Genomic DNA, 123303 nt, shown 5'->3' on the forward strand with positions numbered 1-123303 from the left:
CCTCTCTCTGTCTTTCTGAGAAGACAGACTGCAACATCTACATGCATACTGGGAGACTGCATCAGCTTGCTCACATGTTGGATCTGGCTCAAGATGTCATACTACACCACTGTACAGATGATGAAGCGGTATGATCCCACCTCCTCTGACAAGGACTGGGCCTCAATCTTTATCACAGGGTCTTTGGTTTGATCCCTCACCTCAGTCAGTGCCTCTCTCACCACTGCTGCCTGATACCTCAGTGGCTCGACACTTAACTTTACTCTCCCACCTTGTCTCAGTCCACATCTTCAAAGTGATGTCAACATGTTTTTTCAGGATGGCCCATCAGTGTGTGGAGGCTGAGAACAAGGTGTACAGTTTGTATAAGATGCCAAAGTAACCTGTGGCATCGACAGAACGTTTAGCAGCATCAGCCACAACCAGGTTCAATGTGTGAGCCCCACATGGCACATATAGAGCTCTTGGAATCATTTCCAGGAGTCTGGCTTGAACACCTTTGTTTTTGCCTCTCATGTTGGCCCCATTATCATAAGACTGTCCCTTGCAGTCCTCTAAATAATTTTTGAGAATCAGTGATGCCAAATGTTGGCCCGTAGACTCTTCTGCCTCCAATAACCCCATAAAATCTAGAACGATAGAGAAGAATTTTGCCAGCTTGATGTCACTCACCATTACTAAAATGACCTTGCTGCTCAACAAATCAATGAGTTCATTCTGTATTTGGTGGCCAAGGTAGCTGGTGATGTGATGTCAGTCCTTAGTTTGCTAAATTAATATTCTTCTTAAAAAAGAGTTTGCAGCAGAAGCAGAAGAGGCTGTTGTTTCAGGTGTAGACCTTACAGTGAAATGCTTACTTACAGGCTCTAACCAATAGTGCAAAAAAAGGTATTAGGTGAACAATAGGTAGGTAAAGAAATAAAACAACAGTAAAAAGACAGGCTATTTACAGTAGCGAGGCTATAAAAGTAGCGATGCTACATACAGACACCGGTTAGTAAGGCTGATTGAGGTATTATGTACATGTAGATATGGTTAAAGTGACTATGCAAATATGATGAACAAAGAGTAGCAGTAGCGTAAAAGAGGGGTTGGCGGGTGGGACACAATGCAAATAGTCTGGGTAGATATTTGATTATCTGTTCAGGAGTCTTATGGCTTGGGGATAAAAACTGTTGAGAAGCCTTTTTGTCCTAGACTTGGCACTCCGGTACCGCTTTCCTTGCGGTAGTAGAGAGAACAGTCTATGACTGGGGTGGCTAGGGTCTTTGACAATTTTTAGGGCCTTCCTCTGACACCGCCTGGTGTAGAGGTCCTGGATGGCAGGCAGCTTAGCCCTGGTGATGTACTGGGCTGTACGCACTACCCTCTGTAGTGCCTTGCGGTCAGAGGCCGAGCAGTTGCCGTATCAGGCAGTGATGCAACCAGTCAGGATGCTCTTGATGTTGCAGCTGTAGAACCTTTTGAGGATCTCCGGACACATGCCAAATCTTTTTAGTTTCCTGAGGGGGAATAGGCTTTGTCGTGCCCTATTCACGACTGTCTTAGTGTGTTTGGACCATTCTAGTTTGTTGTTGATGTGGACACCAAGGAACTTGAATCTCTCAACCTCCTCCACTACAGCCCCGTCGATGAGAATGGGGGTGTGCTCGGTCATCCTTTTCCTGTAGTCCACAATAATCCTCTTAGTCTTGGTTACGTTGAGGGATAGGTTGTTATTCTGGCACCACCCGGCCAGGTCTCTGACTTCCTCCCTATAGGCTGTCTCGTCGTTGTCGGTGATCAGGCCTACCAATGTTGTGTTGTCTGCAAACTTAATGATGGTGTTGGAGTCGTGCCTGGCCATGCAGTCATGGGTGAACAGGGAGTACAGGAGGGGACTGAGCACGTACCCCTGGGGAGCTCCAGTGTTGAGGATCAGCGTGGCAGATGTGTTGCTACCTACCCTCACCACCTGGGGGTGGCCCGTCAGGAAGTCCAGGATCCAGTTGCAGAGGGAGGTGTTTAGTCCCAGGATCCTTAGCTTAGTGATGAGCTTTGAGGGTACTATGGTGTTGAACGCTGAGCTGTAGTCAATGAATAGCATTCTCCCATAAGTGTTCCTTTTGTCCAGGTGGGAAAGGGCAGTGTGGAGTGCAATAGAGATTGCATCATCTGTGGATCTGTTTGGGCGGTATGCAAATTGGAGTGGGTCTAGGGTTTCTGGGATAATGGTGTTGATGTGAGCCATTACCAACCTTTCAAAGCACTTCATGGCTACGGACGTGAGTGCTACGGGTCTGTAGTCATTTAGGCAGGTTGCCTTTGTGTTCTTGGGCACAGGGACTATGGTGGTCTGCTTGAAACATGTTGGTATTACAGACTTAATCAGGGACATGTTGAAAATGTCAGTGAAGACACCTGTCAGTTGGTCAGCACATGCCCGGAGCACACGTCCTGGTAATCCGTCTGGCCCCACAGCCTTGTGTATGTTGACCTGTTTAAAGGTCTTACTTACTCATCGGCTATGGAGAGCGTGATCACACACTCGCCTGGAACAGCTGATGCTCTCATGCATGCCTCAGTGTTGCTTGCCTCGAAGCGAGCATAGAAGTGATTTAGTTCATCTGGTAGGCTCATGTCACTGGGCAGCTCGCGGCTTTGCTTCCCTTTGTAGTCTGTAATAGTTTGCAAGCCCTGCCACATTAGATGAGCGTCAGAGCCAGTGTAGTATGATTCAATCTTAGCCCTGTATTGACGCTTTGCCTGTTTGATGGTTCGTCGCAGGGCATAGCAGGATTTCTTGTAAGCTTCCGGGTTAGAGTCCCGCACCTTGAAAGCGGCAGCTCTACCCTTTAGCTCAGTGTGAATGTTGCCTGTAATCCATGGCTTCTGGTTGGGGTATGTACGTACAGTCACTGTTGGGAACGACGTCCTCGATGCACTTATTGATAAAGCCAGTGACTGATGTGGTGTACTCCTCAATGCCATCGGAAGAATCCCGGAACATGTTCGTCTGTGATAGCAAAACAGTCCTGTAGTTTAGCATCTGCTTCATCTGACCACTGTTTTATAGACCGAGTCACTGGTGCTTCCTGCTTGAATTTTTGCTTGTAAGCAGGAATCAGGAGGATAGAGTTGTGGTCTGATTTACCAAATGGAGGGCGAGGGAGAGCTTTGTACACGTCTCTGTGTGTGGAGTACAGGTGATCTAGAATTTATTTCCCTCTGGTTGCACATTTAACATGTTGATAGAAATTTGGCAGAACTGATTTAAGTTACCCTGCATTAAAGTCTCCGGCCACTAAGAGCGCCGCCTCTGGGTGAGTGGTTTCTTGTTTGCTTATTTCCTTATACAGCTGACTGAGTGCGGTCTTAGTGCCAGCATCTGTCTGTGGTGGTAAATAAACAGCCACGAAAAGTATAGCTGAAAAGTCTCTTGGCAAGTAGTGTGGCCTGCAATTTATCACAATATACTCTACTTCAGGTGAGCAAAATTCAGACTTCCTTAGATTTCGTGCACCAGCTGTTGTTTACAAATATGCACAGACCGCCGCCCACCCCCCTCGCCTTACCGGAGTGTGCTGTTCTATCTTGCCGGTGCAGCGTGTCTATCCCGCTAGCTGAATATCCATGTCGTCATTCAGCCACGATTCCGTGAAACATAGGATATTACAGTTTTTCATGTCTCGTTGGTAGGATATTCATGATCGTACCTCGTCTAGTTTATTGTCCAATGATTGCACGTTGGCGAGTAGTATTGATGGTAATGGCAGCTTTCCCACTCGCCTTTTTCGGGTCCTGACCAGGCATCCGGCTCTTTGTCCTCTGTACCTGCGTCGCTTCCTCTTGCAAATAACGTGGATGCCGGCCCTGCCGGGTGTTTGGAGAATGTCTTGTGCGTCTTGTTTGTTGAAGAAAACATCTTCGTCTAATCTGAGGTGAGTGATCGCTGTCCTGATATCAAGAAGCTCTTTTTTGCCGTACGATACGGTTGCAGAAACATTATGTACAAAATAAGTTACAAATATCGCGAAAAGAAACTACTTTTAGGGATTTTTCACCACTCACCAAGGTTTTCCTGAAATACTGGTGGTGGCAACTTCTTCCTCACTTGGTCCTCTGCAAACTAGTTGTGTCTGAATTCTGTCAGTTAGAACTGAAGGCCAGTCAGCAGGGTCTGTAGACAGTGGTTCATCCTCACCAGCAGGATGTGGTGGGAATGCTGCTACAGGTATTTCTAATGGAGAGCACATGGGCATTAGTTTACACATGTTATTCACAGCATTTATAGTGGTGGAACATCCCACATACATACCCAGTAATAATAAAATCATAATTGTTACCTACAATATGGAAACTTAAAACTTTACAAAAGGGAAATTATTTATTTTGTTTATGTTATGCAGGGATGCAGGGATGCACACATAAACACATGTGTGTGTACCCACACAAATGTGCGCATGCGCACAAACACACCTGAAGAATCCTGCTGGTGAGAAGTGGAAGGAAATGGGTCTTCATGTCACGTTCTTGAAAATGATCAGACCAAGGCGCAGCGTGAGTATAGTTCAACATATTTATTTAAGTGAAACTAACAAAATAACAAAACTTACAAAGACCGTGAGGACGTAGTGCCCAAACACACTAACAATCAATCAATATCCCACAAAACACAGGTGGGGAAATAACTATCTAAATATGATCCCCAATCAGAGGCAACGACAAACAGCTGCCTCTAATTGGGAACCATATTAGCACCAACATAGAAATAAACATACTAGATCACCCCCGAGTCACACCCTAACCTACTACACCATAGAGAACCAAGGGCTCTCTATGGTCAGGACGTGACACTTTATCCTCATCCTCAGGCTCAGACAACATTTGTGAAGACACCTGTGTGTCTGAGGAGGTGGATGGCTCCTCATCCTGAGGCTCCGAGATCATTTCTGAAGAGGTCTGTGTGGCTGAGGAGGTAGATGGCTCCTCATCCTGAGGCTCCGAGATCATTTCTGAAGAGGCCTGTGTGGCTGAGGAGCTAGATGGCTCCTCATCCTGAGGCTCCGAGATCATTTCTGAAGAGGCCTGTGTGGCTGAGGAGCTAGATGGCTCCTCATCCTGGCCAGTGCCAGAGGGTGCTCCAAAATATTTCAGAAGTGCCCCTGTATTTGCATTGAGTCTGACACCCTAAATACATTAGTTTCACAATTAAATATACATGTCATTATGCACAATGTATCAAACTTTCAGAATAGGAACCAAATTAACCATACAACCTCCTTGGCTAATTCTATGCATAAGACACCCCAAAAGACTCAATATATCACAAAAGTTACAAAATATCAGCATAATATAGACGTCTTTTAAGTTAGCCTACAGCAATGGAAATTCCCCTTACTGAGTTCAGGACCTAGTCAATACAATCACAGAAAACCTTTATGATGTCACCTCAATGAAAGTTAACCAAATCAATAATGTGCTAGTTAGGTTGTAATCGTTTTGCTGCAGGATACACACATTATCATGATGAAACTGTGTGAAATTATATCCAATGTTATGTAAGCTAGTTGGACAGAAAACGGAATATTGTCGCCCTATGTGTAATAGCATAGCAAGCAACATAGGCTAACAAACATTAGTCTTATACTAGCCTATTTCATTACATGCATAATATTATACTCATAAAGAGATGACATAGCTGCATACCTTTATCTTTGCCCGTTTCTCCTCTTCTTCTTTCCCTTTTTCCTAAACTGGGCACCTGATTGCTTAGACATTTTCTTATCCATTTGTGTTGATTTGGCACTGGAGCATCAGTACATTACCCATCCCCCAACACTGTCAACTAAGAGTCAAGACTAAACCAATTCACCTTGGTGGTGTGCAGACTGGTTTTAAACTCAGCAAAAAAAGAAACGACCTCTCACTGTCAACTGCATTTATTTAAAGCAAACTTAACATGTGTAAATATTTGTATGAACATAACAAGATTCAACAACTGAGACATAAACTGACATGTTCCACAGACATGTGACAAACAGAAATGGAATAATGTGTCCCTGAACAAAGGGGTAGTCAAAATCAAAAGTAACAGTCAGTATCTGGTGTGGCCACCAGCTGCATTAAGTACTGCAGTGCATCTCCTCCTCATGGACTGCACCAGATTTGCCAGTTCTTGCTGTGAGATGTTACCCCACTCTTCCACCAATGCACCTACAAGTTCCCAGACATTTCTGGGGGGAATGGCCCTAGCCCTCACCCTCCAATCCAACAGGTCCCAGACTTGCTCAATGGGATTGAGATCCAGGCTCTTTGCTAGCCATGGCAGAACACTGATGTTCCTGTCTTGCAGGAATTCATGCACAGAACGAGCAGTATGGCTGGTGGCATTGTCATGCTGGAGGGTCATGTCAGGATGAGCCTGCAGGAAGGGTACCATGTGAGGGAGGAGGATGTCTTCCCTGTAACGCACAGCATTGAGATTGCCAACAATGACAACAAGCTCAGTCCGATGATGCTGTGACACACCACCCCAGACCATGACGGACCCTCCACCTCCAAATCGATCCCGCTCCAGAGTACAGGCCTCGGTGTAACGCTCATTCCTTCGACGATAAATGCGAATCCGACCATCACCCCTGGTGAGACAAAACCGCGACTCGTCAGTGAAGAGCACTTTTTGCCAGTCCTGTCTGGTCCGGCGACGGTGGGGTTGTGTCCATTTGTGCATTGTTGCCGGTGATGTCTGGTGAGGACCTGCCTTACAACAGGCCTACAAGCCCTCAGTCCAGCCTCTCTCAGCCTATTGCGAACAGTCTGAGCACTGATGGAGGGATTGTGCATTCCTGGTGTAACTCAGGCAGTTGTTGTTGCCATCCTGTACCTATCCCGCAGGTGTGATGTTTCGGATCCTGTACAGGTGCTGTTAGATGTGGTCTGCCACTGCGAGGACGATCAGCTGTCCATCCTGTCCCCCTGCAGCGCTGTCTTAGGCATCTCACAGTATGGACATTGCAGTTCTGCATTAGCATCGAACAGCCCCCGTGTTATGCAACTTTTCAGGGAAGTTAGAAACCAATATACACAGGCAGTTAGAAAAGCCAAGGCTAGCTTTTTCAAGCAGAAATTTGCTTCCTGCAACTCAAACTCAAAAAGGCTCTGGGTCACTGTAAAGTCCATTGAGAATAAGAACACCTCCTCCCAGCTGCCCACTGCACTGAGGATAGGAAACTCTGCCACCACCGATAAATCCACTATAATTGAGAATTTCAATAAGCAGTTTTCTACGGCTGGCCATGCTTTCCACCTGGCTACCCCTACCGCGGTCAACAGCACTGCACCCCCCACAGCTACTTGCCCAAGCCTTCCCCATTTCTCCTTCTCCCAAATCCAGTCAGCTGATATTCTGAAAGATCTGCAAAATCTGGACCCTACAAATCAGCCGAGCTAGACAATCTGGACCCTTTCTTTCAAAAATTATCTGCCGAAATTGTTGCAACCCCTATTACTAGCCTGTTCAACCTCTCTTTCGTGTCGTCTGAGATTCCCAAAGATTGGAAAGCAGCTCAATCCCCCTTCAAAGGGGGGGACAATCTTGACCCAAACTGCTACAGACCTATATCTATCCTGCCTTTCTAAGGTCTTCGAAAGCCAAGTCAACAAACAGATTACCGACCATTTCGAATCCCACCGCACCTTCTCCGCTATGCAATCTGGTTTCAGAGCTGGTCATGGGTGCACCTCAGCCACGCTCAAGGTCCTAAATGATATCGTAACCGCCATCAATAAGAAACAATACTGTGCAGCCGTATTCATTGACATGGCCAAGGCTTTCGACTCTGTCAATCACCACATCCTCATCGGCAGACTCAATAGCCTTGGTTTCTCAAATGATTGCCTCGCCTGGTTCACCAACTACTTCTCTGATAGAGTTCAATGTGTCAAATCGGAGGGCCTGTTGTCCGGGCCTCTGGCAGTCTCTATGGGGGTGCCACAGGGTTCAATTCTTGGGCCAACTCTTTTCTCTGTATACATCAATGATGTTGCTCTTGCTGCTGGTGAGTCTCTGATCCAGCTCTACGCAGACGACACCATTCTGTATACTTCTGGCCCTTCTTTGGACACGGTGTTAACAACCCTCCAGACGAGCTTCAATGCCATACAACTCTCCTTCCGTGGCCTCCAACATTTCTTAAATACAAGTAAAAGTAAATGCATGCTCTTCAACCGATCGCTGCCTGCACCTGTCCGCCCGTCCAGCATCACTACTCTGGACGGTTCTGACTTAGAATATGTGGACAACTACAAATACCTAGGTGTCTGGTTAGACTGTAAACTCTCCTTCCAGACTCACATCAAACATCTCCAATCCAAAGTTAAATCTAGAATTGGCTTCTTATTTTGCAACAAAGCATCCTTCATTCATGCTGCCAAAAATACCCTCGTAAAACTGACCATCCTACCGATCCTCGACTTTGGCGATGTCATTTACAAAATAGCCTCCAATACCCTACTCAATTAATTGGATGTAGTCTATCACAGAGCCATCCGTTTTGTCACCAAAGCCCCATATACTACCCACCACTGCGACCTGTACGCTCTCGTTGGCTGGCCCTCGCTTCATACTCGTCGCCAAACCCACTGGCTCCAGGTCATCTACAAGACCCTGCTAGGTAAAGTCCCCCCTTATCTCAGCTCACTGGTCACCATAGCAGCACCCACCTGTAGCACGCACTCCAGCAGGTATATCCTCTTACATCTAGACGTTCCGCTAGCGGAACACCTGCTCCAATATCCAATGATAGGCGTGGCACGAATGACAAATTCCTCAAAAATCCAAAAACTTCAATTTTTCAAACGTATGACTATTTTACACCATTTTAAAGAAAAGACTCTCCTTTATCTAACCACACTGTCCGATTCCAAAAAGGCTTTACAGCGAAAGCAAAACATTAGATTATGTCAGCAGAGTACCCAGCCAGAAATAATCAGACACCCATTTTTCAAGCTAGCATATAATGTCACAAAAAACAAAACCACAGCTAAATGCAGCACTAACCTTTGATGATCTTCATCAGATGACACGCCTAGGACATTATGTTATACAATACATGCATGTTTTGTTCAATCAAGTTCATATTTATATCAAAAAACAGCTTTTTACATTAGCATGTGATGTTCAGAACTAGCATTCCCACTGAACACTTCCGGTGAATTTACTAAATTACTCACGATAAACGTTCACAAAAAACATAACAATTATTTTAAGAATTATAGATACAGAACTCCTTTATGCAATCGAGGTGTCCGATTTTAAAATAGCTTTTCGGTGAAAGCACATTTTGCAATATTCTGAGTAGATAGCACGCCATCACAGGCTAGCTATTTTGACACCCACCAAGTTTGACCCTCACCAAACTCAGATTTACTATAAGAAAAGTTTGATTACCTTTGCTGTTCTTCGTCAGAATGCACTCCCAGGACTTCTACTTCAATAACAAATGTTGGTTTGGTTCAAAATAATCCATAGTTATATCCAAATAGCGGCGTTTTGTTCGTGCGTTCAAGACACTATCCAAGGGTGACGAAGGGTTACGCGCCCGACGCGTTTCGTGACAAAAAAATTCTAAATATTCCATTACCGTACTTCGAAGCATGTCAACCGCTGTTTAAAATCAATTTTTATGCTATTTTTCTCGTAAAAAAGCGATAATATTCCGACCGGGAGTCGTTGTTTTCGTTCAAAGACGAAAGAATAAAAACATGGGGTCGCCTCGTGCACGCGCCTCCAGTCTCTGTTCTCTGATCGACCACTATCAAAAAGCGCTAATGTTTTTCAGCCAGGGCCTGGAAAGCCACCATTCAGCTTTTTGCCGCCTTCTGAGAGCCTATGGGAGCCGTAGGAAGTGTCACGTAACAGCAGAGATCCCCTGTTTTGGATAGAGATGATCAAGAAGGCCAAGAAATGGTCAGACAGGGTACTTCCTGTACAGAATCTTCTCAGGTTTTGGCCTGCCAAATGAGTTCTGTTATACTCACAGACACCATTCAAACAGTTTTAGAAACTTTGGAGTGTTTTCTATCCAAAGCTAATAATTATATGCATATTCTAGTTTCTGGGCAGGAGTAATAATCAGATGAAATCGGGTACGTTTTTTATCCGGCCGTGAAAATACTGCCCCCTATCCATAACAGGATATCTCTCTGGTCACCCCCAAAGCCAACTCCTCCTTTGGCCGCCTCTCCTTCCAGTTCTCTGCTGCCAATGACTGGAACGAACAACAAAAATCTCTGAAACTGGAAACACTTACCTCCCTCACTAGCTATAAGCACCAGCTGTCAGAGCAGCTCACAGATCACTGCACCTGTACATAGCCCATCTATAATTTAGCCCAAACAACTACCTCTTCCCCTACTGTATTTATTTTTTTGGCTCCTTTGCACCCCATTATTTCTATTTCTCCTTTGCACTTTCTTCCACTGCAAATCTACCATTCCAGTGTTTTACTTGCTATATTGTATTTACTTTGCCACCATTGCCTTTTTTTGCCTTTACCTCCCTTATCTCACCTCATTTGCTCACATTGTATATAGACTTATTTTTCTACTGTATTATTGAGTGTATGTTTGTTTTACTCCATGTTTAACTCTGTGTTGTTTTATGTGTCAAACTGCTTTGCTTTATCTTGGCCAGGTCGCAATTGTAAATGAGAGCTTGTTCTCAACTTGCCTACCTGGATAAATAAAGGTGAAGTAAAAAAAAAAGTAAAAAAAACATGGAAAACAAGGGAAAACCCTTTACAATGAAGATCTGTGAAGTTATTTGTATTTTTACAAAATATCTTTGAAAGACAGGGTCCTGAAAAAGGGACGTTTCTTTTTTTGCTGAGTTTATTTATTCACAGTATTATGAATGAATTGTGGTTTATTTGGTAGCATTTCATAGTGTGACTGATTTTACTAATTGCATTAGTACTGTACAAAGTTAGAGGTGCGCTATTTGATAAATTTCCCCGCTCCCCCTACCTTGGGCTTCCAGTGGGGAGACCTGAGGTCAACCTACCCCTGCCCCTCTCCCCATCTCGTACTTCTGAGTGGGAGACCTTCCCAGGCAGTAGCCTGTCTAGCTCACAAACTATAATCAGGGCGCCCACTCCGACAAGGTTAATTTACCCACATTCCCACACGGTGCCATGATATCATTGACGTGACATACAAATGAGCGATAGAAAACCGATTGCGCAAATGTTACCATTCCAAATTTTTGGGTGCGGGCGCCCCGTGCCGACCCCGGCAAGATGCCGCCCTGGGAGGCTGCCCATGTCGCCCATACCTAAATCCGCCATTGCTTCCAGGGTATGAGAGGTGATAAATCTTGACTGTCTGTTGTAGATCATGATGTAGCTTATGATACCTAGCATTGATTGATTGAGGTCGGGGCAATGCAATGCAGTCCCCACCTATCCCCACACAGTACTGACGACATTGTGATTTTACTTTTTTCAAACATAATGCGGGGGTCATCATTTGTCCTTCACTTTGATGCGCTGAGCTGTAATATTGGTGGGAAGTCGTAGTAAAATCCATTATAAGATTTTTTTTAAAAGGTGCTTGTGACCTTTTCAGTCTTCATACTAGTGTCACTAACAGGATTGAGGCCAGTCTGCGAAACTTTGTCACAATCAGCCTTGTTCAAGAACAAGGTAGAATAACGGAAAGGGCATAAATGAAGGCATTGGGTCCGGGCCATACCACTGGCCAAAGACTTCTGTTCTGCCTCCCTTTCAGCTGCTCAGCAGTGTGAGAGCCAGCCAAGTAAAATAAAAGCTTTGTGCCTGGGCTCTCTCTCTCTCTCACACACACACACACACACACACACACACACACACACACACACACACACACACACACACACACACACACACACACACACACACACACACACACACACACACACACACACACACACACACACACACACACACACAGTACCAGTCAAAAGGTGCCTGGGAAGGTCTCCCACGCACATACACACACACACATTCACACACACTCACACACTCTCTTTCTCTCTCCCTATGATAATGCAAACACAAACACATACACACACACACTCATATGCACACACACATAAACACACAAGTCTGGCAATAACTGGGCTGACTGGGGAAGTCCTTCAAAGGGCTCTTTATGTTGCAACAAAGATAAACAAACATTCTGTCAAAAATGAAGTGCTGAGGGATTTTTTTTGTCTGTACTCAATATTAAATAGAGATTTAAGAACTTTATACTAAAATTAGGCTATATTTGTTCTCCATGAGAGTATACATATATGTGAGGTTTTCTTATCCCAAGTCAGACATAGCAAAAGGCTTTGAAAGCATGCCATCCACATGTCAGGGAGTGTGTCAAAATCAACAATAATCGGATAGCCTTGTAGTTAAGGCTGTAGGGCATCACTCCTCCCAAATGTTAGCATTAGTCTAAGAATCCGGTGCTAATGCACGTACATGCAGTCTCACCGTTCTACTGCAATGGTAAATCAGCAAAGCCTTAAGAGCAAATTCTGACGAACAGATCTCATTACGAAACCATGACGGCATCGCAGTCGGGAGGTCTAAAATTAGCGTTCAGTCAGCACCGCTCGGTCACAGAATGTCATTTCTTTGAAAGCCGTCCACATTCAGCCATACAACGCTCACTGTTTGGGAATAGCTCCTAAAATGTAGCCTAATATAGATGGGTTGGACCAACTATACTGCAGCCTATGTCTGGCAGACCTGGTAAAACACGCCAAAGGCATGACCGCCACCAGAGAGGATGCCTGTGAGGCTAACAAAGTCCTTAACACTGATGGTGCATGAGTGACACTGTAACTATTGTGTCATGTTAACGGTATGTGACACTAGATGTGGCAAAACATCGAGGTATGTGTGTAAAGCTATTTTGTAGGCAAACTGAATGCGCACAACAGTAAACCGATAATCTCATAGATAACCTCACCTGAATACCATATTCATAATGTATCAAGGTGATTTGGGTCAGTTGTGAGCCATGCAAAGGTTCAGTAGTTCCCAGATATGACCAACACCAGAGAGGATGCTAGCCTATGAAGCTGACAAGGTCCTTCCCATTATTAACACTGATGGCGGGTGAGTGACACTGTGACTAGATGTCCGAGATTCCCAGGTTTTCTAGCTTTAATTAATGGATACAGTAGTGCAGACAACTATTACAGGCTGACTGGCTAAAGCTAGAACATATTGATCAAATGTAACAGAAGTCCAATAGTTAGAGTGGTAGCTCTGTTAGGGAAACTACAGAGAGTACAGCACTGAGTAAAAAACAAACAGACAGACAAATATGTGGAAGCACAGTGCTGCCAGGTACAGGACGAGATATTACCACACACCTCTTGGAGACGATGACAATGATTCATACGTCATGTGGTGTTCCACAGACGTTGCTAAGCATCAAGGATGTGAGTGTGGACAGGAGGCAGAACAGAAAGGTAATCAAACCAAGCTGAAGAAGGGATCCCTTTCAATGACTTTCTGGTATCCCTATAATAACTAAGATTCCATATGTGCTATTTCACAGTTTGTCTTCACTATTATTCTACAATGTACAAAATAATTTTAAAAAACGCTGGAATGAGTAGGTGTGTCCAAAATTTTGACTGGTACTGTGGAACTTGATATGTCACCATGTCCAGCTAATGTACTGTTTTACAGTATCTAAAGTGCCTTCAGAAAGTAGTCATACCCCTTGACTTATTCCACATTTAGTTGAGTTACAGCCTGAATTCAAAATTGATTAAATATAGTTATTTGTCATCTACACATAATACCCCATAATGACAAAGTGAAAACATGTTTTTAGAAAGGTGTGCACATTTATTGAAATACAGAAATATCTAATTGCATAAGTATTCACACCCCTAAGTCAATACTTTGTAGAAGCTCCTTTAGAATCAATTACTGCTGTCAGTCTTTCTGGGTAAGTCTCTAAGAGCTTTCCACACCTGGATTGTGCAACCTATTATTCTTTAAAAAACGAATTCAACCTCTGTCAAATTGGTTGTTAGACAACCATTTTCAGGTCTTGCCATAGATTTCCAAGTAGGGTTTAAGTCAAAACTGTAACTCGGCCACTCAGGAACATTCACTGTCTTCTTGGTAAGCAAGTCCTGTGTAGATTTGGCCTTGTGTTTTAGGTTATTGTCCTGCTGAAAGGAGAATTAATCTCCCAGTATCTGTTGGAAAGCAGACTGAACCAGGTTTTCCTCTAGGGTTTTGCCCGTGCTTAGCTTATCGATTACAAGCACACCCATAACATGATGCAGCCACCACTATGCTTGAAAATATGGAGAGTGGTACTCAGTAATGTGTTCTATTGGATTTGCCCCAAACATAACACTTTGTATTTAGGACAAAAAGCTAATTGCTTTGGCACATTTTTTGCAGTATTACTTAATTGTGTTGTTGCAAACAGGATGCATGTTTTGGAATATTTTTCTGTACAAGCTTCCTTTTTTTCACTCTGTCAATTAGGTTAGTATTGTGGAGTAACGACAATGTTGTTGATCCATCTTCAGTTTTCTCCTATCACAGCGATTAAACAGCAACTGTTTTAAAGTCACCATTGGCCTCCTGGTGAAATGCCTGAGCAGTTTCCTTCCTCTCCGGCAACTGAGTTAGGAAGACACGTGTATCTTTCTAGTGACTGGGTGTATTGATATACTATCTAAAGTGTATTTAATAACTTCACCATGCTCAAAGGGATATTCAATGTCTGCTTTTAAAAAAATATATATTTTACACATCTATAGGTGCCCTTCTTTGTGAGGCATTGGAAAACCTCTCTGGTCTTGTGGTTGAATATGTGTTTGAAATGCACTGCTCAATTGAGGGACCTTACAGATAATTGTATTTGCTAGGTACAGAGATTAGGTATTCATTAACAAATATATTCATTATTATTGCACACATAGTGAGTCCATACTTGCCATAACAAAGGGGTGTGAATACTTTCTGAAGGCACTGTAAAGTAATATGAAACATCAGGTCAGGTCCTAACCCTATAGGAAACCCCCTGGGTCTAAAACTATGACTCAGAGTTTTTCCTGGTCTGATCACACTTTTGTAAAACTCCTTATTAGGCCTTCAAGACATCCATACACTATTCAAACCACAGATTTATAAAACAGGAACTTATAATATGCAATAAGCAGACTTCCCGTTGCTATGAGACTACAGCTTCAGCTTTCAGTTCCCCATTTTGGGACAGGTTAAGTTATTTATAAGCTTTAAAGGGGCTTGGTGGGAGTGGGAGAGAAGGCTTGAAAATGCTTATTGGGAATGTGAAGAACAAAAGCTATGTTGAAATTTCAACATGCCTCAGTGGGGACAACTATTTTTTCTTTGTCCTGGAAATTGTTTAAACTTTTGTGCAGTGATGGCACATTCCTCATCCGATGTGGATTTCAGTCCAGTCTTAGGCCAACTCAACGACTCAGGAAAGAGGTAATGGTAAAACCATTCAACCACATTGACGTTACTTTGGTGTTGTCACTAATATAAGTTGTCATATTTTCTGTACACCTCGTAAGGTTTAGGCAACACAGATTGGTCATCTAAAGCCCTTTCAATCTCAGAATAGCTTGAGGTGAGTCGCAAGCATCTTTCCCACATTGACTGAATAGTCAGTCTCTCACAAAAGCCAACCTCGTCAACGCTGCTGCTAGGACTTCATTAGAATTTCAGCTCTGCCAAGAACATTGAGGCCTCGCTCTGCCTTGTAAAAAAGCAGGACATGTTGACTGAGTCCAATCAATGGCGGCAAGTGTATTTAGCCCCATTAAAACAGGCTCTAAACAAAAGTATGTTACCTAACATGGCCCTCCAGTCCCCGCCTCTCAGGTGTCTTTGTGGAAAGCACCAATAAAGCCTGTCTTGTTAATTAAAATGGAATGATCCAGTTTTAGGGTCTCACTGATGAGAAGAGCAAGGTTTTAAAACGTGGTAATCTGAAGCCATAAACATATCAAACCGTGAAGTTCCCCACCGTGTTAGGACCATACAGATAGGTCTAAGTCATGGTGACAGCGGAGATTTGTATCCCACTGCGAAAAGGTGACAGTGTCATCCGAGCCATGTTCCCCTGGAGCCAGAGCAGCAACGTCAGAGAGCACCCAGGGTCTTGGCCGTGTAGACACACGATCATGTTACGGTTGGATATGTCTCTCTGACAGGTGGGCCGTAATGTGTATTGGGCAGGGTGGAACGGGGGTAGGTGCACACATGGAGCACTCTGTACAGCTTAAACTTTACAGTAGCTGCCTGAACCTGACTTAGGTATCAGTCGAGGCATGCGGGAACATCTCGTGTGATTCACATCTTTACGAGGAACATATGACATCACCTCTTCATTACGGATGTGTGAGTCATTCTGCAAAGCCTTGGTGTACACTGTAAACTCCAAGTCCTTTTTAACTCAAATAATTCTAGTAAATTGTACTCAAAGTCAATGAAAAGTAATTAATACTTCAAATGTTTATGTAGTACTGCCCCATACTAAATGAGAAGTCATACCAACACATTTTTTTTAAAGATACAGTATGATAACAAATGAACTTTTTTCTCAGAATGCTCTACGGCAGGTCGATTTTTGGGGGAAGTTGTTTTTCATATCTGTGTTTTTGCATGTACATTGAGTGATTGATTGATCAAATGTTATGCTACACAAAGATAAATATTTTATTATAACCAATCATTGAATTTTTGCATTTTCGTTAATGAAATGGTTGTTCCAGTTTAATGTCCTCCCACTGTTCTTAACCCTGGTAGTCATTATGAATGCAGGTTGCGGGTGAATACAAATTTCAACTCTTGGTTAGCCTAACACTGGCTATATTCCAATAGAAATTGCAATTTTGTAAGCCAGCATAATGTGATTTAAAGTTGAAGTTGCAAAATTCTGGTAAATATTCCAGGTTTTCCAGAAATCATGTTTTTTTACAATTACTGGGGGAAAAAATGGGGAAAGTTTGTGGAATTTTTCAATCTTACTCACAGGCTTGATATGGCCTGTAAACTATGAGTTTCAGGCCACTGTATAAGGCCTTATGATATATGTAATGGTTCTATATTAATGATAATATTTGCCTAGGAACTCACTTGGTGAAAACCACAGGAGTGCTAATGAACCAATTCAACAACCATGTCTCTGTCACTAACAAGTACAGTCATAGGTGGTAACAATTCAATCAAAAAGCCAAGGTACACTGGGAAATTATAGGAGGCGTGGCTTAGTGGTCGTGTTAAATATAAGTATACCTTACAACAAAAAAATTGCATTTGTATTACTCATATCAAATAAAATACAATTTTATTTGTCACATGTGGCGAATACAACAGGTGTAGTCCTTACCGTTTAAATACTTACTTACAAGCCCTTAACCAACAATGCAGTTCAAGAAATAGAGTTAAGAAAATATTTACTAAATAAACTAAAGTAAAAAATGTAATAAATAGTAACACAATAAAATAACAATAACAAGGCTAAATACAGGGGGTACTGGTACTGAGTCAATGTGCGGTGGCATAGGTTAGTTGAGGTAATTTGTACATGTGGGTAGGGGTAGTACTGCTCACTTTAGTACATATGAAGATAGTACTGCTCACTTTAGCTAGTTACGTTTCTTAACAATTTGTTTGTTTTTTTAGGTTTCCTCAAAATGTTTGAGTAGCCAGATCTTTTCCAGTTTTACAGCATAGGTTTGTTTGAAAAATAGGCAGAAACCATTATATGCTTAAAATATTAGATATAATATTTATAACAGTTATTGTAAACTGAAGTTTGTGTGTTATTCACAGCAAATTATTTGACAACAATTAGGAGATGGATAATATGAGGTTATGTATTTTACCCAGTAAACAAACATTGACTACTTTGTTTGTAATGACTGAGTGACATCCTAGATTTCCTAGATTATTCAAATAGATTTCACAGATGGAAACCTGGTCTTGCTCTTTAATGTGTAATGTTACGGAAGAACAGCCAGGTTTTCCATGCTGTATTTTAGTAGAGGGGTCAACTGAGAGTGATTAATCTCTTGGCTGGACAATGATTGCATTTCGTTGCCTTTGGCGCTCTTACAATGAGAAGACACATCTGGAGGAGTCGGGTCTACATGCAAAGCCATCCATTAAACCAAATACAGTAAGAGGAGAAACTACACTGAACAAAAATATAACGAAACATGCTCATGTAAGGAAATCATTCAATTGAAATAAATTCATTAGGCCCAAATCTATGGATTTCACATGACTGGGCAGGGACACAGCCATGGCTGGGCCTGGGAGGGCATAGGCCCACCCACTTGAGGAGCCAGGCCCAGCTAATCAGAATGAGTTTTTCCCCACAAAAGAGCTTTATTACCGACAGGAATACTCCTCAGTTTCATCAGCTGTCCGAAAGAAACCAGATGTGGAGGTCCTGGGCTGGCGTGGTTACATGTAGACTGCGGTTGTGAGGCCGGTTGGACGTAGTGCCGAATTCTCTCAAACAATGTTGGCGGCGGCTAATGGTAGAGAAATTAACATTAAATTATCTGGCAACAGCTCTGGTGGACATTCCTGCAGTCAGCATGCTGATTGCATGCTCCCTCAAAACTTTAGACATCTGTGGCGTTGTGTTGTGTGACAGAACTGCACATTTTATTGTCCCCATCACAAGGCGCACCTGTGTAACGATCATGCCATTTCATCAGCTTCTTGATATGCCACACCTGTCAAGTGGATGCATTATCTTGGGAAATGAGAAATGCTCACTAACAGAGATGTAAACAAATGTGTGCACAAAATTTGAGAGAAATAAGCTTTTTGTGCATATGGAAAACTTCTGGGATCTTTTTTTTCAGCTCATGAAACATAGGACCAGCACTTTACATGTTGCGTTTATATTTTTGTTCAACATAGATGTGAAGGTTCTGCTGATCTTGTCTTCATTATAGAACAGGTTCAATGGATTTGAAGGAAAACTCCACCCAAAAATAATATTTTAGTATTTGTTTCATAAGTCCATTGTTGATATAGTCCCAAAATGTTTTGCATGTCAGCAATCAAGTTTTCAAGAAAAGTAACTTTCAAAATACATCATATGGTGAAAAACGCAGCATCATACAGTATGGTGCAAAATGCATCAAATGGGGTACTGGTACCCTCTGTATTTAGCCTCGTTATTGTTATGTAATTTTCTTGGGTTACTTTTTGATTAGATATTTTAACTTTAGTTTATTTAGTAAATATTTTATTACCTCTATTTCTTGAACCGCATTGTTGGTTAAGGGCTTGTAAGTAAGCATTTCACGGTAAGGTCTACACCTGTTGTATGCGGCTCATGTGACGAATACAATTTTATTTTATTTTATTTGAGTAGGGCGTGAAACCGTTTTAAATAGTTCGCTTCCACCACCTACTGGTTGTATCAGACACTCACACCATCACATGCGTGGCATGTGGCCCTACAGTGCAATTGTATTCTGTACATTTGTGTAATATATTTGACTGATCAACTATCTTAATTAGAAATTATAAAACAAATTGCTGTGTCTTCACCTATTTTGTCATTCAGCATCCTGAAGAGAAAACGGAATAATAACCCACAATATTCATATAGTAAATCAAATTGGCCTGTGGAGAATCTAGTACAATATGCATCAGTAATGTAATCTTGCTTTGTCCAGCGTCCATGCTCTTCAACCACAGAGTGGTGCTAATCAGTAGTCTAGTCTAGTGGCTATACTCAGGCTCTGGCCCCACTCTGGCTGTGTAGGAAAACGCAGGTTGACGTTTATTGTCATGAATCTTGCCCTGGAGGCAGAGTTGCGCGATTTCTGCGAAGATGGACCAGCTGCAAAGTCAAAAAAGTCTATATTTTAAAAAATCATAAAAACTAAAATGTGCTTTTTGCTATTAACTTAGGGTTAGGTATTAGAGTTAGCAGTGTGGTTAAGTTTAGGGTTAAGGTTAGGTTTAAAAACGTTTTTTTTTTTAAACTTTGTGGCTGTGCCAGATAGTGACCACTCTGCATAGCTTTCTCCATCCAGTACATGAGTCATCTCAATAAATGCCAACCTGCTAAAAAAAAAACACTCAATCATCTCTAACATGTGGGCTTGAACATGTGGATGGGGGAATGGCTATAGCATATACTGTACGACTCTGACTCAGTTTCCAGTAATGAAGCTGTGAGGATCCCTCTCTGTCAGCTAGAAGTTCCATAACATAACAGCAATTTGCTTGCATCAGCAACAATAATCCCACGCTACAGTGATGAAGAGGCTGTCATTATCCTCCTCACTACTCATCTGCCAGATGATTTAAGGCTTGGTACATGTTCATGATTTGACTGGCGCTCATCTAAAGTTTGTGATGGCCTTAATGAGAAGGTTGTGGTAAAAGGGTGGAGAAGGCTCCTCTGATCTCACCAGTGGAACTTACCAGTAGCCTACTACTGCTGAAAGTGCCTCTATCTTCACAATCAACTTTGCAGTACTGTATTTATTAGAAAAGGCAAAAGCAAGGTGATGCAAGGTCAAGTCATCATGTGTAATAACACAGTTATAAAATCGTGTTGTCTATAAGTAGGGCAGGGTAGTAGGATACATTATCACTACAGAAAGACATCTCAAATGAAGTCTAGCAGTACCTGGTGATAAATTAATTTCTCGAGCCGTTTCCTCGAAGTCTAAACAGACCCTCCCTGGGCGAAGTAAATCAGTCACAGCAAGACCGCACACTTACGTAAGGACATCCATGGTATCCAAGCTCGTAACTATGAACCTCCTCTTAGACAACATGGCGCATGTGTACAGCTGCACTGCAAATATAGACGATACATCCAGTTAGATGGAAAATAATTAACTTATGCTTACATAAGTGTAGCACCTAAACTAGACTTCGGCGACATTACCTATCGAATGCGGACGCTCGTGCGTGTTCACTTTGACCACAGCATCAGACTCTGGTCTCCGCGCGCTGACAACTTTGCGCGAGCTCACCTGCTTACAATGAAGACGAGAGAGCGTTTCAGGTCCTGAATGTTCTTTTAGAGTTAGTTTCAAATGATTCGATGTTTTGTTACTGCGGGTACCGTGTGTGAGGGTATTGTGAGTTCTTTTAACTTGTTTTAGTTAAGAAAAGAGAAATGTGACTGCGACCTAAACGAGACTTTTCAACTGATGAAGAAATGCTGCTCAACATTACGAGAGAAAACCACACACCACTGCATCAGGCGGAAAGGGAGAGAGATAGACTCCCTCCAATTTCCAGTCATTCCAGCTCTGTTAGTATGAAGTTTAAAAAATATATTTTTCATATTCTTTAAATGTGTTTTCATGTCCAATTAAGAAATAAAGTAACAGTTTTCATGTGGGATCAATGTAACAATGAAGTCATACAATGTCAATTTATTTCATTGCATAATGATAACTTAACCATTTCAATGACCTCAGAGCTTATCCTTTTGGAAATGTGTTGATGTTAAAACTAAGGGTGGGACCTTTTGGCCAGCTCTTCCTAGCCCATTTATGTTATAAAACAGCATAGCGGCTTTGTGAGTAATATACCACATTATCACTGTAACAAAACCCAAACATTATACTGTACATTTTGTTTATGTATCAGACTTTTATTTTGGTGGCCTATGTGCTACAGTACTTGCTGTGAATGAATAGTATTCTATACTGTTATAGTTCTAATCGATACTGTTAAAATTCCAGGACCTGATGTAAATTTTTTTGGACATCCAAGACTCATGGCAGTGTTTAGACAGGCAGCCTATTCTGTTCTTTTATTCAATCAGATCAGCTCTGAAAAATATCTGATGTGAAAAGATCTTTTGTGATTTGTCAAAAAAACAATTTGTGGAAAAAAGATCAGAATTGGGCCGCCTGTCTAAACGCAGACCATGATGTCTGTCAAATGAATTGTGATTTTTATCATAGGGACTTGATCGTGGACCAAAGCTGCCATATCCATCTCTCAACTTCATCTCAAACCACAGAAAGGAGGATGGTAGCCACAGCCTCTCCTCCCAGTTTATCCTTCCTGGCATACGGCATGGTATGGTCCGTCATGGTAACCCTAATGTTCACATTACCTCATTCAAGAGTCAACTTGAATAAGAAAGCAACAGTCTTTTGTGAACTGAGATTTCTGAAGCTCACAGGCAGCCCAATTACACAGGCAGCGCAATTCTTTTTTTCATTAATTGCTCTGAAAAATATCTGATGTGAAAAGATCTGAGCCGATTGGTCAAAACATAAATTAGTGAAGAAAAATATCAGAATTGGCCTGCTTTTTTAAACGCAGCCATAGTGAACCAATATCAAAGTGCCGGCAAGAAGCATTTACTCAAGTATTATCTATCATGTGCTATCAATATGGCTACCTAACACATTTTTTATATTGTTACCTTCAGGTACAGGGTACACTTTGAGACTTAATAATAACACTAAGAGGCTTAAAATTAAATCATTTTCACACAGCACTCCCAAAAGAAAGGCTAGTTTCAATTGCAAAGTGACCCATACAGGCTGTTTTGAATTAATGAGCGATGCTCCAGGCAGATGTGTTGTCGTGGCTTCCTATTATTGAGATCAAAGATGTTAGAGGAGACTTGGGCATCAATACTTGATGCAGATGAGGGAGACAAAGGCCCATTCAGAACTGCTGTTCCTTTATAGGGAGAACTTGTTCTGGGTGTAATGACCACGACCGTTGTGTGGGCTGGCGACAGAAGTTTTCAAAAGATGTTAATATATTGCTGTCACTTATACTTGAAAATATGGAGAGTTCATTGCCCTACGCTGCTCATTGTTGTGATATGAGAAGAAAAAAACATTTATGCAGGTTTCATCTTGTTATATACAGTTCATTGAGATTGTTAAACTATAATGTGGATAAGAGCACCTGTCTTATACACTGGTACCTGGGCTCTCATTACCAGCAAGTAGAGTTGATCATAATGGTTACCGCCTTCATTTTCATTAGGAATTTGTTAAAGATGCACTATGCAAAAATCGAGCAACCATTTCCTGGTTGCTAAAATTCTAATAGTTTGCCTAATTTGTTACAAAACAAGCAAGTACAGAGTAGAGAATCATCCTACCATCTAAACAGCTGTGAAATATATTTTCCATAACCCAAAATATTTTATTTTCAGCTGTTTGAAGCTGGTGTACAAAACCAAAAGTAAAAGATGCAAAAACGAAACATAAGAATATGAAGCATAGAAGTGCTGCACATAGAACAGATCTACCGCTTCTTAGACTTGCTTTCAATGAGAATGACAGATCTATATCTCACATGCATTTTTATTTTATTTTTATTATTTATTTATTTTTGTTGTACTTTTACCCCTTTTTCTCCCCAATTTCGTGATATCCAATTGGTAGTTACAGTCTTGTCTCAACGCTGCAACTCCCGTATGGACTTGGGAGAGGCACAGGTTGAGAGCCACAATGCTTCTTGACACACTGCTCGCTTAATCCGGAAGCCAGCTGTACCAATGTGTCGGAGGAAACGCAGTACAACTGGAGACCGTATCAGGGTGCACACAGGAGTCGCTAGAGCGTGATGGGACAAGGACATGCCAACCAAACCCTCCCCTAACCCGGACGACGCCTCATGGGTCTCCCGGTCTGGATCGAGCCCGGATCTGTAGTGATGCCTCAAGCACTGCAGTGCCTTAGACCGCTGCGGCACTCGGGAGGCTGTAACTCACATTTCTATGTGAATTCGGTCGGGTCACCCAAAAAGTTGCATATTGCATCTTTAATATTTTTTATTTTTATTTTCAGGGATGATACATTTGGATGAGAGTGTTTGTGTGTTTTTTTTTATATATGTGTGTTGTTACTCCGCCTGCAGGTAGAGAGCTTCCCCCCATCTGTCCTAATGTCAGACTGAAGCATCAACATCAACATCGCATCACTGTTGACAATCTGCCTCCTGAGGTTAGGGCGCGCTTTGCCTCTGACCCAGTCATGCCCCTCCGCACCAAGACTGTCAAAGAGTTTCAGTAAGTACACACACACACACACACACACACACACATCCTTATTATCATTCAGAAATTACTTTTAATATTTGTCTAATGTTTACTAGGGAAGACATTGAGAGGGCAACAGTCTCAGGCGATTGGAAACACGTCCACGATTTCTACTTGACCACGTTCGGCTCCTTTTTAGAACTGAATGCTGCCTTTAAGGTGGGTAATCCCCATGTCTGTGCCATGTTCAATTCTGAGGTTTCGTATTTGTATTGTCAGTCAAGCCAGTGCTATTTATACAGCATGATTTATCAGGACTTATTGCACTACTATGTCAATTCATTTGTATAGATAAGTGTGATGGTAAAATTGCTAAAGCAACCGTGCTAATTTTGAAATGTGACTGATCAACGCAAATTAAAGGTGATCATTGTTTTGGTATTAAAAGTCGGTGAATAAAGTATTTCTGGGAGCCAGGTAAAGGGGAATTTGGAGAGTTGTTTTTGAGTCTGTAAATGAATGAAGTCATTTAGAGAGTCGGGAAGAAAAGCACCTGTGCCTGGTTTCCATAGAGAGGGTTATTCATAAGAGCAGGACCTATAAGAGAACGTATGATCATATTCGCAACAGTTGGGTAAATGTTTAGAATGTGCCATGGTCGGTTTGCATTGCTTCCTAGAGGGTCTAGGATAAATATGTCATAACAAAGTATAATTAAGCAATAAGGCCCATGGGGGTGTTGTATATGGCCAACATACCATGACTAAGTTCTTATTTACAACGCAACACAGAGTGCCTGGATACAGTCCGTGGTATATTGGCCTTATATCACAAACCCCCAAGGTGCCTTATTGCTATTATAAACTGGTTACCAACATAATTAGAGCAGAAAAAATAAATGTTTTGTCATACGGTTTGATATACCACGGCTGTTAGCCAATCAGCATTCTGGGTACGAACCACCCAGTTTATAATTAAGCAATAAGGCCAGAGAAGGTGTGGTATATGTGTCACGTTCACTGTCTTCAAACTCCCTATCATAAATAAGCCAAGGCGCAGCGTGCCTGTAATTCCACATCCTTTAATCGAAGTGAACCTTACACAAACAAACAGGAAAAACAGAAACAGAACGTGACGCAACCGTGGCGCACACAAAACACTCACAGAAATAATAATTACCCACAAACACAGGTGGGGAAAAGGCTCCCTAACTATGATCCCCAATCAGAGACAACGATAGACAGCTGCCTCTGATTGGGAACCATACCCGGCCAAACAAAGAAATAAGAAAACTAGATTGCCCACCCAAATCACAACCTGACCTGATCAAATAGAGAAATAGAAAGGCTCTCTAAGGTCAGACTCTGGACTGCAGACCGTCGCTGGAGACTCTGGACTGCTGACCGTCGCTGGAGGCTCTGGACTGGGGACCGTCGCTGGAGGCTTCGTGCCATGGATCATCGCTGAAGGCTTCGTGCCATGGATCATCGCTGAAGGCATCGTGCCATGGATCATCACTGGAGGCTTCGGGCCATGGATCATCACTGGAGGCTTCGGCCATGGATCATCACTGGAGGCTTCGTGTCATGGATCATCACTGGAGGCTTCGTGCCATGGATCATCACTGGAGGCTTCAGGCCATGGATCATCACTGGAGGCTTCGTGCCATGGATCATCACTGGAGGCTTCGTGCCATGGATCATCACTGGAGGCTTCAGGCCATGGATCATCACTGGAGGCTTCGGGCCATGGATCACCACTGGAGGCTTCGTGCCATGGATCACCACTGGAGGCTTCGTTCCATGAATCACCACTGGAGGCTTCGTGCCATGGATCACCACTGGAGGCTTCGTGCCATGGATCATCACTGGAGGCTTCGGGCCACGTGGAGCCGGCACAGGACGTACCGGGCTGTGAAGCGCACCAGAGACACAGTGCGCAGAGCCGGCGCAGGACATCCTGGACCAAGGAGGCGCACTGGAGGGCTGGAGTGTAGAGCTGGCACAACGCGTCCTGGCTGGATGCTCACCCTAGCCCAGCAACTGCGGTGCGCTGGCACAGGACGCACTGGGCTGTGAAGGCGCACCGGAGACACAGTGCGCAGAGCCGGCGCAGGATATCCTGGGCCAAAGAGACGCACCGGTGACCAGGAGCGCTGAGCCGGCACAATCCGTCCTGGCTGAATGCCAACTCTAGCACGGCAAATGCGGGGAGCTGGCACAGAGTGCACCGGGCTGTGGATGCGTACCGGAGACACAGTACGTGTAACCGCAAAGCATGGTGCCTGCACGGTCACACGCTCCTTACAGCGAGTGCGGGGAGTTGGCTCTGGTCTGAAACCTCGCTCCGCCAACCACCCCGTGTGCCCCCCCAAAAAAATGGATTGGGGGCTGCCTCTCGTGCTTGCGTCGTGGTTGATTCTCCCCGGTCCAGCTCGTCTTCCCAGTAGGCACACGCTGCTTGGTCTTTTTGTGGTGGGTAATTCTGTCACGTTCACTGTCTTCAAACTCCCTATCATAAATAAGCCAAGGCACAGTGTGCCTGTAATTCCACATCCTTTAATCGAAGTGAAACTTACACAAACAAACAGGAAAAACAGAACGTGACGCAACCGTGGCGCACACAAAACACTCACAGAAATAATAATTACCCACAAACACAAGTGGGGAAAAGGCTGCCTAAGTATGATTCCCAATCAGAGACAACGATAGACAGCTGCCTCTGATTGGGAACCATAGCCATCCAAATCACACCCTGACCTGACCAAATAGAGAAATAGAAAGGCTCTCTAAGGTCAGGGCGTGACAATATGGCCAATATACCACGGCTAAGGGCTGTTCTTAGGTACGACGCAACACGTGCCTGGATACAGCCCTTAGCTGTGGTATATTGCCAATATACTACGAACCCTCGAGGTGCCCTATTGCTTAAACTGGTTACCAATGTAATTAGAACAGTAAAAATACATGTTTTGTCATACCCGTGGTATACGGTCTGATATACCACGGCTGTCAGCCAATCAGCATTCATGGCTCAAGCCACCCAGTGTATAATATAGAATATTAGCCTTCCCCCAGATGGAACCAGACTTGAACTGAGCGAGTCACCAATAAGTGTACAGCCGTGGCCAAAAGTTTTTATAATGACACAAAAATTAATTTTCACAAAGTCTGATGCCTCAGTTTGTATGATGGAAATTTGCATATACTCCAGAATGTTATGAAGAGTGATCAGATGAATTGCAATTAATTGCAAAGTCCCTCTTTGCCATGCAAATGAACTGAATCCCCAAAAACATTTCCACTGCATTTCAGCCCTGCCACAAAAGGACCAGCTGACATCATGTCAGTGATTCTCTCGTTAACACAGGTGTGAGTGTTGACGAGGACAAGGCTGCAGATCACTCTGTCATGCTGATTGAGTTCGAATAACAGACTAGAAGCTTCAAAAGGAGGGTGGTGCTTGGAATCATTGTTCTTCCTCTGTCAACCATGGTTACCTGCAAGGAAACACGTGCCGTCACCATTGCTTTGCACAAAAAGGGCTTCACAGGCAAGGATATTGCTGCCAGTAAGATAGCACCTAAATCAACCATTTATCGGATCATCAAGAACTTCAAGGAGAGCGGTTCAATTGTTGTGAAGAAGGCTTCAGGGCACCCATGAAAGTCCAGCAAGCGCCAGGACCGTCTCCTAAAGTTGATTCAGCTGCAGGATCGGGGCACCACCAGTACAGAGCTTGCTCAGGAATGGCAGCAGGCAGGTGTGAGTGCATCTGCACGCACAGTGAGGCGAAGACTTTTGGAGGATGGCCTGGTGTCTAGAAGGGCAGCAAAGAAGCCACTTCTCTCCAGGAAAAACATCAGGGACAGACTGATATTCTGCAAAAGGTACAGGGATTGGACTGCTGAGGACTGGGGTAAAGTCATTTTCTCTGATGAATCCCCTTTCCGATTGTTTGGGGCATCCGGAAAAAAGCTTGTCCGGAGAAGACAAGGTGAGCGCTACCATCAGTCCTGTGTCATGCCAACAGTAAAGCATCCTGAGACCATTCATGTGTGGGGTTGCTTCTCAGCCAAGGGAGTGGGCTCACTCACAATTTTGCCTAAGAACACAGCCATGAATAAAGAATTGTGCCAACACATCCTCCAAGAGCAACTTCTCCCAACCATCCAGGAACAGTTTGGTGACAAACAATGCCTTTCCCAGCATTATGGGGCACCTTGCCATAAGGCAAAATGATAACTAAGTGGCTCGGGGAACAAAACATCGATATTTTGGGTCCATGGCCAGGAAACTCCCCAGACTTTACTCCCATTGAGAACTTGTGGTCAATCCTCAAGAGGTGGATGGACAAACAAAACCCCACAAATTCTGACAAACTCCAAGCATTGATTATGCAAGAATGGGCCGCCATCAGTCAGGATGTGGCCCAGAAGTTCATTGACAGCATGCCAGGGTGGATTGCAGAGGTCTTGAAAAAGAAGGGTCAACACTGCAAATATTGACTCTTTGCATCAACTTCATGTAATTGTCAATAAAAGCCTTTGACACTTATGAAATGCTTGTAATTATACTTCAGTATTCCATAGTAACATCTGACAAAAATATTGAAAGACACTGAGGCAGCAGACTTTGTGAAAATGTATATTTGTGTCATTCTCAAAGCTTTTGGCCACGACTGTAGACCAAACTAACCTATGTGTTAGTCCTAATCTAAATGTGCTCTTAATTTCTCTTTCCAGAAAGATGCAAGCCCACCGTTCAACACGATTGAAGACTCAGGAATCAATACCAAATTCGTCAATGCTGTCTATGACGCATTATCGCACACGGTATGTAGAATGATAGAGCAACGAATAGCCATGTTTATATTAGGTTGTTGAAATGAAAACCTCTCACTAACTTTGATCTAACATTGATTCAACAGCCTCCTGATGCCCAGAGAGCAGTGCTGAAGGGGATCATTAACAGCTTGTTGAGAGAATGGAAGGGGTGTGTGGCATTCTTATAGTGTAGTGCTCTTTTATTTGACACTCAAATCAAAGGATTCCTCTCTACATAGTAAAGCTCTATACTTTGTGACTTGAATATTGATGTAAATGTTACATACTGGATGAGAAATGAAATTAACTTAATATTCTCTTCTTTGTTTAGCAGTCGACGGACGAAGGATGACCTGAGAGCGTATTTCATTCTAGTTCAGGTAACGTCATGCATCACATGCTGTATATGTACACACTACTGGTACAAATGACACACAGATTTGGCTAATGTGCTCTTTTGACCGCTGATACTTAATTCCACGCTATAAATAACAAACTCCTTTCATTATGTAACAGTAATAACGGCAATTTCCTCATTAGAAGTGAGGCCGTTTCTGCATTCAAATATACGCATTACCCCCCCAGCCCTCAGTCTAAAGGCAAACACAGGAAACTCTTGATGCGCTCCCTCACCACATGCCCCCCTCAGCCCTCAGTCTAAAGGCAAACACAGGAAACTCTTGATGCACTCCCTCACCACATGGCCCATTGACTCCAGTCATAGCCCAAGCAGTCCGTCTCAGTCAGGCTCTGGATATAATGAGAGCAGAGTGTTTACTTTACACATGACCAACAGACTAGAGGTAGGCTTGGCACCGGCCAAATATGGACACAAACAGCCTGGGAGAGACTCGGTAGGCAGACTGGGAAATGGCTGAGTTGAACTGGGACGATTTCTGTCTGCTAAAAATTGAGACTTTGGTTGGAGACTCTTGTCTCTATCCCATTCATGGTTAATTATTGTTTCAGGCGTTTTATGGGGTTTATAGGACCGTAAATTAAAAAGCACGTCTTCCATCCCTTTCTTGCCAACAACGTTTTGTGGTCATTGACTCTCTCCAGTTCTCTCATCTACATTTAGTGTGATTTGTCTTTGGGCTGTTGATAGGCTCTCTGACAGATCATGTGAAATTGAAAGGGACAAGACAATTATTAATTAATTAATTAATTATAGGGTTTGTATCACAATTAACACCCTATTTCCTAAATGGTGCTCTACATTTGACCAGGGCCCATAGAGTAGTATACTACATTTGACCAGGACCCATAGAGTAGTGTACTACATTAGACCAGGGCCCATATAGTAGTGTACTACATTAGACCAGGGCCCATATAGTAGTGTACTACATTTGACTAGGGCCCATAGAGTAGCGCAATACATTTGACCAGGGCCCATGGAGTAGTGTACTACATTTGACCAGGGCCCATAGAGTAGTGTACTACATTTGACCAGGGCCCATAGAGTAGTGCAATACATTTGACCAGGGCCCATAGAGTAGTGTACTACATTTGACCAGGGCCCATAGCACCTCTGATCAAGTTGTGCACTATATAAGCAATATGGTGCCATGTGGGAAGCAGCCTTGGTAAATGTGTCTGATTGGCTTGGTTGATGTCAGTCAGACCCTTATAATACCAGTGATATTATTCTCCTCTCCTCTCTCTTTCTTCTCTCTTGCTCTCTCTCTCTTCCCGCTCTCTCTCTCTGTCTGCCGAGGGAACGGATGAGGTCATGTTTGAAGTAAAATAGTCTGGTTTCCTCTGTAATGCCAGTCTTTATTAGAAGCCAGACTTCTTCTGTTGTTAAGTTTTATTTCCCTTTTGAAGTGCAGTGCCACTGCTGAAAAAGCTTCTCTTTGTTGCAGAACCCTCAGTGCACCAGCCCAGCCACATATGTCATCTATGCACACTTACTGAGGCAAATAGCCGCGCTGGCGGAAGCAGACCACTATTTCCTGATGCACTGGTTTAAGAAGTAAGAGTCAGAATTGTTCCTCTGTCTTATGCAGTCCCATGCTTTTCCAGGCTGTAGTTGTTATCCACAAAGTAAACACAGTCCTCAGAAAGAAACCATGTTGTTATTCTTTATCCAGGAAAGTTAAATAAATGACGTTTTCCAAATTGTTTTAGTAGCAGTTGGTAGGAATTGAGCAGTCATAGCTTTCAAGCAAAGACAATCTGTTTTGAAAGTTAAAATGTATTCCTTGCCATGGTGATAATGCCTCGATGATGATTATCTAACCCAGGTTGTCCCAGAAGCGGTTCAAACAGCTGGTGGAGCGGCTGCACCTCTTCATCTCCACCCGTCTGTTCCCAGTCAAGCCCGAGGAGCTGCCCCCCATGGCCAAGTGCTCCTGGTGGATCCCCTCCGCAACCAAGGTCCTCTCCCTCCTCAGTGAGTAGGACGTCTTCTATCTCCACCCCCACAGAGATATGAGACTGGGGCAATGGTCAGGGCAGGGGGATGTTAGTGTAGTAGTGTGGAGATTTAGGGAAATGGGGGATCGGTCTATCCCTTGTAATGGAATAAACTGCACTTTCTACAGAGATTGAATTCTCTTGTCCATATTTGTTTGGTTCTCCTACCCATATTTGTCTGGTTATCGACCCATATTTGTCTGGTTCTCCTAACCATATTTGTTTGGTTCTCCTACCCATATTTGTCTGGTTATCGACCCATATTTGTTTGGTTCTCCTACCCATATTTGTCTGGTTATCTACCCATATTTGTCTGGTTCTCCTAACCATATTTGTTTGGTTCTCCTACCCATATTTGTCTGGTTATCTACCCATATTTGTCTGGTTCTCCTAACCATATTTGTCTGGTTATCTACCCATATTTGTCTGGTTCTCCTACCCATATTTGTCTGGTTCTCCTAACCATATTTGTCTGGTTATCTACCCATATTTGTCTGGTTCTCCTAACCATATTTGTCTGGTTATCTACCCATATTTGTCTGGTTATCTACCCATATTTATCTGGTTTTCCTAACCATATTTGTCTGGTTATCTACCCATATTTGTCTGGTTCTCCTAACCATATTTGTCTGCGTCTCCTAACCATATTTGTCTGGTTATCTACCCATATTTGTCTGGTTATTCTAACCATATTTGTCTGGTTATTCTAACCATATTTGTCTGGTTATCCTAACCATATTTGCCTGGTTCTTTTTTTATCATATTTGTCTGGTTATCTACCCATATTTGTCTGGTTCTCCTACCCATATGTGTCTGGGGTAGACGTTGTTTGAGGGTCAGAAGAGGTGTCAAAGTTCATGAGAATATATCAGTCTCCAAGAGAACTCGATACTGTTTCTGTTTTTTCTCCTTTGTAGATGCAGCAAATATCATTTCTAGCACTCCTATCCTGCCCTTTGTTGACTTCTACAACCCCACACTGGACCACACTGACTTCATGGAAGACTATCGAATATGGCAGACTCAGGGAAACTCTACCAGGTGTGACAGGACAATATTATCAGAGCAAAGCTTATGTTGACCAGTGCTCTTCAATTCTCCCCACAGCCCTTGCTGTTATGGTTCCTGTGTTTCCCTGTAAATAAATGGAGCTCCCTCTTGTGTCAGCTTTCAGCATTAGCACAACAGGTTATTTGTTTGATATCAGATTGCAACATGAAATATATCCAGCAGCTATCTTCAATGAGTATCATACACCAAAATCACACAATCCCTGATGAAACCAAAACATTATTTCCTTATGATAACCAAATATTCCCGTTCCATCCTGTTCCTCTCTGTCCCCAGGTTTACATTCTGCCAGTTCGCCTTCATTCTGTCCACGGTGGTGAAGAAGGCCGTTATCCAGAAGGACTCTGAACAGCAGATGATCAGCATGGCCAGGGTGAGACAGAGGTCACTGCCCACATGGGTCCTTGTCATCCATCTTTGACAGTGTCATTGTATTGCACTGTCAAAGCACAGACAATGCATCACATTCTCAGACTAACTCTTACCATTCTTCATATTGGCATATTGACTTCCTAGAGTTAATGTACAGAGAATGCATATATATTATTTTGTATATATATATATATTTAATTTTTATAAAAAATAATGTATGTATGTTGGAGTGTATACTGTATAGGTCCTCAAGTTTTTCCCGGTCCATCTTGTAGTCAGGAAAAACCAAGAACAATAAGTTTACAATATTTACAGTGTATATCTCACTAAACCAGATTGAAAACATACGCTCTCCCTCTCAGACAGCAGTGGTCCAATTTAAACATCATGTACTGTGGTAACAACATAAGGAGTGGCTCTTGTTATTTATTTCAGCAAAGCCTGGTGGACAAAGTGTCTCGCAGACAGCGAGTGGACATGAGCTTGCTCTTTCTCAACATCAAAGTCCGACGGCTGCAGCTGGTCAGTGACTCAATGGATGAGGTAATACCATTTCCCATCTAACAGACACAAAAAAACATTATTTAAGAAGACAGCCCTGGAAGAGAGGCTTGATTACTATTTCTGTTATGCAATAATGTAAGAGCCAATTCATTTGATGTAAATTCAGTTATCTCACTGCTTTCCATGCAGTGCATTTCAAAACTGAAATATCCGAGGTATGTACAGTTGAAGTCAGAGGTTTACAAACACCTTAGCCAAATACATTTAAACTCAGTTTTTCACAATTCCTGACATTTAATCCTAGTAAAAATTCCTTGTCTTAGGTCAGTTAGGATTTTAACCACTTATTTTAAGAATGTGAAATGTCAGAATAATAGTAGAGAGAATGATTTATTTCAGATTTTATTTCTTTCATCACATTCCCAGTGGGTCAGACGTTTACATACACTCAATTAGTATTTGGTAGCATTGCCTTTAAATTGTTTAACTTGGGTCAAACGTTTCGAGTAGCCTTCAACAAGCTTCCCACAATATGTTGGGTGAATTTTGGCCCCTTCCTCCTGACAGAGCTCGTGTAACTGAGTCAGGTTTGTAGGCCTCCTTGCTCGCACATGCTTTTTCAGTTCTGCCCACAAATTATCTATAGGATTGAGGTCAGGGCTTTGTGATGGCCACTCCAATACCTTGACTTTGTTGTCCTTAAGCCATTTTGCCACAACTTTGGAAGTATGCTTGGGGTCATTGTCCATTTGGAAGACCCATTTGCGACCAAGCTTTAACTTTCTGACTGATTTCTTGAGATGTTGCTTCAATATATCCACATAATTTTCCTTCCTCACGATGCCATCTATTTTGTGAAGTGCACCAGTCCCCCCTGCAGCAAATCACCCCCACAACATGATGCTGCCACCCCCGTGCTTCACGGTTGGTTTGGTGTTCTTCAGCTTGCAAGCCTCCCCCTTTTTCCTCCAAACATAACGATGCCCATTATGGCCAAACAGTTCTATTTTTGTTTCATCAGACCAGAGGACATGTCTCCAAAAAGTACGATCTTTGTCCCCATGTGCAGTTGCAAACCGTAGCCTGGCTTTTTTTATTGGCGGTTTTGGAGCAGTGGCTTCTTCTATGCTGAGTGGCCTTTCATGTTATGTCGATATAGGACTCGTTTTACTGTGGATATAGATACTTTTGTACCTGTTTCCTCCAGCATCTTCACAAGGTCCTTTGCTGTTGTTCTGGGATTGATTTGCGCTTTTCGCACCAAAGTACGTTCATCTCTAGGAGACAGAACGCGTCTCCTTCCTGAGCAGTATGACAGCTGCGTGGTCCCATGGTGTTTATACTTGCGTACTATTGTTTGTACAGATGAACATGGTACCTTCAGGCGTTTGGAAATTGCTCCCAAGGATGAACCAGACTTGTGGAGGTCTACAATTTTTTTCTGAGGTCTTGGCTAATTTCTTTTGATTTTCCCATGATGTCAAGCAAAGAGGCACTGAGTTTGAAGGTAGGCCTTGAAATACATCCACAGGTACACCTCCAATTGACTCAAATGATGTCAATTAGCCTGTCAGAAGCTTCTAAAGCCATAACATCATTTTCTGAAATGTTCCAAGCTGTTTAAAGGCACAATCAACGTAGTGTATGTAAACTTCTGACCCACAGGAATTGTGATACAGTGAATTATAGGTGAAATAATCTGACTGTAAACAATTGTTGGAAAAATGACTTGTGTCATGCACAAAGTAGATGTCCTAACCGACTTGCCAAAACTATAGTTTGTTAACAAGAAATTTGTGGAGTGGTTGAAAAACAAGTTTAAACTTCAACTGTATAAATTCAGACATGCGGCATGCCTTGTTCTGATAAATTCAAGAAAGTTGGCCACAGCTTAACTTGCTCTCCTGCTTTTAGCTGACTAGAAATCGAGCAGACTTGAAGAAGAAGCTGAAAGTGTCGTTTGTGGGGGAGGCTGGTTTAGACATGGGTGGTCTGACCAAGGAGTGGTTTCTCCTTCTCATCCGACAGATCTTTCACACAGACCACGGTGAGACATATGGGACAAACATAGATACAGATGTTACAGCTGTTTTGTTTGCAACATTGCTATTTTCTCTATAGATAACAGTATACGTTCAGGAGATGTATTTCTCCTTTAGCCCTGGCTTTCTATTCTTCATCCTACAGTCTCAACCAGTATCCAGACTAAGAATGCTGACCTGTTAATTAAGAAAAAAACTCAAATGTATGATCTTCATGTTCTGGGACAGATTCTATTTACAGTATCTCCCATTTGGTTTGGGACCTAGCAGTCCAAAAAACGAAATTCCCATGTACTCTATTCAGAACATTTGTTATCTGTCTTTGACCGGAGACCTGTGTTCTGTCTATGTCATGTCTGGGTGGAGTTGTGTTTAAGCAGAGTGTATTTGTGTCTCCTCTCTGCAGGCATGTTTACGTTCTTCAAGGATTCCCACTGTCACTGGTTCAGCAGCTGGAAGTGTGACAACTACTCCGAGTTCCGATTGGTCGGAGTCGTATCCTTTTGTACCATACCGTGATTTACGGTACCGTGTTGCCCTTCGCGAACTGTAAACAGATTCTCAACGTACAGCTGGAGTCCTCATGTTGTACCCTGTAACTGGCGTCTGGAGTTTTAGTCAGGTCACATAGTGAGGAAGAACTCCTGGGAATCTTTGCACATTTACCATAGATACTCCGAGGTTCTCCACTCTCCCTATGCCAGGTTAATTGCTGCTTTGCAGATGATAGCTTTAGTTTTAGAACTATAATTTTGTGGGAATTCTTCAGTTTGTCATCTTCTAAACTGAGGAGACTCTGCAGTGCTTTTCTATTTGGCACATTGCAATCTGATGTAATCTAATAGAATAACTAAAGCATGCAGAATATGAATGTGTTAAGTTACCGGGTCGTTCCACGAATAGAGTGCGTGTCTTTTATATCCTTGTGACATAGTGTTTATTTAGATCAAAAACTAAATGTAACAGCTAGATCATATACACCTACACTCTAACTAAACTAAATCATGTTAACATTTCAATAGTAGTTTGTTTTCATTCAAATCAATTAGTTGAGCCCACTTAAGACCCACATTTTCCCAGGTTTTCACCATAATTGTAAAGCCCTAGTTGTGAAATGAATTCTTTTTAGTATGGTAAAACTATTCCTTTTAAAATTATTTTTTCAAAAGAAACATTGAACATCTAATAGTTAAATCATAGTTTAAAAGCAGGTGAGCTGTTTCTACTCTTTTTGGCCATTTTTTGGTGTTTTGTGGTGGAAAACCCTGTTACTCATAGATGTTTTAACAAGTACACTGTGTGTGTGTGTGGGGGGGTTGCATTCAATTGCCCCTCGCTGTTGTACACAACAAGCTTCCATTCCCCCTGTCACAAGGGGATTTATGGCTGATTTAAGATGACCTTGTCAACCCTGTTACAGTCAACCCTGTTACTTTAATTGTCACCTTTTATCGTCATTTTTATTAGTTGAACCTATGTAGATGGGAAAATATGTTTGTTGTGACGTTGACCATGGGCTCTTTATGACAGAATGCTAAAGGTGTCACGAGCACCACTGCAAATATTGAGATGAGTGAGATGCACAACTTCGCTCTCACACAGTCACACACAGTATCTGTTCACTACATGCTGTTCACAGTGTGGTAGCCATGTTTCCACACTCTTAGTTGTTGCGGAAGTTGACCAACTATGCTGTTTACTTTCTGCATCTACGTTATATCGCTAAGTTTACTTTTAAAATTAGATGAAATACAGTACCAGTCAAAAGTTTGGACACACCTATTCATTCAAGGGTTTTTCTTTATTTTTACTATTTTCTATATTGTAGAATAATAGTGAAGATATCAAAACTTTGAAATAACACATATGGAATCATGTAGTAACCAAAAAAGTGTTAAACAAATCAAAATATATTCAAAGTAGCCCCTCTTTGCCTTGATGACAGCTATGCACACTCTTGGCATTCTCTCAACCAGCTTCATTAGGTAGTCACCTGGAATGCATTTCAATGAACAGGTGTGCCTTCATAAAAGTTAATTTGTGGAATTTATTTCCTTCTTAATGAGTTTGAGCCAATCAGTTGTTTTGTGACAAGGTAGGTGTGGTATACAGAAGATAGCCCTATTTGGTAAAAGACCAAGTCCATAAAAATTAAGAAAAACCTGTGAATGAGTAGGTGTGTCCAAACTTTGACTGCTACTGTATATATTTAAAAAGGTTTACAGAATAACACTACCCAAAGGGCCCTCTATTGGTGGAATGACACTACCATGTATTCAGCACTTTCTGGGTGTTCTACAGAGACGACAGTCACTGTGTGTTGGGAGTCGCAGCTTGTGCGCACGTGGCTCTCCCCTTGGTTACGGCTGACTCGAATCTCGCCAAGTTGCACAATCACAAGTGATGAGGCAGACACAGAGGCAGCCAGTAGCCAGGAGCCAGGGCCGTGTCCTGGCCTTACCTCTCTCCATTGTCTGCTGTCCCCTCCTTGCCTGAGGCATGTTCAGCCAGCCTGAGCTAGTCCACCCACATACCCCTGCACCCCTTCCACCTCACCAGTCTGTCTGCCACTCGGTTAGAATTACTGCACACTGACCGACACTGAAGTGGCTATGTGTCTCTGTCTGAAACTGTGCTACCAACACCACAGGGAGGGCGGGGTGATGAAAAATGCCATGTCACAACAGAGAATAGAGAGAAAGAGAGAGAGATAGTGATAAAAACGGAAAGGTTCTGTTTTGTCTTATTTTGTGGGCTGCTAGTCTGGCTGGAGCGGTCTGATTTTCATTCTCCGCCTCTCAGTTCCCATGGAATTTTCCCCAAGTCTGCGCCAATATAAGTTGAAGCATTTTCCCAAACTCTATTCATCTATTTAGCAAGCTAGGGAGCTCTGCAGCTTAGCCTCTCCCACAGAAGTTCCATATGGACGACACATGAAGTGAGATCTGCCAGAAGCAGCTGGAACCGCTTTAGGAGTTCAGGCTCCGTCCAATTTCATTGTAAATGCATAATACACCTGCTGTTTATATTCGCTCTTCAGGTATGCTACTAGCCAATATACATGGCAAAATACTGTGTTAATCGAGTGATAATTATGATCATTACCACACGCTGCAGGGTCTGAAGCTAGTATAAAATGCTGTCATTGTTACAAAGTATGAAGAACTCAGGAGCACAATACTGCTATGCTACATTAAAGGAATATAACTAACCACATTTTAATCTGTTCTTCTAGTGGTGTATATGAGTTATTGTAATGATAACCTTGAGTCATTTGGTGTTGGAAGGTAATTGCTTTCTATTGCAAAGGATCTGTGATTACCGCCTTACCATAGACTTTGATACACCCTCAACTTGATATGTGTCAGCTCATGGGACTGGCCGTCTACAACAGCATCACCCTGGACATCAGCTTCCCCCCCTGTGTCTACAAGAAGCTGCTGACCCCGCCCGTGGTGCCGTGTGACCTCGATCCCCCCGTTGGCATGGCGACCCTCACACTGGACGACCTGCAGCAGGTCATGCCTGTATGTACACAACACAAGCTGTGACTCTCACTGGCATTCTTTCCCCTTACACTGCACTCTTCTCATAACGATCACAAGTACAAGAATATTGATTGCAGTGGTCAAAGAAACATTTGTATACTTGCAAAGTACTCCTCTTTTTAAGGATAATTATTTCTATAATCAAATGAATGGACGTGATGCTTATGAGAGGACCATTTTAGAATGATTAAGATTTTCTCTGAAGGGTAAAGTGTTGATTTGTACAGTATATGAATATGGATGTACAGTTGAAGTCGGAAGTTTACATACACTTAGGTTGGAGTCATTAAAACTTGTTTTTCAACCACTCCACAAATTTCTTGTTAACAAACTATAGTTTTGGCAAGTCGGTTAGAACATCTACTTCTACTTTCCAACAATTGTTTATAGACAGATTATTTCACTTATAATTCACTGTATCACAATTCCAGTGGGTCAGAAGTTTACATACACTAAGTTGAATTTCGCTCAGGAAGGAAACACGTTATGTCTCCTAGAGATGAACGTACTTTGGTGCGAAAAGTGCAAATCAATCCCAGAACAACAGAAATGGACCTTGTGAAGATGCTGGTGGAAACAGGTACAAAAGTATCTATATCCACAGTAAAACGAGTCCTATATCGACATAACCTGAAAGGCCGCTCAGTAAGTAAGAAGCCACTGCTCCAAAACCGCCATAAAAAAAAGCCAGACTACGGTTTGCAACTGCACATGGGGACAAAGATTGTACTTTTTGGAGAAATGTCCTCCGGTCTGATGAAACAAAAATAGAACTGTTTGGCCATAATGACCATCGGTATGTTTGGAGGAAAAAGGGGGAGGCTTGCAAGCGAAGAACACCATCCCAACCGTGAGGCACGGGGTTGGCAGCACCATGTTGTGGGGGTGATTTGCTGCAGGAGGGACTGGTGCACTTCACAAAATAGATGGCATCGTGAGGAAGGAAAATGATGTGGATATATTGAAGCAACATCTCAAGAAATCAGTCAGGAAGTTAAAGCTTGGTCGCAAATGGGTCTTCCAAATGGACAATGACCCCAAGCATACTTCCAAAGTTGTGGAAAAATGGCTTAAGGAAAGCAAAGTCAATGTATTGGAGTGGCCATCACAAAGCCCTGACCTCAATCCTATAGATAATTTGTGGGCAGAACTGAAAAAGCGTGTGCGAGCAAGGAGGCCTACAAACCTGACTCAGTTACACCAGCTCTGTCAGGAGGAATGGGCCAAAATTCCTCCCAACTAATTGTGGGAAGCTTGTGGAAGGCTACCCGAAACGTTTGACCCAAGTTAAATCATTTAAATGCAATGCTACCAAATACTAATTGTGTATGTAGACTTCTGACCCACTGGGAATGTGATGAAAGAAATAAAATCTGAAATAAATAATTTTCTCTACTATTATTCTGACATTTCACATTCTTAAAATAAACTGGTGATCCTAACTGACCTAAGACAGGGAATCTTTACTGGAATTAAATGTCAGGAATTGTGAAAAGCTGAGTTTAAATGTATTTTGCTATGGTGTATGTAAACTTCAGACTTTAACTGTAAGTATGGTTGCTAGACTAAGAAGTTATATAGAGCGGGCTAAAATTAACTCCAATATGCCCCTGTTCCTACTTATAGCTGAACAATATGTGAAGGAATAAAGGCATCATAACGTCAGTAATGTGCTTGTAGTTTAGGGAGTCATATATTGTGCTATTTGTTGACGCGTGGTGTCGAAGTGTTTGTGCCGTGCGCCACAGGAGTGTGAGATAATCAACCAGGTTCACACTCCATACGGTCCCAGTCTCACCCTGCCACCAGTCTCATAACAGTGTGGCTGCTGCCAAGGTGAGATGGGAGTTATTTGGCTAGGTCTCAGTGGTGCCAGGCTGGACTCCCACCATCACCTCAGACACACCAGTGATAGATTCCTACCCACAGATGTCACACCTAGCAGTCTAACACTGCTGATGAAGCTCTCCTGGTGATGGCAGCGTTTTTTATTGATCGGGGGTTGAATGATGCCAGCTGTAGTTAGGGAGGAGGATTAGGGAGAAGAGATACACTTCACGTGGCATGACATGTTCTGCAATTGCCATCAATGTTATGCTTTGCTTTGTTGACATAATATTTCCTTATATAATCATGTAGTTTCACATAATATGTTGATTTTTGAGTTGGTAGTGAAAGTGATTGAAGTATTGACATTTTCCAATATTCACCAGCAGAGGGCTCTCAAACCTAACTTTTGCACATCGCCACCTGCAATCTCCACAAACTCAAAACAAACTAAATCTATGTTAATCATATACTGTTTACTTGTATGCACACAATACATTACTGTCACTAAGACTAGTATTAAACTGCTTTTGGTGTAATTGTGTAGCTTTCTATTCAGTATGCATCTCATCTCATTGGGCTCCCGAGTGGCGCAGCTGTCTAAATGACTGCATCTCAGCTTTAGAGGTGTCACTACAGACCCTGGTTCGTTTCCAGGCTGTATCACAACCGGCCTTGTCTTAGCTTACATAACGGCGTCTGTTGAATACTTTTTACTAAATTGGAGGAGGACAGGGAAAAAGCTACCGCAAGTTCTTTAAAAAGACTGCCCAGCACTGACGTCAAACACGTCATTGTTCTTCGAATGATTGCTTTTGCATTGTAAAATGTATTTTGTGTGACTATGTTCTAAGGTATGGATTGGAATAGCATAATCACAGTGATGTCATTGTATTTGGTACAAATCATTCCCTAAGTTCTAGACCTCAGCTGAATCTGGTAATGAGTGGTGTGGCTGTTGAACAAGTTGAGGAGACTAAATTACTTGGTGTTACCTTAGATTGTAAACTGTCATTGTCAAAATATATTGATCACTGTTTGTAAAGATGTTGAGAGGTCTGTCCGTGATAAAGAGACACCACAGGCTCTAATTTTATCTTATCTTGATATTGTCCAGTCATATGGGGCGGCAGGTAGCCTAGTGGTTAGAGCATTGGGCCAGTAACCGAAAGTATTGCTGGATTGAATCCCCGAGCCCACAAGGGAAAAATATGTCGTTCTGCCTTGTTTACCCACTGTTCCTGGGCTGTCATTGTAAATAAGAATTTGTTCTTAACTGACTTGCCTAGTTAAATTAAAAAAATATGATAAAGTGCTGCAAAGAAGGACCTATAGTAGTTAAGCTGCAGCTTGCCCAGAACAGAGTGGCATGTCTTACTCTTCATTGTAATCAGAGGGAAAATATTAATACTATGCATGCCAGTCTCTCTTGGCTAAGAGTTGAGGAAAGACTGACTGCATTGGTCTTTTTTTTAATAAGAAACATTCATGTGTTCGAAATTCCAAATTGTTTGCATAGTCAACTTAAACACAGCACTGACACACACACTTACCCCACCAGACATGGGGTCTTTTCACATTCCCCAAAAGTCCAGAACAAATTCAAGGAAATGTATAGTATTATACAGAGCCATGGAACTCCCATCTCATATTTCACAAGTGAACAGCAAACTTGGTTTCAAAAAACAATTAAAGCAACACCTCACGCACGGCACAACGCCTACTTTTTGTGTGCATATACTGACATGTAAACTACATGACCAAAAGTATGTGGGCACGTGCTTGTCGAACATCTCATTCCAAAATCGTGGGCATTAATATGGAGTTGGTCCTCCTTTTTCTGATATAACAGCGACCACTCTTCTGGGAAGGCTTTCCAATAGATGTTGGAACATTGCTACAGGGACTTGCTTCCATTCAGCGACAAGAGCATTAGTGAGGTCGGGCACTGATGTTGGGCAATTAGGCCTGGCTCGCAGTCTGCATTCCAATTCATCCCAAAGGTGTTGAATGGAGTTGAGGTCAGGACGCTGTGCAGGCCAGTCCAGTTTTTCAACACCGATCCCAACAAACCATTTCTATATTGACCTCGCTTTGTGCATGGGGGCATTGTCATGCTAAAACAGGAAAGGGCCTTCCCCAAACTGTTGCCACAAAGTTGGAAGCACAGAATCGTCTACAATGTCATTGTATGCTGTAGTGTTAAGATTTCCCTTCACTGGAACTAAGGGGCCTAGCCCGAACCATGAAAAACAGCCTCAGACCATTATTCCTCCTCCACCAAACTTTATAGTTGGCACTATGCATTCGGACAGGTATCGTTCTCCTGGCATTCGCCAAACACAGATTCGTCAGTCAGACTGCTAGATGGTGATGCGTGATTCATCACTCCAGAGAACTTGTTTCCACTGCTCCAGAGTCCAATGGCTGCGAGCTTTACGCCGACGCTTGGCACTGTGCATGGTGATTTTAGGTTTTTGTGAAAGGTGGCATCCTATGACAGTGCCATGTTGAAAGTCACTGAGCTCTTCAGTCAGGCCATTCTACTGACAATGTTTGTCTATGGAGATTGCATGACTGTGTGCAAAGAATGTATAAACCTGTCACCAACGGGTGTGGCTGAAATAGCCGAATCCACTCATTTGAAGGGGTGTCCACATACTTTTATATATATAATGTATGTGTAATTGCTAGATGTCTTGTCGTTAAGAGTCAGACCCCAGTAAGACTACCTGTCGCCATTGGCGTTGGCTAATTTAGATTTGTATTTGTGTTTTTTATGGATCCCCATTAGCTGTACTCTCATGTACTCTTCCTGGGGTCCAGCAAAATTAAGGTAGTTATACAATTTTAAAAACATTACAATACATTCACAACAGATTTCACAACACATTAAGTGTGTGCCCTCAGGCAACTACTCTACGACCACATATCTACAATACAAAATCCATGTGTTATCGTGTGTCTGTGCCTGTGTTTGTGTCTCTTCATAGTCCCCGCTGTTCCATAAGGTATATTTTTTATCTGCTTTTCAAATCTGATTCTACTGCTTGCTATGTTACTTGATGTGGAATAGAGTTCCATGTAGTCATGGCTCTATATAGTACTGTGTGGCTCACATTGTCTGTTCTGGACTTGTGAAGAGACCTCTGGTGGCATGTCTTGTGGGGTATGCATGGGTGTCTGAGCTGTGTGCTAGTAGTTTAATATTAGCTCTACGTGTACATTTAAGAGCCAACTGTGCTGCCTTGTTCTGGACCAGTTGTCATTTTCCAAAGTTCCTCTTTGTGGCACTAATGTGGATCCTAATAAAATCAACAACAACAAATCATGTACCATGCATACACCATATAATGGTTATTTTGTTTCCTCAATATGTGTTCTACATTGTGTAGTGGCAAAGGCTTTACATGGTGCTCTTGTTGTTTGTTCTTACAATGTCACGCAAAAGTGAAGTCAGTCATTAGAAGTATCAATAATGAAATGAAGTCAGATTTTCCTCCATAAAACATTCTATGAACATAGTGTTCTGTGCTGTATGAGGCAGAAGTTTCCACCGTGGCACTTTCAAAAGGCAAGATGTTTCTTTTTTCCTCTTTACAGATTTAGAAGAAGAATAAGTTATATATGCTTCATAAAGATTGGTTGCAATCTATATAAAAAGCAATGCTTATAGATTTGATCTTGTGTTTCAGGATCTTTCTCATGGGCTGGCAGAACTTCTCAGCTATGAAGGCAACGTGGAGGAGGACTTCTGTACTACTTTTCAGGTGGGGAAAACACAAATTCTTATACACAATAACACTTATGAAACATAATATATTTGACATCACCATAATACATACTGTTACAGCACAAGGGAAGCGCTCCACTAATGTGATGAATGTAATTTTAGGTGTCGCAGGAAGAACTAGGTGTGATCAAGTCCTACAATCTGAAACCGGGAGGAGATAAGATTCCTGTCACCAACCAGAACAGGAAGGGTAAGTGAGGAGTAGACAGATGCCAGAGAAAAGACCACTGTCCTGCAGTAGCTTGGGATATCGAACAGTACACCGCCTTTCAGACTATGTGGCAATTGTTTGTTCTCTCATAGTTGATTGTTTGATTATTCTTTTCTTTGCAGAGTATGTCCAGCTGTACGTAGATTTCCTGCTGAATAAGTCCATTTACAGGCAGTTTACTACCTTCTACTATGGCTTCCACAGTGTGTGCGCCTCCGACGCTTTGATGGTAAGAATGTCAAGACTTTTGGGCTTCCCGAGTGGCACAGTGGTCTAAGGCACTGCATCCCAGTGCTAGAGGCGTCACTACAGGGTTCGAACCCAGGCTGTGTTGCAGCCGGCTGCGACCGAGACCCATGAGGTGGCGCACAATCGGCCCAGCGTCGTCTGTGGTAGGGGAGGGTTTGGCCGGCCAGGATGTCCTTGTCCCATTGTGCTATAACAACTCCTGTGGCGGGCCGGGTGCATGCATGCTGACACGGTTTCCAGTTGTGCAGTGTTTCCTCTGACACATTGGTCATGTTTCAGCGGATGCATGGCTCTCGACCTTCGCCTCTCCCAAGTACTTATGGGAGTTGCAGCGATGGGACAAGACTGTAACTACCAATTGGATATCACAAAATAGGGGTAGAAAATGTTTTTACAAAAAGAGAATGTCAAGATTTTTAATGTCAAAATGAATTAATAAATGAATCCTAATTGGTGTGACAAACTGTGTGGAACCAAGAACCATAAAAAAGTGTTCTAGATAGCCCCAAAAATATCACGTTTGAGGTAAGACCCAGATGCAGACAACGTCGAATTAACAACAGTTTATTAATCCAACAGGGGCAGGCAAAAGACAGGTCAAGGGCGGGCAGGGGTCAGTAATCCAGATAGGTAGGGCAAAGGTACAGGACGGCGGTCAGGGTAGGCAGAGGTCAGTAATCCAGATAAGTGGGGCAAAGGTACAGGACGGCAAGCAGGGTCAGGGCAGGCAGAAAAGGTCAAAACCGGGAAAACATGAACAATCGAGAGACAGGAACAGAGGGAAAACCGCTGGTAGGCTTGACGAAACAAAACGAACTAGCAACAGACAACCAGAGAACACAGGTATAAATACACAGGGGATAATGGAGAAGATGGGCGACACCTGGAGGGGGGTGGAGACAATCACAAAGACAGGTGAAATAGATCAGGGTGTGACAAAAAAGGGTTATAACCATAGCTGAACACTTTTTTGGTGCTATATATAACTTTTTTAATGGTTCTTTATAGAACCTTAGGGAAGAGTTATTTATAACAGCTTAGAGGTTCCATTTAGAACCTTATGAGTATGGTTCTTTATAGAACCTTCAAAAAAGGGTTCTGCTAGGGTTAAAAGCCAAAGAACCCCTATCTGGTACTATTTAGAACCATTCTTTTTTTTGTGTGTATCACTGAAAGTGAAAGGACATAATTTGTTGTGCTGCATTTCAGTGCCAGCTGGTCCTGTTTGAAGTGTCAATAGTGTTCAACTCATGTAGAAAGTTCCTGATTAGGCAGCATAGGGAGAAACGTGAGGTCCATTTTGCATTTGCATTTTACAGAGAGGCAATGAGGAGTTGGGGCTAGGCTGTGTGTACATGAGGGTGTGTGAGTGAGTGTACTGTTCCTCGCTGCCTGCTAAATGTGTTCACAGAGCTCCCCTCCCCCTCTCTTGACATAGGCCTCCTAACAGGGATTTTTGTGTGCTCTGTCTCCACCCTGTAACCAGGGCTCTTTGGGCCATAAGGGGGAGGCTCGTATGAGTGGCCTATAGAAAGTGTACGTGGGAACCACAATAAATGACGAGAGTGACGTCCTTCCATGAATATAAATCAGACAGACCACAAAGCTTCTGTATTCATGCAGAACCAGGCCAGCTTTATGGTTAGATTTGCATGGTTTGACATGCGAGATCTGGCTCTCTCTGGTCGTTATCAATTGCTTTCCCATTAGTTAATTAACTGTTTCCTTGCTGACCTGCTGACAGAAACCGGGACCACGGGTCCCCAACAAAAAATACGATTTTGTTGTAATGTTTGAGTCACTCAGATAACATATGAACACATTAAGAAATGGCAAAATGTAGAATAGCAGGAAATAAGCTTTAAAAGTACAACATTTTCTCTCTAACAACAAGAACAGTGTAATCAGTGTGTGTCTTGGACAGTGCTTGTGTTGGGGTTGGAGTTTGTTACTACACTGATAAATGACAATATCAATCCGGACCTTTTCCACCTAGGACATTTGTGTGACTGGACCTTTTCAAATAGTATTTGAGTACCCCTGGACTACACCAAGTAATCAATCAATTAGAATCAATTAAAATTGACATGATTAAAACAGACTGGAGTACTGCAATTAACTGTATGTAGTGAACTTTCAGATGAGCTGACAGCGATGGAAATTTCCCTCATTGTTTTATTGCGGTCATTGGTATCTGTCTGGGCAAGGACTCTGCTGCACTTGCAAAAACAAATATTTGACTGTTCAATTATCTGTTTGCTGAACGTGTCACTGAATGCCAGAGTTGGTATTTATGCCACAGCTGAACCGACCACAAACCACAGTTAAACATTCATTCGATTATTTTCCCGGTGCAGCAATTTTAGCATGCATGCTGAGTCTATCCATTTTGGATAATGTAGATTGAAAAGAAACACAAAAATAGGAATCTAATATGCATTGTTGGGTTCTAAATTAACCGAGTAAAAAACTCACGGACGCTTCGTAAAGCTCAAACCAAGTTTATTCACCCGCTGGGTCATACATCTGCATAAGACCAAAAACATATTCACACGAGTACTGGTATTTAACCCTTTCTCCTATGCTGAGTCTCCTACACATATGAACAGCCAATACATCTCTATTGCTAATAGAACCTTAGTGATATATTTTCTTCCTTACTTCGTCTGACCTGACCTCGGTCCCAAATTCCTCACTCCTCCCCATAGGATCCCTGATGTCCAACAATAACATATTCTGACAGAATGTAAAAGGTCTAAATTCCCCTCTCTCCCTCAGTGACATGAATAAGGATACTTCATATTTTCAATTTAGAACTAAGAACCCATCAGAATGTAACAGGAATATAATTTTCAACAGAATACAATGCCGTGCAATATCAGAATCAGTAATACTACCGGTATGTCATTTGTCGCAATGACTAAACTTGACAGGGTCTCAAATGACAAATGTCCCTGAGCTTTTTGTTTTTGCACTGAGACTAAAACAAAATCCCTCTTTCAATCTTGGTAGGACTTGCTACTTAATATGGTCTTGTTGCACCAGCACCAACATAGAACTTGCCAGTAGTTAGATATATGCAGTACTGCTTCTATTTTTAGTTCTGTTAGTACAATCTATTAGTTCTCTCAGGAGATTTTTCCTCTTAGCTTTCCAAGGCAGTGCATGCTCATATGAACAGGCTCATATTGTACATGTATTTTCATGCTGGTCAGTGAAAGTGGGACGGAAACATGTACTGTACATGTAGGAAAAGTCAGCTTTAGCCCCCACATGGCCCCACGCCAGTGAATGCAATCGGCTTTCAAACCAGCTCCTTGATACAGTTACTCAATGGTTGTCTACGCTTGCATTAATTATGCAATACTGCTGTGACAGCAATAACTCACTGGCTGTCTAGTGGGGTGAGGGGAGAGAGGAAAGATGGGGAAGAGAGTGAAAAGGGGTGTGGCAGACCACAGTTTGGTCGATCCCAGATTTTTCAGTAACTCTATACCTCGGCTGGATTTTGCCATTGGCTTGGCTTGCTCTAGCTAGTCATCGGGTTGCATTTCTGTTTGCACTTCACGAACAAGGTGAAACTGTGCTGCTGTGAGGCAGTCTTGCAGAGTGTGCACTGCCTGACACTGCTGTCTGGGTGTGTTTGGATAAAGTGGAGTCATGATGTGATAACCCAGCTAGCACACAACTTTCTGAGAGCGTGGTTGTCCTATGGTTATTTGGCATATAACCTTGCCACAATGTTCTGGGAATGATGCAGAATACCCAGCTAGCACATAACGTTCTGAGAACCATGTTTCTTCGGTGGGAATTTTAGTACTACGTTTTCTACAGGTTTCCTCATGGTTCTATTTGAAGTCATGTTCTCAGAACGTTCAGAGAACATTGAAACAATATTTTTCTGTCAGAATTTCAGTACTTCAGCATAACGTTTTCTGCAGGTTCTATTTTAATTAATGTTCTCTGAACATTAAGAAAACTTTCCATAAAAAACACAAGAAAACATTAGTAACGTTCAAAGAAAGTTCAAAGAATATTATTTAAAAACATACACATTCCATTCTCAGCATCAACAAAACTCTCGCTATCCTCTATCTTTTAGTATTTATTCGGATTCGAGGCAGCGGCTACTGTTCCTGAGATTCAAACAGGAAACAACACAACAAATAAAGTACATAATATACATAAATATACATAGCACTACATTTACATTACACATTTAGACTTTCAGCTTCGTTCCCAGAACCAAAGGAAAACCAAAAACGTACATTCCCACAACATCCAAGGAACCAAATGTGCTAGCTGGGAAGAGTGCATGGGACTGAAAAGTGGTCAAGGACAGAGTAATACAGAGAAAATATGCAACAATGTCTATTAGGGTTTGCAAAATGAGGCAAAATGTATCAAGTTTGCAACTTGATAATGCTTGCATAATGTGTCTGATTAATACTTTAGACAGTGTGTGACACAACAGTCCATGCATGACACTACCATAGTCATACACTGCTCTGTTTAAATGCAAATTTTAGTGCAATATTGGGTCAATGAACAGGGATTCATGATTCAGACCAACATGGTAGTAACTCCTTGCCTTGTGTCATGCAGTAGGCAGGTTTTAATGGACAAACTCCCATGGTACAACACTGGTTGTCTTGTGAAATCCTGCAGTTTCACTGGAATCCCATTGTGTCCTGTAGTTTCATATCCTGCAGTTTTACTTGTCAGACTATTGCGATAGTGACTCTGTGTCTTGTCCCTCTCGTTGTAGTTACTGAGGCCCGAGGAGGTGGAGATCCTGGTGTGTGGCAGTCCCAACCTGGACATGAGCTCTCTGCAGAAGGCAGCCCAGTACGAGGGCTACAGCAAGACTGACCCAACCATCAGGTACTGTAAACCCATCATCAAATCAGTCATTGTGTAAAAAGGCCTGATGTCTCATAGATATTAAAGCCACAATCCTGAGTTTCTAAATGACCATTGAACAGCAGGAAATATCCCAGATGGTGCATTTAATTACATTTACATTACATTTACATTTAAGTCATTTAGCAGACGCTCTTATCCAGAGCGACTTACAAATTGGTGCATTCACCTTATGATATCCAGTGGAACAACCACTTTACAATAGTGCATCTAAATCTTTTAAGGGGGGGGGGGGGGGGGGGGTTAGAAGGATTACTTTATCCTATCCTAGGTATTCCTTAAAGAGGTGGGGTTTCAGGTGTCTCCAGAAGGTGGTGACTGACTCCGCTGTCCTGGCGTCGTGAGGGAGCTTGTTCCACCATTGGGGTGCCAGAGCAGCGAACAGTTTTGACTGGGCTGAGCGGGAACTGTGCTTCCTCAGAGGTAGGGGGGCCAGCAGGCCAGAGGTGGATGAACGCAGTGCCCTTGTTTGGGTGTAGGGCCTGATCAGAGCCTGAAGGTATGGAGGTGCCGTTCCCTTCACAGCTCCGTAGGCAATCACCATGGTCTTGTAGCGGATGCGAGCTTCAACTGGAAGCCAGTGGAGAAAGCGGAGGAGCGGGGTGACGTGAGAGAACTTGGGAAGGTTGAACACCAGACGGGCTGCGGCGTTCTGGATGAGTTGTAGGGGTTTAATGGCACAGGCAGGGAGCCCAGCCAACAGCGAGTTGCAGTAATCCAGACGGGAGATGACAAGTGCCTGGATTAGGACCTGCGCCGCTTCCTGTGTGAGGCAGGGTCGTACTCTGCGAATGTTGTAGAGCATGAACCTACAGGATCGGGTCACCGCCTTGATGTTAGTGGAGAACGACAGGGTGTTGTCCAGGATCACGCCAAGGTTCTTAGCACTCTGGGAGGAGGACACAAGGGAGTTGTCAACCGTGATGGCGAGATCATGGAACGGGCAGTCCTTCCCCGGGAGGAAGAGCAGCTCCGTCTTGCCGAGGTTTAGCTTGAGCTGGTAATCTGTCATCCACACTGATATGTCTGACAGACATGCAGAGATGCGATTCGCCGCCTGGTTATCAGAAGGGGGAAAGGAGAAGATTAATTGTGTGTCGTCTGCATAGCAATGATAGGAGAGACCATGTGAAGATATGACAGAGCCAAGTGACTTGGTGTATAGCGAGAATAGGAGGGCCTAGAACAGAGCCCTGGGGGACACCAGTGGTGAGAGCGCATGGTGCGGAGACAGATTCTCGCCACGCCACCTGGTAGGAGCGACCTGTCAGGTAGGACGCAATCCAAGCGTGGGCCGCGCCGGAGATGCTCAACTCGGAGAGGGTGGAGAGGAGGATCTGATGGTTCACAGTATCAAAGGCAGCAGATAGGTCTAGAAGGATGAGAGCAGAGGAGAGAGAGTTAGCTTTAGCAGTGCGGAGAGCCTCCTTGACACAGAGAAGAGCAGTCTCAGTTGAATGCCCAGTCTTGAAACCTGACTGATTAGGATCAAGAAGGTCATTCTGAGAGAGATAGCAGGAGAGCTGGCCAAGGACGGCACGTTCAAGAGTTTTGGAGAGAAAAGAAAGAAGGGATACTGGTCTGTAGTTGTTGACATCGGAGGGATCGAGTGTAGGTTTTTTCAGAAGGGGTGCAACTCTCGCTCTCTTGAAGACGGAAGGGACGTAGCCAGCGGTCAAGGATGAGTTGATGAGCGAGGTGAGGAAGGGGAGAAGGTCTCCGGAAATGGTCTGGAGAAGAGAGGAGGGGAAAGGGTCAAGTGGGCAGGTTGTTGGGCGGCCGGCCGTCACAAGACGCAAGATTTCATCTGGAGAGAGAGGGGAGAAAGAGGTCAAAGCACAGGGTAGGGCAGTGTGAGCAGGACCAGCGGTGTCGTTTGACTTAGCAAACGAGGATCGGATATCGTCAACCTTCTTTTCAAAATGGTTGACGAAGTCATCCGCAGAGAGGGATGAGGGGGGGGGAGGGGGAGGAGGATTCAGGAGGGAGGAGAAGGTAGCAAAGAGCTTCCTAGGGTTAGAGGCAGATGCTTGGAATTTAGAGTGGTAGAAAGTGGCTTTAGCAGCAGAGACAGAAGAGGAGAATGTAGAGAGGAGGGAGTGAAAGGATGCCAGGTCCGCAGGGAGGCGAGTTTTCCTCCATTTCCACTCGGCTGCCCGGAGCCCTGTTCTGTGAGCTCGTAGTGAGTCGTCGAGCCACGGAGCAGGAGGGGAGGACCGAGCCGGCCTGGAGGATAGGGGACAGAGAAAATCAAAGGATGCAGAAAGGGAGGAGAGGAGGGTTGAGGAGGCAGAATCAGGAGATAGGTTGGAGAAGGTTTGAGCAGAGGGAAGAGATGATAGGATGGAAGAGGAGAGAGTAGCGGGAGAGAGAGAGCGAAGGTTGGGACGGCGCAATACCATCCGAGTAGGGGCAGAGTGAGAAGTGTTGGATGAGAGCAAGAGGGAAAAGGATACAAGGTAGTGGTCGGAGATTTGGAGGGGAGTTGCAATGAGATTAGTGGAAGAACAGCATCTAGTAAAGATGAGGTCAAGCGTATTGCCTGCCTTGTGAGTAGGGGGGGAAGGTGAGAGGGTGAGGTCAAAAGAGGAGAGGAGTGGAAAGAAGGAGGCAGAGAGGAATGAGTCAAAGGTAGACGTGGGGAGATTAAAGTCACCCAGAACTGTGAGAGGTGAGCCATCCTCAGGAAAGGAACTTATCAAGGCGTCAAGCTCATTGATGAACTCTCCAAGGGAACCTGGAGGGCGATAAATGATAAGGATGTTAAGCTTGAAAGGGCTGGTAACTGTGACAGCATGGAATTCAAATGAGGAGATAGACAGATGGGTCAGGGGAGAAAGAGAGAATGTCCACTTGGGAGAGATGAGGATTCCAGTGCCACCACCCCGCTGGCTCGATGCTCTAGGGGTATGCGAGAACACGTGGGCAGACGAAGAGAGAGCAGTAGGAGTAGCAGTGTTATCTGTGGTAATCCATGTTTCCGTCAGTGCCAGGAAGTCTAGGGACTGGAGGGTAGCATAGGCTGAGATGAACTCAGCCTTGTTGGCTGCAGACCGGCAGTTCCAGAGGCTGCCGGAGACCTGGAACTCCACGTGGGTCGTGCGCGCTGGGACCACCAGGTTAGAGTGGCAGCGGCCACGCGGTGTGAAGCGTTTGCATGGCCTGTGCAGAGAGGAGAGAACAGGGATAGACAGACACATAGTTGACAAGCTACAGAAGTGTTGTTTCTTGTATTATTGTCTCTTGTGTCTTTAGAGAACTGTTTCACTTTGATATCCTTTTTCTTCTGTCCTGATTTTCTCTTTCTTTTCTTCTGTTAACTAGATATTCTTTTGTAATTACTTTTCTAATTAAAGTAGGTCCTAATGATTGTGCCTAACCTTAAACTTAAAGTAAATCATCTAATGTGTTGCTCCGTCTACGTGGTCAGGGCGTTCTGGGACGTGGTGCTGGGCTTCCCTCTGAAGTTCCAGAAGAGGCTGCTCCACTTCTCAACAGGAAGTGACCGCGTCCCCGTGGGAGGAATGGCCGACCTCAACTTCAAGATCTCCAAGATTGATGCCTCCACCGACTGGTGAGATACTGCAGATGTCCTCACTGTGTTCTTTCTTATTCATTGTAAACATGTTGGAAAGTACTAAAAGCCGACCTCCTTTATTCAGTTGCTATAGTCGCATTTGATTTATACAGAACAGCAACTGTGAACAAACGTGAATTTATCGTTGACCTTTTCTTCCTTCCAGGTTGCCTATATCTCACACATGTTTCAACCAGATCTGCCTGCCACCATACAAAAACAAAAAAGAACTGAAGCAGAAGTTAACTATTGCCATTTCAAATGCGGAGGGATTTGGACTGGAGTGAACTCAGATAACGACAATGGTTAAACTGCCATTTATCTTTGGTTCGTGGTCAGTAGGGTGTGTATATTTGAACATGTTCAGACATGCTACCAGTCATCTCTCAGCCTCAGTATTTCTTAACAATATACTTAACAAATCTGTTTCTGTAGAATATTGAGTGAAAAGTTACATTACAAGTATAACCTTCAAAGCTCTCCCGTTTGTGCTATAAATACCTTTGCCTTTTGGATATCAAAATGGACATAGAAAATGTTCTGCCCAGTCCATTAACAATGGAGTTGTTTATTAAAGTAAGAGGTTGAATGTAGGTCAGAGCAGGGCTGGGTTGGTCTGTGATAAAATAGTTAGACAAACAGTCTGCCAGTACTGTGGTGTCCGCTCTTAAAGTGACAGAGCCCATCTCTCCTCCTGAACAGAGTTCCTGTACCGCCTCTCTTTGACAAAGGCCTTTTCAGGCCTAAGATTTAAATCATTCCGAGTCTGATGGTAAATTATGAACACAGATATTATCTTGTTGGTATTTATACTAATATATTTTGTTTTCAGAGGTCTCAGAAGTTTTGGAACATTTGGAAGACGTTTCTGTTATGTTGTTCGTGAGCAGAGTTTTTAGACGACCCTTTCTGGATGTTTTCATGTAGAGCATGAAAGGAAATCAAGCTTCGGTAAGGTTTTATCATGTTGGGGTGGCAGGTAGCCTAGTGGTTAGAGTGTTGGTCCAGTAACCGAGAGGTTGCTAGATTGAATCCCTGACCTGACAAGGTAACAATCTGTCATTCTGCCCCTGAACAAGGCAGTTAACCCACTGTTCCTAGGCCGTCGTTGTAAATAAGAATTTGTTCTTAACTGACTTGTCTAGTTTAATAAATAAAGAAATACAGTAGTTGTGCTGGTATATGGCTTTTATTGATGTGGGGACTTACTGTGTACCTTGTTTGCTTACTCCCACATTGTCGGTCATGCCTCTCGGTACAGATTACATCTCTTGGTACAGTGGGCATATTGTATGGAGAGGTATGAAATAGTTACAAAACACCAATGAGATCACGATTGATATCAAGGCAAGTATGAGTTTGTTGGACCTCACACACCTGCGGGTTAAAACGATGAGACGGATTCATGAAATGTACAGTATCGGGAACTATGTCGTGATTTAATGCTGTTGTATAGGGATATTTTTTGTAAAGTGCTGACACTTGTGTGGTAGTTAGCTCGCTCAGGATGTCCACATTTCATGGACTGTATGATTCTTCTAAAATGATCTTGATAATAAAAATAAGGTGTTTGTTGAAAGAGATCCGTTGTATGTGTCGCTCCTGTTGCATGTGGTGTCCAATTAACCAAAGGTTACCATGCTTAGACGATCTTGCCTTACATTGAGTCCTCCCTCATCACTCTTTCTCCTCAGGTAATGGACACTTACACTAAAGAAAGACTGCCTGTGCTTCTCTAACAGGGGCAATCGGTTGTTTTGATTTATGAGCCCAGGTCAACTGTTTATAGTTCTCCCCAACAGTGAGGAAGTGAAGTTGCAGTGCATACCACCAACTGTGATGTAATGGAAGTTATTTAAAGTATACTGCATAGATAACTATTTACATCTCATCATTGAATGTATATGTCGGACATGGGGATTTAGTCACAGTTAAATTCAGTGGAGGCTGCTGAGGGGAGGATGGCTCACAATAATGGCTGGAATGGAGCGCATGGAATGGCATCAAACACATGGAAACCATGTGTTTGATGTATTTGATACCATTCCACTTATTCCTCTCCAGCCATTACCAAGAGCCCATCCTCCCCAATTAAGGTGCCATCAACCTCCTGTGGTTAAGTTATCCTGCACTCTAGAAAACATACGAAAGGGTCTGAATACTTATGTAAATGTGATATTTCATTTTTTTATCTGAAATGCATTTGCAAAAATGTACAAAAAACTGTTTTTGCTTTGTCATTATGGGGTATTGAGTGTAGATTGAATTATTTTATCCATTTCAGAATAAGGCTGTAACGTAACAAACTGGAAAAAGTCAAGGGGTCTGAATACTTTCTGAATGCACTGTAAGTTATCCTGCATTCTAGAAAACCTACTAATCATGTGGCCTGTTGCTGATTTTAAACATGTGCACTATGTTCTTCCGGAGAAGCCTATTAGCATAGTTGACGTGATGAACTAATGCTTTAAATAGGCAAAGTGTTAAGCAGTAGCCAAGCTTGTGAAAATATAGACCAGTCCCCCAATCACAGGAGGGGTCCCCCAGCAGAAATAAAATGACTACTAGCCTTCCATTTAAATCTGGGTTGCTCTCTTGTAGTCTAAATGGACCCAGCTGCTGCTAGGAACCTCTAAAAGCATCTATGTATAGACAGTCTCTGTAGTCTTTCTCTAGTCTATGTACAATGTTGTACTGTAGCCAGCTGAGAATGGACTCCTATCATAAAGGTTATCAGAGAGCCAGTCAGTCAGCAACCATACTCACATGATAAACCACAGAGACTGTAGATGACGCAATCACATCACATGGCTGATCAGAAGGTTGAGTCTCTCAGTAATCTATTTGACCTTCCTACAAGCAGACAGCTGTGTGCGTCCAGTTTGGCCCCGAGTGACTGACAGCCCTCCTCTGTCTCACACCTCAAGGTGGGTCCAGGTCAAGAATCAGGCCAAACGTAGACCAGAGAACTCAATAGCCAGGGGCCACCTTCATATCTGTCTGATCAAGGCCATATAACACCTCACTACATGCCATCGGAGGCATGTTAAGAACACTTTATAAAGGTCACCGCCATTCATCAGATCACCAACCGCCCGGTTTCTGAAGTGACAATGTGTACATTCATAGTTTGGATTGCAACTGGAAAAAAGCCAGTTATCGCATTCAGAATGCCTTAGAGGCATGCCAGACCAGTGCTGATTGACGAACAGGGTTGGACAGGTTGGGTTGCCACAGCAGGGGGCTCGACTTAGAACGGTAGGGTGTCGACAAGCAGAGTAAAAAGGTGCTCCCATTTTTGTGTGCCTTTGCTGTACTCTGAGAACTGAACGTAATATTGATATAAACCCAATGTACCTGAGCGTGGACTGGTTGAAAACACGTACAGGCATAGGATTTTAATTTCACCTGTAGTGTCGCAGCAAAATTATTCCAAACTTTTTGTCCATAATGTTGCTTGAGCTGTGGTTAGGCTGGTTATCTGGTCAAAAAGAGGCTACATGAAAAGCGGAATACTGTTAATATAACTGTGTGCTAGTGCGTGTTTTCGGTGAATTTATGTAACTGATAAAGCTCATCTACATTTCCTGCGGTGCAGGGAAATTCTCAGCAACAAAAGAGTGATCTGATTAAGATCCTACATCTGTAGAGTACCAGTACTTGCAAGCGAGGTCACAATAGGGCCTAGGTATGTCCACTCATGACAGCTGTCCGAATACCTCAGCTGTGACTCCTTGGCTCTCATTACCCAGTGGTTCCCAACCAGGGGTACTAGGACCCCTGGAGGTATTTGGCCTATCCACTTCAGAACACTCATGAGATCATAGGCTTACTGGTAAAATGCACATGAGGGGGTACTTCAGGGGTACTCCGGGCAGTGCAAAATTCACCGAAAAACCACTGTCATAACCTACTTTTTACTGGCACAGGTTTAGTCTCTCTAGACAGACGGGTTACCTCCCACAATGTACCAATATTCCAGGTCTGGGATTTACGAGACTAGCACAGGTTGGCAAACCTACAGCACTACACTGTTGCTAAGTGCCACAAATTGTAGATTAACTAATTGCTCTCAGGTAGAAAAGAGTATAAGAACCTTACGTCTTCCCTGTGGCTCAGTTGGTAGAGCATGGTGTGTGCAACGCCAGGGTTGTGGGTTCGTTTCCCACGGGGGGCCAGTAGCAAAAAAATATATAAAAATTGAAAATGAATGTATGAAATGTATGCATTCACTACTGTAAGTCGCTCTGGATAAGAGCGTCTGCTAAATGACTAAAATGTCAAAAAATTCGAAAATGTCTGAAGTTCACTAAAACCACTCCACATCATGCAAAAAATGTACTTATCATGAAACCAAGTTCATAACTCTAAGTCATATCCACAAGTGTCTGTTTTAATTCCTTATTGCCTGCTCTTCACAATAGCAACTTCTTCCCTTTTAAATTTGATTGATTTAACAACATGGCTGTGAACGTGTTGTCACACTCCCCCAGCCTATTACCAGCATAATAGGAGGGAAATTATGAATGTTTTCACTTTTCATCCATAGGTTATTGCCTCCAAAGTGGCGCAGCGGACTAAGGCACTGCATCTCAGTGCAAGAGGTGTCACTACAGACCCTGGTTCAATCCTGGGCTGTATCACAACCGGCCGTGATCGGGAGTCCCATAGGGCAGCGCACAATTGGCCCAGTGCCGACCGGGTTAGGAGAGGGTTTGGCTGGGGTAGCCTGTCATTGAAAAGTAAGAATTTGTCCTTAACTGACTTGCCTAGATACAGTTGGAAGTTTACATGCACTAAAACTTGTTTTTCAACCACTCCACAAATTTCTTGTTAACAAACTATAGTTTTGGCAAGTCGGTTAGGACATCTACTTTGTGCATGACACAAGTAATTTTTACAACAATTGTTTACAGACAGATTATTTCACTTATAATTCACTGTATCACAATTCCAGTGGGTCAGAAGTATACATACTGTGACGTAGAAGTCCGTCACTGGCCGCGGGCAGCATTTGGTACTTTAACGCACGCACACATTCATCACTCCTCCCTGCTCCGTTATCAGATAAGTTAACAATGTGGGTCGACACACAAGTTAACGTCTCTATCTTAGTACATACATTTCACACTTACTTCAGTAACCAGTTAGGGTATAAAGAAATAAAGACAGGTGTTCATATTTAATATAAGCAATATTTAGTATACTTATCGATGTTATGGATGAGCGCGGTTGTTTGTTCTGTTCCTCTCTCTCTCCATCTCTGTAGCTTCCAGGTATGCTGGATAAGGACCCGAGCTAAGGGAATTGGGCTTACTTTGTAGTGCCTGTCCGGAATGGCTCATTAATGTAAACGGGCATATTGGAAGACACTGTCGGTAGTGATGTAATTTTGTAAATGTTATATTGTGATGTTGTTTCATAAACGTGTTGCAATGTATATATTTTGGTATGTTTAGATAAATGGAAACTGTATGTTGAATAGGTAATTGCTTAATTAATTAGTGTTAATTGTTCTGAGGGGAGGGGCTACCCCTACAAAAGGAGCCTCTCTTTCAGTTCATGGAGGGGCATTTTGGATTGAGCTGTGGGTGGGGCAGCTTTGTTTTTAAGCTGTCCCATAAGGTATACGTTTGATGGCAGTACTGTTGTTTTGTTCCGGAATCACTATGTAAATAAACACCGTTGCACAGAAGAACTTTTGCGGCTCCGCCATCTTTTTATTTTTTATAGAGGTTAGGTTTTCCAGTTTAGCCTTCTGGCCTACTCTACGTGACATATGGTGGCAGCAGTGGGATGGCGCACCGCAAATCAGTGAATTCCAACAAGAGAGGTAAAGGAATGCGTACAGGATTGCGTTCTCAGCAGCAGCATCAACTGTCATAAAAGGTAATTGAAGTTGAAACTGGGTGGAATACCATGGAATCTTCTGGTGAAGAGGTTAATTATGAGAAACTAGGAGCCCGACCAAGGGGCCAAACACAACCAGAACTGTTTGAACTACCGGTTGAACCAGCAGATACAGCAATAAGAGACCAGCTGACTGAAGGAGCAGTTGGGGGACCAGAACCACACCCAACCATGGTAGCCCTTTTCCAGCAACTTTTCACCTGCCTTGAGAAGAGGGACGAAGACCTCAAGCAGGAGTTTCGGGGCCTACGCCAATCTATCCTCACAGCTCCTCACCAAGCGGAACTCGTCAGTGAGAGCCCAAGATTGGGTCTGCCAACACCAGGACGACAAAGGCTCGACGCAGCAGGAACTTCAACTCCACAGCAGGATCCCCAAGCAGTAATGAGGCCAGCCCCAGCACCAGGAGACCAGTCCAGCAGTGTTAACGTTCATCTTCCAGCATTCCTGAGGAAGGAGCCAAAGATGCCCTCATACCAGCAGGGGGAGGACATTGAAAACTACTTGCTGAGGTTTGAGCGAATGGCCAAGACGTGGCAGTGGCCGGAGGTAGAGTGGGCCTGCAGGCTTGTCCCATTGCTCACGGGCAAGGCCTTAGAGGCTTACACAGCAATGGATGAGGGGCTGTCCAACGTCTACAAGGGCTTGAAGGAAGCGCTGCTGATGAAGTTCGACATCTCCTCGGAGACCTACCGTCAACGCTTTAGAGCTGCATCGACGCCATCGGGTGAGTCACCGACAGAGACGTACCACCGCCTCAAGGGTCTCTACCGACGATGGGTTCGACCAGAGGAGAAGACACAGGACGAGATCGGTGAGGTCATCATCCTCGAGTAACTTCTACAAGTTCTACCACACGACATTCGAACCTGGGTTCGAGAGCACGAGCCCAAGGACGGGCTTATGGCGGCCAAGCTTGCGCTGCAGTACCATAATGCACGTAAAGGGGGGCCACCACGACCTGCAGCACCCGCTCCAAGGAGTCTCCGAGACACAAGGGACATCAGAGATACCCGAGATGGTGGAGGTAACTCTGGGGGTTATGTGTCTGGGAGGAGGGAGGTAAGGGATTATGCAGTTCGCTCTGATGGGAGGGGTCTGACCTGTTTTTACTGCCGACAGCAGGGGCACAAGGCTTCAATGTGTCCGCTACGTAAATCCAAGCTCTCAGGTTACTGTTATGTGCCCAGGCAGGGGGATGGTGTTCCGAATAGACAGACTGGGGAAGGGTCAGTCTTGGTACCTGTAAAAGTGAATGGTAAAAGTCTTACTGCAATGATTGACACCGGCAGTTCCCTGTCGTTGATCAGAAAATGTAATGTACCTGTTAATGACATTGATTACGGTCACCAGACACTGATCCAATGTGTCCATGGTGACCAGTCACAGCAGCCCACAGCTGAACTCCCAGTGGAGATTCAGGGTCAGAAATACCTCCTCAAAGTTGGGGTAATGGAGAAGCTACCTTTTGAGATGATTTTGGGGAGGGATGTGCCTGTACTCTCTGATCTGTTGGGAAGTGTGGGGGGTCAGCTATATGAGCAGTCAGTTTGCCAGTCTGATGTTCAGGTGTCATGTTCAGTTGTCACTCGTGCACAGGCCAAAGCTGGTTTACAACCTCTGCCTGACTTGTGTGATAGTCTGTGTGAGGGGGGAACCAAAGGGCCCAGAAAGTCACGCCGCCAGCGGCGTCTTGAGAAGTATGTGGGAACCCCTGTACCTGTTGCTGATGTGTCTGGGTTAGAAGTGCAATGGGAAGTTCCACAAAATTTTGCTACACTGCAGAAGTCTGATGCAACCTTGAAAGGTTTATTTGATAAGGCCTTAGCTGGGGACAGCCAATCTTCATGTGTGGGAATATACACAGTAGACAACCACATACTCTACCTTGGGTCAGAAGCAGATAGCAGGAAGTTAGTGGTGCCATCTACATGTAGACCACTTGTTCTCAACCTTGCACATACAGTTCCATGGGCAGGCCATCTAGGGCAACATAAGACCTATCTTAGGCTAGGCTCCCGTTTCTTTTGGCCCTCCATGTATACTGATGTACAAACATACTGCAAAACATGCCCCACGTGGCAGAAAACCAGTGCTGTCCGTAGGTCTGACCGGGCTCCTCTATGTTCACTGCCAGTTATCTCTACCCCATTCAAGAGAATTGCAATGGACATTGTTGGACCCTTGGAGAAGAGTAGTGCAGGTTACCAGTATATATTGGTGATCTGTGACTATGCCACCCGGTTCCCAGAAGCCTTCCCACTCCGTTCCATAACCACTCCAAAAATAATCAGTGCTCTTGTTCAGCTCTTTTCTCGTGTAGGAATCCCAGATGAAATCCTGACGGACCAAGGCACAAACTTCACTTCACGACTGATGGTTCAACTCCACCGACAGCTGGGCATTAAAGGCTTGAGGACCACTCCCTACCATCCCCAAACGGATGGGCTTGTAGAGAGATTCAATCAAACGCTCAAGAATATGCTGAGGAAGTTTGTGGCTGACACTGGTAAAGACTGGGATAAGTGGTTACCCTTTCTGCTTTTTGCTTACAGGGAGGTGCCTCAGGCATCGACAGGTTTCTCACCATTCGAACTCCTCTATGGATGGCCAGTGCAGGGACCACTGGACCTGCTGAAGAAGTGCTGGGAAGGTTCCCCAGTAGCTACCTCAGGACAGGGGATTGTCCAGTACGTTCTCCAGATGCGAGACAGGCTGGAGCGGTACCGAGAGGAAGCTAGGGCAAACCTTCAGCAAGCCCAGAAGGCCCAGAAGCGAGGGTATGACCAGCACGCTCGCCACAGAGCGTTTGAGCCAGGACAGAAAGTCCTGCTCCTCCTTCCCTCGTCTACCAGCAAGCTCCTTGCGCAGTGGCAAGGGCCGTACCTAATCGGGAGGAAGATGGGCCCGGTGACCTACGAGGTGCTGCACCCGGACAAGGGTAAGGAGAAGCAAACCTACCATGTGAACCTCCTCAAGGCCTGGGAGGAGAAAGGGGAACTCTCCAAGGTAAAGTCCTTTCTGGTCCGCAGAGTAGAAGAAGAGGACGAGTCAGATGGGGTCACAGAGGCATGGCATAGTCTTCCCTGTGGCTCAGTTGGTAGAGCATGGTGTTTGCAACGCCAGCGTGGTGTGTGTAACGCCAGGGTTGTGGGTTCGATTCCCACGGGGGGCCAGCACAAAAAAAAAAAAAAAAAAAGAAGAAAATGAATTGAAATGTATGTATTCACTACTGTAAGTCGCTCTGGATAAGAGCGTCTGCTAAATGACTAAAATGTAAAATGTAAAATGCATGGAAAGGACGAGCAGAGGTCATACTGGCTCACCTAGAAGAAGACAAGCAAGATGAGCTGAAGCAGCTGTTTGGCAAGTATCCGGCCCTCTTCAGTCAGAGGCCAGGAAGAACCAAAGTCCTGGAACACGTCATTCGTTTGAAGCCTGGCCAGAACCCTGTCCGCCAGCATCCTTACCGTGTGCCTGAGAGGCTGGTGGTAGCCCTCAAAGAAGAGGTCCACACCATGATAGAGATGGATGTTGTCGAGCCATCATCAAGTGAATGGAGCAGCCCTATTGTCATTTTCCCAAAGAAGGATGGCTCTTTGCGTGTCTGCATGGACTTCCGTAAGGTGAATGCCATCTCCCAGTTTGATGCCTACCCCATGCCCCGCATTGACGACTTACTGGAGAGAATCGGTAGAGCTCATTACATCACCACATTGGATCTCTGCAAAGGGTACTGGCAGGTGCCCCTGGACGAACAATCCAAGGCCTACACTGCCTTCCGGACACCGATGGGCCTGTTCCAGTTTAAGGTCATGCCGTTTGGCCTTCATGGGGCCCCTGCAACTTTCCAGAGGCTTATGGACAAGGTCCTCCAGGACTGTGACGATTACTGTGCTGCTTACTTGGATGACGTGGTGATCTACAGCCACTCCTGGGAGGAGCACATACAGCATCTTAGCAGAGTCCTGGGGAAGATCCATGATGCAGGCCTCACGCTTAACCTCCTGAAGTGTGAGTGGGCAAAACAGGAGACTAAGTATCTGGGTTACCAGCTGGGTAAGGGTGAAGTTCGACCTCAGGTGGACAAAGTGGAGTCCATCAGGAACAGCCCTCAACCCAGAACCAAGACACAGGTGAAGTCCTTCCTAGGTCTGGCAGGATGGTACCGGAGATTCATTCCGCAGTTTTCGACCATCGCTGTCCCTCTAACCAACCTCACTTCAAAGGTGGCCAGCAACCCTGTGAAGTGGACTGAGGAGTGTGAGGAAGCCTTCAGGATACTGAAAAAACGACTGTGCTCATTCCCTGTTCTCCAGACCCCTGATTTTCAGAAGAGGTTTCTCGTGCAGGTGGACGTTTCGGCTGTGGGAATTGGAGCTGTACTGGCCCAAGGGGAACCAGGAGAAGAGCTTCCTGTACTGTACCTGAGTCGGAAGCTGTTGCCGAGGGAAACCAGGTATTCGACAATCGAGAAGGAGTGCCTGGCTATAAAGTGGGCCCTAGATAGCCTCCGTTACTACCTTCTTGGGAGGGAATTTGACCGGCACACAGACCACAGAGCACTGACCTGGATCCAGACCATGAAGGACCGGAATTCTCGTGTGAACAGGTGGTATCTGGAGCTCCAGCCTTTCAGGTTCTGTGTCCGTCATAAGGCAGGAAAAGAAAATGTCACGGCAGACTACCTATCCAGACTCCCGAACCTGGTCGCTTCAGGAGAGGAGGAAGGTAATGTGACGTAGAAGTCCGTCACTGGCCGCGGGCAGCATTTGGTACTTTAACGCACGCACACATTCATCACTCCTCCCTGCTCCGTTATCAGATAAGTTAACAATGTGGGTCGACACACAAGTTAACGTCTCTATCTTAGTACATACATTTCACACTTACTTCAGTAACCAGTTAGGGTATAAAGAAATAAAGACAGGTGTTCATATTAATATAAGCAATATTTAGTATACTTATCGATGTTATGGATGAGCGCGGTTGTTTGTTCTGTTCCTCTCTCTCTCCATCTCTGTAGCTTCCAGGTATGCTGGATAAGGACCCGAGCTAAGGGAATTGGGCTTACTTTGTAGTGCCTGTCCGGAATGGCTCATTAATGTAAACGGGCATATTGGAAGACACTGTCGGTAGTGATGTAATTTTGTAAATGTTATATAGTGATGTTGTTTCATAAACGTGTTGCAATGTATATATTTTGGTATGTTTAGATAAATGGAAACTGTATGTTGAATAGGTAATTGCTTAATTAATTAGTGTTAATTGTTCTGAGGGGAGGGGCTACCCCTACAAAAGGAGCCTCTCTTTCAGTTCATGGAGGGGCATTTTGGATTGAGCTGTGGGTGGGGCAGCTTTGTTTTTAAGCTGTCCCATAAGGTATACGTTTGATGGCAGTACTGTTGTTTTGTTCCGGAATCACTATGTAAATAAACACCGTTGCACAGAAGAACTTTTGCGGCTCCGCCATCTTTTTATTTTTTATAGAGGTTAGGTTTTCCAGTTTAGCCTTCTGGCCTACTCTACGTGACACATACACTAAGTTGAGTGTGCCTTTAAATCGCTTGGAAAACTCCAGAAAATTATGTCATGGCTTTAGAAGCTTCTGATAGGCTAATTGACATCATTTGAGTCAATTGGAGGTGTACCTGTGGATGTATTTCAAGGCCTACTTTCAAACTCAGTGCCTCTTTGCTTGACATCATGGGAAATTCAAAAGAAATCAGCCAAGAACTCATAAAAAAAATTGTAGACCTCCACAAGTCTGGTTCATCCTTGGGAGCAATTTCCAAATGCCTGAAGGTGCTACGTTCATCTGTACAAACAATAGTACGCAAGTATAAACACCATGGGACCATGCAGCCGTCATACCGCTCAGGAAGGAGACGCGTTCTGCCTCCTAGAGATGAACGTACTTCGGTGCGAAAAGTGCAAATCAATCCCAGAACAACAGCAAAGGACCGTGTGAAGATGCTGGAGGAAACAGGTACAAAAGTATCTATATCCACAGTAAAACGAGTCCTATATCGACATAACCTGAAAGGCTGCTCAGCAAGGAAGAAGCCACTGCTCCAAAACCGCCATAAAAAAAGCCAGACTACGGTTTGTAACTGCACATGGGGACAAAGATCGTACTTTTTGGAGACATGTCCTCTGGTCTGATGAAACAAAAATAGAACTGTTTGGCAATAATGACCATCATTATGTTTGGAGGAAAAAGGGGGAGGCTTGCAACCCGAAGAACACTATCCCAACCGTGAAGCACGGGGGTGGCCGCATCATGTTGTGGGGGTGCTTTGCTGCAGGAGGGACTGGTGCACTTCACAAAATAGATGGCATCATTAGGAATGAAAATGATGTGGATATACTGAAGCAACATCTCAAGACATCAGTCAGAAGTTAAAGCTTGGTCGCAAATGGGTCTTCCAAATGGACAATGACCCCAAGCAACAAAAAAAAAAGGTAACGAGACTTGCGTCACCAGTCGGAATACTATAAGTTACATGTGTCCAAGATAACCCTAATATTAACAGGCTGAGAGACAAAGAGCTAAATATCTTGCGATCAATGTGTCACGTCCTGACCAGTAGATGGAGTTGTAGTAGTTTGGGGGTCAGGACATGGCAGTCTTGTGTGTGTGTTTGAATGTTCTGTGTGTCTTGTGACTCCTGATCAGGAACAGCTGGGAATCGTTGTTCCTGATTGGGAGTCATATATGTAGGAAAAAAGACACACTATAGTGTAACGGAACGCTACACGTGGAGATTGGTTTAGAATAACTCCATGAACAAAGTTTCCACCCATCTTTTATTTTCCCCAGAGCGCCAAATATCAGTATCTCTCATCACTTTGCTTGGCCAAAACAAACAAAGGGCATAAAAACACCATATGCATTCTTGAACCTTTTCTAATCTAAATGAAAGGAGTGCACCCTCTTTGAACTAATTAACACAGTAACTCTTTAAAAATACATCCATAGCACTTAAAAACAATAAAACACAGACCTAAGAAAATGTGCGAATCTTTATGAACTCTTGACACATTCCAAAAACGACAATTTAATTCACACAGCAACATTAATTTTGTCGACTCAAATTTTAATGTGTCTTCACACCCCCGGCGGTGTGCGTGCTCCCAGGGTTCTATGGGAGCCTCCCGCCTCTGAGAAAGCCACGGATAAGGCTGTGTTTAACTTTTATGATATCCATTATATGGTCTGCCATCCAGACAATGCCATAAATCGGGATTGATTCCTCACCCTGGACCTCAGCGTCTGAAAGTTGCTAGACTCATCTTCATCACTGGCCTTCATCATCGTTCACATTTGTTCACTCTATTTTTTTCACTACATCATCACAGTCATTCTAAGGATTTTGATGAAAATACTTAACTTAAAAGTGGAATTAACTCCACATATTTGTGTAATATGAATCAATAGGTAATGGAAACGTTAAAACATATTGGTAATATATTGTATTCGACATTGCCCACTTTTGATGCGCCTTTGAAGGACAGTGACGTTAATTTAGAATTGTGATGTCTGAATGATCAGGGGTTTTCATGTGGTGGTTTCACAGCTAGCTGAGTCGTGCATCCTGGGCATGAGAGGGCACAAATCAAATCAAATCAAATGTATTTATATAGCCCTTCTTACATCAGCTGATATCTCAAAGTGCTGCACAGAAACCCAGCCTAAAACCCCAAACAGCAAGCAATGCAGGTGTAAAAGCACGGTGGCTAGGAAAAACTCCCTAGACAGGCCAAAACCTAGGAAGAAACCTAGAGTGGAACCAGGCTATGAGGGGTGGCCAGTCTTCTTCTGGCTGTGCCGGGTGGAGATTATAACAGCACATGGCCAAGATGTTCAAATGTTCATAAATGACCAGCATGGTCAAATAATAATAATCATAGTAGTTGTCGAGGGTGCAACAAGTCAGTAACACAAGAGTAAGTGTCAGTTGCTTTTCATAGCCGATCTTTGAGAGTATCTCTACTGCTCCTGCTGTCTCTAGAGAGTTGAAAACAGCAGGTCTGGGACAGGTAGCATGTCCGGTGAACAGGTCTGGGACAGCAGGTCTGGGACAGGTAGCACGTCCGGTGAACAGGTCAGGGTTCCATAGCTGCAGGCAGAACAGTTGGAACTGGAGCAGCAGCACGGCCAGGTGAACTGGGGACAGCAAGGAGTCATCAAGCCAGGTAGTCCTGAGGCATGGTCCTAAGGCTCAGGTCCTCCGAGAGAAAGAGAGAAAGAGAGAATTAGAGAGAGCATATTTAAATTCACACAGGACACCGGAAAAGACAAGAGAAATACTCCAGATGTGACAGACTGATCCTAGCCCCCCGGCACATAAACTACTGCAGCATAAATACTGGAGGCTGAGACAGGAGGGGTCAGGAGACACTGTGGCCCCATCCGAGGGACGAGGGACTGCATGGAAGAACACCAGTAAGCCAGTGACTCAGCCCCTGTAATAGGGTTAGAGGCAGAGAATCCCAGTGGAAAGAGGGGAACCGGCCAGGCAGAGACAGCAAGGGCGGTTCGTTGCTCCAGCCTTTCCGTTCACCTTCACACCCCTGAAGAGATATGTCTTCAGTAAAGACTTAAAGGTTGAGACTGAGTCTGCGTCTCTCACATGGGTAGGCAGACTATTCCATAAAAATGGAGCTCTATAGGAGAAAGCCCTGCCTCCAGCTGTTTGCTTAGATATTCTAGGAGCAATTAGGAGGCCCGCATCTTGTGACCGTAGCGTACGTGTAGGTATGTACGGCAGGACCAAATCGGAAAGATAGGTAGGAGCAAGCCCATGTAATGCTTTGTAGGTTAGCAGTAAAACCTTGAAATCAGCCCTTGTCTTAACAGGAAGCCAGTGTAGGGAGGCTAGCACTGGAGTAATATGATCAATTTTTGGGGTTCTAGTCAGGATCCTAGCAGCCGTATTTAGCACTAACTGAAGTTTATTTAGTGCTTTATCCGGGTAGCCGGAAAGTAGAGCATTGCAGTAGTCCAACCTAGAAGTAACAAAGGCATGGATTAATTTTTCTGCGTCATTTTTGGACAGAAAGTTTCTGAATTTTGCAATGTTACGTAGATGGAAAAAAGCTGTCCTTGAAACAGTCTTGATATGTTCTTCAAAAGAGAGTTCAGGGTCCAGAGTAGAGGTCCTTCACAGTTTTATTTGAGACGACTGTACAACCATCCTGATTAATTGTCAGATTCAACAGAAGATCTCTTTGTTTCTTGGGACCTACAACAAGCATCTCTGTTTTGTCCGAATTTAAAAGTAGAACGTTTGCAGCCATCAACTTCCTTATGTCTGAGACACAGGCTTCTAGCGAGGGCAATTTTGGGGCTTCACCATGTTTCATTGAAATGTACAGCTGTGTGTCATCCGCATAGCAGTGAAATTTAACATTATGTTTTCGAATGACATCCCCAAGAGGTAAAATATATAGTGAAAACAATAGTGGTCCTAAAACGGAACCTTGAGGAACACCGAAATGTACAGTTGATTTGTCAGAGGACAAACCCTTCACAGAGACAAACTGATATCTTTCCGACAGATAAGATCTAAACCAGGCCAGAACTTGTCCATGTAGACCAATTTGGGTTTCCAATCTCTCCAAAAGAATGTGGTGATCGATGGTATCAAAAGCAGCACTAAGATCTAGGAGCACAAGGACAGATGCAGAGCCTCGGTCTGGCGTCATTAAAAGGTAATTTACCACCTTCACAAGTGCAGTCTCAGTGCTATGATGGGGTCTAAAACCAGACTGAAGCGTTTCGTATACATTGTTTGTCTTCAGGAAGGCAGTGAGTTGCTACGCAACAGCTTTTTCAAAATTTTTTAAGAGGAATGGAAGATTCGATATAGGCCGATAGTTTTTTATAATTTCTGGGTCAAGATTTGGCTTTTTCAAGAGAGGCTTTATTACTGCCACTTTGAGTGAGTTTGGTACACATCCGGTGGATAGAGAGCCGTTTATTATGTTCAACATAGGAGGGCCAAGCACAGAAAGGAGCTCTTTCAGTAGTTTAGTTGGAATAGGGTCCAGTATGCCGCTTGAAGGTTTAGAGGCCATGATTATTTTCATCAATGTGTCAAGAGATATAGTACTAAAACACTTTAGTGTCTCCCTTGATCCTAGGTCCTGGCAGGGTTGTGCAGACTCAGGACAACGGAGCTTTGGAGGAATACGCAGATTTAAATGGGAGCCGGTAATTTGCTTTCTAATGATCATGATCTTTTCCTCAAAGAAGTTCATGAATTCATTACTGCTGAAGTGAAATCAGTTTATTATGGTAAAACAGATCAAAAGTCAAATGAATAAACATGATAATATATTATTTCATGTATTTAAGTACTTGAAAGGTGCAGCTTCTTTTCTCAATCCATTAACCTGTTATATATATTTTTTTCTTGTGCATTTTGCTCTTTTGCTATTTGCCTCCTTACTCCTGCATGCTTTGTTGACTATGAACTTTCTTGTTTACCGAACCGTGGGACAGACTCTGACTCAGACTCTGACTCTCTCTTGGCTACACAACACTTTTGGCCTCCCATCCTATTATAACCACCTCTCGCTCTCGCGGATCCCTCGGGAACTTTCATTCATTCCCACTGATTGTATTTGTATATATGTGCCCTTTGTTCACCATGGTCTTGTCGATTATTGTTGCAATGTCCATTGGTTGTGACTACCTGTGCTGTGTGTTTTGGCTTTCGTTCCATTGTGGATTGCGCAGATGATTACGGGTCTCGTCCGTGTGTTAATCATTGTGCGCCTGTGTTATTTATTCGAGGTTCTCCTCGCTCTTTTGTTTGGGTTTCAACCCTGTGTTTTTGTATAGTGTTTGTTTGGTCTTCTTCCCCGTGCCTTTACACGGCACGCCGTAATTTGGGTGCAATCAACAACAAAAAACATTATGCATTCCTGCGCCTGTCTCCAAAATCCTTTATACCAGCGTGACACTCGCCAGCATTGTATTAATGTTACCTGATGAAATTGCTGTACAATATGATATTGTTGCCATCTAATACACATTCAAATGTCATAAGCCAATACTGCAGAGCTCTCCCAGTCCTCTGCCGTGCCTTGATTCTATTACTGCTGATGATATCTGGAAATGTGCATGTACACCCTGGCCCATCTACTGTTGCTTGCCCCAGTTGTGATCTGTGCTCTGATATCTGCTTCACTGATTTCTGCTCTCATAAAAGCCCTGGTTTTCTGCATGTTAAGCTTATTATCTAAAATGGATCAATTAAAAGTCTGGGTTCACAGCTCCAATCTAGATGTGTTGGTCATTATTGAGAAGTGGTTAAGGAAGAGTGTTTTGAATACTGATGTTAACCTTTCTGGTTATAACCTTTTTCTGCAAGACTGTAACGTCTGTCATCTGAATGAGACCAAGGCGCAGCGTGGGTTGGGTTCATCATATAATTTAATTAATGTGAACCAGCAAAACAATAAACAAAACACAACGAACGAACAGTATTGCAGGCTACACACAGCTATGCAAAATCAACATCCCACAAACACAGTGGGAAAAAGGGCTACCTAAGTATGACTCCCAATCAGTGACAACGATGTACAGCTGTCCCTGATTGAGAACCATATCAGGCCAAAACAAAGAAAGACAACACCTAGAAGGGAATGTAGAAATATACAAATAAGGAGCATACAACTAACCCCCAAAATCCCAACAACACAAACCAAACACACCCCTGCCACGCCCTGACCAAACTACAATAACAAATAACCCCTTATACTGGTCAGGACGTGACAAAGACAGATCTTCCAAAGGTGGGGGAATGGCAATCTTTACCAAGGATCTCCTTCAGTGCTCGGTTGTCTCTACCAAGTCTGTCTCCAAACAATTTGATTTGCTGGTTTTAAGAATTCAACTTTCAAATAGCTCTTTGTTGACTGTTGCTGGGTGCTATTGTCCTCCAACAGCACGGGCCTGTACCCTACCTGCCCTAAGCTCTCTCCTGGCCCCTTACACTAAGTCTGAATTTGTCCTGCTAGGTAACCTAAACTGGGACATGCTTTAACCACCTGAGCAAGTCCTATAGGAATGGGACTCCCTAAATCTTTCTCAGATTATTACCAATCCCACAAGGTATGACCCCAAACACCCAGAAATTGCTACTCTCCTCAATGTTATCCTCACAAATAATCCTGATAGGTATCAGTCTGGTGTTTTCTGTAATGACCTTGGTGATCACTGTTTTACAGCCTGTGTTCAAATTGGCTGCTCAGTGAAACAACCTGTCCTGATTTGTCATATACGCTTTCTAAAAAACTTGAATGAGCAAGCCTTCCTTCATGAACTGGCCTATGTAAAATGGTATAGAATCAGCTTTATCCCCTCTGTTGAAGATGCTTGGCCATTCTTTTTTTTTATATTTTCAGTGGTATTGTTAACAAACACGCCCCCATAAAGAAAATGAGAATTAAAACCAGGTTCAGCCCCTGGTTCCACCATGATCTTGCAGAGTTACTCCACCTCAAGATTTGCATTTGGCGAAAGGCTCAGCACACGCATACTCAGGCTGACTGGCTCTCATTCAGGCAAATGAGAAATAAGTGCACTCAGGCTATCCTGAAGGCCAAATTTAATTACTTTAAGGAGCAGTTCTCTCTCTGTGGGTCTAACGCCAAGAAGTTCTGGAAAACGGTTAAAGACCTGGAGAATTAACCCTCCTCCTCACAGCTGCCCATGTCCCTTAATGTTGATGATGTGGTTGTTACTAACAAGAAGCACATGGCTGAGCTCTTTAATGACCACTTCATTAAGTCAGGATTCTTATTTGACTCAGCCATGCCTCCTTGCCGTCCAACATTTCCTCATCTTCCACCCCTTCTAATGCAAGTAGCCCCGATGCTCCTCCCTCTTTTTCCCCTGTGTCACTACAAAGTTTCTCCCTGCAGGCGGTCAGTGAGTCCGAGGTGCTAAAGGAGCTCCTTAAAAACTTCTTAAGGATCGGTGTCCCGCTAGCGGGACAACTTCAAGTGAAACTGGAGGGCGCGCAATTCAAATAAATAATCATACATTTTATGGATTTTAAACATTTAGGTACATATAAGTGTCTTATATCTCCTGAAAGCTTAAATTCTTGTTAATTTAACTACACTGTCCGATTTACAGTAGCTATTACAGCGAAAACATGTCATGCGATTGTTTGAGGACAGTGCCCCACATCAAAATATTTTTCCACCGGCACAGTTTCATACTGTCATATTCGTGTATGTAGGTGGCAGGGAAGTCAGGCGCAGGAGAAACCAAGTTGGTTAATATGGAGTATTAAATGAAAATCAAACTCCAAAACCAAAGTACAAAATAAAATGGGTACACAAACCCACGTAACATAACATACAAACAATCACCGACAAGGACATGAGGGGAAACAGAGGGTTAAATACACAAGTAATTAATGGGATTGGAAACAGGTGTGATGGAAGACAAGACAAAACCAAAAGAAAATGAAAAATGGATCAATGATGGCTAGAAGACCGATGACGTCGAACGCCGAGCACCACCCGTGCAAGGAGGGGCAGCAACTTCGGCAGAAGTCGTGACACATACATTCACATATAACGATTAAATATTCACTTACTTTTTGAAAATCTTCCTCTGATTTGTCATCCAAAGGGTCCTAGCTATAACATGTAGTGTCGTTTTGTTAATAAAATCCTTCTTTATATCGCAAAAAGTCAGTTTAGTTGGTGCCGTTGATTTGAGTAATCCACTCGTTCAACTTGCAGAGAAAGGAATCCGAAAATCTACCCCTAAACTTTGTTTCAACAAGTCAAAATACGTTTCTATTTACTCCTCAGATACCCTAAAATGTAATCAAACTATACTGCTCAAAAAAATAAATGAATGAAAGAAATAATCTTATTAAATACTTTTTTCTTTACATAGTTGAATGTGCTGACAACAAAATCACACAAAAATAATCAATGGAAATCCAATTTATCAACCCATGGAGGTCTGGATTTGGAGTCACACTCAAAAGGAAAGTGGAAAACCACACTACAGGCTGATCCAACTTTGATGTAATGTCCTTAAAACAAGTCAAAATGAGGCTCAGTAGTGTGTGTGGCCTCCACGTGCCTGTATGACCTCCCTACAACGCCTGGGCATGCTCCTGATGAGGTGGCGGATGGTCTCCTGAGGGATCTCCTCCCAGACCTGGACTAAAGCATCCGCCAACTCCTGGACAGTCTGTGGTGCAACGTGGCGTTGGTAGATGGAGCGAGACATGATGTCCCAGATGTGCTCAATTGGATTCAGGTCTGGGGAACGGGCGGGCCAGTCCATAGCATCAATGCCTTCCTCTTGCAGGAACTGCTGACACACTCCAGCCACATGAGGTCTAGCATTGTCTTGCATTAGGAGGAACCCAGGGCCAACCGCACCAGCATATGGTCTCACAAGGGGTCTGAGGATCTCATCTCGGTACCTAATGGCAGTCAGGCTACCTCTGGCGAGCACATGGAGGGCTGTGCGGCCCCCCAAAGTAATGCCACCCTACACCATGACTGACCCACCGCCAAACCGGTCATGCTGGAGGATTTTGCAGGCAGCAGAACGTTCTCCACGGCGTCTCCAGACTCTGTCACGTCTGTCACGTGCTCAGTGTGAACCTGCTTTCCTCTGTGAAGAGCACAGGGCGCCAGTGGCGAACTTGCCAATCTTGGTGTTCTCTGGCAAATGCCAAACGTCCTGCACGGTGTTGGGCTGTAAGCACAACCCCCACCTGTGGACGTCGGGCCCTCATACCACCCTCATGGAGTCTGTTTCTGACCGTTTGAGCAGACACATGCACATTTGTGGCCTGCTGGAGGTCATTTTGCAGGGCTCTGGCAGTGCTTCTCCTGCTCCTCCTTGCACAAAGGTGGAGGTAGCGGTCCTGCTGCTGGGTTGTTGCCCTCCTACGGCCTCCTCCACGTCTCCTGATGTACTGGCCTGTTTCCTGGTAGCGCCTCCATGCTCTGGACACTACGCTGACAGACACAGCAAACCTTCTTGCCATAGCTCGCATTGATGTGCCATCCTGGATGAGCTGCACTACCTGAGCCACTTGTGTGGGTTGTAGACTCCGTCTCATGCTACCACTAGAGTGAAAGCACCGCCAGCATTCAAAAGTGACCAAAACATCAGCCAGGAAGCATAGGAACTGAGAAGTGGTCTGTGGTCCCCACCTGCAGAACCACTCCTTTATTGGGGTGTCTTGCTAATTGCCTATAATTTCCACCTGTTGTTTATTCCATTTGCACAACAGCATGTGAAATTTATTGTCAATCAGTAGTGCTTCCTAAGTGGACAGTTTGATTTCACAGAAGTGTGATTGACTTGGAGTTACATTGTGTTGTTTAACCTCTCTAGGGTAGGTGGCACCAAATCGTCCCACCTACGCAACAGCCAGTCTAATCCCGTGGCGCGATATTCAAATACCTTAGAAATGCTATTACTTCAATTTCTCAAACATATGACTATTTTACACCATTTTAAAGACAAGACTCTCCTTTATCTAACCACACTGTCCGATTTCAAAAAGACTTTACAACGAAAGCAAAACATTAGATTATGTCAGCAGAGTACCCAGCCAGAAATAATCAGACACCCATTTTTCAAGCTAGCATATAATGTCACATAAACCCAAACCACAGCTAAATGTAGCACTAACCTTTGATGATCTTCATCAGATGACAACCCTAGGACATTATGTTATACAATACATGCATGTTTTGTTCAATCAAGTTCATATTTATATCAAAAACCAGCTTTTTACATTAGCATGTGACGTTCAGAACTAGCATACCCCTCGCAAACTTCCGGGGAATTTACTAACAATTTACTAAATTACTCACGATAAACGTTCACAAAAAGCATAACAATTATTTTAAGAATTATAGATACAGAACTCCTCTATGCACTCGATATGTCCCATTTTAAAATAGCTTTTTGGTGAAAGCACATTTTGCAATATTCTAAGTACATAGCCCAGCCATCACGGGCTAGCTATTTAGACACCCAGCAAGTTTAGCCTTCACCAAAATCAGATTTACTATTACAAAAGTTTGATTACCTTTGATGTTCTTCATCAGAATGCACTCCCAGGACTTCTACTTCAATAACAAATGTTGGTTTGGTCCCAAATAATCCATCGTTATATCCAAACAGCGGCGTTTTGTTCGTGCGTTCAAGAAACTATCCGAAATGGTAAATCAGGGTTACGAGCATGGCGCATTTCGTGACAAAAAAATTCTAAATATTCCATTACCGTACTTCGAAGCATGTCAACCGCTGTTTAAAATCAATTTTTATGCAATTTATCTCGTAAAAAAGCGATAATATTCCGACCGGGAATCTGCGTTTCGGTAAATAGAAGGGAAAAAAGAAAGACGGGGGCGACCAGTGCACGCGCCTAAGCCCACTGTCCCCTGATCGGCCACTTGACAAAGGCGATAATGTGTTTCAGCCTGGGGCTGGAATGACGACATTCAGCTTTTTCCCGGGCTCTGAGAGCCTATGGGAGCCGTGGGAAGTGTCACGTTACCGCAGAGATCCTTTGTTTTGGATAGAGATGCCAAAGAAAGCCAATAAATGGTCAGACAGGCCACTTCCTGTAAAGGAATCTCTCAGGTTTTTGCCTGCCATATGAGTTCTGTTATACTCACAGACACCATTCAAACAGTTTTAGAAACTTTAGGGTATTTTCTATCCATATCTAATAAATATATGCATATTCTAGTTACTGGGTAGGAGTAGTAACCAGATTAAATCAGGTACGTTTTTTATCCGGCCGTGTAAATACTGCCCCCTAGCCCTAAGAGGTTAAGTGTTCCCTTTATTTTTTTGAGCAGTGTATAATATTTATTTCGGAAAGAAGTATGTTCAATATGAAACTGATTTTAGCAGGTGGGTAATATCTTCATGGCGTGCGCAAACACGAATTTCCAAGACTGTGTTCTTCTACTAAAACTGATATTTCTTATTCGTTTTTAAAGTTACAAGCCTGAAACCTTGAACATAGACTGCTGACATCCTGTGGATAATTTCCAATATGACCTTTCTCTTGCATTTCTAAGAGGATGGTCTCTAAAAATAAATGCTGGTTGTTTTTTCTTTGGATTTTCTCCTACCATATCTATTGTGTCATATTTTCCTACATTATTTTAACATTTCTACAAACGTCAAAGTGGTTTCTTTCCAATGGTACCAATTATATGCATATCCTGGCTTCAGGGCCTGAGCTACAGGCAGATTACTTTGTGCACGTCATTCAGACAGGAAGTGGAGAAAAAAGGGGCCTATCCCTAAGAAGTTTAAACTTGACCCCAAAAAAACATCTGGGTCGGATGGTTTAGACCCTTTCTTCTTTAAGGTGGCTGCTCCTATCATCGCCAAGCCTATCTCTGACCTTTTTAACATGTCTCTCCTCTCTGGGGAGGTTCTCATTGCTTGGAAGGCAGCCACGGAGTATCCTTTATTTGAAGGGGAGATCAAGATTATCCTGACTGTTATAGGCCTATTTCTATTTTGCCCTGTTTATCAAAAGTGTTAGAAAAACTTGTCAATATTCAACTGACTGGCTTTCTTGATGTCTATAGTATTCTCTCTGGTATGCAATCTGGTTTCTGCTCAGGTTATGAATGTGTCACTGCAACCTTAAAGGTCCTCAATGATGTCACCATTGCCCTTGATTATAAGCAATGTTGTGCTGCTATTTTTATTGACTTGGCCAAAGCTTTTGATACGGTAGACCATTCCATTCTTGTGGGCCTTGCTAAGGAGTATTGGTCTCTCTGAGGGGTCTTTAGCCTGGTTTGCTAACTACCTCTCTCAAAGAGTGCAGTGTATAACGTCAGACAATCTGCTGTCTCAGCCACTGCTTGTCACCAAGGGAGTACCCCAAGGCTCGATCCTAGGCCCCACGCTCTTCTCAATTTACATCAACAACACAGCTCAGACAGTAGGAATCTCTCTCATCCATTTATATGCAGATGATACAGTCTTATACTCAGCTGGCCCCTCCACGGATTCTGTGTTAAACTCTCTTCAACAAAGCTTTCTTAGTGTCCAACAAGCTTTCTCTGCCCTTAACCTTAACCAATTCCTCCTTTGGCCGCCTCTCCTTCCAGTTCTCTTCTGCCAATGACTGGAACGAACTGCAAAGATCTCTGAAGCTGGAGACTCTTACCTCGCTCACTATCTTTAAGCACCAGCTGTCAGAGCAGCTCACAGATCACTGCACCTGTACATAGCTCATCTGTAATTAGCCAATCCAATCTACCTCATCCCCATACTGTATTTATTTATTTATCTTGCTCCTTTGCACCCCAGTATCTCTACTTGCACATTCATCTTCTGCACATCCTACCATTCCAGTGTTTAATTGCTATATTGTAATTACTTCGCCACCATGGCCTATTTATTGCCTTACCTCTCTTATCCTACCTCATTTGCACATGCTGTATATAGATTTTTCTACTGTATTTTTGATTGTATGTTTGTTTATTCCATGTGTAACTCTGTGTTTTTGTATGTGTCGAACTGCTTTGCTTTATCTTGGCCAGATCGCAGTTGCAAATGAGAACTTGTTGGTGATTTAAATATTGACTGGCTATCATCAAGCTGCCCACTCAGGAAAAACTTCAAACTGTAACCAGTGCCTGCTACCTGGATCAGGTTTTCAGTCAACCTACCAGGGTAGTTACAAACAGCACAGGAATTAAATCAACATTTATTGATCACATCTTTACTAATGCTGCAGATATTTGCTTTAAAGCAGTATCCAAATCCATAGGATGTAGTGATCACAATATAATAGCCATATCTAGGAAAACCAAAGTTCCAAAGGCTGGGCCTAATATAGCGAATAAGAGGTCATACAATAAGTTTTGTAGTGATTCATATGTTGATGATGTAAATAATATTTGCTGGTCTGTGGTGTGTAATGAGGAGCAACCAGACGCTGCACTTGATGCATTTATGAAACTACTTATTCCAGTTACTAATAAGCACGCACCCATTAAGAAAATTACTGTAAAAACTGTTAAATCCCATTGGATTGATGAGGAATTGAAAAAGTGTATGGTTGAGAGGGATGAGGCAAAGGGTATGGCAATTAAGTCTGGCAACCCAACTGATTGGCAAATGGACTGCAAATTAAGAAATCATGTGACTAAACTAAATACAAATAAAAATAAACTACACTATGAAACAAAGATAAATTATATAAAGAATGATAGTAAAAAGCTTTGGGGCACCTCAAATTACCTTTTGGGGGGGAAAAGGCCAACTTGGCTCCTTCATTCATTGAATCAGATGTCTCATTCATCACAAAGCCCACTGATATTGCAAACTACTTGAATTACTTTTTCATTGGCAAGATAAGCAAACTTAGGGATGACATGCCATATCATCAATGACAAGCCACAGGGGTCTGACAATCTGGATGGAAAATTACTGAGGATAATATGTGACGATATTGCCACATCTTCAATTTAAGCCTACTAGAGAGCGTGTGCCCTCAGACCTGGAGGGAAGCTAAAGTCATTCCGCTACCCAAGAATAGTAAAGCCCCCTTTACTGGCTCAAATAGCCGACCAATCAGCCTGTTACCAACCCTTAGTAAACTTCTGGAAAAAATTGGGTTTGACCAGATACAATGCTATTTCACAGTAAACAAATTGACAACAGCATGCTTATAGGGAAGGACACGCAACAAGCACAGCACTTACACAAATGACTGATGATTGGCTGAGAGAAATTGATGATAAGAAAAAATGATTGTGGGGGCTGTCTTGTTAGACTTAAATGCAGCTTTTGACATTATCGATCATAGTCTGCTGCTGGAAAAAGTTATGTGTTATGGCTTTACACCCCCTGCTATAATGTGGATAAAGAGTTACTTGTCTAACAGAACACCGAGGGTGTTCTTTAATGGAAGCCTCTCAAATAGAATCCAGTTAGAATCAGGAATTCCCCAGGGTAGCTGTTTAGGCCCGTAGCTTTTTTCTATTTTTACTAACGACATGCCACTGACTTTGAGTAAAGCCAGAGTGTCTATGTATGCGGATTACTCAACACTAGACACGTCAGCTACTAGAGTGACTGAAATGACTGCAACACTCAACAAAGAGTTGCAGTTAGTTTCAGAGTGGGTGGCAAGGAATAAGTTGGCCCTCAATATTTCTTAAACTAAAAGCATTGTATTTGGAACAAAACACTCACTAAACCCTAAACCTCAACTAAAACTTATAATAAATAATGTGGAAATTGAGATGACTAAACTGCTTGGAGTAACCCTGGATTGTAAACTGTCATGGTCAAAACATTTTGATGCAGTAGTAGCTAAGACGGGGAGAAGTCTGTCTGTAATAAAGCGATGCTCTGCCTTCTTAACAACACTATCAACAAGGCAGGTTCTATAGGCCCTAGTTTTATCGCACCTTGATTACTGTTCAGTCGTGTGGTCAGGTGCCACAAAAAAGGACTTTGAAATTGGCTCAGAACAGGGCAGCACGGCTGGCCCTTGGATGTACACAGAGAGCTAATATTAATAATATGCATGTCAATCTCTCCTGGCTGAAAGTGGAGGAGAGATTGACTTCATCACTACTTTTATTTGTGAGAGGCATTGACATGTTGAATGCACCGAGCTGTCTGTCTAAACTACTGGCACACAGCTCGGACACCCATGCATACCCCACAAGACATGCCACAAGAGGTCTCTTCACAGTCCCCAAGTCCAGAATAGACTATGGGAAGCACACAGTACTACATAGAGCCATGACTACATGGAACTCTATTCCACATCAAGTAACTGATGCAAGCAGTAAAATGTTCTTTGAAAAACAGATTAAAAAACACCTTATGGAACAGCGGAGACTGTGAAGCAACACAAACTTTGGCAGAGACACATGCATACACAGACACACAATAACATATGCACTATACATACACATGGATTTAGTACTGTAGATATGTGGTAGTGGTGGAGAAGGGGCCTGAGGGCACACAGTGTGTTGTGAAATCTGTGAACGCATTGTAATGTTTTTAAAATTGTATAAACTGCCATAATGTTGCTGGACCCCAGGAAGAGTAGCTGCTGCTTTGGCAGCAGCTAATAGGGTTCCATAATAAATACAAATGCAAATACCTCAGACAGGGGCAAAGTTTCACCTTTCAACAGGACATTGACCCTAAGCACACAGCCAAGATTGTAACAGTCTTCAGATGACAGACGCTGGGAGACGGGAAGCAAGTACAGGGTGAGGATTTAATAGTAAATAGACATGAAACAAAGCAAAACAGTGTCTGGACAAGAGAAACAAAACAACATCAATGCAAACACGGGGAGGAAACTGAGGAAGTGACAGATATAGGGGAGGCAATCAATGATGTGATGGAGTCCAGGTGAGTCCGATGAAGCACTGGTGCGCGTAATGATAGTAACAGGTGTGCGTAATGACGAACAGCCTGGCAGCCTCGAGCGCCAGAGAGGGGGAGCGGGAGCAGACGTGACAAAGACAACGCAGGAGTGGCTTCAGGACAAATATCTGAATGTCAATGAGTGGCCCAGCAAGAGCCCGGGCTTGAACCTGATCAAACATCTCTGGAGAGACCTGAAAATAGCTGTGCAGCGACGCTCCCAATCCAATCTGACAGAGCTTGAGAGGATCTGCAGAGAAGAATGGGAGAAACTCCCCAAGTACAGGTGTGCCAAGCTTGTAGCGTCATACCCAAGAAGACTCAAGGCTGTAATTGCTTCCAAAGGTGCTTCAACAAAGTACTGAGTAAAGAGTCTGAATACTTATGCAAATGTATTATTTCATTTTTTGGTATCATATAAATTTGCATACAAAAAACAACAACCTGTTTTTGCTTTGTCATTATGGAGTATTGTGTGTAGATTGATGAGGATTTTTTTCTTAAATCCATTTTACAATAAGGGTGTAACGTTAACAAAATGTGGAAAAAGTGAATGGGTCTGAATACTTTCCAATTGCACTGTAACTGTCTTTGAACGGGGTATGGTAGTAGGTGCCAGTCACACCGGTTTGAGTGTGTCAAGAACTGCAACGCTCCTGGGTTTTTCAAACTCAGTTTCTATGTGTGTCAAGAATGAGTAACCACCCAAAGGGCATTCAGGCAACTTGACACAACTGTAGGAATCATTGGAGTCAACATGAGCCAACATCCCTTTGGAACGCTTTCGACACCTTGTAGAGTCCAAGCCTCGACAAATTGAGGCTGTTCTGAGGGAAAAAGAGGGTGCAACTCAATATTAGGAAGGAGTTCCTAAAGTTTTTTACACTCTTTGCATACCACTATATTATAATTTGTAATAAATACTCTTAATATTCTAGAATGTGTAAAATGCACAACTTTATAAGGAACATTTAAATGTGCTGTATGTAAACATGATGAAAAGACATTAACTTTCACAGGTGGTCAATTAAATCTATCTGTAATCTACGCCACTAATAAGCCACGCCTCCTGAAAATAACCTAAGGATTACGTAAAATAATACCCAGTTGCTAGGTCAACTTAGCATGAAAGCAAAAAATACCCAACCTATGGGGTAAATTAACCCATGTTCGGGTAATTCCAACAACTCAACATGTTGGGTTTTTCAAGCAATCCAATTGGCTGGGTCAAAATAACCCAGCATGTGTTCTGTCCAATATTTAATCAACGCTGGGGTGTTTTTAACCCGCTCTACTCTTTCTTTCCTTCTCCACCATTTGCCCCACATTGATTGTGAGATCTGGCTACAGGCTGTTGCCCCTAACAGAGACTGACTGTGTCTGAAAACCAGTGTTGGGGAAGCTATTCTGAAAATATAGTTTACCGAGCTACCAATTACTGTAAGAAGTTACGCGAAACTCAAGCTTCCCTAAAGAAAAATATAGTTTACTTAACTAAAGCTACTTTGAAAAGATTGTTCACTACATCCAAACTACTTTGTGAAAAATGATCATATTTAAATCTGAAATGACATACAATACAAATTGCAAGAACAGATCACTCTGTAGTCAGATATTAACAGAATGTGTAATTTATCATGTTAAACACAAAAACGATGTTTCAAGTGTCATCTGAAGACGAAAAAGAAAGTAAATTCTTGCCTACTTCACCCATATTTTTTTTGTGCACAAGACGTAGTGTGTAGTTCCAGTATTTAGCTACACTGCTACATGGCAAAAAAGTAATGAACTTCTGAAAACACTGCGAAGATTTGAATTTAGTTCAACTACCACTAGGCTACCGTAGTTTAATATCTAGTTGAACTACATGTAGTTCACTACTCCAACACTGCTGAAATCATTACTAGCCATCAACTCCTTGCTTCTTGGATTTGACAACAAGGACGGAGGAAGCAAGAATTTGACAGATAGTGACATTTTCAGACACAGCCTTTGTCTGCGAACTGAACTGCAGTTGCTTGCCCTGGTTCTGTCTGCCTCATCCATCCAGCCAGTTGGTGCGTGAGGGAATGCACTCGCCCTGCCTAGTCCTATTCAGATCTCAGACCACAACAGAGCACCGGAGGGTGTGTGTGTGTGTGTGGTGTGTGTGAGTGAGAGAGAGAGAGAGAGAGAGAGAGAGAGAGAGAGAGAGAGAGAGAGAGAGAGAGAGAGAGAGAGAGAGGGGGGGGGTGGCCTCTTCTGAAAGGGAAGTTAAGCAGAGCTGCACGTAGCTCATGGCTGCATCTATTCGTCTCTGTTGCTAGAAATGGCCATTGAGAGAAAAGGTCAGGCTTTTGTCCTAATGACATTGTCCTCATTTTTATTTTACCTTTATTTATACAGGTTTTTCTCATTGAGATAACATCTCTTTTCCAAGAGAGACCTGGTCCTCATGAAAACAAATCACTTGGAATCATACGTCAGTGTTCAGGTTTATTTTGTTTACTTTGAACTGTTCTCTTCACCTGGCATCTGACAAGTGGGTGTGAGCGCATACCGCTTAAAGAACATACAGTGCCTTCGGAATGTGTTCAGACCCCTTGAATTTTTCCACATTTTGTTAGGTTACAGCCTTATTCAAAAATGTATTAAATTGTTATTTTTCCTCATCAATCTACATTCAATACGCCATAATGACAAAGCAACAAAAAAAACATGACATTTACATAAGTATTCAGACCCTTTACTCAGTACTTTGTTGAAGCACCTTTGGCAGCGATTACAGCCTCAAGTCTTCTTGGGTATGATGCTACAAGCTTGGCAGACCTGTATTTGGGGAGTTTCTCCCATTCTTCTCTGCAGATCCTCTCAAGCTCTGTCAGGTTGGATGGAGAGCGTTGCTGCACAGCTATTTTCAGGTCTCTCCTGAGATGTTCGATCGGGTTCAAGTCCGGGCTCTGGCTGGGCCACTCAAGGATATTCAGAGACTTGTCCAGAAGCCACTCCTGTGTTGTCTTGGCTGTGTGCTTAGGGTTGTTGCTCTGTTGGAAGGTGAACCTTCGCCCCAGTCTACGGTCCTGAGCGCTCTGGAGCAGGTTTTCATCAAGGATCTCTCTGTACTTTGCTCCGTTCATCTTCGCCTCAATCCTGACTAGCCTACAAGTCCCTGCCGCTGAAAAACACCCCCACATCATGATGCTGCCACCCTCATGCTTCACCGTAGGGATGGTGCCAGGTTTTCTCCAGACGTGACGCTTGGCATTCAGGCCAAAGAGTTGAATCTTGGTTTCATCAGACCAGAGAATCTTGGCAAACTCCAAGCGGGCCGTCATGTGCCTTTTCCCCAGGAGTGGCTTCCGTCTGATCACTCTACCATAAAGGCCTGATTGGCAGAGTGTTGCAGAGATGGTTGTCCTTCTGGAAGGTTCCTCTATTTCCACAGAGGAACTCTAGAGCTCTGTCAGAGAGACTATTTGGTTCTTGGTCACCTCCCTGACCAAGACCCTTCTCCCCGATTGCTCAGTTTCTCTGAGCACTACGGACAATTCCTTCGACCTCATGGCTTTGTTTTTGCTCTGACATGCGCTGTCAACTGCGGGACCTTATATAAACAGGTGTGTGCCTTTCCAAATCATGTCCAATCAATTGAATTTACCACAGGTGGACTACAATCAAGTTGTAGAAACATCTCAAGGATGAGCAATGGACACAGGATGCACCTGTGCTCAATTTCTAGTCTCATAACAAAGGGTCTGAATATTTATGTAAATAAGGTATGTGTTTTTTATCTAAATAAATATCAAAAAACCTGATTTCGCTTCGTCTTTATTGGGTATTGTGTGTAGATTGATGAGGATATGTATTTGTTTAATCCATTTTAGAATAAGGCTGTAACCTAACAAAATGTGGAAAAGTCAATTGGTCTGAACACTTTTCGAAGGCACTGTACATTTACATGTTAGTCATTTAGCAGACGCTCTTATCCAGAGCGACTTTCAGGAGTAATTAGGGTTAAGTGCCTTGCTCAAGGTCACATTGACAGAGCCTTGTCAGCTCGGGAATCGGAACCAGCAACTGTCAATTACTGGCCCAACACTCTAACCACTAGGCTACCTGCCACATATAATTGTTCTGTGCTCTTTTGGTTGACTGTTGTTTATAACAGTATTATCTAGTGTGACGAGGGTACAGTGCATGCTGCTTAGTATGAGCACTGGTGACTAAAGTCTCTTCAGTTAGATGGAGATCTATTCAAAGAAAAGAAGCTTCTGCACACTGCCGACTTGTTGCTCCAGCACACTGTGCACTTGTTTATTTAGTGAAATCTACAGGTAAATGCCAAAATAAACACCTAAATAAAGTTTTTTAATAGGGTGTTGGGCCACCATGAGCCACCAGAACAGATTCAATGCATCTTGGCATAGACTCTAAAAGTGTCTAGAACTCTATTGGAGGGATGCGACACCAGTCTTCCATGAGAAATTCTATCATTTGGTGTTTTGTTTATTTTGAAAACACGCCGCTCCAGAATCTCCAATATTTTGGCAATTACCTTAAGATACCATTCTGAAAAATGAAACTGAAGTAAAACCCACCAATATGCCCAGAGGCACCAGAAATATCATTGAGCAAATTGTTTACGTGCGAGACAAGCAAATATGTGATGAAGACTGGAAATACCTTGAGGCCTTGAAAGGGGAGTACTGTACTTGACTCAAGAAGGTCAGCGAGCAATGTTATGATATTAAAGTGGTGCGATAAGTTCTCTCTCCGATGACATTGACGCTGGCAACATCAACAGGGTGGGAATGAAGTGTTCTTCTACAGCTTTTGGGAGTGCTGGGCAGCTATTACTTATTATTGCAATGTGGTTTACTTAGTAACTTACTATTACTTACTATTGCAATGTGGTTTACTTAGTAACTTACTATTACTTACTATTGCAATGTGGTTTACTTAGTAACTTACTATTACTTACTATTGCAATGTGATTTACTTAGTAACTTACTATTACTTACTATTGCAATATGGTTTACTTAGTTACTTACTATTGCAATGTACAGCTCGTCCTGGGGAGATATGTGCCTTGATATGAGACACTTCATAAATAGGATGTGACTTTTTGGTTGAAAATATATAACATAACCCACAACATACTCTTCCTTACCAGATTACATTTGAGGTGCTTGTTGTGCTCTTGAAAAGTTATGCTACAGCACCAAAACACGGCCAGAAATGATAACGAAGGCATACTGTTGGATACCTGTAGGTTTGTCCTATATGTAGGGTTAGAGGTTTTTAACTGATCACATGACCTAACCAGGAAAGACTCTGGGCCCTGGCTATAGCCCATAAATAGGACCGAAAGGTTTTTTTCTGGGCAGGTCATGGGGTCAGGGAAAACTCAAGGACCTTCCTGTCTGGGTCTATCTTTAGAGTGGACAATGACCAGACCTGAACAGCAACAGGGGCACTTGAACAAAATCCCAGTGGTTGACTATACCAAGGGCAGGTTTTACGTCAAAGCTCAACAGTGTGTATGAATCTGTTCTTGGGTTGGCGGTTCAACTAGAACTGGGTTTCGATAAACAGAAAATGATCGACAACGACCATACCGATCACTTATCACAGGCCTTTTGCTGATATCATTCATTATGATAAGTAGCCTATACTAGGGGTGGCATGTAGCCTAGTGGTTAGAGTGTTGGTCCAGTAACCGAAAGGTTGCTAGATTGAATCCCCGAGCTGACAAGGTAACAATCTGTCATTCTGCCCCTGAACAAGGCAGTTAACCCACTGTTCCTAGGCCGTCATTGTAAATAAGAATTTGTTCTTAACTGACATGCCTAGCTGAATAAAAAATACTAGAGAAATATGAAATAATTTTGCTAATATAGGTGATTGTTAATGGGACAATTGATGGCTGCAACCATCAGACTAGTAGTAGTAGTTTAAAGGATCATAGAAATTATATTTTTTGTTATCGCGCCATTTCAGGCAATTTATTGCGATATGAATTTTTCTCCAGTTCCATACTGAGCACATTTACCCTCCTTTCTGGCACATGAAAGCCCTCTCAAAGATCACCCTGATTTGAGGCCTGGCAGCATGTGCCTGGCCATTACTCTACGCACCCGACCCCCTGGAGTCAAATATACTGTAGTTTGTGCACGGTCTCAACTCCACTTTCATTCCTCACAAGACTCTAGTCTGCCTCAGTCAGTTAGTATGAAATCATTTCATGATTGTGTCTTTCCCATGTATTGCTTGTGGAGGAAGGTGTTATTGAGTTATGGCTCAGATTAAATTCCTTGGTATGAGCTTTGACTGTATGTGAAAGGAAGTTATGGCTTGTGGCACTAAATGTGTGTCTATGCTGGCATGCATGTTTTCTCGGTGCGTACTGTACATTCAAGCTAAGGCCTTATACCAATTAAAGAGGGAAAGCTCTGAGTAATTTCATCCCACATCTGGTTGATTGGTGGAAATCATAATCAGATAAACAACAGTTTAATCTTCCCACCAGGGGTGGACTGGCCATCTGGCATTTCAAGAAAATATCAGATGGGCTGGTACATTTTTTGCCTCGTGGGCCTGTTAAATTTGGGAGTTTTGAGCAAAATGATCATTATCTGGCTAATAATGGAGAACTCGAGGAATAAAATGGCCTGGTGTGTTAAAAATGCCAGAGCCGATTTCTGGTCCAGGTTCGCCCCTGCTTCCACCCCAATGCCCAGAGAGAGGCTGCAAGCTTGAGACTTATTTATAGCAAGTTGTTATGGAAACTGTATTTTGGAAACAGTCCCAGTCTACCTCTGATTCATGCACAGAGTGGAAATATACAATACCAGTCAAAAGTTTGGACACACCTACTCATTCAAGGATTTTTCTTTATTTTTACTGTTTTCTACATTGTAGAATAATAGTGAAGACATCAAAACTATGAAATAACACATATGGAATCATGTAGTAAGCAAAAAAGCAAAATATATTTTAGATTTTAGATTCTTCAAAGTAGCCACCCTTTGTCGTGATGACAGCTTTGCACACTCTTTGCATTCTCTCAACCAGCTTCATGAGGTAGTCATCTGGAATGCTCTTCCAACAGTCTTGAAGGAGTTCCCACGTATGCTGAGCACTTGTTGGCTGCTTTTCCTTTACTCTGCAGTCCAACTCATACCAAACCATCTCAATTGGGTTGAGGTCGGGTGATTGTGGACGCCAGGTCATCTGATGCAGCACTCCATCACTCTCCTTCTTGGTCAAATAGCCCTTACACAGCCTGGAGGTGTGTTTTGGGTTATTGTCCCGTTGAAAAACAAATGATAGTCCCACTAAGCGCAAACCAGATGGAATGGCGTATCGCTGCAGAATGCTGTGGTAGCCATGCTGGTAAGTGTGCCTTGAATTCTAAATACATCACGACAGTGTCACCAGCAAAGCTCCCCCACACCATCACACCTCCTCCATGCTTCATGGTGGGAACCACACATGTGGAGATCATCCGTTCACCTACTCTGCGTCTCAGAAAGGCACGGTGGTTGGAATCAAACATCTCAAATTTGGACTCATCAGACCAAAGGACAGATATCCACTGGTCTAATGTCCATTGTTCATGTTTTTTGGCCCAAGCAAGTCTCTTCTTCTTTTTGGTGTCCTTTAGTAGTGGTTTCTTTGCAGCAATTCGACCATGTAGGACTGATTCACGCATTTATTTTGGCTGCAATCTGAGGTGCAGTTAATTGCCGATTTCTGAGGCTGATACTTCTAATGAATTAATAACCTCTGCAGCAGAGGTAACTCTGGGTCTTCCTTTCCTGTGGCGTCCTCATGACAGCCAGTTTTCCCATAGCGCTCCATTTTTTTCGTGAATACCCTTGAAAAAATGTGAAAAGTTCTTGAAACTTTCCGTATTGACTGACCTTCATGTCTTAAAGTAATGATGGACTGTTGAATGGCTAGGTGTGTCCAAACTTTTGACAGGCACTGTACATTAACACAAATCATCCTGAATGGCTATTTCTGAGTCTGTCATGTGTAAGGGTAATGTTGCAAGCCATTACCCATAGGCCACTACAGTGGCTTGTGAAAGTATTCAGCCCCCCTTGGCATTTTTCCTATTTTGTTGCCTTACAACCTGGAATTAAAATCAATTTTGGGGGTGTTTGTTTCATTTGATTTACACAACATGCCTACCACTTTGAAGATGCAAAATACATTTTTTTAAATAAAACAAATAAGAAATAAGACAACAAAAACAAAAAAACTTGAGCGTGCATATTCACTCCCCCCCCAAGTCAAAACTTTGTTGCGACACCTTTTGCAGCAATTACAATTGCAAGTCTCTTTGGGGTATGTCTCTTTTAGCTTGGCACATCTAGCCACTGGGATTTTTTCCCATTCTTCAAGGCAAAACTGCTCCAGCTCCTTCAAGTTGGATGGGTTCCGCTGGTGTACAGCAATTTTTAAGTCATACCATAGATTCTCAACTGGATTGAGGTCTGGGCTTTGACTAGGCCATTCCAAGACATTTAAATGTTTACCCTTAAACCACTCGAGTGTTGCTTTAGCAGTATGCTTAGGGTCATTGTCCTGCTGGACGGTGAACCTCCGTCCCAGTCTGAAATCTCTGGAAGACTGAAACAGGTTTCCCTCAAGAATTTCCCTGTATTTAGCGCCATCCATCATTCCTTCAATTCTGACCAGTTTCCCAGTCCCTGCCGATGAAAACATCTCCACAGCATGATGCTGCCACCACCATGCTTCACTGTGGGGATGTTGTTCTCGGGGTGATGAGAGGTGTTGGGTTTGTGCCAGACATAGCATTTTCCTTGATGGCCAAAAGCTACATTTTAGTCTTATCTGACCAGAGTACCTTCTTCCATATGTTTGAGGAGTCTCCCACGTGCCTTTTGGCGAACACCAAACATGTTCGCTTATTTTTTTCTATAAGCAAGGGCTTTTTTCTTGCCACTCTTCCGTAAAGCCCAGCTCTGTGGAGTGTACAGCTTAAAGTATGGACAGATACTCCAATTTCCGCTGTGAAGCTTTGCAGCTCCTTCAGGGTTATCTTTGGTCTCTTTGTTGCCTCTCTGATTAACGCCCTCCTGGCCTGGTCTGTGAGTTTTGGTGGGCAGTCCTCTCTTGGCAGGTTTGTTATGGTGTCATATTCTTAAAAAAAATATATAATGGATTTAATGGTGCTGCATGGGATGTTCAAAGCTTCGGATATTTTTTTATAACCCAACCCTGATCTGTACTTCTCCACAACTTTGTCCCTGACCTGTTTGGAGAGCTCCTTTGTCTTCATGGTGCCGCTTGCTTGGTGGTGCTGCTTGCTTAGTGGTGTTGCATACTCTGGGGCCTTTCAGAAAAAGTGTATATATACTGAGATCATGTGGCAGATCATGTGACACTTAGAGTGCACACAGGTGGACTTTATTAACTAATTATGTGACTTCTGAAGATAATTGGTTGCACCATATCTTATTTAGGGGCTTCATAGCAAAGTGGGTGAATACATAAGTATTCAGTTTTTATTGTTTAGAATTTTTTTAAACAAGTAATTTTTTTCATTTCACTTCACCAATTTGGACGATTTTGTGTATGTCCATTACATGAAATCCAAATAAAAATGTATTTAATTTACAGGTTGTAATGCAACAAAATAGAAAAAATACCAAGGGGGATGAATACTTTTGCAAGGCACTGTATGTAACCCATATTGTCATGACTTCCGCCGAAGTCGGTCCCTCTCCTTGTTTGGGCGGCGTTCGGCGGTCGACGTCACCGACCTCCTAGCCATCGCTGATCCATTTTTCATTTTCCATTGGTTTTGTCTTGTCTTCCATCACACCTGGTTTCAATCCCATCAATTACATGTTGTGTATTTAACCCTCTGTTTCCCCCTCATGTCCTTGTCGGTGATTGTTTGTTGTATGTTTTGTGCAAGTCATGTTCTGGTGTGCGTCGGGTTTTGTACCCTTTTATATTATTTTTGTATATATTGGTTTTCTGAGTTTTTTAGCATTTATTAAACTGCTCCATTTATACCAAGTTCACTCTCCTGCGCCTGACTTCCCTGCCACCAGCACGCACTCATTACACATGTGTTGTAAGTCATTGCCCATAGGCACCTCTGTAACCCCTGTGTTGTAAGCCATTATCCAAATGATGTTCTAGATAAATTATACGTATTTAACAACTCACATGGTTAGAGTAAATTCTTTCATACTAGTGTATGAGTGAGTGAACAGATTATAAAATGGATACCCCACCCCACTTCCCTTGACAATGGTCAAAGGGTACTGTAGAGTGAACAAATTGTTCCGGAGCTTCCAAGGAATTTCCAGAAGAAAAGGCAGGCAGAAAAACCAAGACGAAGACATTCCAACGAAACACCCTTCCCGACCAACATTTTTTGTTATCTGCCTGTAGCGAGATGGAGTTTTGAAGCCCATTTCCTGCTTGGACTTAGGTAAAAGAAAAATGCTATCTCTCAGGACAGGTAAAGTTGGAAAAACAAAAAACATATCCACACAGTCTGAGTTAGATCGAACCATGTAAATTAAACCAACCTGATGTATTTTTTGTAGCGGACATAATTGTTTTTCTTTCTTCATTTTTGTCATACAGGTACATTTGGTATAAATACTATACTTGTACATTTGGTATAAATACTGTACTCATACATTGGTATAAATACTGTACTTGCTGTTACACAAGTAGCTACAAAATATACTCTTGGGTCTTCTGAGCTCAAACCCAGTGATCACACACTTTTGGTAAATGCACTGTCACTGTAGACCCAGGCGTTTTGACTTGTGTTTAGTTTTACTAAACAGCATAGTGTTAAGAAGAGAAGGCTATGCTCTGGCATGAGGAGCCTCTGGAGGCAGTCTGCCAACCTATCACCTGATGTTATGCAAAGCTATACTTCATCACTAGCACACTGCATGACCTCAAGGGAAACGTGACTGACTCCAATAACGTTAGGACAAATCGACACGGTTGGGTGAGATGACATTAATTAAACATTTTTATAGTGAGAAGATGATCTAGGCATGATCAATACTCATTCAGTTTGAGGCACTTGACTGAATGAGGTAGGAAATAGAACATTGACGCTCCCCTGAATGCATCTTTTTAGAAATGGGAAAGTTTCCAAGCCATATCTGCCATCCCACATTCATCAGTGTCTCTGTGTGGCACAGTCACATTGGATAGAGCCACAGTACTCAGTGAAGCGCACACACTGGGCAGTCAGTCACCCATTCACACCCATCCCTTTAGTGCTGTGCAGGCCTGAGGGCTAGAGCAGGGAGTGCTTTTAGGTTCAGGCTGGTCTACTCTCTCTCTCTGTCTGTCTTCTCTCTCTCTTTCTCTCTCTCTCTGCTTCTGTCTCTCTCTCTCTCTATTTCTCTCTGTCTCGCTTGGTGTGTTTCTCTCTCTCTCATTCAAACCAATTCAAGGGTCTTTATTAGCATGGGAAACATATATTTACATTGCCAAAATAAGTGAAATGGATAAACAAAAGTGAAATAAACAATAAAAAGTGAACTGTAAATATTACACTCAAAGAAGTTCCAAAAGAATAAAGTAATTTCAAATGTCATATTATGTCTATGTACAGTGTTGTAGCGATGTGCAAATAGTTAAAGTACAAAAGGGGAAATACATAAATATGGATTGTATTTACAATGGTGTTTATTCTTCATTGGTTGCACTTTTCTTGTGGCAACAGTTCACAAATCTTGCTCCTGTGATTGCACACTGTAGTATTTAACCCAATAGATATGGGAGTTTATTAAAATGTGATTTTTTTCAAATTATTTGTTTGTCTGTGTAATCTAAGGGAAATATGTGTCTCTAATATGGTAATACATTTGGTAGGAGGTTAGGAAATGTGACTCAGTTTCCACCTCATTTTGTGGGCAGTGTGCACATAGCCTGTCTGCCTACGGCGACCTTTCTCAATAGCAAGGCTATGCTCACAGTGTCTGTACATAGTCAAAGCTTTCCTCAATTTTGGGTCAGTCACAGTGGTCAGGTATTCGGCCACTGTATACTTTCTGTTTAGGGACAAATAGCGTTCTAGTTCTCTCTGTGTTTTTGTTACTTCTTTCCAATGTGTCAAGTAATTATCTTTTTGTTTTCTCATGATTTGGTTGGGTCTAATTGTGTTGCTGTCCTGGGGCTCTGTGGGGTCTGTTTGTGTGGACCAGCTTGCTTCTCCAGGTTAATCTCTCTGTAAGTGATGGCTTTGTTATGGAAGGTTTGGGAATCGCTTCCTTTTAGGTGGTTATAGAATGTAACGTCTCTTTTCTGGATTTTGATAATTAGTGGGTATCAGCCTAAATGCTCTGCATGCATTATTTGGTGTTTTACGTTGTACACAGAAGAGATTTTTGCAGAGTTCTGCATGCAGAGTCTCAATTTGGTGTTTGTCCCATTTTGTGAATTACTGGTTGGTGAGTGGACCCCAGACCTCACAACCATAAAGTTCAATGGGTTCTATAACTGATTCAAGTATTTTTTGCCAGATCCTAATTGGTGTGTCAAATTTGATGTTCTTTTTGATGGCATAGAAGGCCCTTCTTGCCTTGTCTCTCAGATCGTTCACAGCTTTGTGGAAGTTAACTGTGGCGCTTATGTTTAGGCCAAGGTATGTATTGTTTTTTATGTGCTCTGGGGAAACATTGTCTAGATGGAATTTGTATTTGTGGTCCTTTTTTGGAACACCATTATTTTGGTCTTACTGAGATTTACTGTCAGCGCCCAGGCCAGACAGAATCTGTGCAGAAGATCTAGGTGCTGCTGTAGGCCCTCCTTGGTTGGGGACAGAAGCACCAGATCATCAGCAGTAGACATTTGACTTCAGATTCTAATAGGGTGAGGCCAGGTGCTGCACTGTTCTAGTGCCCTCGCCAATTCGTTGATATATATGTGGAAGAGGGTAAGACTTAAGCTGCATCCCTCTCACCCCACAGCCTTGTGAAAATAATTGTTCATGTTTTTTTTGCCAATTTTAACCGCACACTTGCTGTTTGTTTACATGGATTCCCCCCCCCCCCCCCCCCCCCCCCCCTTTTCCCCCAACTCCACTTTCCATCAATTTGTATAGCAGACCCTCATGCCAAATTGAGTCAAAAGCTTTTTTTAAGTCAACAAAGAATGAGAAGACTTTGTTTTGTTTTGATTTGTCAATTAGGTTGTGCAGGCTGAATACATGGTCTGTCGTACGGTAATTTGGTAAAAAGCCAATTTTACATTTGCTCAGTACATTGTTTTCAATGAGGAAATGTACGAGTCTGCTGTTAATGATAATGCAGAGGATTTTCCCAAGATTTCTGTTGACGCATATCCCACGGTAGTTATTGGGGTCAAATTTGTCTTCACTTTTGTGTATTCGGGTGATCAGTCCTTGGTTCCAAATATTGGGGAAGATGCCAGAGCTGAAGATGATGTTAAAGAGTTGAAGTATAGCCAATTGTAATTTGTGGTCTGTATATTTTATCATTTCATGTAGGATACCATCAACATCACAGGCCTTTTTGGGTTGAAGGGTTTGTATTTTGTCCTGTAGTTCATTCAATTTAATTGGAGAATCCAGTTGGTTCTGGTAGTCTTTAATAGCTGATTCTAAGATTTGTAATTGATCATGTATATGTTTTTGATGTTTGATATTTGTTATAGAGCCAAAAAGATTGGGGAAGTGGTTTATCCATACATCTCCATTTTGAATCAATAACTCTTCGTGTTGTTGTTTTTTTAGTGTTCCAATATTCCAAGAAGTGATTAGATTCTATGGATTCTTCAATTACATTGAGCTGATTTCTGACGTGCCTTCTTTTTCCGTAGTGTATTTCTGTATTGTTTTAGTGATTCACCATAGTGAAGGTGTAGACTCAGGTTTTCTGGGTCACTATGTTTTTGGTTGAATAGGTTTCTCAATTTCTTTCTTAGGTTTTTGCATTCTTCATCAAACCATATTTCATTGTTGTTCATTTTCTTAGGTTGTTTGCTTTACATTTTTTGATTTGATAGGGAAGCTGAGAGGTCAAATATACTGTTTAGGCTTTCTCCTGCCAAGTTTACACCTTCACAGTGAAATGTTTTGTCCAGGAAGTTGTCTAAAAGGGATTGAATTTGTTGTTGCCTAATTGTTTTTTGGTAGTTTTCTACACTACTTTTCTTCCATCTATAGCATTTCTAAATATTGTGCAGTTCCTTTGACTTTGATGCCTCATGATTGAGTATTGCTCTGTTCAAGTAGACTGTGCTTTTGCTGTGATATGATAGGGGTGTTAGTGGGCTGACTGTGAATGCTCTGAGAGACTCTGGGTTGAGGTCAGTGATAAAGTAATCTACAGTAATACTGCCAAGGGATGAGCTGTAGGTGTACCTACCATAGGAATATCCTCGAAACCTACCATTGACTATGTACAGACCAAGTGTGCAACAGAGCTGCAGGAGTTGTGATCTGTTTTTGTTGGTTGTTTTGTCATAGTTGTGTCTCGGGGGGCATATTTGGGAGGGAATGCTGTCACCTCCAGGTAGGTGTTTGTCCCCCTGTGTTCTGAGGGTGTCAGCTTCTTGTCCAGTTCTGGTATTTAGGTCACCACAGACTAGTACATGTCCCTGGGCCTGGAAATGTTTGATCTCCCCCTCTAGGATGGAGAAGCTGTCATCATTAAAGTATGGGGATTCTATTGGGGGGATATATTGTAGGTAGCACACATGAGGACATTTTACTCTGTTGAGATCATTTCTTTATTAATTTCTAGCCAGATGTAAAATGGTCCTGTTTTGACGAATTGAATAGAGTGGGTTAGGTCTGCTCTATACCAAATTAGCATACCCCCTGAGTCCTTTCCCTGTTTCACACCTGGTAGTTTGGTGGATGGGACTACCAGCTCTCTGTAACCTAGAGGGCAACCAGTGGGTCTCTCGAAGGGGCATAGGTCTGATCTGGAGGGGCCTATATAGGATGAGGCCAGGGTTTGTTTAGGTTGGTCTCAGCTGGTTGGGGTGTGGCTGGTGAAGCTGTGGTCTGGGTGTAGGTCCTCTTGGCGTGGCTTCTCTCAGTGCAGGTCCTTCAGGAGTGGGTCTTGCAGGTCTGGGAGGGTGTCTCGCTGGTCTGGGCATGTTGTCCATTGCTCTGTTGCTCCTGTGTGAGGTGCTGGGGCTGCGGTTATGAGTGACTTCCTTCAGGGTCCTGGCAAAAGTTGGGATTGCTGCCTTGTAGAGGTGGACCTGGTCGTAAAGGCTGTTCAAGTCCAGGGTGGAGTGGTGGGCCAGGTAAACATTAGGTTTTGAGGCACGGTCCCGGGAAATGCTTGCGTTCACCTGCTGAATGGTGGTGAGGTGAATGTATTTTTTTGGAGCAGGGTGGAGATAACCACATGTGCGTTGTGGAAAGTGGAAGAAGCTTTTCAATCACTCCCTTGAGTGCTGTGGCCACCTGTTCCTGCTGGGCCCTCAGGTCATGAATTAGAATGTGGGTGGGGGAACCTAATCTGTCCCCTGACAACAGCTCCAGGGCATGCCTAGTGTTTGGGCACCAGAGTTTAGTCCCTTTGTGTTTGGGAAAAAGTTTATTCTCTTTAATGTATTTGCTATTTGAGTCAATGAAGAGCACAATTTCTGGTTTTGGGTCTCCTCAGTGGATGTGTGGGGGTTGTCAGGAGAGCTATCGGGGTAGTTGAGGTTGTGGTCTGGGTCTGAGGTGTTCTGTTCTGCTGGCTTCTCTGAGGGAGTGTCCTGCTCTCTGTCACACCTCAGCTTCCTCACCTCCTCCTTCAGTGCTGTTATCTGTGCAATGTGTTTCTCTCCCTCCTCCTTCACTGCATTTAGCTGTGCCATGTGTTCCTCTCTCTCCTCAAGTTCCCTCACATTCCAGAGTGCAGCTAGCTCTCTCAGACAGCCGTCCATCTCCACCTACCGCCCTCCAGGTCTGGTTGGGGGGTGTTGCTGTGCTGGCCTGTTTTGTGGGTATTTTCTGTCTGGATTGTGTGGACTAGCTCTCTGAGCTCCACCATGTCTTTCTCCATCTCTGTGAATTTATCCCTCTCAATGATGGAGGAGCAGTGCAGTTGTGGGACCTGGGTGTGTTCGGTGCTGGGGGGGTGACTATCCTCGTCTGCAGCACAGTTTGAAGAGGTGTGATCAGACTCACTCAGGATGGGGGAGTCATCACCGAGAGAGAGCTTTTCCTGCTGTGCTCTCTCTTTGATCCCGTAAAAGTTCTGCTGGAACTGCTTGATGATGCCCTGGACCATTACCGTCCCAGACTTGTACACGTTGACAGAGGTTGTTTCAATTTCCTCAATGTCTAGTATTGTGAGTTTCCACCCTGGGCCAATAGCCTCTCTCTTCACATAGGGGTAGTGTGCTCTTATAGCACTGTGCCATGCCAGGGGATGGTCTGTGTTAATATAGCACTGTGCCATGCCAGGGGATGGTCTGTGTGGAAAATGAAGTTGCTTATGTGCCCTCTTTGTAGCAGTCAGTAAATAGTGTCTCTGGATTGTCCTTGAGTAGCTTATTTTTGTACTTATTCTGTGTAGTGTTATTTTTAATATCCAAGGGGTACTGTACTGTGATGACATCTGTACAGGGATACGGCATGGCACAGAAGGCTTCAAAGGCCTCTGTATTTGGATGGGGGAGGCTTTGAAACTCTCCTGCCATTGTTAGGCTCAAGAGTTTTCACACATCTCACTTTAGTGCTAATTGATGTTGCAGCCAGGTCTGTTCTGTCCTAGCAGCTTGGTAGACTTATTTTTAAATGTAACCTTTATTTAACTAGGAAAGTCAGTTAAGAACAAATTCTTATTTATAATGACAGCCTACTCCGGCCGGTGCTGCGCCTATTGTGCGCCGCCCTATGGGACTCCTAATCACAGCCGGATGTGATACAGCCTGGATTTGAACCAAGTACTAAGGCACTGCACTGAGATGCAGTGCCTTAGACCGCTGCACCACTCGGGAGCTGAGTATTTAATAAGCTTTATATAACAAAATTACCTAGAGATTATTGTCTTTTAGTTTTGGCTTCAGAAGTAGGTTCAGACTGAACGTTACTCACTCAGTTTTGTGTTGGATGGTATTTCCAGGTTTCCGCTGTGTTTCTTCTGCAGGTTTTGGTTTGTTAGAAGTTTTTTCTTGATAGTCACTGGTAGTAAGAATCCTTTCAGGTAATTTTGTCCAAAATCAAGGTTTTAGGTATGGAATTTTGATTTGATTTAAAGATTTTAATATAGAGGGTAGTATCTTGCATAAGTCCTTGTGTAAAAAAATCTAAATTCATCTAACTATAATTTCTTTTTTTGCAGAAGAACTCAGGAACCCATTCTCTCTCTCTCTCTCTCTCTCCTCTCCTCTCTCTCTCTCTCTCTCTCTCTCTCTCTCTCTCTCTCTCTCTCTCTCTCTCTCTCTCACTCTCTCTCTCGCTCTGTTTCTCTCTCTCTCGCTCTGTTTCTCTCTATGTTTATTTCTCTCTCTTCCTCTCTCTCAGATTCTGTCTCACCAGATTAATCTGCTGTTATTGGTTTAAGAGTGCAGAGAGTTGGGTCATGGCAAAACAACAAAGGAGGCTTGCTTTGCACCTCAGCCTTTATGCCCACAAGCTACAAAACGTCTGCAGAAAAGAGGGAATGAAAAAATAGACATAATCACACCCTTAAAGATGCACTCAAACTTTTGTGTAATTTCAGCCAGTCATTTTGAAAGTGGTGCTCACGAGCCAAAACGGGTCCCGTTGTTGGTATATTACGTCATCCAGTTGTGTACTACGTTATCACTTCCTGTGATATTCATAACAGAATTTTTCAGTTCCTGCGATATGTTACGAATCCAATTCGTGCAATATGTTACACATTTCTTGTGCTTAATATCCCGGAAAGTACCTTTAACTCAGGCAAAAATAAGGTGAATACTGTACTGTGCTGTCATCTCCATGCAGACAATCTCTGCTGCGTTCACATATTGGTGATATATCCTGTTTATCCCACATCCAGTGCTCTCCTCCCCTCCCTCCTCCCCCTGATTCTCAATCTGGCCCAGTTTTAGAAGCTGTTATCCTGCCTGACCTTGCCATATACACATTCGCTGTGTGTTTGCTTAACCAGGAAGCTCTTGTTCTGCATGCCACTGGTAGACATATGAACAACACTGTGGTGACGTGGAAACAATGTTGATTCACCCAGTTACTGCCCAGTGGCAACTTTTCATTTGATAGCTCTAATGGTATGCAATATATATCGGTTATAGGTTAGCTAAGGGTTAGCTTGCGATATGACGAAAACACAGGTCTACATTTCATAGTCTCTGTGGGCTACTGTTACTACCCAGGACACGTTACATTAAACTGTTTAGCATTAAAGGTCATGTCAGAATAGAGCTGATGTACAATATGTCCTGCAACAGGCAGCTACGTTAGGGAATTTAGCACTCAGTGTATGTGCACTGTTTGTGGAATATAAAATGATGTTAATACAAGTAAAGTCAAAACAGATAGACCTTTCTAGGCACAGGGATAAAACACTATTTCCTTACATAACCTTGTCTTCATACTTGACCTAATTGGGGCTTGGAAGTGCTCTTAAAAACCTTGGTGGAATGCAGAAGAACTCCCTCTGGATGCAAATGAGAGCCCATTGAATCAAACAGGCTATGTCTTTGGCTTTTGGTGTCAAAGCCACTTAGTGCTTCTATGGGCTTGATAAGCTGACAAAACGTCCCTTTTGGAAAGACGGGTTGTTTGGCAAATACACATATGGGCTTCCCATTATAAACCATTCTCCATTGTGTTTTAATTTCCTCCCATTACGTCCAATTTGGTGGTTTAAAAATTACTGGTTCAACATTCTACTTTGGCTTTGTGTTGAAGGTCTGTGTGTTTGACTGCTCCACAGAAAGGAGTTGGAACACAACCTATCGTAATGTAGGTGTGATTAGTAAAGTATGATTCACAAACATGTTTACAGCTGGTAAGTGTGACACTCTGTTTGGTTTGCTTTCTATTCAACAAATGGAGACTATTTCAAACAAACGATATCTTTGTTATCTTTTTTTACATTTTAATAATTTAGCAAATGCTCTTACATCAACTGATTTTTCAGCTAGTCGGCTCGGGGATTCAAACCAGCAACCTTTTGGTTACTGGCCCAATGTTCTAACCTCTATGCAACCTTTTGTTATCTGTGTAATAAAAAGGCAATCATTCCTGGTTGCTAAAATTAAAATAGTTTGCCTAATTTCAGTTTATGTGACAAAAAAATAAAGTATAGTTTACAGTTTTATTGTACCATTTAAACCGACATGAAATATCTTTTCCATAACCAAAAATATTTTATTTTCAGCTGTTTGAAGATGGTGTACAAAACCGAAAGTAAAAGACACAAAAACGAAACTTAAGAGCGGAAAGCATAGAAATAGTGCACATAGATCTACCTCTTCTTATACGTGCATTCAATGAGAATGACAGATCTATAACTCACATTTCTATGTGGATTTGGCCGGGTCGCCCAAAAAGTTACATATTACGGCTTTAAGTAAGGGTGGTGTTTGGGATCCACCCTCTCCCTTTGTCTTCACGTTTATTGTCATACAAACCTCTGTTTACCTTTAAGCTATGCCAGAACCATCCATGCCTGGGTAAACTCAGTCCACAGTTCAGGATGTCTTGATACATTCCATTCTCTGGTCTATAAGCAGACTTCAGATCAGGCGCACAGCTGCATGGTTGGAATTATTCCCAATCAAAGATCAACAGCCTAGCAACATGTAAAGTGTGAATACTTCCCTTCTGAGAGGGATTTTACACCCACAGTTCAATCCGTTTCAGGTCATGCAGCTTTCTCCTGTCCTCCACTACCTTCGGCAAGGACAGCAGAGTAGCTTACTAGCCTTCAGGAAGACCCTAAGGCCAGTTTTCCCCATTGCACATGGGCTCAAGATAGGGAAAGACACAGCAAAGAATACGACAGGTTTGCATGATCAGTTCTACTGTATATTCGTCTTTTAGAATAGCTTTTTAACCATCCCTCCATCCATCCACCCATCCATTATGGTAAATGTAAAGTTATAAAGTAAAGAATATGAGAGGATGAAGAATGGTGTTCTTTGATGAAATAGGTTTACAGATGTAGGCATGCAGGGGAGGAAGGGATGGAGGGATATAGGGATGGGGGCATGGGGTAGGATAGTTATGCCCCAATGTTTTCATTACCGGAAAATCCTGGGAGGATTTGGTTAGACTTGAGTGGAGCGTGCCGTTACGCTGAGGCGAAATAAGTGAAGTCTTTGAAAATATGTTTTCAATTTCCCCCTGTGTTAAAGGAATCCCTGTTATCTCTGTGCCAAAGCTCAAGGCTCTGACCAGAGAATATTCAGACACACCTAACTATCGATATGAAATTACTGTAGCTATCTTATGATAATTCTTCAATTAAAGTTTGACCACTTGAACTGGGTCAAGATTAGCATGTATATCAAACTCGGATTTGAAAGTCCAGAAGACAAATCCACTATACGGGGTTGAGGGTCTTGAGGGTTTGTATAATAGTAATTTAGAATGGGTATAAGAGTCATTTTCATTGAAACAGGCTTACGTATGTTAGCTTAGATACATTTTCAGTTGATGAGTTGAAGATTGTAATCTTTGCTTGAACAGGCTATATGTTGATAGTAATATTCGGAGCAAATATAGTAGGCCTATGCAGCTAGAGTGCCTTCGGAAAGTATTCAGACCCCTTCCCTTTTTCCACATTTTGTTACGTTACAGCCTTATTCTAAAATGTATGAAATAAAAAAATTTCCTCATCAATCTACACACAATACCCCATAATGACAGATTAAAAAAATGTTTTGCTAATTTATTAAAAACAAAAAACAGAAATACCTTCACATAAGTATTCAGACCCTTTGCTGTAAGATTCCTCCTGTTTCCATTCTACAACTTGATTAGAGTCCACCTGTGGTAAATTATTTTGATTGGACATAATTTGGAAAGGCACACACCTGTCTATATAAGGTCCCACAGTTGACAGTGCATGTTAGAGCAAAAACCAAGCCATGAGGTCGAAGGAATTGTCTGTCAAAAATCTGCAGTACTGAAGTTCTCCAAGAACACAGTGGCCTCCACATTCTTAAATAGAAGACGTTTGGAACCAGACTGTAATCAAAGGTACTTCAACAAAGTACTGAGTAAAGGGTCTGAATACTTATGTAAATGTGATATTTCAGTTGTTTGCTTTGTCATTATGGGCTATTGTGAGTAGATTGATGAGGGGAAAAAACGATTTAATCCATTTTAGAATAAGGCTGTAACGTAACAAAATGTAGAAAGTCAAGGGGTCTGAACACTTTCCGAATGCACTGTAAATCACAGGGTGAAAATAAATATATAAGGCTATATCCCTATATACAGTACATATGAAGACCGATGGCTTATTTTAAGCCGGGCTTATGCTAGATGGGGCCTTGTGATTTACAATGTAATGACATGGCTGTGAATCTGGAAAGAGAGGGTGAAATGTCAGTTGAATACATTCCAGTCAAATGTATATAATTCAGAAAACTAGGTCCTAGTTACAGTATGTTACTTAACTTTCCGTAACTTAACCTAGTTGTAGAAAGTACTAAGTATGCCTCAGAGTTTTTTTCTGGCCATTTCACTTCAGACATGAGAAATCCCAGCTATGAGGATAAACCTCTGCCTGTGGCCCTTCCTTCTCCATGTTTGAGCCTGGGACATCATTATGGTCAGTGAGATAAGCACGCTATAAATAGAGGGAAGAACAGTGTCTCTGTGGAATGATATAATCCCCATGTTTGCTCTACTTCGGTCCTCACCGGCCACTCTGATGTGAATTTGTGACACATTCTCTGAAGCATATCCACCACAATCCCTGTCCATCGGTTTCAAAACACAAGCAAAAAAATGGCCATGTAAAAGGAAGGATATGAGGCGATGCCATTGCCATACAACAGTGTTTGAGAAAATGATTGTTTTTCTCTAACTGTGAAGAACTCATAATGTTACTTAATAATGCTCTTTTGGGACGGCAGGTAGCTTAGCAGTTAAGAGCGTTGGGCCAGTGACCGAGCCGACTAGGTGAATAATCTGTCAATGTGCCCTTGAGCAAGGCACTTAACCCTAACTGTTCCTGTAAGTCGCTCTGGATAAGAGCGTCTGCTAAATGACTCAAATGTAATTATAAAATGAGAACTCATATGACTGCCTTGCTCAAGGAAATACATTTTCTCAGTACTTCCATGTTCATTGAACATGTGCCTTGCCATTTAGAAAGTGCAGTCATGCCACTCTGAAAGCAACAGGTATGTGCAGTACAGTAGACATTTCTGACTCATTGTGAGAACTCATTCAATCAGAAGTCAACGTTGACTAAGCCGTTTGTCACTCACTCCTTTTCATGTTTCTCACCTGTATATTCGCAGGGCGTGTTGACATTAATGTTTATGGCATGCCGATGTGAAATCAAACCTCACTCTCATTGTTGACATGACAGGCTGGAATTAGATGACTGTCTCAAGTACTCCTGTCTCCTGTATTCCTTTTAAGCAATGAAACTGCATTCTTTCTCAAGAGCTCTGTGACTCTTTCTGCGTGGTTTACATCATACTGTTTGTTTACTTTCTATTTCCTCATGCGATTTCGACATTCCAGAGTCCCAGTAGAGTAGACAGATGTCACGTAGCCCTGTGGGGGTTCAAGAGGTTCGATTTGATCTGATAGAGTGGGGGAGGGGGATCTCAATAATAGGACGGTGTTCCTAATGTTTGGTATACTCAGAGGATATATTTATATTCGAGACTGATATTGTTCATTCTGATATTTCTTACTTTCTTGTTTGTTTTTTGACTTTTTGGATTATGTGTGTATTGTTATTGTATTACTAGATATTACTGCACTGCTGGAGCTAGGAACATAAGAATTTCGCTGCACCTGCAATAACATCTGCAAATCTGTTGACCCGACCAATAAACTTTTATTTGATTTATCATGGTAAACTGCATAAAATAATATCAAACACTCATACAATAACTTAATGTACAGTGTTTCTTCTTCACCCTTTCTCTTTTGTATAACAAAGGCTCTCTGTACAATTACGAGCAGCTACAGTACAGTGCCTCCTGAAAGAATTCACAGCCTTGAATATTTCCACATTTTGTTGTGTTACAGCCTGAATAAAAAAATATGAAATTGAGATTCTGTGTCACTGGCCTAAACACAATACCCCATTATGTCAAAGTAGAATTATGTTTTTATATATTTTTACAAATTCATAAAAAATGTAAAAGCTGAAATGTCTTGAGTCAATAAGTATTCAGCCAATTTGTTATGGCAAGCCTAAATAAGTTCAGGAGTAAAAATGTGCTTAACAAGTCCCATAATAAGTTGCATGGACACACTCTGTGTGCAATAATAGTGTTTAACATGATTTTTGAATGACTACCTAATCTCTGTACACCTAAGGTCCCAGAGAATTTCAAACACAGATTCAACCACAAAGACCAGGGAGGTTTCCCAATGCCTCGCAAAGAAGGGAACCAATTGGTAGATGGGTAAAAAAAATACTAAAAACATTGAATATCCCTTTGAGCATGGTGAAGTTATTAATTTACACTTTGGACAGTGTATCAATACACCCAGTCACTACAAAGATACAGTTACTGTGAGGAAGGAAACCATTCAGGGATTTCACCATGAGGCCAATGGTAATTTTAAAACAGTTACAGAGTTTAATATCTGTGATAGGAGAAAACTGAGGATGAATCAACAACATTGTAGTTACTCCACAATACTAACCTAAATGACAGAGTGAAAAGAAGGAAGCCTGTACAGAATAAACATATACCAAAACATGCCTCATGTTTGCAGTAAGGCACTGAAGTAATACAGCAAAATAATGTGGCAAAGAAAATTACTTTATTTCCTGAATACAAAGCGTTATGTTTGGGGGCAAATCCAACACATCACTGAGTACCACTCTTCATTATTTTCAAGCATGGTGGTGACTGCATCATGTTATGGGTATTGAAAAAGAGAGCCACCAACTGGTGGTGGACTCCAATGGAGGTGCCGGTTTAGATTATAAGTGCACCTGACCTAGCGTCCCGGTAAGAGGACTGAAATGACCAGTAGGAGAACACACATTTATTGCCACACTCAAGACGGGCACACACACACAGCAAACAGGAAGGAGAATGGGCTACTGGAAGTGTTGTAATAATAGTGGTTCCAAACCTGGGCTCCAAAATGCAACTGAAGAGTTCAAAGATTATGTTGTGGGTTCTCCTGCTCCTGGCTAGGCCACTGATTGGCTGGCAAAGTCACATGACACAGGTCAGGAGAGAGTTGCCCTTAGCAACAGAGATTCCAGGGGCCAGAGGTGTGAAATCGGGGGGGTTTGTGGGGGGGGTAGCCTCTGCTGGGCTGGAGCGTTTCTCTCTAAAGTTTGTGCCTCTGTGTCCCAGGGCCAGAGAGAGGGTTTGAGAGAGTTTTAACAGGTATGCATGTCATCAGCAAGGACTAGGGAGTAATAGAGCTAAGCACAGGCAAAATCCCAGAGGAATCCCTGGTTCAGTCTGCTTTCCAACACACTCTGGGATACAAATTCACCTTTCAGCAGGACAATAACTTTAAACACAAAGCCAAATCTACACTGGGGTTGCTTACCAAGACAACATTGAATGTTCCTGAGTGGCCAAGTTACAGTTTTGACTTAAATCAGCTTGAAAATCTGTGGCAAAACTTTAAAATGGCTCTCTAGCAATGATCAACAACTTGACAGAGCTTGAATAATTGTTTAAATAATAATGTGCAAATGTTGCACAATCCAGGTGTGCAAAGCTCTTATAGAACTACCCAGAAAGACTCACAGCTGTAATCGCTGCCAAAGGTGATTCTAACATTTATTGACTCAGGAGTGTGAAATCTTACGTATGTAAATTCAGTATTTCTGAATTTAATTTTCAATAAATTTGCAAAAAATTGTTTTGGGGTGATAAAATTAAATCAATGTAGGCTGTAACACAACAAAATGTGGAATATTTCAAGGGCTGTGAATACTTTCTCTAGACACTGTAGCCCAAGACTCTGTAGCCCAAGACTGACTAATGTGAGTGACAGTTGACATTTAGATTATTCTTCCACCATGCCAGGCAGCTGAGGCATGCGCCAAGAATAGGTATAATTTGCAAGTAAGTAACAAAGAAAGCTCAGAGAAAAGCTCCAATTTAAAATGTTACAGAGCTTCGAACATTGAAAATGATTTTTTTAAGTGGATAACATTCGTTATTGTGTGCCGTGCTCTATGATGTGCTCATCTCTAGTGATGTCTACCAAACTTGATTATCATCTTTTGACCCTTAAATATGTCATTACATTCTACATGAGGGCTTGACAAGACGAAACAGGAGACGAGGTCGTAAACATGATCTGGCCACAGCATGTGACATTAAGACAAAGTATGTGTTACACAATCAGTTTCCACCTCTACCGATGTACAGTAAAGGGGTATCTTGGAGATGTGGCCCACTCACCAGTCCATGTCACCAATATCACTAGGAACAGAGCTGGCCCATTAAGTAACGGACATTACAACAGTCACTCAGATACACTTGACGATTGATCAGGAGTTACTATGCTATGTTACGCCTATGGGGTAGTGTCTGGTATTTTGGGGTTGACTGACGTTATTAGTAGGACTTATTAGTAGGACACATTCTCAGCCGTTGTTTTGTAAATCAGAACTCTGTATCAAATGAACGTTCTGCTGTGGACAACTTGATAATGAAGAGATAATGAATGGAATTTTAATCATGTGTTTGTCTGCCAATATGCCATGTCTCGTTAGACAATCACAGCTACAATGCTTTCACATCAGAGTGGAGTGTATCAAAACCACATGAAGTAAATCCAAATACTAAGAAGAAAGAGTGTGGGAGAGGGCAAGTGCTTCTTTCCAGGGTGATGAAATGGCTGACACATTGCACTGTGACGTGTACTAATGAAATGACCTAGTGAAAGAACAGGAAATCCTACCTTTGTAAGGAAATGCTATGTCTACACAAGACTGACATTTGACTGATAGGCATAGTTCCATAGACTTGAGAGGAATTCTTTCATTTGACCTATGACCTCTACCAGAAATAATATGCAATCATTTCAGTTGACAAAGACTCCAGTAAGAATGAATTAAGACAGACCATTAGATTGACAAATTAACATAATTTTCATTTGCAATAAGCAAAAGGGAAATGACTCAACTCTGTCAGTAAACAATGATGAAACATCCCGTTTCTCAAGAACCTGGTTACAAACACCTTGGCTTCAATGTTCAAGCTGATAGTATCAATACTGAGTGGGGGATTTTCTGTAGAGAACCACTGACAACTCCAAATACTATGTCCAGCTGCAAGGGACCTGTTACCGTGTCTGGAAATATTTTGAATTGTAATGGGATTCAAATTGATGTGTCGTTATAACACCATAAAGTCTGGAAACATTACACTCCATAACAACTCATTCAAATCATCTGATGAGTAACCAAAGTTAACACACACCTGTCAGGCTATTGGGCTCATTCACAGGGAGCGAATAGCAGAGGAGCCATTCTGAGGTGCTGGCTAAGGTGAGGCGTTGGCAGTGTAAAGGGGTCTATTGGTATGAATGAGTAGGAGTAATATGACATGTCTAATAGTAGAGTGACTGGACAGGGAGTATCGCCCACAACTGCTGTCAGACATACCTGACCTTTTGACCTGCAAAAAGGCGACGAGATCCATGGACTCTTAGCTTAGTTGCTGCAAATCTTGCATTTCTACTTATAGTAGATTATTATGAGCAAGTTATGAGAAAGTTGGACTACCTAAGAAAATGCAGTATTATCGTAATTTATTACCTATTTACTATAATATATGAACTGTAGCAATAACAAACATAAATATCACAGTAGTAGAATTGTGGTACTATGTTTGGGCTACTCTGATAAGTAAAAATGTTTAATGCTGTTTTTGAAACTGCTTTTGGGATACCCAGGAAACCCAGTTGTTTTTTTCTGTGTTCAGTGGCCTATGAGGATGATTGCTCTAGAACAGAGGAGGTATTTTTAGTTAGTCAGTCAGTCTGTTTTATCCAGCCATCCCAAGGACTGTAAGGCATCATGGGAATCAGACTCAGACAGTAAAGCACAGCAGTGGGTCACTGTTCTTTACCCAAGACCCCTAAATAAAATGTCAACAGAGCTCACTGGACCATGCCGTTTATGTCCAGCTGTAATTAGAACATTTTCAAGCCCGATTGGGGCCCCTGGAGAGGAGGCCATGAGATGGACCATGTTTGATTCATCACAAAGGCTTGCTTTGTCCACCTTACTTGTGATAGCCTTGGTAAGTGTATGTGTGAAATGCTATGTATCCATATGATCTTATAGAAGTGTCCTATGTTAACAAGCAGATGATATCACCTAAATTAATTTCAGGATCCCATTATTTGCAGGGTAGGCGTTTGCCAAATCCAACAATGTTTTTGTACTCTATTGATCTGAACTGCAATAGTAATATTTGGTGTCTGATATTTGTACATCTGTTCACGTGCTGATCGATGCATGTGTTTGGTGTATTGACCCTCGATCTCTGACCACCAGAACAAGACGAGACCAAAAATAAATGATAAGCCTCAGCCAGGGGACAGACCACTCTATGCTATCAAGAAAATGCTTCTCAGTTACTTTAAGCAGGAGATCTACAGTTGCTCCTTGCTTTAATCAATCTAAACCTGAGTCACTGACTCGCTCAATTCAACTCTGACCTTCAAACAGTAAACACAGAAGCCTCCTCACCCTACCTATCTGGGAGTTTTCTTTCCCTTCATCTCTGTGACTCAACAGAATGCTCACTTTCCAAACTATGATTAATGCCAAGTCAAACATGCCAAGTTATTCCAGGTCAGTGCATCCTGAAGAAAACAGAATACCTCAACAGCTTTGCGGGCAAACGACTAGCAGGCAGTGCTAAATGTTTGCACACACCGTCTGCCATCTTCTGAGCTTCTCTCTGTCTCTAATAATATCACCGACCTGTCTGGTCCTGTCTGGACCCGTCTAGTGTATGCTCAAACATCTGGTAGCTCATCACCTCTTGGTTAATGAGGCATCTGTCTGTCCAGTGCTGTCCATTAACCTCCCTGCATAGCTATTCGTCTCTTCAGCATTCTTCAAATCAAATCAAATGAGGCTTTGCGCGCCGTGCATCACGTGACACTGGAAACATAGTGTACCATCTAGGCATGGACCAGACCCTGACCTACTGCTCTCAGCTATGGTGACCACATTTATGATGCATCCATTTAGAGACAGTCCCGAGGTTTCTGGATGTTTGCGTTTGTTCTAAATTCTCTTAACTGCTTGAATGGGTCAACCCTGTATATATGAACTTTGTTATAAGAGTCACACCACTTTAATAATTTGTTCACCATTTAGTCACAAAATGTAATTAAGGGCTCTATATCAATCAGACCCACTTTAGCCAACATCCGCATAGCAGTTGTTTTGGCGGTGTCGGAGGTGGAATTGTATTAGAATTGTCAAACCCGCAAGAGGCTTTTGGCATATCTAAAGCGGACCATGCCATTGGCTGCACGCAGTTGCATTACAAGAACTCCCACGCAGCCTTGTTTACAAGTTTGAACACTGGAATGGGAGATGTAGTCTAGTTTATTTCATTTAATGACTTTACATTTAAGCGTCATTATTTCTATATAGCCTACACTTCCTTGTTCTAAACTTCTAACGCGAGTGGGACAGGTGTGGCTTCATGACAATGATCAAGAGCAGCTACTCACCAATTTGACAGCTCCAATGCAGTTCCACCTCCGACATTGCCGAAACATCAGGCATGCGGGTTTCAGCTATCGCCGGTTAATGCTTGATCTGATTGAATCTAGGTCTAAGGAGGTTCTACTTGAGCTTAGACAATGGTATTGGCTGAGAAGGTGATGCCAGCCGGATAATTCCTCTTAGAAAATATATTCGTTAACCTAAAATCCAGATTGAAAAGTCAAGAGTCTTTCACACTATAAACATTAGATTTTATTTCTGAAAGGAACAGAGAAAACAGTAAACCATTTCACAGAGAGACCCTTCCTTGCAGTAGAAAAAGATGCTGGCGGTTAGACACCATGTCTCGTGTCATTGCCCTTTGCATTCTGCCTCATGCTTATTTACACTTCAACAAACAAAGCAGCTGACAATGTTCACCACTTCCTGGTAAACTCTGAAGCCTCAGACCCAAGGCATAGCCCTCTAACACTGACCTCTTTTCCATTCATTTCCCTTTTAAACACTTCCCTTACTTAGTTGTACATTCCTTAAATAACATCCCCACTCTCCTCACCCTCTTTCCCCTATTTCCCATAGGAGCATTCACATACCACGGGTTCATGAAACACATTGAAGATAGAATAGCACTTACATACAGTAGCAGCAAACATTAAGAAGAGAAGGTTAGGAAGAGCATATAAAGTGTTTGCATGTAAAGGCTTTTCAAAAATACAATGGACGTATGTATGAAAACCTTTGTGCAAAAAAAAGGTAGGTGCTCCATTTAGGCCTACACCGGCCTACACCTAATTGATAATATGCTGGGGTATAGTCATGCATATTTACCTGTATTGCTTTTCTTTTTTGTTTACCTGAAAGTCTTCAATCAAACGGTGCCATGAAACACTGAAGCAACTTCAATATGAAGTTCGTCATGTTGTACCAAATTATTCCACTTTCAACGTCTCATTCTTTCACATTCTCACATTTAAAAAGGCATACTGTATTTCGGTCAGTGTAAAGACTGCTCTGGAACTGTCAACCATGTCCGTCAACATTCGGGCGACTTACGTTATACTGACATTTTGATGGCTTACCATATGTCTAACAGCAAGGAATAGATCCATCTATTACAGGGCAAGTAAAGCTAACTCTGTTGATATAAAACTCACCAAAACAGATCTCCATGTACAAAATGCTAAACCTCCTTTGAAAATATTCACTAAAGTGCAGGCTCCCAAATCTGGAGTTATCGTTCTCTTTTTGAAAAAGCCTTGGAGCTGGATTAAATCCGTATAGCTGGAGTATCACGGCAGATCCGAGTTATAGCGCGATTGAAATGTAAAGGCAATGTTCCTACGTTCGTGGAGACTGCATTTACGATAAACGTTGCATATGTCGGCTCAATCGGAAATTACCTTAAAATTTTAACAGATCTTTCGCGATACGGAATCCAGTCCCTACTCGCTGTGTATACAAGTGGTGAAGTAATGCCATTGTATTACAAACAGTTTAACCTCATCCCCAGGCTCGGATTTCTGGCGCATAGAGTAGTCTCGACAGAGTGAGCGGGCTGGTGGCCGAGATTACAAACAGTTTAATGGTCAATCAAATTAACATTATAAAGGAAGGCATCTATGTTACAACAACTCATGATTTACCAATTTTTTTTAATTCACTACAAAAATTGTGTACACTTTTAAAGTCTAAACCAATTTCTAGATATCTCAACCTTAAAATGCCCTTCGCTATCTGTCGTTAATTCTAGCTATATTTTTGTGGCTATGATGGCATTTTACCACAATGCTTTATGTTGAGTACTGGTCACAGTGATTAGGGTGTTAACTGGATGATAACAGATGCTTACAGGCTCAAACTGTTGTTTGTAGATTTCTGTACCTTCACATATACCCCATAAACATGAAGAGAAACCCATTCTGAACCTTTCCATTGTAATGACAAAACAAAAATGCCCACTAAAGCCCCACAGTGACCTGAAATGTTGAGATGTGATTCACATATCTTGAACATCTTAACTGTTCAGACTGTGGTTATATCTTCACTGTTGAGGGGGGTCAGCCAGCACTCTCATGTGTACATACTGTTAAATGTTCTGTTGTCACTCCTCTTACATCAAGCAATTGGGAGTTGATTCTGTTGGAGAAGCTTGTGTATTTGTCATAAAAGCCTTGTTGTTGCTTCACCAGTATGGGGTTGTATTCTCTATGTGTCCCCAGCTCTGCCATTCAGGGAAGAATCCACTGGACGTCCTCGGGCTCCCAAACTGGTCAAACTCCATCTCCGGCCTCTTGCCGTCTCTCTTGAACTCCACTGGTGCGGTGGTCTGGATGATGGAGTTGCTGGTCTGGTCTGCGTCTGTGTCGTTGTGGAGCAACTTGTAGTTCTTCTCATCGTTGTTGTCCCAGTACGTCTGATCCTGGGTGTTGAAGCATAAGCAGAACTCCACACGCTCCTGTGAGGGCACAGAACTTGGCAGGTCGACGGTGAAAGCGAAGGTGTCAGTGTCCAAACAACCGTACACATTGTTTAGGTACGTACTAGCAATGTCCGTGTGGGTTTTCCACGAGTCAAACGTTATCCGGATGGAGACCGATTTCTCAAAGCTTACATTCCTGACTTTCACGGTGCCGGTGAGCGACCGTTCCTGGAGTATGCAGTTTTCCAGACACACTTGGTTCTTCTTGAGCCGGTTCCTGAAGTCCAGATAATCTGCAGCGGGCTGTGGGAAATCCAGAGTAAAACATTTCTCCACGGAGACCTTGAGGCCAGCGGTGGCATTGGCCAGGTCAGACAGGTCAAATTGCAGGTCAGACAGTGGGTCCTCCTCAAACTCCTTGAACACGTGGATGGCCGTTAGGGACATGCCTTTTGAATCGGCAAAGACCACCCGCTTCTTCCCCTTGGCCCTGGCACTCTTCCATCCCAGGCTGGAGTCCTCTAGCTGCTGCTTGGAGCTGATGCATGGCCTCAGTGGTTTGTAGCGGTTGACCAGGTTTCGCGATCGGCAGTCCTCGTACGTGCTGAGGAAGCTGCGGAGGGGTGGAGAGCTTGCCAGGCAGATCCTCATGGCTACATCTACTGGCATGATAGGACCTGGCATTGGCCTGGGGTTCAACATGTGGAGGACCCTGTTGAAAAAGAAGAACGCACCAGACAAGGTTAAAGGCAAAATAGTTATCTGTTTAGGTGAGACTGAAAATAGTAAAATGTGGTCCAACAAAGTAATGGAACTTGTGTCAGAATTCTGATGTTCCGAATGCAGCTGTGAAACGCTGACCTGATTTCACTGGACGTGCTACCTTCTCCCAGACCCCTGCTGACGTAGGTCATTAATTGAAGAGACCTGTCATCCAAATTAATCTGACACAGATTTGTAAAATATATAATACATTTGTTCCTGGAACAGTTTGAAAATCTACACTGACAATAATGCTCAAAATAGTTTACAGCAGGCTATAATTATTTGTAGGGAGCTATATTGCATAATTTAACAATTCTAACAGGCCTAATTATTTTCTAGAAAAATAATTAAGCAATAAAGCACAAGGAGGTGTGGTATATGGCCAATATTTTTTATTTTATTTAACCTTTATATAACTAGTCAGTTAAGAATACATTCTCAATATACCATGGCTAAGGACTGTCCTTATGCACTACGCAACACAGAGTCACAAACCCCTGAGGTGCCTTATTGCTATTATTAACTGGTTACCAACGTAATTAGTTAGTTAGAGCAGTAAAAATACATGTTTTGTCATATCCGTGGTATACGGTCTGATATACCACAGCTGTCAGCCAATCAACATTCAGGGCACGAACCACCCAGTTTACAATAAGCAATAACCTACAAAAATGCAGAAAATAAATAGCTTTCAACCTATAAAGTTTTTACTCACACTAGAAATGGCTTTAACACATACAGGTTTAAGTTCGTAGCAATGATTTGGGCAGTAGCCTAGGGCAGGGTTTCACAAACTCGGTCCTGGGTGAAAACATTTTGGTTTTTGCCCTAGCACTACACAGCTGATTCAAATAACCAAAACATCATCAAGCATTGATTGTTTGAATCAGCTGTGTAGTGTTAGGGCAAAAGCCAATACGTCTACCCAGGGAAGGGAGGACAGAGTTTGGGAAACACTGCACTATATCATGGCCAGTCAATAAAACAATTAAGAAACAATCTCCAAGGTAAAAGAAAACTGGTCAGTGAGTGAGTTAATGATATTTCAGCCAGAGGTAATCTCACCTGGCATTCAAAAACGTTTATATTTAAGTAACGTTTCATGTTCTTTCATTGCGCAGTTCAAAATAAATGTCCCATCTATTTACTGTGCATCGAAGCGCTTCATCTTTGACGCACTGTGAGCTTACCTTGTGCAATTCATTGGAAAGACAAAAACGTTAAATGTTGCTGGTGAATAAAGGGACTAACTTTTTAAGAACTAAATCGAAAAAAAATGTTATTTAGCCATTCCGATGAAATATGGTTGAGTTTCCTGAATGCTGCGTGGCACGCCCCCTTCCCCTCTGCAGTCCAGCTGTACTGTTAATGGCCTCAGCGTTTTCAATCGGTAGGCTACAACGGACGATTTGCATACTGCTTCACGTGAATACAGGATGATAGCCAATGGAGAAGCCAAACGAGGATCGCTCGAGCAATCAGCGAGCAGCTGGGCCTGTCTTACAGTCCGCCCCAGGTGCTGAAACGTCTGGTCGGCTCAGGCTACGTTGAGAGATGGGGAGTGGGGGCGGAGATAGCTTGACAGAGTCATGATAGACCTCTCTACTGGTTGTTTTTTGGTTTAGCAACTACATGCATGTAAATAACATAGTTATAATATTGTGTTGCACCCCCCCCCCCCTCCCCCTCCCTCCTCCCCAGTGCTTCCCACGTTGGGTCAAGTTGGCTGGATGTACTTTGGGTGGTGGACTATTCTTGATAAACACAGGAAACTGTTAAAAACCCAGCAGTTCTGCAGTTCTTGACACAAACCGGTCTGCCTGCCAACTACTACCATACCCTGTTCAAAGGCACTTCAGTATTTTGTCTTGCCCATTCAACCTTTGAATGACACACATACACAATACATGTCTCAAGGCTTAAAAATCCATATTTCTCCTGTCTCCTCCCTTCATCTACACTGATTGAAGTGGATTTAACAAGTGACATAAATAAGGTATCATAGCTTTCACCTGGATTCACCTGGTCAGTATATGCCATGGAAAGAGCTGGTGTTATTAATGTTTTTTACACTCAGTGTGTATACATTATAGACTTTGTAGACATTATATACATTATTCCTTAAAGTAGGCTTACCATATCTCATAATATTTGGAAGATAGGCCTGAGACATCTCATAACATTTCATTAGCACATTGGTGAAATTCCAGGTCTAGTTGACTCTTTTTGTATGGGAAAGTATGGGACCACAATCAAAATATCAGCCTGGGCTGGGAGACATTTCTATTGAGATCTTAGGCAACTTCAAGCTCTGAAATACCTCCACCCTGACACAGAAAATCTATTTGAACTTGTCTGAGCAGTGTATAAATTCATCATAGGGACTGTATGATCATCTGGAAGATGTCATTTAAAGCTAGTAAGGAGGACTCTACACGGAAGCGTCCCGGGGAAACATTGTTCATTTCTGTCTCTGTAGGTCATGCTGGCCTTAGAGCGGTGCAGATTACTGTAGCTCTTTCTAGCTTGTGAAGGGCTGGTGAAGTGTTCTCCCCACAACCATGAATCTGGTAGGCACTGAAGAGGAGAGGCCTTGGAGAGGACAGTGTGAGAGAGGGTGTCAAGTGAAATGTCTGGCATCAGAAGCCTTACGACTCAGATATGTCTCTGTGAATCAGCTCTTGTCTCTGTGGGGAGATGTGACTCTTACGTAATCGCAGCGCGAAAATGGAAACCATTTCACCCCACAGTTCATTGGTACTGACTTCAGTGATAATTGTATTGGATTATCTATTTTCACAAAGGCCAACACAAGGTTTTTCACACAGACAATATTCTCTCCAGTGATGTAAAGTACTTAAGTAAAAATAAAAAATAAGTACTACTTAAGTCGTTTTTTTCTATCTGTACTTTACTATTTTTATTTTTGACAACTTTTACTTCACTACATTCCTAAAGAAAATAATGTACTTTTTACACCATACATTTTCCCTGACACCTAAAAGTACTCATTACATTTTGAATACTTACTAGGACAGGAAAATGGTCCAATTCACGCACTTATAAAGAGAACATCCCTGGTCATCCCTACTGCCTCTGATCTGGCAGACTCACTAAACACAAATGCTTTGTTTGTAAATTATGTCTGAGTGTTGGAGTGTGCCCCTGGCTATCCGTAAATTTAAAAAACAAGAAAATGGTGCCGTCTGGTTTGCTTAATATAAGGAATTTGAAATGATTTATACTTTTTATACTTACGTTTATTTAAAACCAAATACTTTAAGACTTTTACTCAAGTAGTATTTTGCTGGGTGACTTTCACTTTTACTTGAGTCATTTTCTTTTAACTTATCTTTACTTTTACTCAAGTATGACAACTGGGCACATTTTCCACCACTGATTCTCTCTAAAAACATTTTTCTTATTGCAACATATTTCCTCATAGCAACCATTTGGCTTAAAGTATGTGCTTCCCTGGTTCGGAAAAGTAATATGTCTAGCAGTCACGGTCAGGAGTTCCTGCATATTCATGCATAACAGGAAGTTAACTTTAATGCCAGTCTGCACGTCCGCAGAATGCATGTTCACTGCTTTACAGTAGCAACACACAGTGCCTTCAGAAAGTATTCACACCCCTTCACTTTTTACACATTTTGTTGTGTTACAAAGTGCGATTAAAATTGAATTAATTTTCATTTTTTGTCAACGATCTACACAAAATACTATGTAACGTCAAAGTGGAAGAAAAATTCTAACATATATATATATATATATATATATATATATATATATATATATATATAATTTTTGAAAAACAAAATACAAAAATATCTTGATTAGATAAGTATTTACCCCCCTGAGAAAATACTTGGCAGTGATTACAGCTGTGAGTCTTTTTGGGTAAGTCTCTAAGGGTTTTGCATACCTGGATTGAACAGTCCATTTATTCTCTTTAAAAATTCTTCAGGCTCTATCAAGTTGGATTTTGATCATTGCTAGAAAGCCATTTTCAAGTCTTGCCATAGATTTACAAGTCAATTTAAGTCAAAATGGTAACTAGGCCACTCAGGAACATTCAATGTCATCTTGGTAAGCAATTCTATTTTAGATTTGGCCTTGTATTTTAGGTTATTGTCCTCCTGAAAGTTGAATTTGTCTCCCTGTGTCTGTTGGAAAGAAGACTGAACCAGGTTTTTCTTTAAATTTTTGCCTGTGCTTAGCTGTATTCCGTAGATTTTTATCCTAAAAAAACTCCCTAGTCCTTGCCGACGACAAGCATATCCATAACATGATGCAGCCGCCACCATGTTTGAAAATATGAATAGTGGTACTCAGTGATGTGTTGTGTTGGATTTGTCCCAAACATAGCACTTTGTATCCAGGACAAGAAGTTAATTTCTTTGCCACATTTTTTTGCATTATTACTTAAGTTGCAAGCAGGATGCATGTTTGGGAATATTTTTACTCTGTACAAGCTTCCTTCTTTTCACTCTGTCATTTAGATTAGTATTGTGGAGTAACTACAATGTTGTTGATTCATCCTCAGTTTTCTCAAATCACAACCATTAAACTCTGTAAATGTTTTAATATCACCATTAGCCTCATGGTGAAATGCCTGAGCAGTTTCCTTCCTCTCCGGCAACTGAGTTAGGAAGGATGCCTGTATCTTTGTAGTGACTGGGTTTATTAATACACCACCCAAAACCTAATTAATAACTTCAAAATGCTCAAAAGGATATTCAGCATCTAGTTCTTTTTTTCACATCTACCAACTGGTGCACTTCTTCGCAAGGTATTTAAAAACCTCCCTGGTCTTTGTGGTTGAATCTGTGATTGAAATTCACTACTCGATTGAAGGACCTTACCTATAATTGTATGTGTGGGGTACAGAGATGGGGTAGTCATTCAAAAATTATTTTAAACACTATTATTGAACACAAAATGAGTATTATGTGATTTGTTAAGCACATTTTTACTCCTGAACCAATTTAGGCTTGCCGTAACAAAGAGGTTGAAGACTATTGATTCAAGACATTTCAGCTTTTCATTTTTTTATTAATAAAAAAAATCCACTTTGACATTATGCTGTATTATGTGTACACCAGTGACACAAAATCTAAAGTTAATCCATTTTTTAATTTAGGCTCTAACACAACAAAATTTGGAAAAAGGAAAGGGGTACTTTCTGAAAGCACTGTACATAGTGTAAGTGACTCTCTAATTACAGTATCTAAGTAAAGTTGAAATTGCAGCAGCAGCAGCAGGCTAAATTAGCCAGGACCGGGTTGAGGTTTGGTTTTCACATGAATCAGCATGAGACACAAAATGGCGTTGACAGACATGGTCGTCCTGTTTCTAGCTCCTAGCCAATTCCAACATTTTTTTTAACATTATTTGCTCAAAACATTTCTTCCATTATTACTTACAGCTAGCTGTAAGTCGGCGATCACTCGCCTGCATTTTCGACCCGAAATTCAACTTTCCTGAATTGGATCCTTTGTTTGAGCTCCCAGAGGCAATTCCATTAATCTCGGGGGCTGCTCCAAGACACCGTCACCGGAGAAAAGGAATAAGGAGTGGGTTCAGACTCAGGAGGCGTGCATATCATCCACCACTTCCAAGTATATTACTTGCTAACATCCAGTCCATGGACAATAAAGTAGACGATCTCAGGGCGAGGATCTCCTTCCAGAGAAACATCAGAGACTATAACATACTCTGTTTTACGGAAGCAAATCAAATCAAATTTTCTTTGTCACATGCGCCAAATACAACAGGTGTAGACCTTACCGTGAAATGCTTACTTACAAAGCCCTTAACCAACAATGCAGTTCAAGAAATAGAGTTAATCATGGCTTGCTCTGGAAATACTGTCCCTGTCCTTTCAGCCAGCGGGGTTCTCCGTCCATCGCGCGGACAGGAAGAAAGAAAACTCAGAGAAGAAGAAAGGTGGAGGTGTATGTTTCATGATTAACCAGTCATTGTGTGACTGTGGTAACGTACAGGAACTCAAGTCCTTTTGTTCTTCCGATCTGGAATACCTCACCATCAAATGCCGACCGCATTACCTCCCGAGGTAATTTTCTTTGGTCATCATCATAGCCGTGTATATCCCCCCCAAGTCAACACCACGACGGCTCTCATGGAACTACACTTTGTGCAAACTGGAAACCGCATATACTGAGGCTGCATTTATTGTAGCTAGGGACTTTAATTAAGGAAATCTGAGGGAAAATCTAGTGAAATTCTATCAACACATCTCCATTGCTACTCGCGCATCGAGAACTCTGAACCATTGCTACTCCCACTTCCAGGACGTGTACAAGGCCCTACTCCGCCTTCCCATTGGCAAATCAGATCATGCCTCCATTTTGCTCTGTAAGCAGAAACTTAAACAGAAAGTACCCAGGGTAAGGACTGTTCAGCTTTGGTCTGACCAATTGGAATCTATGCTTGTTTGATTATGCGAATTGGGAAATGTTCCGGGTTGCCTCTGAGAATAATTTGATGTATACACTGACTCAGTGACGGAGTTCATCAGGAAGTGCATAGAGGATGTTGTTTCCGCTGTGACGATTAAACCATATCAAACCAAAAACATGGATAGATGGCATCATTCACGCAAAACTGAAAGCGCAAACCATCATATTTAACTAGGTCAAGGTCACAGTTCCAGTTTCCAGCCCTCCATAAGGCAAACATAGAGGCAAAACGACAGGGACAAAGTGGAGTCGCAATTCAATGGCAGATCACAATCACAGATTATAAAGGGAACGCCAATCAAGTCACTGACAACGACCCCTCACTCCGGAACAAGCGAAATACCCTTGTCTGCTTTGAGGAAAACAGTTACGAGGACTGTGAGCTTTCGTTCCTCGCATCCCAAGACGCGTCCTCAGAGCATGTCCAGACCAGCTGGCTGGAGTGTTTACGGACATATTGAATCTCACCCTATCCCAGTCTGTTGTCCCCACTTGCTTCAAGATGTCCACCATTGTTCCTGTACCCAAGAACATAATGGCTATGGCCTCGTAGCACTCACATCTGTCATCATGAAGTGCTTTCCGAGGCTAGTTAAGGATCATATCCCCTCCACCTTACATGACACCATAGACCAATACAATTTGCATACCACCTCAACAGATCCACGGATGACGCAATCACTATCGCACTGCACAATTCCCTATCCCATCTGGACAAGAAGAATATCTATGTAAGAATGCTGTTCATCAACTCCAGCTCAGCCTTCAACGCCATGGTGCCCTCCAAGCTCATCACTAAGCATGGGTCTGAACCCTGCTCTGTGCAACTGGGTCCTGGACTTCCTGATGGGCCAACCCCAGGTGTTGAAGGTAGGCAGCAACACCTCCGCCACACTGATCCTCAACACAGAGAACCCACAATGGTGCGTGCTCAGCCCCCTCCTGTTCTCCCTGTTCACCCATGACTGCGCGGCCACGCACACCTCCAACTCAATCATCAAGTTTGCCGACGACACAACAGTGGTAGGCCTGATTACCAACAACGACGAGGCAGCCAACAGGGAGGAGTTGAGGGTCCTGGCAGAGTGGTGCCAGGAAATAAACCTTTCCCTCAATGTAAAAAAAAGAAGAGCTGATCGTGTATTTCAGGAGAAGCCCCCATCCACATCGATGTGGAGAAGGTGAAAATCTTCAAATTCCTCAGCGTGCATATCACTAAAACCTGCAATGGTCCATCCACACAGATAATGTGGTGGAGAAGGTGCAACAGCGCCTCTTCAAGCTCAGGAGGCTGAAGAAATTTGGCCCCTTAGACCATGACAAACTTCTACAAATGCACCATTGAGAGCATCATATCGGGCTGTATCACCGCCTGATACTGTAATTGCACCGTCCGCAACCGCAGGGCTCTCCAGAGGGTGGTGCGGCCAGCTCAATGCATCACCGGGGTCACACTGCCTGCCCTCCAGGACATCTATAGCACCCGGTGTCACAGGAAGACCAAAAAGATCATCAAGGACCTCAGCCACCCGTGCCCTGGCCTGTTTACCCCACTACCATCTATATAGAAGGCGGAGACAGTACAGGTGCCTCAAAGCTGGGACCGAGAGACTGAAAAACAGCTTCTATCTATTAAATAGTCACCACTAGCCGTCCTCAGCCCGGTACCCTGCCCTGAACGTTAGTCACTGTTACTAGCCGGCTTACCACCTGGTATTCTACCCTGCCCAATGTACATAGTCATTGAACACTAGTCACTTTAAAAAATATTACATACTGTTTTATCCACTTCATTAGTATATATTGTGTTCTAGTGAAGGCACATTTACTGCTGTACACACCTTTCCTATTCATATACTGTCTATACTGTCTATAGACCGTACACATAATCATATACATACAGTAAACTCCAAAAATATTGGGACAGTGACACATTTTATTGTTGTTTTGGCTCTGTACTCCACTACTTTGAATTTGAAATGATACAATGACTATAAGGTTAAAGTGCAGAATGTCAGCTTTAATTTGAGGGTGTTTTCATCCATATGGGGTGAACTGTTTAGAAATTACAACACTTTTTGTACATAGTCCCACCATTTTATGGGACCAAAAGTATTGGGACAAATTCACTTATATGTGTATTAAAGAAGCAAAAAGTTAAGTATTTGGTCCCATATTCATAGCACACAATGACTACATTAAGCTTGTGACGACAAATTTGTTGGATGCATTTGCTGTTTGTTTCGGTTCTGAATACTCATCTTTTAATGATAATGAATAAAGCAAACACAGAAAACAGGACCGACTAAAGCCAGGTTAAAACAGGCTATACTTACAATAATAGCAGTGCTAACGAAACAACCCACAAACCCAGATGACAAACACACTCTTAATATATGACTCCCAATCAGGAACAATGATAACCAGCTGTCCCTGATCGGGAGCCACACAGACCAACATAGAAACAGACATCCCAGAACACACATACACAGACTTCATCTGCCACGTCCTGACCAAAATACTACACAACTACTCCCTCTGTTGGTCAGGATGTGACATACCCCCCTTAAAATGCTAACCTTCCCTGTTATTGTAATGGTGAGAGGTTAGCATGTCCTGGGGGTATGATATCTGTGCATCTGTAACTTTCTCACTCATCATTATTCACAATTCATTCAGGATTATCCATAATCATGGTAGCATCCACATTCATTTAGAAGTGAACTCTGTCCTTGGAAAACCCTGTCCTATAGGACCTATAAGCTGTTAGGAGAGTACTTTGATGTGGGAAGATATGAACGTGGGAAGGAGTCCATGTTCAGATGTCATTTCAGACAGTAGTGTGAAGCAGCAGCTTATTTATTTACTGTATATCAACCAACCAAGCCACATTCAAAAACATACCCACATATAGCGTAGGATACTATACTTTTCAAAAGCTTGATGATTCATTGGTTATTTGAATCAGCTGTGTAGTGCTACGGTAAAAACCAAAATGTGAACCCAGGGTGGGGCCCCGGGACCAAGTTTGGGAAACCAACCTATAGGAGGTGCTGAAAAATGATCCTCCTCAGTCAGTGATATGAATGGAGGGCAAAGACAGGGGCCTGGCAGCTACTGAGAGAAGTAGTTTTAACACATCAAGTTCAGATGCCTTTGCCATGTCCTCACCACATAGGTCATTGGCCATAGAAGTTACTTCATATCATCAATTTCTTTAGATTTTGTTTTGTGTGTGTAACCATTCAACTGAAGGTATATTTGTAGTTGGTATATTTCAGTTTGGGAAAATGTTGGTGGTATGGTATATTTCTAGTAGTATAGTCAATATGAATAATTCAGAGTCTTGACATTGCATACATACTAAAAATATACAACATGTACAACACATTTCCATGTCGGTGAATTTGAGGTAAGCTACAAAATCTGTAATAATCTGAAAATAAAAACCTGCATATCTATGTGGTTATTTGGTTGAAGGGTTCAGTTATCCTCCTAAAATATTTATCAAAGAGAATACTACAGATGAGACATTGAATAGCCATTCATGACTCATTTAATGTGCTGGTTTTGGGATGTCACAACTGGCAACCAATGACCTGTGATAGACCTGACGCTGCTCAGTTGTCCAGACCATTTGAAATGGAGCCAATGTCAATGGTACATCGGCATTTACACAGCAAATTTAAGGTCAAGTTCACTTTTAAAAATAGACTTGGGGAAACTGGTGCTAAGCCATTTGACAGATGTATAGTTAAGAGTTGCGATCTATGAGTAGGCTCAGTCTACAGTACCATGAAACTAGCACAGACTTATCTTAGATGAATTAGAGAGGATGTGTTAATAACTTGATAATATTGTGTTAATAACTTGATCATATTTTTTCCACCTGAAATATAAACAATTTGTTACTATTTTCTGTAGCGTTGAATAGGTGGTATCAATGTAACAGGCATGGATGTGTCTGCTGCTGCTAAAATGGAAGTAATAGCACCACCTAGTGATAAATGAGGAAGAAAACTGC

At 42.7% G+C, this 123303-nt stretch overlaps 2 protein-coding genes and 1 long non-coding RNA gene across 8 annotated transcripts; 1 reads left to right on the forward strand and 2 right to left on the reverse strand.

The window, feature by feature from the left end:
• Positions 1-20818: 20818 nt before the first annotated feature.
• Positions 20819-54978, forward strand: LOC106578970 (putative E3 ubiquitin-protein ligase HECTD2). 4 transcript variants are annotated; one of them, XR_014381628.1, is made up of 22 exons: positions 20820-21330; positions 21992-22109; positions 23919-24069; positions 24156-24258; positions 28784-28873; positions 28969-29033; positions 29196-29244; positions 30730-30839; positions 31111-31259; positions 32200-32323; positions 32630-32726; positions 33161-33268; positions 35144-35276; positions 35678-35766; positions 38640-38798; positions 44342-44416; positions 44542-44629; positions 44773-44879; positions 49668-49783; positions 53253-53396; positions 53566-53742; positions 54232-54978. XR_014381628.1 is itself a non-coding variant. In XM_014158308.3 (21 exons), exons 1-21 carry the CDS (start codon positions 21235-21237, stop codon positions 53684-53686), a joined length of 2289 nt encoding a protein of 762 aa, XP_014013783.1. In that variant the 5' UTR covers positions 20819-21234; the 3' UTR covers positions 53687-54978. The 4 variants fall into 4 exon arrangements, 3 of the variants coding, with proteins under 3 accessions (XP_014013783.1, XP_014013782.1, XP_014013784.1); XM_014158308.3 differs by having other exon boundaries at positions 20819-21330; positions 29199-29244; positions 53566-54978; XM_014158307.3 differs by having other exon boundaries at positions 53566-54978.
• An 11124-nt stretch (positions 54979-66102) lies between these two features.
• Positions 66103-103416, reverse strand: LOC145862305 (uncharacterized). Its single transcript, XR_014381629.1, has 2 exons — positions 103196-103416; positions 66103-67541 (listed from the first exon to the last, which is right to left on the reverse strand). It is a non-coding gene; the product is annotated as an uncharacterized LOC145862305 (long non-coding RNA).
• Positions 103417-109842: 6426 nt separating this feature from the next.
• LOC106578980 (protein phosphatase 1 regulatory subunit 3C-B) lies at positions 109843-114210 on the reverse strand. Of its 3 annotated transcripts, none has more exons than XM_014158343.3 (2): positions 113988-114210; positions 109843-112744 (listed from the first exon to the last, which is right to left on the reverse strand). In XM_014158343.3, the coding sequence occupies exons 1-2, from the start codon at positions 113999-114001 to the stop codon at positions 111796-111798; spliced, it is 963 nt and encodes a 320-aa protein (XP_014013818.1). In that variant the 5' UTR covers positions 114002-114210; the 3' UTR covers positions 109843-111795. The 3 variants fall into 3 exon arrangements, with proteins under 3 accessions (XP_014013818.1, XP_014013820.1, XP_014013819.1); XM_014158345.3 differs by having other exon boundaries at positions 113863-114000; XM_014158344.3 differs by lacking the exon at positions 113988-114210 and adding an exon at positions 113513-113848.
• Positions 114211-123303: the final 9093 nt, after the last annotated feature.

This window comes from Salmo salar, chromosome 19 (assembly GCF_965601325.2).
Source record: "Salmo salar chromosome 19, fSalSal1, whole genome shotgun sequence".
Classification (NCBI taxonomy): Eukaryota; Metazoa; Chordata; class Actinopteri; order Salmoniformes; family Salmonidae; genus Salmo; species Salmo salar.

Excerpts from the sequence above, each read along its gene's own strand:
- LOC106578970 (XM_014158307.3), top strand. The coding sequence starts at position 21,235 with ATGCTGCTCAACATTACGAGAGAAAACCACACACCACTGCATCAGGCG. Across the intron at positions 35,767-38,639 it reads AGTTCCGATTGGTCGGAGTC|CTCATGGGACTGGCCGTCTA; the intron begins GTATCCTTTTGT and ends GATATGTGTCAG. Across the intron at positions 49,784-53,252 it reads AAGACTGACCCAACCATCAG|GGCGTTCTGGGACGTGGTGC; the intron begins GTACTGTAAACC and ends CTACGTGGTCAG.